The following is a 144,179-nucleotide window of genomic DNA, read 5'->3' on the forward strand; positions in this document are numbered from 1 at the left end:
ACCGGACATTGGAAGGAAGGAGTTGGGAACCTGGATCTCATGCACAGGTCATGGTTTGAGAACTGATGCTGCTGACCCATGCTATGAGGACCTCTGGAGAATTGGCAGACGATTTTTTACCAAAAAAAAGCGCCCTCCTGTTCAAAAAAGGGAGATTTTGAATAGTAGCCTTGCTTGGAAAGTATTGACTGAGAGGATTTTGACTTTCCTGGAGTTTTCCTTTGGCAGGGTGAGAATACTATTTAGGTCTGTGAAGACAAATAGCACATTATCATCACAGGCTATTGGTGCTATCTGGGGGGACTTTGGGGACATTTAACTTATATATTTAGACCAATATTTCTGGTAGGAAATGGCAGTGACAGAAATGGCTGAGAATTATTGAATCTAAGCTTCTAATCCCCAACACAAATCCATTTTGAACAAGAATTAAGCTCCAGTTCTCACTAGGAGGTTCAAATCTTTTAAAATATTAGTGCAGGTAATAGTTTCAATGAATATGATTCAGGACTCCAGAATTGGGCAGAGAGGAGTTACTAAGGCAAGCCTAGGATAGTGATCAACCTTTTGGAAGTAGAGCATTCAGAGAAAACTAGATGAGAAATTTGGGCATGGGTCTCCAGGAGAAAAGAGGAAGACATTAAATCAGAAGTAGAGACAGAAATAAAAGGGGAGTTATAGGGAGAATACTGGTAGTAAATGAGTTGAAAAATAGCTATATGTAGAAGTTTATAGAGCATGGGTTCTTAACCTTTTTGTATCACGGGTCCCTTTGGCAGACTTCCAAAATTAGAGAATCCTTATGAGAATACTGTTTTTAAATAATTTAAGGAAATGCTGTTTCATTTAGACATTAGTGAAAATAATGATGTATTTTTTTATCCTTTCCAAAGTTGTGGTTTCCCTGAAATTTTACCAAGCACTCCATGGAATCCAGATAAGAATCCTTACTTACAGGCACACAATTGTCCACAGCTGTTATAAATATTCCAATTATTTAAGAAATATCAATATTTTCCTTCAACTCTGGTCATCAAGCATCTTGGTTTGTTGTTAGCCTGATTCAAATCCTGAATATGTTGGTTATTGAACTTCGAGCAATTATAGAAAGAATCAGATGTATATAAACTCTGTATTTGCACTGGAAAATTGATTGGTTTCTAGTGAATAAAATGAAATCATGGAAACAAAGCAAGAGGGAGAAAGAACAGAATATGAATTAGTTTGAATGAATCCAGAGAAAGTAAAATATTGTAACTAATGTGAAATCAAATATTTTGGAAATGATCAGAGAAGGGAATGTGTTTCTAAATTTATGGGAGTGTGAAAAGAGTGAACATGGGACTCACGGGGTTTAGCACACTCAGCTGATTCTTTGAACCTTGAGCTTATTGTGGTGGGCTTTGCGTTCCATCCTTCTTATAGAGCAATGCCAGCACTGGGAGAGTAATAATAAGAAGAAAGATTTGACAGATACAAGTTTCTAACTGTCATAATCTGAACTTAAAAAAATATAGCTTTCATAAAGAAGCCAATGGATCCAATAATTGTATATGAAAGTAGTCATAACTGGGTTGACTAGGAGAGGGATATTCCATGTCATATGACTAGTAAAGGTTGACCTTTACTACCAAACCAAGTCATTTCTTCAAATGTGGTTCCTAAAATATAATCCTTCTCCCAGTTAACACAGTTATGCTTATTCTAACATATAATTACAAATACAATCCTACCTCTTTACTCCTAGCTATAATCTCTCTGGTTTTTGGTCAGGTTGAGATTTTTTTGGTTTGTTTATTTGCTTTTGTCTTGGTGTGTGTGGATAGGTAGACTGCCTTATAGTTCAACCCCTCAAAGGTATGTGATTGTTGCAATCCCGATATAATATTGTTTTTTATTTTTTACTATAACTTTTTATTGACAAAACATATGCATGGGTAATTTTTTACAACATTGTCCCTTGCAATCACTTCTGTTCTGACTTTTCCTTCCTCTCCCTCCACCCCGTCCCCTAGATGGCAGGCAATCTTATACATGTTAAATATGTTATAGTATATCCTAGATACAATATACAGTATATAACATATATGTACAATATATAGTACAGTTCTCTTGTTGCACAAGAAGAATTGGATTCAGAAGGTAAAAATAACCTGGAAGAAAAGCAAAAATGCTAGTGCACATTCATTTCCTTCTCTAGGTATAACTGATTCTATCCATTATTGATCAATTGGAACTGAATTAGATCTTCTCTTTGTCGAAGATATCCACTTCCATTAGAATACATCCTCATACAGTATTGTTGTTGAAGTGTATAATGATCTCCTGGTTCTACTCATTTCACTCAGCATCACTTCATGTAAGTCTCTCCAAGCCTCTCTGTATTCATCCTGCTGGTCATTTCTTACAGAACAATAATATTCCATAATATTCATATATAACAATTTACCCAACTATTTTCCAATTGATGGGCATCCATTCATTTTCCAGTTTCTAGCCACTACAAAAAAGGGCTGCCACAAACATTTTGGCACATACAGATCCCTTTCCCTTCTTTAGTATCTCTTTGGGATTATAAACCCAGCAGTAACACTGCTGGATCAAAGGGTATGCACAGTTTGATAACTTTTTTGGGCATAATTCCAGATTGCTCTCCAAAATGGTTGGAATCGTTCACGACTCCACCAACAGTGCATCAGTGTCCCAATTTTCCCACATCCCCTCCAACATTCATCATTATTTTTTCCTGTCATCTTAGCCAATCTGAGAGGCCTGTAGTGGTTGTCTTAATTTGCTTTTCTCTGATCAATAGGGATTTGCAACACCCTTCCATAGAAGTAGAAATAGTTTCAATTTCATCATCTGAAAAGTGTCTATTCATATCCTTTGACCATTTATCAATTGGAGAATGGCTTGATTTCTTATAAATTAAAGTCAATTATCTGTATATTTTGGAGATGAGGCCTATATCAGAACATTTAACTGTAAAAATGTTTTCCCAATTTGTTACTTTTCTTCTAATCTTGTTTACATTAGTTTTGTTTATGCAAAAACTTTTTTTAATTTGATATAATCAAAATTTTTTATTTTGTGATCAATAATTATCTCTAGTTCTTCTTTGGTCACAAATTTGTACCTCTTTCACAAGTATGAGAAGTAATCTATACTATGTTCCTCTAATTTATTTATAATCTCGTTCTTTATGCCTAAATCATGGACCCATTTTGATCTTATCTTTGTATTAAGTGTGGGTCCATGCCTAGTTTCTACCATAATGATTTCTAGTTTTCCCAGAAGTTTCTGTCAAATAGTGAATACTTATCCCAAAAGTTGGGATCTTTGGGTTTATCAAAGGCTAGATTGCTATAGTTATTGACTATTTTGTCCTGTAAACATAACCTATTCCATTGTTTAACTAATCTATTTCTTAGCCAATATCAAATAGTTTTGATGAGTGCTGCTTTATAATATTGTTTTAGATCAGATACACATATCTTCATTTGATTTTTCTTCATTAATTCCCTTGAAATTCTTGACTTTTTATTCTTCCATATGAATTTTGTTGTTATTTTTTTCTAGGTCATTAAAATAGTTTCTTGGGTATAGCATTAAATAAACAGATTAGTTTAGGTAGTATTGTCTTCTTTATTATATTTGCTCGGCCTATCCAAGAGCATTTAATATTTTTCCAGCTATTTAAATCTGACTTCATTTGTGTGGAAAGTGTTTTATAATTTTGCTAATATAATTCCGGATTTTCCTTTGGTAAATAGATTCCCAAATATTTTATGCTATTGACAATTATTAAGGGAGATGAGTCTATAACTTTCTTTCTCTGTTTTCAATCCACCTGGTTTATGTATCAGTACCATGTCTGTGTCATAAAAGGAATTTGGTAGAAATCTTTCAATCCCTATTTTTTCAAAAATTTTCAAAATTTTTGAAAAAAAATTTTTTTCAAATTTTATATAGCATTTGAGTTAACTGTTCTTTAAATGTTTGGTGGAATTCACATATAAATCCATCTGGTCGTGGGGATTTTTTTCTTAGGAGTTGATTAATAGGTTGTTCTATTTCTTTTTCTAAGATAGGACTGTTTAACCAATTTACTTCTTCCTCTTAATCTGGGCAAGCTATATTTTTGAAGGTATTCTTCCATTTCATTTAAGTTATAGAATTTGTTGGCATAAAGTTGGGCAAAGTAACTCATAATTATTGCTCTAATTTCCTCTTCATAAGTGGCAAGTTCTCCCTTTTCATTTTCAAGACTAACAATTTGATTTTCCTCTTTCCTTTTTTTAATCAGATTTACTAAGGGTTTATCTATTTTGTTGGGTTTTTCATAGAACCAACTCTTAGTTTTATTAATCAATTCAATTTTTTTTACTTTCAATTTTATTAATCTCTCCTTTTATTTTTAGAATTTCAAGTTTAATGTTTGACTGGGAATTTTTAAGTTGCTCCTTTTCCAGCATTTTTAGTTGCAAGTCCAATTCATTGACCTTCTCTTTTTCTGTTTTATGCTAGTAGGCCTCCTGAGATATAAAATATCCCCTTATTACTGCTTTGGCTACATCCTACACATGTTGGTATGATGTCTCATTTTTGTCATTTTCTTGGGTGAAGCTATTAATTATGTCTATAATTTGTTGTTTCACCCAATCATTCTTTAGTATGAGATTATGTAGTTTCCAATTATTTTTTGGTCTATTTTCCCCTGGCTTTTTATTGAATGTAATTTTCATTGCATCATGATCTGAAAAGAATGCATTTACTATTTCTGTCTTTCTGCATCTGAATTTGAGGTTATTATGTCTTAATATATGGTCAGTTTTTGTATAGGTTCCATGAACTGCTGAGAGGAAAGTGTACTCCTTTCTGTCTCCATTTAGTTTTCTCCAAAGATCTATCATATCTAACTTTTCTACTATTCCATTTACTTCTTTGACTTCTTTATTATTTATTTTGTGGTTTGATTTATCTAATTCTGAGAGTGCAAGGTTGAGATCTCCCCCTATTATAATTTTGCTGTCTATTTCTTCTTGCAGCTCTCTTAATTTCTCTTTTAAGAATTTAGATACTACACCATTTGGTGCATATATATTTAATATTGATATTGCTTCATTGTAATGAGCTGTCGTCTCTAGAAGCTGCTGGATCGCTCTCTGGGAAGAGATCTGCTGTGTCTTCTACTCAAATCTCTCAGACAGATTCTTCTTCCTGTAGTGAACCGTTGTCTTCAGGCAGTTGCTGTTAACTCTTGTCCTTAGAAGTGACTTCCCTTCCTGCAGAGAGCCCCGTCAGGCCTGATGCAATTCAGAGTCTTCCTCTTTCTCTGAGAGTCCTCTCTTTTATTCTCCCAGAGAATGGGCGTGGGATAATGCAAGGGCTTCTGGGAAGAACCACCCCAGCCAATGAGCTTGCCCCCTCTATCAAGTCAACCTGAGTTCTCACCTTGTAATTGTCCAGAAAACCTCAGTTCTCACTTAGTAATCCTAACATCTCCCCCTTTCTTTTGATTTAGAACATAGGACAGTCATGACCTTGAAACATAAATCCATCAATATGGGAAGTATTACAGATAATTACATAAATGACCTTGAAACATAAATCCATCAATATGGGAAGTATTACAGATAATTACATAAATTACATAAGCATATAGTAACATAGTAACATAACACATGCTAGAAGTATATAACATAATCATAAATTGAAAATTTATAAATGTCCATAAGTCCATTGTCCATTAGTCTCATCTTGTGTGAGGAAGTCCAATGATTCCTGCTGGTTTTAAAGTTCTTTAACAGTCTTCTTATTATCCATGCTCTTTCAGTGTCAGATGTTTCTTAGATCTTCTCCTTTATTTTGAGATCTTTCTCTTTTTCGGTCTCTCTCTGATGGACAAGGCGAATATGACTTGTTGGCACCCATCTGATTCCTTCTCCTGCTGAAGAAATACAAGCAAACCCTCTCCCCCAGGCAGTTAACCTATCTGGTCCCTTCCATTCACCACTTTCTGGATCTCTCCACATCACCTGGCGATTATCTAAGGACAGTGGAGATGCTCTCACTGGACACTGCCCTTCTGGTGGGTTATAAAACCTGTCTGCTGGAGCCAGCGCATCTTTGTCAAAAATTAGAAAATTAATGGTATAGAGAACTAAATTTAGAAGTTCCCTAGGGCTACCTGTGGCTCCCCCTTTCTTTTGTTTTTGGAGGAGTGTCTTAATATCTCTGTTTCTTCTCTCTACTATTGCCTGCCCTTGAGGATTAAAGGGTATGCCCGTGGTATGTAAAATCTTATACTGTGCACAAAAGTGTGTAAAATGTTTGGACGTATATGCAGGTCCATTGTCTGTTTTTATTGCTTGTGGCACACCCATAATTGCAAAAGCTTGTATAAGGAATTCAGTGACCACTCGGGCTGTCTCTTTTGCTGCTGGCATTGCAAATGTGAATCCTGAAAAGGTGTCTACCACGACATGAATAAAAGATAGACGACCAAAAGATTTATAATGGGTCACATCCATTTGCCAGATTTCATTGGGTCTCAAACCACGAGGATTCTTCCCTGGAGGGAGTGTAGGAGCATGGAAAGGAAGACAAGCTGTACAGCTTTTTACTATGCTCCTAGCTTCCTCTCTTGTGATTCCAAATTGTAAACGTAAAGCTCGAGCAGCCTGATGATATTTAGAATGAGATTCTTGTGCTTCCTGAAATAAAGGACTACTGGCTAACATGGTTAGAAGGCTATCTGCCTTTGAATTTCCATCAAAAATGGGACCTGGAAGTCCACTATGTGAGTGGACATGCAAGATATAAATCTTGCCTGGATGTTTTCTCACTTGCTCTTGAAGTTCCTTAAAGAGCTGATAAATATTGGAGGCTGCAAATTTTATTTGGGCTGTGGCAATTCTTTGTACTACACCTACTGAATAGGCTGAATCAGTAATTATATTTACGTCTCCTGGGTAATAAGTGAGAGCTAGCATGATAGCAAATAATTCATTCTGTTGAGTGGATTGAAAAGGAGTCCTGATTACTCTCTTTATGGTTAAATCATGAGAGTATATGGCACAAATATTTTCTTTGGAGGCATCTGTAAAGATTGTTGGTCCTTTAAGAGGAACCTTAGAAACCTTTTCTTCAAAAATCCATCGCCAATTATGTAGTAGCCGGGTAATCTTTAATGGAGATCCATGTGCAAAATTTGGAGCGGTGGCCAATAAAATTTGCCATTCTGGGATGTTCTCACAGCATACATTAATCTGTGCGTTAGTATAGAATGTGTATATTTTTTCAGGACTTATCCCAGATAATTGTGTTACTCTCTTAATAGCCTTTAATAAAATCCTAGCCACAAGCACTGGGTAAGGTGTAAGGCTTTGTTCTGGTTGTGCTGGGAGGTTCACCCACTCAATCACTCTGTCTCCTTGATGAAGGACTGCTGTGGGTGCCTCTTTTGTAGCAAAAACTGATATTTCCAAGGGTTTTTGAGTGACTCTTTCAACCACATTGGATAAAGCCAGTTCAACTTCTCTCAAAGCCTTTTGTGCTTCTTTTGTAAGCTGGCGTGGTGAATTTAAAGCACTGTCTCCCCTTAAAATGTCATAGAGAGGTTGTAGTTGATTGGTAGTTAAGCCTAACACTGGACGCATCCATTGGATATCTCCTATTAATTTTTGAAAGTCATTTAAGGTGTTCAACTTCTCTGTTCTTAAAGAAAGCTTTTGTACTGTGAGTGTCTTAGGATATACTTCATATCCTAAATATTGAAAAGGAGCATGTCTTTGAATTTTTTCTGTAGCTATATGCAGTTTGTAGTACTTTAATGTTTCCATGGTCCTTTGTAGACATGCCTCTAACATTTGTTCCTCAGGTGCACATCCCAAAATATCATCCATATAATGTAACAATATTACTTTTGGAAAGGCTTTTCTTACTGGAGCAAGAGCAGCTGCAACATACATTTGGCACATAGTAGGGCTGTTTTTCATTCCCTGTGGCAAAACTGTCCATTCATATCTTTTATAAGGCTCAGCCAAATTAACACTAGGCACTGAAAAAGCAAATCTTTTCATATCCTCCTTATCTAGAGGAATAGAATAGAAACAATCCTTAATGTCTATAACCCATAGAGGCCATTCTCTTGGCAACTGAGTAGGAGATGGAAGTCCAGGCTGAAGAGTTCCCATAGTTTCCATCTGTTCATTTACTCTTCTTAGATCAGTTATCATCCTCCATTTTCCAGATTTCTTTTTCACCACAAATACTGGGGAATTCCAAGGACTTAGAGAAGGCCGCAAGTGTCCTTGGTCAAGTTGTTCTTGCACTATGTCTAATAAGGCCTGAATTTTATCACTTCTTAAGGGCCACTGTTCTACCCACACTGGTGAATCAGTCTTCCACTGAATAGGAACTGGTGAAAGTGCAGGTAGGCCTTCAACAGCAGCCCTGCCTAAAAAGCCGAAGTGCTTATTTGTAATCCTATCTGCTGTAAAATGTCTCTTCCCCACAGATTGATGGGGATTTTTTCAACCACAAAAGGAGTAAAAGCTCCAGTTTCTCCTTCAAATACCCATCTCAAAGGCCTAGCACTAACTTCTGCTGCTATTGATCCTCCCACCCCAGACATATAGGTGTCTGCTTTAATCTTTGGCCAGTGAACGGGCCAATTGGCACCTCTAATAACTGTACGATCTGCACCTGTGTCTACCAATCCTTCAAATGGTATTCCGTTTATATAAATAGTAAGCATAGGTCGGTCAGCTGTCACAGCTGCTGTCCAATATATTCCTGGATTTTGTTCATTGGAGTCAAAATCTAGGCGACTATCACTAGGTTGCTTATTAGGGGTCCGTAACAATAAGCCTGATGCTACTACTTCTCCTGGTTGATAAATCACACGTTGTCTGCCTGTGTTAGTGACTGGGATATTAGATACACGTTCTCCAGTCTCCCACATCAGTGTATGGATGGACACTGTTTTGTAGGCACTCTTGGAAGGTGAAATGGTCAAGCCTACTGTGCCTGGAGGCAAAGGATCCATAGGCTCAACAGGAACAGATTTCACTTCTCTCGGTAGTCTCTACTGCACACAACTCTATTTTTCCTAATTTCAATCCCTTTCTTCCATCTGATTGCCTTTTGGCTGATTGATCGTGTCTTAAAATTCTCTGGATGTAACCTCGGCTGCCATCATTCCCCACCTGGGGGGCTGAAGCTGGGCCCCACCTGTCATTTCCCTGTGTCAATCTACATTCGGAGGCCCAGTGGAGGCCCTTGTGACATTTTGGACATGGAGTTTTAGGTCTTCTCTCACCCTGTCTTCTCACTGTATCTCCATATCTACACTGAGCTCTTAGATGCCCAATTTTTCCACATTGAAAACATCGCCGAGTTTCTCTAGAAGGCCCTTGCCATGAGGGACCCTGTCTTTCCACATTCATCATTGTCCGGGTGTAAAAAGCATTTGTTCCCACTGTAGCACAGCGTCTTATGATCTCCTCTAAAGGAGCATCTTTGTCTAATCCCCATATAATTCTTTTGCAAATCTCATTGGCATTTTCCTTAGCCAGATGTCTGGTCATTATTTCTGTAGCTGAATTTTCTCCAATAGTTCTTTTAACAGCAGTTTGCAAACGTCCCACAAAATCTGCAAAAGGTTCATTGGGACCTTGCTGTATTTTAGTGAAAGCCTCTCCACGATCTTTCTGTCCAGGAAGGACACCCCAAGCTTTTATTGCAGCCTTAGCAATTTGTTCATATATTGTCATGGTATAATTAATCTGTTCCGAATTCTCTCCATACTGACCTTCATCAGCTAAGTGCTCAAAAGTGAATTGTGTGTTAACTCCTATTTCCAAATTGCATCTGACTTGAATTTTACATAATTCATGAAATTCCGCAAGCCATAATAAATTTTCTCCAGGTTCCAGACATGTCCTTGCTATGGATTTCCAATCATTCGGGGTTAGGACTTCATAAGACAAACCATCTAGTAACATTTTGACATAAGCTGATGTAGCCCCATAAAGGGTACAACCTTTTTTCAAATCCTTAATTGTATTCAAATCTAAAGGTGCATATCTTCTCCTTTTTTTACCTACAGAATCAGTATTTTCAATCACAGGATATGCATGTATAAAATCACTTATATCCTGTCCTTCTCTCTTAGCTTTAACCAATGCTTTTTCTAATCTTGTCATAGGCTTAGGCTTCTTCACAGGCAATTCTGTTTGTGTTTCTGCCTCTTCCCCTCTTTCTTCCTCCATCTCTGAAGGTGGGGTTGATGTGGGCCTGTCAATAATCTGTTCTCTAGGCAGGGTTGAAGCTTCTTCAAGAGAATCATACCATAATTCCTCATTTAACTCCTCTTGCTCTAGGGAAAGATCTTGATCTTTCCTTTTTTCCTCACACTTCCTCCTCTGTTCATTTTTAGAACTTTTCCTTCTCCTACAACTTGCTTGATAGTTTAAGGCTAATTGAACTATGTTGTAGATACAAAATACTTCTGCAGAAATTGAACGAGGCCCATTTTTTGCTTGAAATTCTTTCATTTCATATCCCACCAGCTTCCATTTATCTACATCTATCTTTTCTTCCTCTAAGAACCAAGGGGATGTGCGTCTTAATGCAGCCAAGAGTTTAGCAATCTGTACCCAGGTTACAAGTAAACTCTGCTCCTCAATTATGTTGATTATACTCTCTATAGTACCACTCCTGAATGGAGCTGAGGTTGCTTCTGGGGCTGGGGTTGAGTCGGCTGAGGTCCAGGGATTGAATATAGCTAACATCTGCCCCATTTCAGCTATAAGAGATTCCTGGTTTATCCCTTAACAAGTTAAGTTCCTTATTTATCTATTAGCACGCTCACTTAATCTTTAACAAAGTTTCCTTGTTACTCACGGTTCTGGGTCAGAGAGACTGAGATCTGGATGGGAGGCTTTTCCACTGGAATCAGGACCGTGTCTGTCCCTGTTCGGGCGCCAAAATGCAAAGGCCTGGTCTAGCTCCTCTTGTCAGGATAAGCAAAAGTCCTTGCCCCACGTTGGGCGCCAATTGTAATGAGCTGTCGTCTCTAGAAGCTGCTGGATCGCTCTCTGGGAAGAGATCTGCTGTGTCTTCTACTCAAATCTCTCAGACAGATTCTTCTTCCTGTAGTGAACCGTTGTCTCCAGGCAGTTGCTGTTAACTCTTGTCCTTAGAAGTGACTTCCCTTCCTGCAGAGAGCCCCGTCAGGCCTGATGCAATTCAGAGTCTTCCTCTTTCTCTGAGAGTCCTCTCTTTTATTCTCCCAGAGAATGGGCGTGGGATAATGCAAGGGCTTCTGGGAAGAACCACCCCAGCCAATGAGCTTGCCCCCTCTATCAAGTCAACCTGAGTTCTCACCTTGTAATTGTCCAGAAAACCTCAGTTCTCACTTAGTAATCCTAACACTTCATTATCTATGCTACCTTTTAGCAAGATACAGTGCCCTTCCTTATCTCTTTTAATTAGGTCAGTTTTTGCTTTTGCTTGATCTGAGATCAGAATGACTACCCCTCCTTTTTTTACTTCACCTGAAGCATAGTAGATTCTGCTCCAACCTTTTACCTTTACTCTGTATGTATCACCCTGTTTCAAGTGTGTTTCCTGTAAACAACATATGTGGGATTCTGGCTTTTAATCCAGTCTGCTATCCACTTCCTCTTTTAGTTTACCCCATTCACATTTATGGTTAAAATTACTAATTCTGTATTACTTGTCATCTTGTTAACCCCTGCTTATGCTTTTCTCCTTTCCTTCCCCCTTACCCCACCCATTCCCAGAATTAAACATGTGAGAATCACTTGCCTCTCACAGCCCTCCCTTTTTAGGATCCCTCCCCCCACCGTAGAGTTCCTTCCTCTTTCTTACCCTTTTTCCTCACAATTTCTGTATTCCCTTCCACTTAGCTTACTCCTTCCCTTTTCACTTTTCCCTCTCACTTTTCAATGAGGTAGGAGAATATTTCTAATATTTTTATTTTTAAGCCAATTCTGATGACATACACACTATGTTCATCCCCCTCCATTCTTTTTCTCAGATATAATAGGTTTCCTTTGCCTCTTCATGAGATATAATACCCCTACTTTACCCTTTTCCTAGTACAATTTCCTTTCCACTTCTAGTTTCCAGGACAAATTATACATGTGTCTTTTATATATCTTTATAATGAAAATATAGTTCCCAAGATTTCTTTTTACCTTTTTAGGTTTCTCTTGAGCCCTATGTTTGGAGATCAAACTTTTTGTTTAGATGAGGTTTTTTCATTGGAAATAGATGAAATTCACCTATTTCATTGAATGTCCATGTTCTTCCCTGGGAAAAAATGCTCACTTTAGCTGGGTACATTATTTTTGGCTGCATACTAACTTCCTTAGCCTTTCATAATATCAGATTCCAGGCCCTTCGATCCTATAATGTGGATGCTGCTAGATCCTGGGTAATAACTTGTAGTATTTTTTCCTTGGTCTGATAGTTCTGGAATTTAGCCACAATATTTCTTGGAGTTTTGATTTTAGAGACCCTTTTAGTAGGTGATCGATGAATTCTTTCAATGTCTATTTTACCCTCTGTTTCTATAACATCTGGGCAGTTCCCTTTGATGATTTCCTGGAAAATATTGTCCAGGGTCTTTTTTTTTCATCATATTTTTCAGGAAGTCCAATAATTCTCAAATTGACTCTCCTAGATCTATTTTCCAGGTCTGTTGTTTTCCAAGAAGGTATTTGACATTTTTTTTTATTGTTTCATTTTTTTGGTTTTGCTTGACTGATTCTTGGTATCTCCTCAAGTCATTAAATTCCATTTGTTCAATTCTGATTTTTAATGAATTATTTTCTTCACTCATTTTGTTATATCTTTTTTCTAATTGTCCAATTGAGTTTTCAAGTGAGTTATTTTGTTCTATGGAATTTTTTTCATTTCACCAAATTTATTTTTTAAAGAGCTATTTTCTTTTTTCTAATTCACTAATTCTGTTTTTCAAGGATTTGATTTCTTTATCCACTCTATCTTTAAATGAGTGGGATGACTTATCCAGACTCTCTTACCAAGTTTCCCTTTCCTTTTCCCATTTTTCTTCTAGCTCTCTTATGAGAACCTTTTTAATTTCTTCTATGAGAGTCTTGTGTGTTGAGGTCCAGATCATATCCCATTTTGGGGATTCATCTGGAGACAGTCTGTTTTTAGTCTCCTCAGAGTTTAAAGTCTGCTCTCTATCCATATAGAATCTATCTATAATTAGAACCCGTTTTAATTTTTTGCTCATTTTGTCAAAGAAGAATCAAAGAAAACAAACTAACAAAAAAAGCAAATGTGGTCTGTTTTTTTTTTTTTTGTGGGGGGGAGGGAGGCTGGATGGTATTATCAAGCTTCCTCTACAGACTGCAGGGGGCAGCAATGCAGCACTAACAGCACAGCAATGGCTGCACTGTATCTACATTCTTGAGACTCTGAGATTCTGAGAGTGTATTAAGTCACTTTGGGTGGGTGTGGCCAGGTCCCAAGAGACCCTAGCTTTTCTGTATTATAGTCTTTACCCCCTGTGCTTTTAACTTCTCTGTTGATCTACTGGCTTGCTGCCAGAGCAAAGTAGCCACACTGAATAAAGTATTACCCCACAACCAAATCAAAGAGGAATCTCTTTGAACTCGGTAAGGTTGTTCCTCAAATGGCAAACACAGTGAATTTCTATCACTCTGACCCTAGTAAAAATTTCTCCCCAAAACTTTCATTCTGAGGGTGGTCTTTAGGAACTCAGGGTCACCTCCATGCCATGATGAGTCATCAGAAGATTTCCTTCCTCATCAACATTAACATTTTAAAATGTCTTTTATTTCTTCAATGTGTATTTCACTTCAAGAGAAAGCATCTAATTTTGTACTGTCCCTGTTGAATATTCTTATCCCCACCCCACAAGATGTTTAAGCTTCCATAAGGGCAGAAATTCTGTCCTTATATCCAATTCTTATTTGCTATCTGAGGCTAGTCCAGTGCTTTGCTGATAGTAGGTACTTTTTGAAAAATGTTAGATGAATTGATGATTAAGTGAAACATCTTCAGCCACCTTGGGAGAGTACACTAGTCTAAATTTCTGCTTTTCCAGGCTACAGGATTCATTTTTGAGAGCTTATGATTATTGACACCAGTTTTTTTTTAGTGCTCTAAGAAATGGATTAGCAACAAATTGGCCAAATTTTCTCTCAATTGATTTAGCCCAAGAAATCTTAAAACCTTGGAAATAGGCTTAAAAGCAGATAATATAAACTTTTCTGCAAGGTAGTTTATGAAAACCTTGTGAGTAAATGACTTAAAAGGTAACCTTTTATTCTGGAAGAGATGCATCAGGTGTTAAGTATAGCTCAGTTCTTAATGGAATACCACCTTTTCAATGAAAAGCCATTCATAAAAGGACTACTATGATTACAGTGCTGACTCTAAATATTAGTCATTGTACTTACTCTATGATCTGAGAACTGAAAACCCCCTCCCACTTCCCTTTGAATCTATACAGACAAAGCAAAATTGAAACCTTAAGTCATTACCTCCAACATTCACACAAAACCCCTGTGGATCCTAACTAATGGCCCCCATTCAGTTTTTCCTGAAAGAGCTAGAGAATGTTCATAGAATTTTGCTACTAGATAGGCAGAAGAAAGAGACAAATCTCATGCTATTACAAATGGCTTTGATTAGGAATCTACTCCAAATCTGTTCTTTGCTGTGGAGGCCTCTAGTGAATCTGTACTCAGTTCAACAAAAAGCACTGGCCCATAGTCAAAGCAGAAATAGCAACATAGCAACAGATAGCTGTCTTTTATTAGTTCTAGCTTTTGACATTCAAGACATCAATTTAGTTTACATTCCAGTACCTTAAGGCAAATCAGTTACTAGACTGCTAATATTCTATGTTTGATGATAGTAGGCACTAATTTTAATGGATTCATTGCCACTGTTCTGAAACTTTTCAATAATCTATTAACATGTATTCTCATCTCCAATTTCCCCACCTCTCCAAACTATTATCCCTTGAAAGTATTTTTTCAGACATAGACTCTCTCTACTATATGCCCAGATAGTGATAATCACAGAGTAATAAGGAATCAAGACTTTCACTTTTTCTTTTTAAAAATAAGTTTTCAATGATATTTTCTGGTTTTTTTACATCACCAAAAATAACAACTTCATGAATTTGCATGTCATCCTTGCTCAGGGGCCATTCTAATCTTCTTTGTATCATTCCAAATTTAATCTATGTGTAACTTTATCAAGCATAAATCAAATCTTTCAAAGATGAATCTTATAGAGCTTTTATGGTTTCATTTGATTTGGCCTGGACATAGGGTCAGAGAGTGCCATATGCTTACTACACAACAGAACTTTCCAGAGTCCACAAAGATTTGTCATGACCCCCTTTGTTATGGGGAGCACAGGAATTATTCAATACCACTCCTCTTAGTATTATCCTACCCCCTTCCCCCAATATCACTTACTACAATGGTAGAGGGATCCTACCTTATTGTACACTATAAGTTTTAAGATACTATATAGTCCCCAATGCCCATTGATTTCTTTTCCAAATTTGCTTCATTTCTATTGATGGCACTGTCCTCTCTTCAATTACCCAAATATACAAAATTGGAATCATTCATAATTATTCCCTTTCCTTCAACTTTCCTAGAATCGATCTTACTGATTCTATCTCCATTATGTCTTGCCTTTTAATGATAGCTCTCACAGCTTCCCTGTAAGCTACTGCTCCTCTTATCAGACTAATGTTCATAGATCTGAAACACCTAACTCACCTTTAGCCAGTGTTGTTCCTAGACAATAACAATGGAAAGCATTGTCTGATTTACCTTCCTGAAGCATGTGTTAGAGTGGAAGGATCACAACCGACCATAACTCCCACCTCCTATCTCCATTCCCTCCTCCTAGGACTATAGAATTTTGATATCTTTTCTGAGCCTAGATTCAAAGTATAAATGTTTATTATTAAGCCAGATTTCAAGTAGTTCAGTGGAATTGCAAAGAACAAATTTGAGTGAGTGGTTTACCTAATCATCATACCTGTTTTATATGCCCTCTAGAGTCATTTATTCATGTTGACAGAGAAGGGTCTCCAGAGAGAGGTGACTACCACTATCAATCAATCAGCATTGTGTGTGCCCAGCATTGTGCTAAGTGCTAAGAATACAAAAAAAAGAGGGAAAAGGCAGTCCTTGCCCTCAAGAAAATCACAATCTACAGAGGGAGACAACATACAAATACAATGCAACAGCTATACAGAAATGATAAGAAATAATTAACAGAGGGAAGGCACTAGAATTAAGAGGGGTTGGGAAAGGCTTCTTGTAGAAGATATAATTTTACCTGGGATTTAAAGGATGCCAGGGAATTCAGTAGTCAGAGCAGAGAAGGGAGTATTCCAGGCATGGGCTATAGCCCAAAAGAATTCCCTGGAGTCAAGAAGAGATGGAAAATCTTGTACTTGGTACAATCAGGAAGCCAGTATCATTAGATTGAAGAATTCATGTTGAGAAGAAAGATATGAATGCCAAATAGCATTTTCTGTTTGCTCCTAGAGAAAATAAGAAGTCACTGGAGTTTATTGAGTAGGGGTAATATGATAGGTCCTATAAGAGTAGCAGGCAAGTAAATCCAATAGCAAATTATTGCAATAATCAAGAAATCAGGGGATAATAGTCTGATAGTGTCAGAGGAAAGAAGGGGGTATATTCAAGATGTTGCAGAGATGAGATTAACAGGTCTTGACCACAGCTTGAAGAGGAAAAGTTGCTGGGGGAGGGGTGAGTGAGAGATAGTGAGGAATCCAAGATAACTCCTAGGTTGTGATCCTGAGGGACTAGGAGAATGGTGTTGGCTTTTACACTAACAGTGAAGGTAGGAGGGCAAGTTTAGGGAGAAAGATATTGAGTTCTGCTTTGGATTTATTGAGTTTGAGATGTCTACTTGATGAGGTTTAGATATGGGGTCCCTAAATGAAACTAAGGTTAATTGAGGTCTAGTGACAGGTTCGTGGTACAGGGAGACAAATAGAGCTCCCCTGCAACCCCTTTGGATTCAGTGCAAGGATACAGAGTTAAATGAGGTCTAGTGGCGGCACAAGAGTCCCCTGTAAAGGAATTTACAAACCCGAAAACCTAGATTGACAAAAAGCTTTATTATGGGGTTTGAAAGTAAAGTCTATTTAGTAAAGTTGAAGGTATAGATAAGAGAGCATCAGAAATAGTGTTCCAGTGGGAAGAGAGTCTTTGGTGCCAGGCATGGTGATGGCATGTTTAGACCCTCTGGCAAGAGAGGGCTCCAGTCTGGTTCTTTTATAATAGTGGGCTTTGGCTACAAACTGAACAGGGCTTGTAGGTGCAGTCCCAGGTTGATTCCCAGCTGGGTTTCAACCAGGACTAGAATTTGAATTGAATTCTATGGGTTTCGGGACTGAGCCATCCCCACCCAGTTAACAAAGATGAAACTGTTTGTGCTTGGGGTGGAGTCCCCTCCCTGAGGCAAAGTGGAAGGAGGTTTTTTTCCTTTAAGGATTTATCAGAGTTTTGGGGTTTCCTTGTCATTCTGGACATTCAATTTGAGATATTGAAAAGGCAGTTAGAGGGTGATCAGATCTTTCAGGATATATATATAAGATTGGATTGGATATAGATCAATTGCCTTCCTATAACAAATACCAGGCTCCCAGATTTCATAAATTTATTTCATAAAATTCACTCCTGGACTGAGTCTGGGTTAAATAAAAGTTGCTACAGATCAAAGTGATCCACCCTACTCTCGAGTAAAAGTTGTTCAGACTAGCTAAAGTATCTTTGGTAATAAAAATACCAGTGAAGAAGCTCAAAGGGGCCTATGCATAAGGTATACCCATGGGGCAAAGCTGTAAACTCACAACTCATATACTCACAATTTCTTTTCTCTATTTGTAGATTTCCTTTAGGTGTAATTCTTTGCTACATTCTGAGTAGAGCTTATACTTGCAACTTTTCTGCAAAATAATAGATCCCAATTCCTGAAGATATTGCTTTCCTCAAATGAATGCCTTTCTGCATATGTCTTTGGACATTTCCTCAGCTATTGGCCACTACCTTTCCTTTGACAATTGCTACTGCCTCCTGTCTACTTATTGTAGACCCAAGGAATTGAGGTGGGAAGAGGGAAAGGGAAGGGGAGTCATGGAGAGAATTGATCTCTTCTCAATGGGATGGTTAAAGCTTCCCCATCATTTGCTTTGTCTTTTGCTGAACTTTTTTCCCTCTAATAATATTTTTTTCAATTACATGTAAATATAGCTTTCAACATTCATTTTTATAAGATTTTGAGTTGCAAAACTTTCTCTCTCTTTCTTACTTCTTCCCTCTCCAAGATAGCAAGCTATCTAATGTATACGTATATATGTACAATCATTTTAAGCACATTTCCATATTAGTCATACTGTGAAAGAAAAATCAGAACAAAAAAGAAAAAAAAAACACTAGAAAGAGAAAACAAACAAAAAATAAAGCTAAAAATAATATGCTTCAATCCACATTCAGTTCCCATGGTTTTCTCTGTGGATGGAGATAGCAGTTTTTATTGGAATTGTCAGTGCATCATTGTATTTCTGAGAAGAGCTAAATCCACCTTAGTTGATCATCACCCATTCTTCTATTGCTGTGTATAATGTTCTCCTAGTTCTGCTCACTTCACTTAACATAAGTTGATATGTCTTTCCAGGATTTTCTGAAATCAGCCTGTTCATCATTTCTTATAAAACAATAACATTCCATTACATTTATATATCATAACTTTTTTATGTTCTTTTTTTTTTGCTAAGGCAATTGAGGTCAAATGACTTGCCCAGGGTCACACAGCTAGGAAGTGTTCAGATTTTAACTCAGGTCCTCCTGACTTCAGTCCTGACTTCACTATGCCACCTAGCTGTCCCTATATCAAAATTTATTTGGCCATTTCTTAATTGATGAGTATCCACTCAATTTCCAATTCCTTGTCACCATAAAAAGAGCTGCTAGAAACATTTTTGCATTTGTTGTCCCCTCCTTTATTATGTTTGATATACAGATCAGGTAGTTATATTGCAGGATTAAAGAATATGCACAATTTTACAACCCTTTAGGCATCTGCTGAACTTTTCAATATCAAAGTGATTTCCTTTTATATCCATTGGCCCATAAAGGCATCTGAATCATTCAGCCAATCACGAGGTAGTTCCTGTGGGATATATTTCATGTTTTTATATAAAAATATTTCTCAGTTTGATTAAGAACTTGGTTATTTTTAGTTTATGCTTTTGTCCAACTGATTGCTAAATCAGATGCCTCACCTTTTGTGATTATATGAACTGGAGTGGGGCCTTTTTTGTATAAGTTTAAACATTACACAGGTCTTTGACATGATCAGTGATATATCAATCCAAGCTATGAGTTAGTATGTATATCTGAAATTATCTTGTTACAAGTGGTTTGTAAGTGCATATTTATGTGAAATTAGAAAGTTGTTGATCCTCCAATTACTCTACTGAGTTAGGGATATCATGTATTTGAAAGTAATCAAGTATAGACCCCTATACCAGTGGCCAATAGAGAGCCCAATAGTATGGGAGTTTCCAGGGCTGGATTTGAGCCCATTTCTGGAAGAATCACTCTGAATATGAATCAGGACAATTCCAGAGAACAGCTCTTACATTACATCTGCCAGAATAATTCATAGGATCATAGATTTAGAGGGACCTTACAAGCCAAATTACATGTTCCTATGGAACAACATTGGGTACCAGGCTAATAAGCTCTGGAAAGACTTGATATCTGAGGTGATAAGCTTCTGAAATCTCCAGTAGAGATTTTTGTGAGATAAAGTCCAATAAAAAGGTAACAGATAAACACAAGGCCTAAATGTTTAAAACAAACAAACAAACATGCATGTGGATTCATTTAACCATAAAGATCAGATTATCTAATCCTTTTGTTGTAACCTTTCAGATGGTTCCTTATTGCTTATAAGTAAAATTCAAACTTGTTAGACTGGATTCTGGATTTTAAAGTCACTCAAACTCTGGTATCACTCTATATTTCCCAGCTTATTTTGTACAACTCTCTTCCTTATTTCTTACGACTATAACCAAACTGTGATCTATATATGCTCTGGGGTTTCCTATATACATGCCTTTGCACTTGCATTGATCATTTTATTCCTAGAAGATGCCTTGGAAGATACACCCTCTACTTGTTGAAATGCTATTTATTCCTTGAAGTCCAACTCAGATGCCACTTGCTTTATACCAATCCTGAAAAATAAGTGGTTTTTCCTTCACTCATCAAAAAAATTTTTTGAACAAAGTTATTTCAGTAAATGTTGTATGTTCCCACTGTACTATAAGTCCCATGAGAGAAGGGACCATGGCTTATATATACTTGTACTTCCTTCATTGTCAAGGGGTCTCTATAACCTTTTCCTGTCAGAGTCCTCCAACTTCTCAGAGTTCAAACCTAGAAGAATATTAAAAAAGTAAAAAAAAAAAAAAAAAAAAAAAAAAAAAAGGATTAAAGCTCAAAATTTCTCTCAGCAATAGTGGTCCCTCTAAACATCAAATCTCTGCAAATTATGACCTATGATCAGATCGCCATCTCCCCATTATTGATTATCACTGTTCCCCCATGAAAGATTCATTTCCTTTCCAGCACCAAACAGATTTTCCTCTTTCTTTCCCTATTTCATTCTCTCTTTTTGCCACCTCACCTATTCTTCTGTAGCCTTTCTTCTTCCTTAAGGACTGTAGGATATTTTCCAATCATTGTTTATTATTAACTTAATAAGGGTACATCACAAATTCCCTTCTCTATTTTCCCTTCCTCCATTTCCCCCTTTTTCCCCTTTGTATGCAACCTAGTATTTTGCAATTTAATCTCACAAAACATTGAACTACCTGTAAGTGAAGTGTCCTATAGTTAGAAAATCACTTCCACTATCACTTCTACATAAATTCCATTTTCACCCATATATCTTTACTCATTTTAAAAAAGAAATCTCTTTCTGGCTTCTTTGTGTTACTTTGTTGTTCTTGCTATTGTTGAATCCCACTTGTATTTTTCCATAATTTTCTTCCTTTTTTCAAGGGGGTAATGCATTTAATTATTTCTTGATTGATGAATTTGTTTACTTTTTTTTTGTTTTGTTTTGTTGTCTGGGATGTTTGCAAAGAAATAATCTACTTAACATGGTTTGATTTGATTTGAGTACTTCTCTCTTATTGAAAACCCTTTTATTAGGTTTGGGTTTGCAGGGCATAGATCATATTAGATCGTACTTTGGGTTTCTATATTATTGGTAAGCCACTATTTCCTTCTGTATTTTTCTGAGTACAGAACAATCATGTGTTATTGAAATTTCTCCTTAATATATGAAGATCTTTTTCCTGATCACTTGTTGAGTGTATTATTTGCTAATGGAATGGTTAAATTTAGATACCTTGTGTCTTAAAGTTTGCAACACATATTTTGTTTATTTATTTCTTCAATCTGTTTTGACTGTAATTGACTGTTTTCTATGATCAGAAGTACTGATCAGTTTTCTTGTATTATTTCAAAGATTATTGTGTTCAAGGTGTTTTTTTTTTGCTTGTCATGTTCTTCTAAGAGATCTACAAACCTTTATTATTCTCTATTCATTTCTGTCTTGTGAATAAATGACATTTATTTGTATAGAAATTGTGTTTTCTTTTAATGTTATTGCTTTTTGCTTGTTCTTCATCTTGTGCATTGCATTCCCAATCAATTGAATTTTCTTTTTTTTTTTTGGGGGGGGGGGAATTTTTCAATGTAAAATAAAATGATTTCTATTCTCCCAATTATTTCTGTTTTCACAATTCTTATTTCCTTTTTAAGCTATTTGGAAATATTTTGCTATAGTTTCATGCTTTTGGGGAATCTAAAACATTCTCTGCCTTAAGTTTCCTTTGCCTTGAAATAACTATTTAGAGATGTTTGGAATCATTTAGATGTCCTAGAAGTCATGTTTCTGTTTTTAATATATGGGTTATCTATTTGTGTTCAAAGTTTTTAACTGAGTTTTCTTCCTCCTGAGATCTATGGTCATTTCATTGCCCTATCACTGAATTTTTGACTCCTTCTTGGATGATAGATCTCTTGAAGGATGGACTTTAAAGCTGTTTCAGTCTTTTCTCATACTGGGGATTCCCCAGCCATATATGCTTTATTTCCCTGACTGACTGCTGCCATCCCAGGCAAACATTCACATTCCTATACCTCAACATCTTTTGAGTAGAGGAGTGGGAGAGGGGTGGGAACTTGAAAGGGAATAGAGTTGAGTTATTCTGGCAAAAAGTATAACAGCAGCAATGCTGAGTGGATTCCAGAGCACAAGTCTCTGGGTCTCATTGTGCAGCCCTGTCAGACCATGGAGGAGGATAGAAAAAAGGTTGCTGAATGAAGATGTTAGAGATTAGCATCTTCTGCTGTTATTTGACAGTTTGTTTCCTCCTTAGGGTTCTTGGTATATTGACCTCTGAAGATAGCTGCAGAGTTTACCTTAATACAAATAATTATTATTTTTGCAGAGATCTGAGAGGTCATGCAGATTAAAGAATATTTCTAGTCCCTCACTCTGTTGATCACATGATTTAGAAGTCCCTCCCAGGATATTTTGGGATTTATTGGTCAGATTTTTTTTTCTTAAGGACCAGGTTTCAAAAACGTATCTGACATCCAGCCATTCTGGAGAGCAATTTGGACCTATGCTCAAAAGTTATCAAGCTGTGCATACCCTTTGACCCAGCAGTGTTACTACTGGGCTTATATCCCAAAGAGATCTTAAAGAGGGGAAAGAGACCTGTATGTGCAAGAATGTTTGTGGCAGCCCTCTTTGTAGTGGCCAGAAACTGGAAACTGAGTGGATGTCCATCAAATGGAGAATGGCTAAATAAATTTTGGTATATGAATATTATGGAATATTATTGTTCTGTAAGAAACGACCAGCAGGATGATTTCAGAAAGGCTTGGAGAGACTTACATGAACTGATGCTGAGTAAAATGAGCAGGACCAGGAGATCATTATATACTTCAACAACAATACTGTATGATGATCAATTCTGATGGGCGTGGCCATTTTCAACAATGCGTTGAACCAAATCACTTCCAATAGAGCAGTAATGAACTGAACCTTTTGCACCCAGTGAAAGAACTCCGGGAGATGATTATGAACCACTACATAGAATTCCCAATCTTTCTATTTTTGTCCACCTGCATTTTGGATTTCCTTCACAGGCTAATTGTGCACTATTTCAAAGTCCGATTCTTTTTGTACAGCAAAACAACTGTTTGGACATATGTGTATACATATTTTATATTTAATTTATACTTTAACATATTTAACATGTATTAGTCAACCTGCCATCTAGGGGGGTGGGGGGAAAAGGAGGGGAAAAATTAGAACAAAAGGTTTGGCAATTGTCAATGTTGTAAAAGTACCCATGCATATATCTGGTAAATAAAAACTATTAATAAAAAAAATTACAAAAAAAAACCTATCTGATTCTCATTGGCCACCTATAGGTCCTAGGCCAAGCCCCATTTGGCTATTGTTTGGCTCCTGATTGGCTCAGATCGAATGTAAGTAGCAGTCAATTCTGCTTTGGACAGAAAACTTGAGGGTCTTCCCCTCCTAAAATCATTTATTCATTTAGATTTTTTTGGACTGGATGAAAGAGGAAATTCCAAGCAAACAAAATCATTATTAAACACTTTTGGTGATGATACTGCCAGATTAGGAAGCATTGGACAATAATCTAACATCCTTAAATGCAAAAATAGTACTTTTATTACCTTGCTAAATAAAGGTAAGGGCTTCAGAGGAGAAAGAAAAATTTAGTAAGTGAAAAAGTAGTCAAGAAGGGGTGTTCTGAGATTGGAATTTAAATTTCTTTAGATGTTCTAAGGTTGGAACCTGCTCAGCAATGACCAGACAGAATTCATTTGCTCAAAGTTTTATAAATATAATTGAAAGGACCATAAGTGGAAAAGAATGGTGAAAGAGGAAAATGCTTATGGATATCCACTTAGATAGCTACTATTGAGAGAATTAGAACATTAGAATCTGTCAACAAGTATACAGAGATTAAAAGTAAGAGAAGATAATGAGGAATAAATGAAGAAAAATAGCATAGTCCTATAAAATAGTATTTATAGTACTAAAAAGACAGATATGTTAAGACCAATCCAACAGAAGATTTTTAACTCTAATACTGGAGAAGAGAGGAAGATTAAAGATTACTGAATGGAGTGAATGGGTCAATGATAAATGTCAGAAGAACTTTTCTTTTTTTTTTTTTTTCCCTTTGTCAGGAGATAACAAAATAGCTTTGTAGAAGACTCATGATTCTTTAAAAGATACATGTGTAGACTTTATGGCTGAAGTTTATGATGAATTAGAAACCAAATTAACCATTGACACCCCTATATTTGTAGTAGAGACCCAATTAAATATATTTTCACCTAAAACAGATTAAGAGTGATACCTTTTTAGTATCTTTCTATCATATGCATCCATTCCCCCCACCCCCACCCCCACTGAGGATGGGGTTAAGTGACTTTCCCAAGGTCACACAGCTAGGAAGTGTTAAGTGTCTGAGATCAGATTTGAACTCGGGTCCTCCTGAATCCAGGGCTGGTGCTCTATCCATTGAGCCACCTAGCTGCCCCCCATATGCATCAATTATGAAAATGAAGTGGAGTTGTCATCTATGTCAGTAGATTGGATATCCAGATCCATAAAATCAGTGATTCTTTAAGTACTGAAATGGCTAAAATGTGGTGGTCTGATTTCCTGCCTTCAATGTCATGTAATACTCAAAGAGAGACACTAAAGAATAATGAATAGAAGACTAGTTCTGAAATCTAGAATACCTAAGTTCAAATTCTACCTCTGATGCTTACTAGTTATATCAACAAATCGCTTAACCTCTCTGACACTCAAGCAATACTCTGTTTATTCACTAACTTATAGACAGGCTGAGATCTGTATTGGGGAGTGTTATCACAGTGATAAAATTAAATGACTTTGTAGTGAATTCAATTTAAACTTTATCTGATAACAGAAAATTCTCAACATCAGCAAGTCAGCCTTTTATCATGAGGTTAGGAATGCTTACCCTGCCTACCTCCCAGGATTGCTATTTGAAAAAACATCCTGTAAACATTAAAATGATGTATAAATGTGAGTCATCATTATTACTATTATCTCTACGGGTGATCATGACGTAAAAGAATAGACTAAAGTGCTTCAACCCAGGTCTTCCAAATCTAAGTTCCAGTCTAGGTCTTTTCCTCTTACATCACAATATCTGTGAAATATTCATATTGACTCGCTGATTCATCTCTGATATTCTACAATCTCTATTTCCAAATCGTCTTCCTCTACAGACAGCCAGCCTTCCAGCTGGGTATACTTAGCTAGAGAGCTTAGAGAGCTTAGAAAACCTAAGGAAGAGTGCAGATACATACAAAGGAGCTTAAGAGTGAAGCCCAATGGCAATCATGGGGATGAGGGAGGCTTGCTGAGTCTACTATAGGTGTGAAAGCATTAGACAACTCCCTTTAGTTCAACTGAAAATATTAAGAAATAAATATTTCTCCATTCAAAAAGTCTTTTCAGATAAGCTGAATTGAAGGAAACTTATCTGTTGTAATCATATCTCTTAAAAAACCAATGTTCTTTACAAAAATCCTTGCTCCCCTGTCTTTTAGAAAATGTATAAAGGATAAGGATGAAAGTGTGAAGATCTCAGAGAATAGCTTAATGGGGCAACTAAGCTTAGACCAATACTTTATGTCTAATTAAGATCCTTACATTTTCTTAGTAAAGTAAGTAGTAAAATCCTTGCTTTCCCCTTAGTAAAAATGAAAATGTAAAAACTTTTTTTTTCCATGCAAGTAAATGGAGACCAAGTTACAAATTTCAGGATTAGAATAATGACCAACCTTAGAGAAGTACTCTTTTCATTTATTGAATTGATTAAGCATAGGTGGCAAACAATACAAATGGATTTCCTTCCTCCTGATTTAGAAAAACAAAAATTAATATTATCTGTGTTATATTATTTTAATATTTTATTTTGCTGAGCTATTTATAGTTACAAAATGTTTAGGAAATCCAAGAAAAAGATTTTTGTTTTGTTTTGTTTCTTTGCTTTAGCAACCTAAAGCCTTAGTAGAAGTCTAGTGAAAGTTATAGACCCTTCTTAAAATGATGGATGAACAAAATTTAAGTGAACAAAATAAAATGCATAGCATTTCAAAGGAAATCAATTATGTTGATACATAATTATCAAATACATGTGAGCATATACATACATACATTGATGTACATATATGCGTGCATTTACATATATGTTCATGTATATGTGTGTGTGGAGAGAGAAGAAAGAAGATGAACAAGAAGAACAAGCAGATCAGCCTCATCATTGTCTAAAGGAGTTGTAAAGTTCCAAATCACTCCAATAACAATGTAGGATGAAAAAGTACCATTCACAACTTAAGGTTGTCTTTCTGATGTTCTTTAGAATATTCCTAAAGAGAATTGCCTAAATACTTGGCAAGTCAGGGAATATCTTAATCAGGTAATAAATGTAATAATTATTACTTGATTGAAACTATTCCCTTCTCTCAAATTGAAGTGAGGTTTGTCAACATCAATATATAGGTGTAACACTGGTCTTAATCACAAAATAAGCAGGTGGCCCTAGATAGATGTAACCAGTCCTTACTGATAAGCCTAGTTGACCATTATCTATTTCCTAAGTATGTGTGGGCACTGCAGCAGCTTTTAGCTATCATGAAAAAATGTCATTCAGAAAAATGTCATTGGCTGGATTTAAGTAACAAAGTCAAATAACAAGTCAGCCATTGGTACTTGTCCATTTAGGAGATGTCAAGTTCTTTGTTGGAAGCCCTCCAATTCTTCTTGCAAAAAGATTTTCCTTTCTAAGATAATATTCTATTTATTCTAGATAGATCTCATATGTACCTTCATGTTTTCCCTCCACAGAATGTGAGCTCCTTGAGAATAGGATCTGTTTTTATCTCTCCTTTGAACTTAGCAGAGTGTCTAGCCCATAGTAGGAGCTTAATAAACACTTGCTGATTAATTAAATTATTTTTATCTTTTTGGCTTTTCAAATTAAAAAAAAAAAGTCATTTACTTTATTGCAGCTATAAATAGACTTTATTTGATTTAATGTAATAAAACATTTTCAAATGGAACACAACATTCATCTTACTATACTTAATCCTTTAAATTATGAATATAATTATGTACAGTCACTCTATGAAACCTGCAGTTAAGATATTGACATAGCTTAGTCTAGAAGATAAGTACCCATCTTCTCTTCATCTGAGATACAGGTGCTTCTCTGGTCCTGGGAAGAGGCAAAGCCAAAGAAAAATCATGCATTCCAGTCTGAGGCCCCTGTTAGAAAGCCACAAAGTCTGAGAGGTGTATTGTCTCCTTTACTGTGGGGAAAATTGTCCCTCTGTTCATAGAGCTCCCCATCCATCACCTGGAGCTGAAGGCTTCCTCCTGTTGGCTCTGCCATCTCAGAATTACCACTGTTCCTGTATCCTGTGCTTATTGAACCTCACAGTTTGACAAGTCAGATAAATGACAGGATCATTTCTGTCAGCAGTCTGCCTCAATTGTTGACCTTGCATAAGACAGAATTGCATCACTCAATGCACACCTTTGCTATAAGATACAGACATCACAGTGAATGAGACTAATGGCCTTCTCAGAGGCTTTTAGCCAAGGCTCTAGGGCACTCTCCTTTTTCCTTCAAATTCATTCACAAAGTTGAGCATGATGTTGCTCAAAGGAAGCAGTTCTTCCCACTGAACATTCAGCAGCAGGCAGGCGACAAGCACTCCTGCCTTGAAGTGCAGTCTGGTCACACTGGTCACAAAATGGCATCCGCCAGTTACTGGATCTGTGACATCAGAATATGAAGTATTTCAAGGTTTGGAAACCTATTCTGTTCTTTCTTCTCTTAATATCCCCAGCACTTACAAACATAATAAGTGCTTAATGAATGCTTGTTGCATGACAGATTGCTCCCAGTGCAGTCTTTTTTTCCCCTTGGGTTGCCAAGAACCTTGGGAAATGAATTATCCCAATCCCTTAGCACCCTGAGGAAAAACTGTTTGCAAAGCAAAATCTATAACTAGGCTTTCTGGCCCTTTCTAGCCTTAAATCCATTCATGAGTCCTATAGGAGCAATAAGTAGATCAACACATAAAATACTTTTATGGGAAAGACACAGGGGCCTCTGTAAAAAAAAAAAAAAAAGCCAAACTACTTGACAGGGGCTTTAAATAAACAATGCCCTGGAACTAGCTTTGTATTAGTGGACTACAGTAGTTTTGTTTTCTAACACAGGCATGCAACATTTTCAACACGACTTACCAGTGTTTGCTTAAAAAATATCTATTTGTCATACAACAAAATACAGCTTTTTTCATCAACGATCCCTGAATATTCATAATAACATCTTGCCTCAGGAGCATGGGGACTGTGAACTAGGACTTCCTTTCACTTACACAGACTTAGACAGATGTGAAGCACTAGAAACTGGATTTCCATCTTCTACGGAATGCAGTTTTGTTAATGTGCTTATTGCTAAGACATGATCTTGCTGTCATACACAGACATTGATTTTTAGTTGTACACAATAGCATTGATTTACAAATGGAAAGCAAGCAAGAGAGAGTGATCATCCTTCTCCAAATCAGCACATGTCATACAATGGATCATCCATGTTGACGTCACATTTGAATGGTTCTTCCCACAGGAGAAGCTGTATTTTGAAAGCCAGAAACTTCTTCATTAGGAGTGAGTCACCTCTTTCACTCCTTGCTGATTTCAGGCTCCATCATGAATCATGACTTTTTTTCCGACTGTAGTCAGAGTTTTGTCTATTAAAAAAAAAAGGGAGACAAGAAAATAATTTAGCAGAACCATAAATCTGATTTTTCATTTCTTGATGGATGGATTTAATTCTTATACAATCAAAACAGAGGAATCAATTGAGGCTTCTAAAGGGATTAGAGGTGCTTTTGAGAGGGAAAACGTATGCCCTATTTTGTCTTTTTCCTGATTTTTTAAGCAGCCAAGCACTCAGCATATTTATGAAGCAGTCCTGAATAACAATCTAGAAATTCACTTTTATGATGTGTAGCAAAAAAAGAAAAAGAAAAGCATTTAAAATTGACTACAAAATGGAATGGTATTTACCTTGTTTGAAAAGAAAAATGATGAATAATAACAAGCTTGGCACAAAAAGGAAGCATTATGTAGCAGGAGAAAGGATACAGAATTTGGACTTTTAGGACCCAGCTTTTCAATCTAGTAAAACCTCTCTACAACTCATAGGATTATTGATTTATAGTAGAAACAGATTTCAGTCCAACCATTTTGTTTTATATATGAGAAAACTGAAGCTCAGAGAAATTATGTCCATTTTCCTTCTCAATAAATAAGCATTTATTAAGACCTGCTGTATTCCAGTCACTATGCTAAGTGCTGAGGGGAAAAAAAAAAAAAAAGCTAAGACAATCTCTGTTCTCAAGCAGGTCATAATTCATGACGAAGCCAGTTTAGCCAGCTGTTATTTATCTTTGCATTTCCAAAACTAAGAGGCAGTGTGACCTAATGGGTAGAAGGCCAGCTTCAACACCACATCAGGAGAAGTCCAGCTTTTGAATCATACTAGCTTCATGACTCTGGGCAATTCCCTTGGTCTTTAGTGTTCTAAGCAACTCCCTAAAATCAAAAGGTGTAAAAAATACAATATTTGGATTGCTAAAGGGAGTTCCTCTACCTGGGAGTTCACTAAACCAGGTGAACTCCCTTTCCCTAGCTCTAAAACTAGCTAGCCCTAGAGCCAACACAGAATAGGGTATAATAAATATTTGCTGAGTTAATGCTAAGTGGAAAGAAATGTTTCCAAAAATGCCTCCATTCTTCTACTTAATCTTTTTGTTACTGTTGTTGCTGTCATTATTGTTTAAAAACAATTAAAAAAAAGGAAAAAAGTAAACAATAAAAAAGGAAAAATGTATCATGAAAGCCTAATTTTCTGGAACGAAGTCACACATTCTACCAACTATTCCAATAACCACCACTAAAAATAAACACCAAAAAGAGTGACCTTTGGTATACTCAGGAAATTTAAAACTTAAAATAAATATTTATAAATTCTGGATTAGAAGGCACGGGACCTAGGAAGAGGGCCTAGATATGTAATTTCAGAGTAGCTACTCTGCTTAAATACTTCCTGGATCTTGGAGTGCCTGAGTAACAGCTTGGAAATAAGTTCTGGAAAAAGACAACTGCAATAGTTCTTAGTAGGATGAACAGACCTCTTTCACCTACCTCCAGAACACATTTTTATGAACCAAAATTAAGTATGTAGAGAACAGCTTTTCCTCCCTGATTTATTATCAGAAATATGACTGCTATGAAACCTTGGACATTTGTTGGAATAGAAAAGATGCCCCATATAAACACAGGAAGTATTCAGAGCTCTCTGTGCCCAAGATGATGCCCTGCTAAGCTTCTTTAAAATAGAAGAGCTCCATTATTCTTATTCATTCAAATCCACTATGGGAGCCAAAAGTTGTGCGAGTTGATTTTTTTCCTCAGATTTGTTCCTTCTTTGTTTTCATTCTCACTTCCCTCAATATAAATTTCATCTTGCATAACCTCAAAATTCACAAGCTCACAGACACATTTACAACCTCAGAAACACAAGTTTTCAAGATGTTAGGAAACTGAGAAATCACAAAGTACATTTTATTGACAAGGAAATTGAGACCCAAAGGGGCAAAGTAATTTACTCATGATGATGCATGTAGCAAAACCATATATTTATTTGAATGCAGTTCCTCTGATTCCAAATATAGTGAATACTCTATCCTCTCTCTATATCATGATGTGAACTTGGGTCTAGATAATTATGATCACCTAAGTACTAGCTATCTCTCCTCCTTCCAAAAGGTCTTGTATACAACAACCAGATTAATCTTCCTAAAATACTCCTTATTATATTACTCCTCTGTTCATAATTCTCCAATAATTTCCTACTGCCTACAGAAAAAAGTCCAAACTCCTTACCTTGATACTCAAGAATTTTCATCATCTTTGTTCCAAACAATGTTTATATTCACACTGATCACTGTTGTCCACTCTCCATTCTTCCATTCAGGCTATTCTCACAAATTAAGCCTTGGCCATTTCCATCCCTTTACATGAAAAAGCCATGCTCTCCTTCTAGATAGAGTGTCTTCCCCTTTCCTATCTATCCAAATGCCATACATTTCTCAAAGCCCAGCTCAAGCCATACCTCCTTTTAGCCTTTTCTCTTCTGAATTCTTATTGCATTCATTATCTATTCATCATTTAGCATTTTTTTGCCTTTTACTTTGATTTTAAGTGTGATTTAAGTGTTTTTCTAGTGCCTCATAGAGACAGTTTGATATAAAAAGTCATTTCTAGGGTGATTCTCTATATAGAGATATCTATCCTAGTCATACCAACCCATGAATCACTTAGGAGTCTTTCTTCCTGAAATCATAAATAACTGAAGTCAAACCACGTTTGAAGTACTTACTAGATGGGTTAACTCTGGGCAAGTCACTTAATTCCTATTACCTCAGTTTCCTTATCTGCAAAATGGGGATTTATAATAGCACCTATCTTGCAGCATTGCTATAAGGATCAAACAAAATGATTTTTGCAAAGTACAGTGCCTGGCAGATAGTAAGTGCTACATAAATGCATTTTCCCTTTTCTCCTTTGCCCTCCAGAATAATGTCAGGGTCCAGAGTCAGTCCCTGAGTTTGTGACAGATATAACAACCCCAATCCTAATTAATCCTTCTTTTATTTGAATTCGCATATAGCACTTTGGACCTCTATTTTAGAGAGATAATGTAATTTGCAATATAGTTGTTTGTATATGACTTGTCTTCCCTGCTAGATTATCAAGAACTACATCTGGAGCTCTCCAAGGTCCCTCCACAAACATTGTGCTTGTACACAGCAGGAGCTCAACATAAGTTTGTAGTACTGAATTTGTTGAACAAGCATTGGAAAGAAATAAGTCCTGCTTTATGGAGATTGGCTCCCTCAATCCCAAAAAGATTCTAGATAAGGGAAACATAAAGCCATTTCACTGAGTTCAAGCCAGACCAATTAGAAGTGTGAATATATAGCAAAATGATACAATATTGGTATTAACCTAGATTCCCTTTGTCATGTCAGTATCCACATGCTGAAAATGCTCTTTAAATGAGTGCCTAGATCCTTGGTATGGGTTCCTTGATCCCATAACCACCACCAATTGCTAACTTCATTAGCACTTAAGCCAAAGTAAGAGATATGAATTGAATATGTATTCCTTCCTACAATGAGAAGAATATACTATTATTAGAACTTGAGGACAGAGTCTAAAATATGAATTGATAAATTAGTAATTCCAAATATTAACTCATAAATAGAATTACATAGTATTCCTAACTATTAATACAAAATATTTATGAACATAAACATTTATATATATATTATCCATTTACATCTCATAGCCTCCTATTCAGTGCAAGAATCTCAACTACTACATTCCTGACAGGTATTACCTGATAAGACATTTACATCTTACAGCTCCTACCTAGCAAATCAAACTATTCCTCTTTTTTTAGCAGTTATAATAGTTATAAAATCTTTCTTTACATATGGAATTGAAAATAATATTACATTTATAGTTTCATTGCCATCTTTCTTTTTTTTATTTTTAAATTTGATTTTTCAATTTTAAATAGCACTGTTATTTCCCAATTACTCACCAACTCCCCTCCATCTCCATTGAATCTGCCTTGTAATCAATTAGTAAAGTCAAACAGGACAAATCAGTCCATTGGTCATGTTTGAAAGTGGATGCCTTATTCCATACCTCTAGTTCCCTAGTCTCAAACTTTCTGCCATTTTTTTCTTGAATAAGAAAGTGAGGTGATGGGAAGAGGAAGAGAAAAAATAGGCCAAAAACTTACTTTCCCATCTTACCCAAGCTAAACCCTGTCTACCATTTCTCACTGGGAGGGATAATACTAGAGCATTGTCCACTTCCCTTTTCAACTCTGCAGTTAATTATGGCAATAAAGGTCAGAGAAGCCTCTTGTTCTGCTGCTCCAAAGCCATAGCACCCTAAGCCCTAGGCAATCAAGGCAGGGGTCCTAAGATATAGCTTTTCCCCTCCCTCCCTTCCCCCTCCACAGGCTCAGAAACTTCTTAGGCTCCTTCAGGTACATCTATTGGACTGCTACTGGGGCAAGTAAGGAGTAAAGGAAGAGGCAATAACAAAAAACTGAGGCAGTGAGTTCTAGATTTATGCTCCAAGACTGCTTATTTTTACCCTTGGAAAATTGTTCCTGTCTCTTTTGAAGCTGATAGAAAGAGGGCAAGGGATAATCCTGAAATACTCCTTAGTAGAAAAGGGGCAGGAAAAAAGGTGAGCAGAAGAGAACTAAGGAAGAAAAGGAAGGATGTCAGCTGCAAGGACTTGCCTGTTTAACCTGATAATTTTCAGAAGCAGAGATGGAAGTTCCCATAATGCATTCTGCCCTGAATGTCTGATTCTGGGCAGGTTCTCTGACCAGTTTGAGAAAATCTCATTAAATTGCTTTCCACTAATTGGGAATTAGTAGTGCTCCAGATGTAGGGCTAGGCTGAAGATTACTTTTGTGCTGTGAAAGATTTACTAAACAGAATAATCATGTAAGCAAAATTGCAAGGGAAATGCTAACCTTCTTAAGGAAATTCTTTTGGGGATGTTTTAAGCACAGATCTACATATATTTACTTCATCTCAATTTTGCTTTTCCTCTCAGCTACTCATTACTTGTGATATCACTAAAAGACCTCTGGACTTGAAGACCTGGATTTGAATCCCAAATCTGACACTGGTAATAGGACCCTAGACAGGTCAATTCACTTCTTTGAGATTCAATTTTCCTATCTGTAAATTGGGGAAAATAAGATTACCACAACTAACTTCTCAAGGATGTGAATTTATAAGAAAGCCCACTGTAAATCTTAGAGCATTCTGTCACTGTGAGTTACTGCCTACTCTGTTTCCCACCAGTTATTCCAACCCTCTTCACTGTATTCAAACTCTAATCCTGCCCTCCCCTCCTCACAAGGCTCAGTGGGTGGCCTTATCTGTTCCTGTCATGCACAAAGCAGTAACATTGAATATCTCATCCATACCTCTAGTGATTTTCTCCTATTTCTATTAATATATGGAGAAAACAGAATGATGTCATGAAAACAATCAAGGCACTAGACTTAAATATTCCAGTAACTAACTGTATAAAGTTTACCTCTCTTGATATCAGGACTGGATAATTTCTAAGATCTTTCCCAGTTCTAATAGCTTGTAATTATTTATCCTCTTCCTTCTTGCCACTGTCATAGGAAGAAGTCACCCTCACAATTAAAGGTATTTTTTCTATCTGTCCTCTTGGCCCAAGTCCTTATGACATTATGTCAGACATTCAGTCTTTCTGACATCAGTGACCTCTACTTCTTCCTTTAAACATACTCAGGCCTTTCCAATCTTGGGGGAAAGAGTAAATGACCCTCAGCAAGTCATGTCACCCCATTTTGCCTCAGTTCCTTATCTGAAAAAACAGCGACCTGCTGGAGAAGGAAATGACAAATCATTTCAGTATCTTTGTCAAAAAATATCAGCTGGGGTCACAAAGAGTAAGACATGATTGAATAGCATTTCTAAATGTCTAATGGACATTTGCACACAGATGACTTCATTATCAATATGTCTAAAAGTGAAGTCATTACCTTCTTCCTTAAACCAGCTTTCCTTTCCATTTTCTTCACACCAATTGGTGGTATTGCCATTCTAGAGTTAAAGTCTGGGAGTTACCTTTTGTTCCTCTTTTTCTCTATTTTTCCCCATCACCAACTTCTCTTTCACAGTCTCTCTTATTCATCATTTCCCAATTCATTTCTCAAGTTACCACCCTAGTCTAGGTCTCTCCTTCACATCTAAGATTATGACAGGTTTCCCTGTCTTCAGACTTTCCCCTTTTCAAATAATCTTCTACTTCTAGGTTAATCATCAGGGGAAAAAATGTTCATTGTAATCTCTGATTAGAATCCTATAATGGCCAAATCCTTAAATCTACTCTTTAAAAGTCCATAATCTAGCTTTATCCAAATAAGCCAATTTAATATTTTGCTTTCCCTCAGGGCAAACCTTTGTGGTACACCCTGGTTACTTAATACTTTATTATTATACTACTTAATAGTTACCACCAATCCAAATGCCCTATTGAATCACTATTTTCATGCTTTTGCTAATGCTGTTCATGGCTCCTAAAATACTGTTTTAGCAAACTTCTACTTGTCCTTTCAGATCCAACAAAAGTACCATTTCTTCCATGAAGCCTTCTAGTCTTCTCCAACTATGAACTGTACCTCTAAACCCCAAACCATTTCATCTCTAGCACACAACTAAATTTATTATATGCTGTCTCCTTCCCTAATTGTCTATCTGATGTTCTCCCAACTAGAGAATAAGTTCCTTGTCACCAGGGATTATTTTACTTTTGGTATATCTTTACATAGTATATATATTCCATACTTGCTGACTGATCACAAGAGTTAATAAACATTTACAAATTATTTTCATCTATTTTTAAATTCTGGTGTTAAAAAATGTCTGCTCTTCTTGTCAGTTTGGTTAGAATTATTAAATATCATTGAAAGAGTAAAAATTGTATTTCTTTTAAAATATTTCATGAGTCATACTTTTCACTGCCTCACTTCACCTGAATTAGTAGAGCTTTATTCTCAATAGTTAGCCTCTTTCTTCATTTTTGATATAGCATTCTAAGTATACATTAACCTACATTTCTATACATAGTCAATGAAGCAATTTGTTTTTGCTTGACCATACATATAAGTTATATGCATTTGTTTTTCTTTTTTAAATAAGAATAGAGGGAAAATAAATTTTTGCTAAATGAAAAATTATATATTAAATATTAATCAATCTAAATATATAACTTTGAAGGCAATTGGGGTTAAATGACTTGACCATGGTCACATAGGCAGTAAATACCTAAGGCCAGATTTGAATTTAGATCTTCCTGATTTGAGGAGTAAAGCTCTATCCACTGGGCTACTTACCTGCACTCTTTCCTCTGCTTCATAAATTTATCTAATCTCCTTAAAATAATTTGGTCTTTGAAGATGCATTGAACAAAATGGGAAGGGAAGGGATGGATGAGATCTGAAGCACTTAGAAGATAATAAGCATGTGGCTTTGGAAACATAAAAGGACAAAAACAATGTAAAAAATGATAAATGACCTTACAGCACAAATTCAGGTCTCTCAGCCAGCTTCAGAGCTTCATGCATTCCCGCAGCTGAAAGTTTCCGGTTGATATTCCTGTATCGACACTGGAGCAGGTTGCGATAGGTGGTCCTCAGGTCTCGATTGAAGAAGGCATATATAAAAGGGTTAATGAGGGAGTTTGCATAGCCTAGCCACAGGAATGTTCTCTCCATCCACAATGGGATACAGCTGCAGGAAGTCCCACAGATAAACGGCCTTGCTGTCGAGAGGATGAAGAATGGGAGCCAACATACAGTAAAGGCCCCGACAATAATCCCAAGAGTGGTGGCTGCTTTCTGCTCCCTCTTAAAGATGGAGATATTTTTCCTCTCCTGTTTAAGGAGTCTGGAAAAATTGGCACATTCTTCAGGATCTTTGTGGAGCTTCACCATGCCATTGACTGAAATGACACCTTCATTATTTTCTTCAACCCGAGGGAAGCCAGTAAATTTATGTTTAGCAGCACTTCTCTTAGCAGCCTTGTAAATCTGGTAATACATGAAAAGCATCACAGACATGGGGATGTAAAACGCAACTGCAGTGGAGTAAATTGTGTAGCCGAAATCCTGGCTGATTAAGCAAACTTTATCATCATTGACATTCTGGGCCCAGCCAAAGAGAGGAGGTAAAGTGATTGAAGCAGAGAGGAGCCACACGGAAAGGATCATTTTGGCCATGCATTTGCCATTTTGTCTCACGGGGTACGTCAGAGGTCTTGTTATCCCAAGGTACCTGAAAAAAATGCAAAGTTACTATGTAAATGAATACAAAATAGAGGAATAAGCATTTCCCATTTCACATCATCTATAGGATTCATAATTAATCTAATCAAATCAGCTGGAATCAAGAGTTTTCCCTTCATAAGTCAGTTTCTCTCTATAGTATTTTTGTCATTCAGTTGTTTTCTGTTTGTACAATTTTGCATGACCCCATTTGGAGTTTCTTGGCAATGATACCGATATGGTTTGCCATTTCTTTCTCCAGCTCATTTTACAGATGAGGAAATTGGATTAGGTGACATGCCCAGGATCATATAGCTATTAGTTGTCTAAGGTCAGAATTGAACTTAAGTCTTTCTGATGCTAGGTCCAGTATTCTATGCACTATGGTGCCACCTAGCCATCCTTGTCTAGTGCAGAAGAGTCCAATAATGATTCCCTTTAAAACATTGGTTCATATTGAATATAGTTGCTCTATGGTTCACAGAAAGATGTCTATAAAGTTGATCTATGTACACCAAGGTTTTCAAAATGATCGTATTAAACTTTCACTTATTTCTTCAGTAGCTATTTTTTCAACTGCAAGTGAATTCATTTTAATGTCTTCATCTTGGGGGTGAAATGAAAGCAATTTCTATATTGAATCACATCAAACTTTCAAAACAGAAGGAAATCATTTGGAACTTCAGAAGATTCAGATCACAATGTTTAAATCACACATGACAGATTATGACAAATGGAACCTCGGGTTGTCCTAAATTCTGAGGCTATCAATACAAAGAACACAGCTCCAAAATGTCATTTTTAAAAAAATCATCAACTCTGATGAATACTATGTAAAAGTTTTAAAAACCACCTCTATCCCTAGAAGCTTTACAGATAGCAAAAATAAAATACATAAATCCTTAGAAAATAAAAAAGAATAAATATATACAATAAAATGTCTTTGACCAATTCAGTTCTTTTGTGTATGTCTTCATGTTTTTTTTTTTATTTTCCCCTGGATTTATTAGCATTAGATGTGGTCATTTCTAGTAAGGCCGTAACTGCTTGGAGAGTGGGTTTATTATTAAGCACAGATCACCTTTTAAAAACAGTTTAAATTCCCTAAAAGTTCACTTGTAAGACTTTTCTTTGGAATTTGGAACATAACATACTATAGAAACTATAGTATAAAAAGTATTTAGATTCCCAAGCTAATAGGGTTCTTAACTTATTTTTGTGTCATGGACTCCTTCCTTTCTCAGAATGTTTATCAATATATAAAACAAAATACCAAAGGAAACCAATTCTATTGGAAGTTAGTTATAATAATTTTTAAAAATTAACCTTGATCCCAGGTTAAGAAACCCTAATATAACTGAAATAACCAACATTTCACATACCCACATGCATACACACACACACACACACACACACACACACACACACACAGAAAATACTGTTGCAATACTAGTAAACAAGATAGAAAACCAATAAAACTGAATAAATGTTTTCCTTTATCTTGAAATCTATTACTCCAGGAAAATAAGATTTAATTAAATTTAATTAGAGAAGGATGAGGAGATAGATAGAAGCTTACTTAAGTGGCAATTCTATAAGAAGTCTTCCAGAAACTTTCAAGGTTGATAGCCCTGGCTCTCTTATATTTAATTTCAATTGAAACCTTAAAACTTTCCTTTTCTTTGATAGAGATGCATTACCAGATCTCTTTTCATACTAGTCAGCTATACTTTGTGTCATTCTTAGCTTCTGAATGGAACAAGGGAAAGAAATGAAAAGAAAGAAAGATTTTCCTGAGGTAATAATGATGACCAAGAAATAGAGGGGAAAGTAGAAGTTGGTTCCAGAGGATGGGTATGTATGTGTGAAAAGAGATTTTTGAAGGAGGAATTAACTTGAGTTATGAGAGTTAAAAAATAGGGGAAAAAGAGAGTGTGGCTAATGTAAAAATGTTCTGAGGGAAGTAAAAATGGTACTGGAAATATGGCACAATAATCACTTTGTTCCACCAATGTAATCAACTCACATCACTGATCAGTGGAACAAGAAAGTTCAACAAATCCAGGGACAAGAACTATTTGAGGAGAGTGGGGAGAGTCAATATAATGGATCACAACTTGATTGGTAGAAATTAAATTTAGATCAACATCTCACACTGATACCATAATAAATTCCAGATGGGATGTGCAGCTTAAATATAAAATGTCATATCAATAAAGAAAATAAAGAGAAATATTCTTCATTACATTTCTGTATCAAATAATGATGGTAATAAAGGATAATCTTTCTTTATTCCTGCTCTTACTAGAAAGGTCTCTAGTATAGTAATAGTGTTATAATTATAATGTAAGGTAGCTAACCATACTTATTCACAAAACAGATTTAGATCCCACTTTAAGAAACAATATTGGGGAAAGTATGATACTAGAATAAAATTTCTTGTATTCTCTTGATGGAATTTGTTAAGGTATAATAAATAAAACTTTAAAAATTTGAGAACAAAAAAATTAAGATGTTTTATATCTTGATTTTTGATAGATATTTTTACCATGCATAAAATAGGATTCGAGATTTCTATTTTAAAATACATAAATACATTATTTTGTCGAGTTTTTTCACCTACATCTATATAATTTTTGTGATTTAAAAATTTTACTAACAATTTATTTATCATTTTTAATAATTGGACCAAACCTATGTTCCTAGTATAAAATCAGTCTAATAAACATTGTATGGTATACAATCCAATATAGCTGATTTAAATATGTAGTTGTTACATCTTTGCTAATTTTTAATTCAATTGTTGCATAAATATTGAGTAAAAATATTGGTCAATAGTTTCTATTTTTTCTTTATCTTTCCCTGGTTTAAATATCAAGACCATATTTTTGTTATGCCAATTTAGTATGGGGCCTTCTTCCTCTATTTTTATAAGCAATGATGCAATTTTAGAGAATAGTTTTTCAGATTTTGGCAAATTTCACTTGTAAACACATCTGGTCCTTTTCTTATTGAGTTTACTTGAGTTCAATTTATTTTTTCCAAGACTGTTATTTAAATTAACCATTTTTGTCTTACATTTTTAGTGTTTAATATTTTTGTGAATTATCATTCATAACATGTTATCAATTTGTTGACAAGTTTGACATTATTTCTTCTTCACATGTCATAAATTTTCATTTGTCATTATTTTGTATGGTATTTTGATTTTTTCTTTTTTTTAGATTATCTAGTGGTCTGTCTATTTTATTAATTTTTAAGTTCTTGATTTATGCATAAATTCAATTTTTGTTTCATTTTTGTTTCCCTCTAATTTAATTTTCAGAATTTCTATTTTTGTGTGTATTTAAGAAATGTTTTACTTATTGGGTTTTTTATTCTTTTCTGACCATTTCAATGTTCTGTTTTTTATCTCTAGAAAACATTTAGAAACAGACATTTTTCCCCCTCTAATAACTACTTTGACTATATATCAAAAGTTTTAGTGTGTTGTTTCTTCATTATTATTTTCTTTGATAAAATCATATGTTATTTTTATAATTTGTCCTTTGATGTACAGTATCTTTTAAGGTTATACTACTTAGCCTCCCATTAAATTTAAGTCCTTTGTTTAAATTACCTTTATTGATTAAAATTCCAATTTCATTGCACTTTAATCAATAAAGAATATTTAACAATTCTAGTCTACTACATTTGGATGAGGCCTTCATGCCCTAACACATATTCAGTTTTTAACAGTAATGTGTACACATAAGAAATATGAATGATTCTTTGATTCTAATTCAGTATTCACTAGAGATCTTGCACACCTAGCTTTTCTAAAGTTCTGTTCAATTTCTTAACTTCTCTCTTAATTTATCTTTTTAGTTAAATTTATATAGGTCTGAAAGGTGCAAAAAGCAGTTTCCAACTATTTGAGTTTTCCTGTCAATTTCTCACTATAATTTAATTCGTTTTTCCTTTCAGGACTTAGAAGCTAACTATGCCATTTTGTGCTATACATTAAGGATAATTTTATTTTATTATTGACGGTGCCTTTAAACATAATCTACTGCCTGCTCTTTCTTTTAACCATGTATTTTTTTAAATTACAGTTTTATCTGAGGTTATAATTATCATTCCTGATTTTTTTTTAAATTCTCCTGAGACATGATAAATTCTGCTCCAACCTCTCATTTCAACTCTGTGTCAATCATTATTTTTCAAGTTCATTTTTTCAGTAATACAGTTATCCCTTCCACATCACAGAAATTAAGGATATGGCAATCTGGAAAATCATTTGGCCTGTCTTTTTATTTTTTATTTTATTCCATAAAATAGTTACTATGTTAGCAAAAGAAAACATGTTGATATTATACAATACTATGCATGTATTTTAGGTATTTCTAAGTTTCTAAATTTTTTCTGTGTTATCTGCAGACCTTTTCATGTTGTCTAAGACTTCTTCAAAACTCCCCTAAAATTCCCCATTTTATTTTCTTATGCTGACTCATGAAATATCAAAATTGTGATGTGGAAGACATAATTGTATATTGCTAGATTCTGCTTTCAAATCCAATCAGCTCCTTTCCACCATTTTATAAGTAAATTCATTCCATTCACTTTTGGTTGATTTTGTTTTCTCCTCCATCATATGCTTTTATAATTTTTGCTCTTTTTACCTCCCATATTTCCCAGATGGAAAGAAAAAGAATGTTAACAGGGTTAATTATCTGTAGATGAAATGATCTGCTCATATTTCTTTGCCTGACCCCCTTCTTCCTTCTCAGAAATAATCACCAATTTTTACTTTTTTTCTTTTTTTCCTTATAAATCTCCCTTTGTGATCTACCATTTAAAATTAAAGTTTGCTTTTTTATGATTATTTCTGTTCATTTCTACTTTTCTTCTTAAACCCAACTTTCTCCTCTTCCTATCTTGATTTTTCTTTCTTAGATATTTCTGCATCAAACTATGTTCAACTCTCATTTACCTGTTTTAGATAATATGAGATTTATGAGATATTCATCCCTTCATCCATTTTTATTTTTTATATATTCTTCTGTTACACCCCAATAAAGAGAAGTAATAAGTCCTTTCCTCTTTTTTTCTCATTTCTTACCTAATATATTTTCCTCTCCCTTATATTTTGTCTCTTGCAAACAACAAAACAGTATAAACTCTTCTCCACTCCCAGGACTGGTGTCTGTCTTCATTCTTTCTACAACCTTTGAAGATGGCAGAATTCTGATGGACACTTATTTTATCTCTTCCTATTAGAATATAAACATTCTATCATCATTTAATTGTAGACATCTAAAATGTATTTACCTTTCTAGGTTCCTCTGTCTCCTGAACTTATGTTTCAAAGAAATTACTCATTTCTTATTATTTTATCAGAAATGCTTGAAGGCCCTCTATTATAATAAAGATCTGTTTTTCCAATGTATGATTATATTAAATTTTGCAGGGAATTTATTCTTGGATATAACCTTTTTCTTTTGCATTGTAGAATATCATATTGTGGAAGAGTAATGACACCCACTCCATTAGAATAGATTTTACAAAAATAATATTAGGACAGTACTTTGTCTGAAGTCCTTGGTTCCACTTAAATAGAAAAACTTGTCAATTTTCAATCAACACCCTATCCTGAAATACTTTTTGCATTCTTTTCAAAGCCTAGTCCATTCTAATAATAAATCAGAGTTCAAGGGAAAAAATATTTTCTCATTCAAAATAGAAATAGGTCAGTGACTAGACAAAGACAAAGGGGTCTTGATTTATGTCCTTGAAAGCAGTCCATTCCTTCACTGGATTAAATTGATGATCAGATTAAGAGAAGGAAGAAATCTTTCCTTAATTTGAATTAATGAATATACATCTCTTAAATTCACTTTTGACTAGGTCCCACTCCCAATAAAAGGAGAATCCTTAGCAAGAGAGGATTTAAGGGTTTTAGGAAAACATCCTCCAAGGCTTTATCTCAAAGTTAATTAACTATTGTTCTAATGAATCAGATTATTTTATTGTGGAATTTTTTCCTTTTGTTTGTAAGTCTATAAATTGTGAATAAAAGTGGCATATGTCAGAAACAGATTTTTAAAGGTTTGGAAAATTTCTGTCCTTTTTGAATTTTTTTTCTCTTAACAAAGATGCTTGGGATTTGAATAATTTTATTAATAAAACTATCACTGCCAACTTTCTCCCCTCCCACATGCCTGGATGGGGTAAGCAGGCTCATTGTGGTCCTTTCCCCTCCATAGTTTGGGTGTCACTGCTTCTGCACTTAGATAAGTTTAGATAAGTGTACTTGTGCTCCTGCACAATCCCACTGTTGCTTTGACAATCCAAGTTTGAGATACTGTTAACTTTAGGACCTGTCTATCAGAATTCCTGTTGACTTCTGCTTCCCCTGATGGCTCCTGTCTCTACAATTTTCTGCCCATTTTCTTCCAGTCATTTAGTTCTAGTCTAATTAAAAGAACTTACTATTATTTCTCTTTAGTTTTATTGATCATTATTTCATCTAGTCCCCATTTAAGTGTTTGCTGGGGCATGTGTCTGGAGAGCTAAAAACACCTTTAGGATTTTTTATATTTCTACCTTAAGGCATTGATTCTTATGATTAAGGATAATTGATACAGCAAATGGAAGCTTACATTTGACTATTTAGAGATGCCATCAGTTCCTCATTTGTAATTTGAGCTGGAGAAGCAAATGGAAAAACACTCCAGTCTCTTTACCCCAAAAAAACCCAAATAGGGTTATGAAAAGTTGGACATGACTGAAATGACTGAACAACAAAAGACCATGATGGTAACATTTGAGATCAGATCCAGTCTAGCTATGTCTTATGATCTATATTATCAAACTTGCTTCTTATTTATCTTCTAAGAAAATGTTTGGGAGAATTTAATAACCTGAACACAAATTTTTTTTCAATTTTTGTTTTCATTCCTTGATATTTTGCTTTACCCTGTCCTAAAATAATCAGAAAATATTCCAAGCTTCCCCCTTCTACCACTCTTCACAATCCCAGGCAGCCAAAATCACATATCAACAGAGAATGTATTTCTCCTTCTTATAAACCCTTCTTCATTTACTTTGATAAATTGTGCAATCTTTAAATAATGATTTCACAAGCACAGTTATTTAACCACTTTAAATATATGTACTTGGTCTAATTCTGAATTCAGGTAAAGTATTTTTATTCATGAGATTCTGTGCTCCCAAGTTGCTTATTATAGCACTGGGAAGCAAAAGATAGGGAGAGGGAGGTATCATTTAGTTAGATCAGAATGGGTTAATGTATTTCCTCAAACACAGGATAATCTGACCCTTAAAGCCTTCTAAAGAAGTGTTTATCATTAAATATCATATAGGAATCAAATGAGGGAGAAAAGCATGTTTAATCTGGAGAAACCTATAATACCCATCTCTAAACATTGGACATGCTGTCAGGTAGAGGAAGAATTATGTTTATTTTTGCAGTTACAGAGAAGAAAAAACTAGAACCTGTGGATCATAAACATAACAAATGACTTGATAAGCTCAGCAGAAGAAATTTTATAATAATTAGTTGTTGAACATTGGAATATAGCTGTATTAACTCTCATTCCCAGGAGTATTCAAACATAGGCTGTATTTGATAAAGATATATAAGAAAGATTCCTGCATTAGGTAAGGGTTTGGGCTAGGATAATGGCTGATGTCCTTTCACATCTGAGATTCTGGGATTCTAAAGCTAAAATTGTTTTATTTGCTGAACTTCAGATATTTTCTTTATAATATTCAGAAATCCATATAAATAAAGCTTGATGACATTTAAGACTACAGCTTGTATTTAAAGTAACATAGGGTCTTTAATGAAAGCCTATTGTCCCTCAATAATGTAGATTTCTTTTTTTCTACTCTGCATGGCATAATTCTTAATATTATAATTCAAAGAAAAATCTACAATGATTCTTTAGGTTTTATAATTCTAGCATTTAATGCTTATCATATAAATACTTCCTATTAATTAGATATGGTAGATATTTTTGGCAGCTTTCTGAAGTACTTTGTTAGTATTTTTCTCTAAAAATAAAAATATAAACTTTTAAATACAGTGTCTGGGCAACATGAGAGCCCAAATGCTATATGCTAAAGAACTGTATGCTTCTAGCACTTAGGGGTGCCATTAAACCAAGGGAGTGAGAGCAAAATAGGATTAGGAAGTTATAATCTGTGCCTACATAGAAAATTAGACCTGCTGCCAATGCTCCCAGTCTCATTTGATATAAATTGTTGGGAATGGTTCTTTAGATAAATGAATTTGACTGGGCTTTTATTAGTTTGGATTAATAATTCAGGAAAAAGTAAAGAGGATCTTGTCAGAAGTTGAGGATATAAGAAGGCTGAAAGGAAAAGGGAGATACAAGATCCACTTGAATGAAATGAGCAGGTTACCTCCCCCATCTCCTGCCATTTGGACAGGGGATATAAAGGAGGACAAAATTATAGAAGCAATTTAACATATACTTCAACATATTTAACATGTATTGGACTACCTGCCATCTAAGGGAGGGAGTGGGGGGAAAGAGGGGAAAAGTTGGAACAGAAGGTTTTGCAAGGGTCAATGTTGAAAAATTACCCATGCTATAATATGGCTATGATAAAAGATTATAGAAGCAGAGATTTAAAGATTTTTTTTAGGACTTTACAATCCATCTTGTCTAACTTCTTAAATTTACATGGATAGGCTATCTTCTATAATGTAGCAACTGAGGAACTCAAGGACACTTAATTAATGGATTTCCCCTGTTCTGTTGGATGCAATCTCATAAAAGAGGAGATAGGCATGGAGAATCAAGTGGTCAAAGACCAATGAAATTTCTTCTCTTGATAAACATGAAGAAACTGAGATCCCAGGAAGGGATTCATTCTATTACCTTCACAAAGGTATTGGACATAAAAGGAAATGTAAGAGAGAAGTAATTTCAGGTACAAATGAAATGAAATTGTTATTTAGAAGCAAGCAGCCTCTGGTTAGAAAATCTTCAGAAAAATCTGAAAAATGTAGCCCAGTAGTATGGGAAGATTTCAGTGAGAATTAAGCAAGAAATAATGGAATAAATTGCATGTTCTGAGAGTGAGTTTGTATAGAATTAGAAAGTGAAAGAATCTGTAAAGATTATGAGATCCCAGATACAAAGAGTATAGAGCAAGAACATAGAGTTCATGTTGGGGTGGCTGGATGGCCAGTGGATAGAGTGCTGGGTAGGAGTCAGGAAGATCTGAATTACAATCCAACCTCATACACTTAGTAATTGTGTGACACCAGGCAAGTCATTTAAGCTCTGTTTAACTTAATCTACTAGAGAAAAAAAAGTCAAACACTTCAGTATGTTGCTAAGAAAATCCTAATGGACAGTATGGTCCATGGGGTCCTAAAGAGTCAGATGTGACTGAACAATAACAACATAGAGCCCATGTATAGGGGTAGTACTACTGTCAAACTGCTAATCCTTCCCTTTACCTCTGTTCCTTAGCATATGCCAAAATGGAATGAATTATGATTAAAAATTGTTACATTAACTTTTTTCCAGTATTGACTGTCTGACTTATGGACTTTTAAGTTCCTCTAGTTTCAGAATAATTGTATTCAGGAGAGTGAAAATGTTTACTTTGGGTGATCTAAGACACTAGACATCAAGACAACCAAAATAATTTTTAAGCCTGACCTAATTCATTTAATTTTTTTTATTCTGAACTTAACACCAAATGAAACATGTATTTCCATAAAAACAGTAGGACAGGAAAAGAGGAATAGATGTGAAACTGTGAATATCTGTTACATGCAACTTTCTTTTAAAAAAAATACACAAAATTCAATGTGTAACTATTAAAGACGTTTATTTATCTATGATTCTTTCCAGGCCTGATCTTTTTTCATATTAATTGGCTCAGAAAAGATTCATACATAAGGAAACTTCTTGCTAGCAATCAGTTATTCTGCTTACATATACACATATATTAAATAAATGTATATTATAAGAATTTGATTTTATCCATGTAAATGCTCCCTTTATTAAGAGACCATTATTCATTTCAGAAGGTGAGGAAGGGGGAGATCTACTAGACTTGTGATTTCATTGGTGTAGATAACTCTCTAGGAGGAAACTCCCTCTTCCAAAGTAGATGTACAATCCTACAAATTACTGATAAAATCATTGGGGTGGAGATGACAGTACAGAGGAATGCTGAGAGAATAAACAGTTTTCTAAAGATCATACAGCCGATATATGTAAGAGATAGGATTTGTATCACCCAAGTCTTATAGACCCTGAAGATATCTCTATCCAGTGCTTCATATATGATGATCATGATTGCTCACAATTGACTTTGAATGCAATGGGAAAAAAATCACCTGGCAGCTAAACTCTATACAGATAAGTTTCTCTGAACTTAGCAGGAAGGGATGGTCTTCAATAATGGAAACAGTTGTCACTGGTCCTAGACACAAAGGCTTTTCACTTTGGTAGGATTTAGAATGTAACCTCCCTGAGGGCAGGACTATGTCATTTTGCTCCTTGTAGATCTTCTATTCTTGGCATGGAGTGGGTACTTAATGAATTCTTGCTAATTGATGGACCTGATAGAGTTTTGGTTTTTTTGTTTGTTTGTTTGTTTTTACACATAGACTTTGAGAGAGTTGACACCACAACAAAATGAAGCAACCCAGGGAGTTTTAGTGGAGTATATAAAAGACACATTTTCTACAGCTTTTTTACTGAAATAATTTCAGGGGAGAAATGTCAAGAAATCCCTAGGATATTGCTGTGTGTTTCCCACTGACAATCAAAATATAGCTGTATGGTCAGGTTGGCCTCTCTATGAAGTGACTACAGTTGAGATATTAAGACACAGTGGAAAGGTCAACTGCCTCATAAAACTTCTCTCTTGCTGAAAGCTGGGGACTGAAATATCATTGTTGAAGCATCTTTCTTTCCTTTAGCCTTTAGCTTGAAGGTCTGAAATATAAATACACCTGAGGGCAGTAACCCTAAAAATTGTTACCATTCTTTATTCTTACTGATCTTTTTCTGGAAAGAAGAAACAGACAAATGATAGGAAGACAAATTCCACCACCTTTCTAATCTTTGCCCAAGACTGGTTTTGCCTGTAGGGATTCTATAAAGACAGAACAATGAATAGAGGGTCAAATCAAGAAGACTCATCCTCCTGAAATCAAATTTGGCCTCAGACACTTACTAGGTGGGTGTTTCTGAGAAAGTTACTTAATCCTGTTTGCCTCAGTTTCCTCATCTGTAAAATGAGCTGAAGAAGAAAATGGCAAACACTCTAGTATCTTTGCCAAGAAAACACCAAATAGGGTCCCAGAGAGTTGGACATGACTAAAATGACTGAACAATAACAACTCTATAAAGGAAACCTCAACTTAATTTTAATTGATATGCTGCTAATTCTTGATTATTAACATATTAAGCCTTTAAAAAAAACTTTCCATATATTATCTCATTTGATTTTTACAACCCTAAGAGTTAGATGATCTTATTTCCCCCTCTTTTATAAATGTGGAAACTGAATTTGAGAGGTATTGATTTGTCCAGAATTTTTAAAAAATACTAAATTGTCTGTGGTGGGACTTGAATTTATGTCTTTTTATAGTGTGATGTGGAAGGCACATATTAGGTACTGGGGATAGAAAAAAAAAAATAACATATGCTCCATACACTTTCTGAGCAACAGAGGCTCCCTATAGTGCAGATACCGTATTTCATTAATACAATCTATGACTGATTTTGTCCATTTACTCCAATGCCTCATTAGGGACAGAGGTGGGCCTACATTCTTGAATATTATTTCCATTTATTCCAAGTCCTAGAAGTTTCTAAAATGATGGAAATAGTGACAGCTCATCTGAAGACCAGTTTAACTAAGGAGCTACACATCTTATGAGGTCTGATCACTAGATAATATAAATTAGAAAGGGAGGCAAGAAGGATACAACTCATTAAGCCATCTACTAATCCTAAAAGAGATTGTAATTTGGAATTCTATCAACAACTGTATTAGGTTTCTGGACCATGGATAGCTCTAGAATAACTGTTCTCTGTGCTTCTCAGCCTGGAATACTTTTTTTTTTTTGGGGGGGGAGGGATATATCTAGCATCTCATACAATGCTGAGACATAGTAGGTGCTTAACATATGTTAGCTGAACTGAAATTGAAATTGAATTTTATTCTATGATTTTTTCTTTTAATGTTATTTTTTAAAGATAGAATTCTATATATTCAGTAAGTGATTTCCCTGTAGAGTTCTTAAGTAACTGGTGGAAGGAATACCATTTCCTAGATCAATAATATCTCTTGAAGAACATGAAATATAAGATTTGAGTTATATCTTTCAGCAGCTGCCCCTCACTGTTAACTCATATTGGGAGGCTGAAGGAGACTCAGGAAAACTTATTGTCATAGAAACCAAAGAGAGAGTTTCAACAAGGAGGAGGTGATGCACAATGTCAGATACTGCAGAAAAAAACATGAATAATGAGGAATGAGGGGGGGAAAGGCTCTTAGGCTTGGCAAGAAGGACATCACCAGTGACCTTGAAAGTGCCATTTATCTAAAGTAGTGGGGGGAGAAAGGCAGAATGCAGGATGCTGAGGAAGAAGGGAGTGGGTGAATTTGAAATGGAGGGAGCTGTTATAAACTACATGTTCAAAAGTTTGGCAGAGAAAGGAACAAGAGAGGCAAGATAGTATCTAAAAATCAGACTGGATTGAGTTAAGGTTATGTTATTTTTAATATGAGGAGAACAGATTATATTTAAGGATCACAAATTTACAAACCTACAATTAAATTTAAACAAAAAATATAACTGATGTGCAGGATGAGGATATTAAGGGGAAATTTTATCACATTAGAATGACAAAATGTCAGAGCCAAAAGGCACCTTAGAGATCATCTTGTCTGATCAACCCCTTCATTAACTATACTTTAAAAAAAAAATGGAATGAGCATCTAATCAAGGAATTTTAAGAAAGAACAGAAAACCAGTAAATGACCTAACTTTTGAAAGAAAAGTATTTTAACCAAAGTAAAAATCAGTAGCCAAAAGAATTGAAAGTAAGAGTTAATATTTCAAGAAAAGCAGCAAAGATGAATACATACAAAAAATTGTTGAAAGAAAATGGGAGAAAGGATGTTTTTAAGGGAAAAAAAGGGTTTTTTAAAAATAAAAAAAGAAAAAGAAAAGAAAATCAGGAGACGAGTATTTTAAAAATTTCTTTATTTTAATACATTAAGATATCATTGTAGTTTTCCTTCTCTCAAAGTAGTAGACCAAACTCCCAAAAGAAGGAACAAAAGGAAAAACAGGAAAAGAATAAAAAAGGAATATGAGGCTGAAATGTGAAGAAGTCTTAAAAGAATAGGATCTGGAACCCTGGCCTAGCTTAAGGGATCAGTAAATATGTGACATATTCCCCAAGAGCCTTGAACAAGTAAAAATTTGCTACTCCAAAAATCAGGATTGAGAGGAAAAAGAAAGAGAATATTCCTACTACTATAACAAGGCTGGTTGGTGATGATAAAAATGGAGGAAACTAACTGGTAAAGATTTGCAAATGTCTAGATATTAACTTACTAAAGATGTTCCTAGAAAGCTGTTAAGTCGAAAAGCTCTTCAGCCAGCATGTAAGGAGACTTGGAGTTAGCATCACCCCAGACACTGTTCTGATCATGCCAGGGAGTGGTTTTCCTCAAACAGGTGGCAGATGGCTTGCTGTTGATAACTAGCCCTCTTGACTATCATCAGAAAAAATGTCTTGCCATCTTTCCCAAGGTCAACTTTTTAGATGTAAAAATTCCAAATGAGCTTCAAAAATAAGCTACATAAACCTAGACACCAAGAAGGAGAGATTTTTGACAGAAAAGAGTGCAGAGCAAGGTAGGACTTATCAGAAAATAGTGGACTTTCAGATTATATCCCAAACTGAGAAAATTCCTGAGCTCCACGGCTACCTGCATTCTATATTTTCTCTCTCCATTGGAGTTTATGCTCACAAGCTGGTGTTTTAAATGGCTTGCAAAAAAAATCTTATTAAAATAGTAGGAAAAAAAGCCAACATTATAGACCTCAGGGAAAATACTAAAACACCAAAAGAAGCATAGCATGACCCATAGAGTATTCAACCTGGAATACTGGCTTTGATTTTGCCTCTGATGCTTCCTAGCTTATACTAACTTCTCTGAGCCTCAGTTGCCTCAACTGTAAAATGAGCTAAAGTAGATGACCTTTACAATTCCTTGCAACCTTACGCTTATGTCCTAATGTGTCAAAATTCAAGGAAGTAGTCCTTTTAATCAATCTTTTACTAGGTGCTTAGTATGTTATAGGTAACATCTGTACTGAGTGCTGGCAATAAAGACCAAAAATGGAACAGTCCTTGCCCCTGAAGAAGCCATAAAAGAAACTATTATTTCTTTAGGTCCTGAAGAAACTAAAATAACTAAAATACTTTATAGAAACCTAAAAACAAAACCTCAGGTGCAAGTGGTGGTAAAAAATCACACAGGAGTGTAAATGCAGGATTAGGAGGAACCTTGAGTGTTCATCTCATCTAAGGTTCTTAAATCTCTTTTGTATAATGGACCCTTTGGGCATAATTCTTTCTCAGCACAATGTTTTTAAGTGAAGGAAAAAAATACAGAGAATTACAAAAGAAATCAATTATCTGAAGTATATGTGTGTATCTATATATCTATATCTATCTATATCTCTATATATCTATTTAAATAGATATATATATATAGATGTATATAGATATATATATATAGATCTAGTCTCCAAGTCTCTCATTCCCTACTCTGACACTTCTTAGTTCTGTCAACAGGATATTTTCCAAATGCAAGTATATAGGGTATTTAATTCAGGATTTTCTATTGGCCCATATCCTTTAAACTCATGCTCAAAACAGCTTTTATTTTAAAGACAAATATAGTTCTACCTTTACTAGTGTTGAAAACAATATTTATATTTGTGATTGGGCCCAATCTGGTATTCATTCTTTCAGCAGAATAAAAATTCTAAAATTAGAAAATAAATAGAGTTTTGAATATTCTCCTTTGTTTCTGAGAAGTAATTAATGCACTTTCCAGAGCTCACTCTGTTTTTAAAAATTTCTTTCTTCAAAAAAAATTAAAAGTTTTCTCTTTAAAAAAGTTGTATAATTTTAAATTTTTCTTCCCCCCCCCTTTTAAGACCTTTTTCTAATGTGAACAAAACTTTATTTTGGTGCAAAATTCTTCAGAAAAGTTGCATTATGATTGATAAATTTATATACTTAAAACTGTGAGGAAATTCTTTTTAAGAATTTTTTAAAAAAACAAGATAATTGCTATAGCAAATAGGTTTGGCCAGAAATAGGAGCTTCTTCAATGAAATATTTTTCTAAGTTTTTTTTTTCAGAGTAGCTATTACTAAATATGGAAATATCTTCATTAATTCAGGCTAGATGGGATAAAATCAAATACTTTTTAGAGTTTCATGGGAAACTGTGACTAGATGACCCAACTTCCTATCTACAAATACTTCGCATACTACCTAATACATAGTAGGAGAGAGGACAAGATTCTAGTCCACTACAAGAAATGTCTTCTAAAGTTTCCTTAATGGATGATCATCTAACTTCTGCCAAAACCCTCCCAGTAAGAGGGAATTTGCCATCTTATGAGACAACCTCTCTTACTGTTGGACAGCTCCAGTTTTTTAAAGTCATATTTTAATTTCAAATTTGAATCTTTCTAATCAAATTCAACTTGTTTTTCTCTATATGAACTTCTAGTTTGATCCTTGATGTTAGTATTTAATAAATTTAATTAAATAATTTTAATAATTAATCCTGAATTGCAATGCATCAACTGCTTATATTCCCATGATTTATGTCCACATCCACCACCCTCAGGTACCTTGGATCATTTCATCATAGATAATATACAATTCCTACAGTTTTGAAATCTGCTCACCTTTGTAATCCCAATGCTATGCCTTTACATTTTATCTATTGCCTTATTCTTTCTGAATGTGTCTGATAACTTCCTTTGAAGATTTCATCCAGTTCTATGGGTCCCATTAATCATCTCTAAGCAATTGATCTCTAGATCTTTATTTCCAGTTCTTACTTTTCTCCTGAGTTTTTGTGTTGCTACTCCAATTGCTTGCTGGTTATATCTCAACATTACATGTCTAGAATTGAACTTTTACTCTAAATCCACCACTCCTTTATTCTCAGCCTTTCTCTGGTATAACTGTTAAGACATGGTGTCTTCCCAGGGACCAAGGCTCAAAATCTTTGATCAAAGCAAATTCCGTGTCTTAACAGTTATACCACAACATTTCTCATATCCATTTTCATCTCTCCATTTAGACTTCTAACACTCTATTTAAGACTCCCAGCTCATCTCTTCTGCAGTAGTATCATAGCTTCCTAATTAATCTTTCTGTTTCCAATCTCTCCATCTACTATAGTTATCAAAGTAATTTTCCATAGGCATAGATCTTACTCTATCATTCCCCAGTTCCAAAATCTTCAGTCATTGTCAATTGTCCAAGATATACTATCAATATTTGGGATAAAACAAAAACTCTTTATACTGGTATTTAAAACCCTCCACAATCTGCTTCCATTTTAATTTTCCAGATTTATTTTCCAGATTTTTTTCACATTACTTGCCTTTCATTTACTCTACATTTCAATCAAAATAGACTACTAGCTGTTCCCACCTCATTTGTACCTTTCAAATATCTTTTCTTCCTTCGAGCCTCATATCAGCTACCACCACATCCATAAAATTCCCCATAATCTCCCCAGGTGAAAGCATTTTTCCCTTTCAAATATTCCTATAGTATTTAGTTTAAATCTTGACCCATCACACTCTACCTATAATATTATATAGTATTACCATTAAAATACTTACCTGTGTTCATTTCATATCTCCCCATGCAGAATATACAGTTTTTTTAAAAGATAAAGTCCCTTTTTTTCACCTTTGCACATACCCCTCCCCCCAATGCTTAGGACATTACATTACACACAGCAGGCATTTATTAAATGCTCATTAAAGTACTATTCATACCATTGTGAATACAAATATGAATATAATAGAGACTCACTCTCAAGAAGACTCTGATATAATAAGTGAAAAGACAGAACATCAATAACTATAATTTCTTTTTTTAAAAAAGAGTGAGAGAAATACAAAGGAGAGATCCAGGTAGAATGTTATTGAAATATTTGAGAAAGGAAAGACCATTATCACTTGAGAAAGCAAGAAGCAATTTCATAGAAGAAATGGCAGTTGAGTTGGATCATGAAGGAATAAAAACATTTCAGAAGACAAATTTGTGGATAACGCCTTCTAGGTACGAAGGAAGGTGAGAACAAAACTATATAAATGGATGAGGACAAAATAAGAAAAAAAGCACACCAGTCCATCTAGAACAGAGAATACATGAAGGGGAATAACATGAGATAAACCTGGATAGTTAGGTAGGGGATGGGCATTGATGGACTCTTGCATCCAGAATCAAGAATGTTTAAAATTTTTTGTAGGTGATTGGAAGCCAATGAAGGTTTCTGAATACAAGAGAAATAAAATCACAGCACCTTGATAAGATTTCTTAGAATGGTCTTTCTATTATAAAAGCAACAAAAGCTATCTAAAACTAAGAATAATCATTACTTGTAATACAGAAACATTAAGGACCTTATAAATAAGAAAATAGGAAAGCAAGAATATCCATTTTATAACCATTATATAATAGTTATAGGAATGCTAATTATAGCAATCATGAAAAAGAGTGAGGGAATAAAAAAGAGGCAAAATTTTCTGTTTCTGCAAACAATATGGCTATTTACCTGGAGAATCCCAGCTAATTAACCCAAGAAATTAAATTAAAAAAAAGTAGCAGTTTATGAAACAAACATACAAAAATCAATAGTCTTTCTGTATATTTGAGGAAGAGATGATTGAAAAAGAAATTCCATTTAAAATAACTCCAAAATGCATAAAATGCCTGCATTAACCCCCAGACATACATAAGATTACATAAATACAATTACAAAAGACCTCTTATAAAAAATAAAATTGAAAAATTATTTGGACTGTACCGCTGTACTAAAAAAAACCCACCTAAATTAACTTGCATATTTAGTTAAATCATCAAACTAAGACTTATTACATATACAATAGACATAATAAGAAGAAGATTCATCTGAAGGAACAAAAGGTCAAGAATTCCAAGAAATCATTTTTTAAAGTAGAAATTAAAGACATGTAACTATGCCAGACTTCAAAATACATTATAAAGCATGAAAACTAGGGAACAGCAACATGGCAGGCTACTCAAGAACTGACCTCAGAACTAGAAAGACCTGAGTTCAAGTCCTACCTCTCACAAATACTAGTTCGGTAACTCTAGGCAAATCACTTAATTTTTCAGAGTTCTAGGCAAGTCTCTAAAACAATAAGTTATATAAAAGGAAATATCCTGCATTGATAGAAGCAGCTTATTCATTTGAAGTTCCCTTTATTAATGAAATCAGAGGTACAATCATTATGTCTATACAATAAAAAAATCATTAGATATAATTAAGGAACAGAAAAGTTCAACAATGAAATAAAATGAATAAGCAAAATCCAAATTCAAACAAACATAATTGGCTAATATATCATAAGTTAAATATCACAAATTTCCAAACTAACAACTCATTTCCAAAGGCCTTCTGAGGAAACTGGAGATAAATTTGGCAAAAATTACTTTAGACAAGCATCTTATATCATATTTCAAAAAATTTATAATTGAAAACATGAGCTAAATATAAAAGGTCACATTCTTTTTTATAAAAAGAAGAATGGAAGGAGATTTCTTGTATAACGATGACAAGACAGTTTTTAAGAAGTAGAAACAAAAATGAAAGATTAAAAAGATAATATATTGCATAAAATTTAAAAGATTCTGCACAAACAAAATTAATATGGCTAGAATAAGAATAGAAGTTGTTGAATGGGGAAACCATTCTCATGGCAAATAGTTCTGATAATATTTTCATATATAAGACATATGGGTAATTTATATAAGTATGTAAGAACAAAAATTATTCCCCAACAAGTAAATAGTCAAGAAATATTAATATTCCAAATTACTAATATTAAGAAAAATATAAACTAAAACAATTCTGAGGTTTCACTTGACACTTATAGATTGAAAAAAATGATAATTCCCCGAATAGTATACTTTAAAGGGACTTAAGAATATAAACATTCAGATTCATTATGGAAAAAACTGTGAATTGGGTCTTCCAATTCTGAAAATATTTAGAATTGCATCAAAAAAGTCATTCAGCTACAAATAGCTCTTTACTCAATAATAGCACTAGTTGACATATTCTATTTTATAAGTCAAAAATAGAGGGAAAAAGTCTTTTCATATAAAAATAAATTCATAGCAAAAATTTAACAGTAACAAAAAACTAGAAACAAAATGTAGTCCACTGATTATGTAATGACTGAATGAATTATAATATTTGCATAAGATGGGATTAAAAAAAACTAAATAATTCAAGCAAACAAAAATATTTATATGAACTGACACAGAATGAAGTAAGCATAAAATCATGACAACAATTTACAAAATGACCCAATAATACAAAGGAAAACAGCATTCCAATGACTCAGACCAATGCAATGATTAATCCTGACTTCAGAGGGCTCATGATCAAGCATAATCAAGCATACCAGCCCTTTCTCAGTAGAAATTTTGTATATTATAGCTATGGACTGAGACATTTATTGTCAGATTTGGCCAATTCATTTTATTTAACTTTATTTTTATGTTACAAAAGAAGGTTCTATGGGAATGGGGTAAGAGAAGAATTGTTGTGAAGTAATAGTGATGTATAAGAAAAATTAGTAAAACATGTTTTTCACAGTATTGGTGATATGAAGGATAGATTTTGAGAGGGGCTGTATTGACAGAAGGAAGACCAGTTAAGAGGATGTTATCACCATCTAGGCAAGAAGTGATGGAGGCTTGAATAAGGCTATACTGACAGTGGAAAAGAGTAAAAGAGGAACTAAAAGGAAAGCTATTTTGGAGCTTGAAAATACATAGGTAATTCACAGAATCATAGAATCAAATTTAGACTAAGAAGGGACTTTAGAGAACATTAAATCTAACCCCAGCATTTTACAGGTAAAGAAACTGAGGTTCAGATCAGTTAAGTGACTTAGTAATTTGACTGGGATCACATAACTAAGAAGTTTCTAAGACAGAATTTGACCTCAGATCTTTTTTACTTCAATCCAGTGCCCTATCCACTACACCATGGCCCTTATTACTAGATGTCTACTGTATTATGTTCCTTATTATGAATACACAGAATATTAAAGGGGGAAAAGCCAAAGATAGCTCCAAAGTCATGAACTTGGAAAGGTAAGAAGATAGAGGTGTCACTAGTAGAAATACAAACATAAAGGCAAGTGAATGGTTTAGGGGCAAGTTGCCAATATATAGAATATCCACACTTGAGGAATCCATGATACAACTGGAAATATGGACTAGGAGCAGCTAGGTGGAGCAGTGGATAGAGCACCAGCTCTGAAGTCAGGAGGACATGAATTCAAATCTGACCTAAGACACTTAATACTTCCTAGCTGTGTGACCCTGGGCAAGTCACCTATCCCCAATTGCCTCAGCAAAAATAAATAAATAAAAGGAAATATGGACTAGAAGTCTGAGATGAGGTTAAAGGTGAGAATTGATCACCTATTATTAGGTCATTTTATCAAAAAAACAAGCATATTCTGTCATGTAACCATCTTTCAAATATTGTAAAACCACTACTATATTTCCCATTAGTTCTCTTTTCTTCAGGTTAAAAACCATTGTATTTTCAACTGCTCCTCTCTTTTAATAGTTTCCAGATCCCTTCTCTGGATGTTCTCTAGTGTATCAACTTCAACTTAAAAATATGGTCTCCAAAATTGAACACAGTTGTCCATCCAAATATGATGTAACCCACACAAAGTACAGTGAGACAAGACATTTTTTCTTCTTTTGCATGTGGTTAATGTCTTTATATAAACTAGTCATTATCTGGATGCATTTTGAAAGAATTTTTTTCTTGTTCTAGAAGGCCTTTTAATTGCTAGTCTGCTTGTTTGGGAGAATTATTCTGATGATATTTCTTATCTCTTCTTTATTACCATTTTTATTTTCAAGCCAATTGTATTCCACAAACATTTAGTAAAGCTTATTATCTATAAGGTTATTTAACTGAGTACCAAAGATATAAAAACAAAAGTTCTACTCTCCAAAAAGCTTATCATCTTGGTTGGGGCATGAGAGAGAGAAAAAGGAGAGAAAAATACTCACTAGTAATGTTATTAAAGTTAGAATGTGATTAAATAGTAATAATAAACAAGAAAGTAACACACAAAGGGGCATGAAAAAATCGAGGGTATAATCACTTCTAGGCAATGAGGTGGTAGAAACAGGAAAGATTTTATTGAGAAGGCGATAACTGAATGTTACCAGATGGAAAGATAAGAGGATAAAGGAACATATAGGAGGGGTTGAGATATAGAGGAGAGATACAGTAACTCACATCTAATGGCCTCAATCTTCTCGGTAAAGTAGGCAATAAAATCATTTATTAAACAAGACAGGGATGAGGATGGAATTGAAGATGTAAAAAGAGGAAAGTTTGAGGACAGCCACAATGAGAAATGTGACAAGAAGTCAATAGAGATGAATAAAATAAGTTCCAGGAAGCAATGAGGGTCTAGCCAAGGTTAAACAGTAAAGTTGTTTGAGACTCAGCACAGTTTTGTGATATCTTCTATCAACACTACATAATTCAGGAGGAAGAGCTGAAAAGGTAGATGGTAGGGAGTATTAAGGATTGGGAATTATCAGGAGGAAAAGGAAAAAGCTAAAGGGATGAGAGATTCAAGAGGAGACAAATTTTGTATAATTGAATACTATGAACTTCAACATCAGGAGAGAAAGAAGAAAGGAAGGAAGGAAGGAAGGAAGGAAGGAAGGAAGGAAGGAAGGAAGGAAGGAAGGAAGGAAGGAAGGAAGGAAGGAAGGAAGGAAGGAAGGAAGGAAGGAAGGAAGGAAGGAAGGAAAGAAGGAAGGAAGGAAAGAAGGAAGGAAGGAAAGAAGGAAGGAAGGAAGGAAGGAAGGAAGGAAGGAAGGAAGGAAGGAAGGAAGGAAGGAAGGAAGGAAGGAAGGAAGGAAGGAAGGAAAGAAGGAAGGAAGGAAGGAAGGAAGGAAGGAAGGAAGGAAGGAAGGAAGGAAGGAAGGAAGGAAGGAAGGAAGGAAGGAAGGAAGGAAGGAAGGAAAGAAGGAAGGAAGGAAAGAAGGAAGGAAGGAAGGAAGGAAGGAAGGAAGGAAGAAAGGAAAGAAGGAAGGAAGGAAGGAAAGAAGGAAGGAAAGAAGGAAGGAAAAATGGAAGAAAGAAATTGAATGATGCTAACTAAGTTAAGGCTAAAAAGTGACAGTGCAGAGCAAGAAAAATGCCATTTCCTCCTCTAGGCCAATCAGTATAGGAATGAATGGGATGTCGAATCAAAGGATGAAGAGAGATAAAATATCCTCAGAAAAAAGACTGCTTTAATGCAATGGATAAGCAAAATTGGGGAAGAGGAGGAAAACGAGTATCTGTTGAAATCAGAAAGGAGTTCTGAAGGAGGAAGCAGAGGGAAGTAGTCACTAGGAATTAGACAGAAGAGAATTAAGATGATTCCAGATGAGAGTTTAAGGAACTGTTACAAAAAAAAGCCTCCATTTTGGAGGGTGTGGGAAAGGGGAGTAAGATAGTAGAAAAGCTAAAGGGATTTACTAGCCATAGAGCAAGAAGACTGCTGAATTGGCAGAAACCCTGAAATCAGTCCCTAAGGCTCTTATTAGAATGTTGATGTAATGGAGCTTTCCTGACTTGGTCCCCTAGTTGCCATCTGGACCTTGGCCATAGGCTCCTAAGTCTGCTGGCATTTCCATTAATCAGAAGCTATTTTCATGGATTTCTATGTTTTTAAGCCCTATTATTGCCTCATTTATAGAAGTCATGCTTTTTGCTTACTGCCTGCATTTTTCCTCTGTTTCCTAGTCTGTATCCAGTTTCTTCTATTAGGTTATTTAAAATTCCTGTCTGGTATTTATTTAATGCACTTCTTATGGAATGTGAGCACTTAACTTGTTAAGCCATTTAACTTTAAAAAGGGATTGGCCTATATCCTTACATCAACCATATTTTCTCTCTCTCTCTCTCTCTCTCTCTCTCTCTCTCTCTCTCTCTCTCTCTCTCTCTCTCTCTCTCTCTTCTCTCTCTCTCTCTCTCTCTCTCTCTCTCTCTCTCTCTCTCTCTCTTTCTCTCTCTCTCTCTCTCTCTCTCTCTCTCTCTCTCTCTCTCTCTGTGTGTGTGTGTGTGTGTGTGTTTCTCTCTCTTTCTCCCTCTCTGTCTCTTCCTTTTTCCTTTTCTACTCCTTCTGTCCTCTATCTTTCTGTCTCTCTTCTTTCTCCTTACAAAGAGATGCCTGTCTTCATCTCTGGTCTCTCTCTCTCTGTCTCTTTCTCTCATTCTCTCTTTCTCACTCTCATTCTCTCTCGCTCTTGTTTTTCTTTCTCTCATCTCTGTCCTCTATCTCTCTATGTGTATTTCTCTCTGGCTCTCTGGTTCTGTCTCTCCTTCCCTGTCTCCGTCTGTCTCTGTGTCTTTCTATTGCTTCTATTTCTTTCTGTGTATCTGTCTCTTCTCTTTCTGCCTCTTTGTCTCTCTCTGTCTCTACCTCCCTCTCTCTCCTTCTCTCCTTCCCTCTTGCTGGCTCTTGCTCTTATTTTCTCTCCCCTCCTTCTCTCTGTCTCTGTTTGCCTCCCTCCCACCCTCTCTCTTTCTCTCTCCTCTTTGCATCAGTGCCTTCCCCTCCTTCCATTGCCTTCTTCCCTCTCACTCTCCCATTGTCTGTTTAGAATTTCAGACAATCTATAAAGTAATGTGTTATTTTAGGCATATATATATATGTATATATATATATGTATACATACATATATATATATATAGGTTTGCAGACTGATTCTTTTGAAAAACACAACCCCTGGGCTCATTATTTCAACCTTTCCTGGAAAATCTTACTAAAATGGATGAGTCTGTTATCTTACTTTAGCAAATATTTTTTAAAATGTAACAGAATGTCTCCTCAATGATTCCAGATCTTGTAGATCCTGGGATTCATCATTGTTAGTTGTCATCATACAATAAAGTAAGCATAAAAGATAAGCATTCCAGTTATTTGAGTATGATGATTACTAAATTCTCTGGGGCAGAGAGACTTGGAGCAATTAAACTGGCTTTCTCCTGGGGGATACAGGGAGGTAGGGAGCAAGAGATTCTTAAAGGGCTTTGTAAAGTAATTTGAAAAGGATAGAAACCCAGAAATATTTATGGACAACATAAAAACATAATGAGAGAAGATTTTTTTTATTTTTTATCCACCAATATCATTGAGTGACTGAGATATCAATCAGCATCAGGCCAATAAGCAACAATACTAATTGGCCACTACCCTCTGCTAAATTATCTCATGTTTATTGACTTAACCACTCAGTGAAAGAGGATTTGGGAATGGTACAATTCTGAACTCATCCTTCTCCTAGCTTTGCTCTTCCTTACAGCCCTATAGGACTTAGACCTATGTTAAATGAATAAAACTTTTCAGGAAAGTGACCAAGAAAAGAAAACAACTCAAAATTATGGCATGTAAGGATCGGCTATGAGTGGAAATAAAGTAATGAAAAAAAAAGACATGGGGGAAAAGTTTTTACTGACCTCAGATATTAAATATCTGGAAGCAGAGAGGCACAATGGTAAATAATTAGAGAGCTGAATTTGGAGCCAAGAAAATCCAAGAAGCAGCAGAATCGCTGTGTGATCTAGAGCAGGTCACTTGTTCTAAGACTTCCAGAGCAAGTGTCATGTTATCAAAAATATTTCTTACATGTCTGCTTCACCATTGTTGTTATTATTTGTCCTTTGTCCTTGAAGAGGCCCATGACATTAGGGAAGAGATGCCATTACCTGAAAGTGAATTTGATTTAAGTGAGGGAGGGCTGGGCAAGGTCACCTGCCTCACTTCCTTCTCCAGAGCCATCTGGGTCCTGGCAAGATAGTGATCAGGATGACTGGAGACAGCCCTCCTACAGATTAACACTATAAACACAAATACAAAAAAGAAATGGGCCTTATCCTCAAGGAGCTTACAGTCTATTGATATACCATGCCTACACGTAAGTACATGCAAAATAAATTCGGAAAGCAGAGAAAATTTAGTGAGCTAAGCCTTGAATTAAAATCCATAATTTCCTAATTTGGGGCATTTTCTCCCTTTTTCCAGATCACAAATCCATTTGAGAGATTACATTTATGACTAAAGGACAGTACCAACCCAGATGAAATCACAGATCTTTCAAAATATTAAATTAAATCATTTTTAATCAATTTAATAAACACTTTTGGATCATTTGACCAATAAGATTAAGGACTAAATATTTTTTCCAATCTTGGTCTTGGTCTTTCAGACCACTCCAACATTGTTAATATAAATAGGAGAAAAAGCAGTTTCATATGTTTTCACAATGTTAAGATACCAAGAATCCACAGGAGATTAAAAAAAATGTACTTTAGGACCCTTTTTTCCATACTTTTCTATAGCAGGGCTGCAAAGGATAGAACAACTCAATCCAATTTCATATCTCTTGATACCAAGGAAAATCAAAAAAGCAAAGGCTTACTCATCTGAGACAACAGCTATCTGTTCTGCAACAGAGCTCAGATTGAGAATTGAGGAACAGAGGGAAAGTGTAGCAAAAATGTGAGTAGGATACTCTACTAAGTCTGAGGAGAAGGACTTAGCACACTGACAAGGTCAGTTCTGTCCCCCCAGAAGTCATCTGAGACAGAAATCAAGCCCAGTGAAGCATGAATTGCCCAATATGGAAGGAAAAGGAAATTATTTTAAGGACTAGTCCCTAGTGAAAGTTAAATCAAAGGTGAAAGAGTCAGAAAGTAAGCAACAGGTGATTATGAAATAGCAGATTGGGGGGGGGGGAACAAATTGCCAAAAATCTCAGGAGGAAGAAAATTCAATTTAATACACATTTATTAATCATTTACTATTTGTTAGGTGCTGGAGATACAAAAGCAAATTGAAACTATTTGGGTAAAGGAGTGGTAAGCATAATCATTATTTATTATAATTTCTTATAGTTTATTTTATATTCCTATTTTTAAGAAAATTTCTTTTTTTGTTATATGATGTCATGTATATACTTTTAGCTGTTTAACTTGAAAATGGGAGATCATAATCATGACTTGAAGAGATGTCAGATACCAGTGTTTAATGATACTAAAACAACAGAAGCCAAAAAATGGCTTGGTTTTGGGAAAGCTCAAAGAACTGTGCTTCTCCCTGAAACAAAATTCCTCCTTTAAATTCCATTTATGCTACATGTTTGTGAAGCATGCAACAACAAACTCTCTGAAGAACCAAATTAAAGATCAATCAAAGAGTGATGGAGAGACATGGTGGGCATAAAAAACAACCAAATATAGCCAACAATGAATTTCACACAAAAATTAACATATAAGATAATATCCCAAACAAGAATGACCAGAAAAGAAGGTGGACCATGAAAGTACCAAAAGTGAAGGATAGTATTCAGTTGTTCCCACGTAATAATTAAAATTAAAATAAAACCAGCCATTTGGTAAAACAATGCTAACAAAGTGATTTAAAATATCTATACCTTTTGATTCAGAGATCCCACTGTTATGCATCTACATCAAAAGGGAGGAAGGTAATAAGTAGATAGATAGCACTTACTGTGTTCAGGCTAAGTGGTTTTAGTTTTTAGTTTTTTGTAACAAATATTATGTTATCTGATCCCTACAACAACTGTTAGTGTTAACAGAAACATATACAAACATACAAAGTGAAGTAAGCAAAACCAAAAAATAATACAAACAATGACCATAACATTGTAAGTGGAAAGAACAACAAAACAAACAAAATTTGGGATTATTGACGGCTCTTTGCAATTTCACAAATACAAGTCAGCCGTTCCTCCTGCTTTTGTAATACCATTAAATGCTATTTGCAGTATATGGCATCTCTTGGTGTTATTAAAATTGTATTAAGATATTTTTTTAAAAAGAATATATATGAGAATGCATCTCCCTACCTTCTTTTAAGGGATAGGGGGTATGAATGTTGAATATAATGTCAGACAAAAAACATGTTGGGTAATTTTGATGATTTTTTTCCTCTTCTATATGTTATATTATGATACTTTGGGAAGAAGAAAGTGATAATTTGGGAAATAAAGGTAATATTTAAAAAAAGATATCAGTAATTTTTTTTCATTTAAATTTTTTAAAATACAAAGACCTACCTTCTGATAAACTGGGTAGACCCAAAGACATTTTTGGAAGGAAAGAAAAGAAGCACAGGTCAAGAATGAGTGGGAGGATTATATGTACTAGTGAAGCGAGAGAAATCACAAATTAATCAAATAAATACTATTGAAAATGCATACTACTTCTTTGTATCTGAGGACATGTATATATTTATCTCAGTGCCATCTCAAACATTGCCCATTCTAGGATTTATTAGAACACAAGCTTACCAGAGGATAGGGACTTGTATTTCTTCTCATTTGAGGTTCCTCCAATCCAAGAAGTCTCTCATAGTAAACCCTAACTAAATTAATATACATAAAGTACTATGCAAATCTTAAAGTGCTATATAAACACTAGTTACCATAATACTAATAATTATTAACATTGTTATGTTTGTTTAGAAAATGACTGGGACAATTCATCACAGGATTCCAATCCTTTTTCATTTTAATTCTAAGGCCTTCCCTCTGTTAATAATTATTTATTTATTTATACATAATGGTTTGTACAAAGTTGTTTATATGACATATTCTCCACGAAATTATGAGCTTTTTGAGAACAGGACTGTCCTTTGCTGTTTTTTGTATACCCATCACTTAGTACAATTCTGTGTCTTCCCCAGAGCCTGGTTGTAGATTAAATTGGAGCTGAAAGGGACATTAGCTTTTCAGATGAGATAATAGCCTGAGAGAAGCAAATGATTGAAGTATACAGCTCTTTTTTAAGAAGTCACTTAAATACTTACTGGCCAACTCATTTTCAAAAAGAAATATCAGTTTCAGAACCATTCCTGAAGATATTTGCCACCGTTTTCTTAGAAGACAAAACAATTAAGGAATGCAGGCAGAGGCCACTCAAATTATCATTCAGCATCATAAATTCCACAAGTATCAATATGCATTACTATCACCCAAACACTGAATGTAATTGCTAAATGACTAGAGGGATTGTTCATCCACCTCATGAAGGGGCTCTATCCATCACCTAAGTAGAAGTGTTTACTTGTATTCCTGGTCTACCTGCTGCTAAATATCTTCATGTTTCATTATGCAGGTCAGTGATTTTCCTATCCAACAAATGCACTTGGGATCTTTGAAGTTAATGAGGAAGCTAGAAGTGGGGTTTAAGTTAACATTTTTACGTGTTTTATCATTGGTATTATGTTATCTCGGAAAGGTCTAAGAAATGCTTAGACAGAAGAAAAGCAGACTATGGAATCAGAAAGTGATAAACAAACATTTAGAAAGCCCAATAGAATTTAACTTTTCTCATTCTCAGTTATTGCCTGATTTCTCTGAAACCCTGAGATTCATGAATAATACAGGAAAAGCATGAAATGCCACTTCTCTGAAATAAGCAGGGCATTAAGATGCAAATTGCAGCCGCACAGCTCGTTGCTTTTAATGTGACAAAATCAGCTCTTCTTAATTCCTCATCTTGACATTTGCCTTCAAGAGCCCTGGCCAACATAAAGGGACAAGAAAAAAGGAGATGCAGGGTTGGAGCCACACACATTCTCCCTTCAGCACAGCCACACACACACACACACACACACACACACACACACACACACACGCTACCACGGAGAGTTTCCCAGACCCAGTCCTGGAGCTTCCTCGGCTTCAGAAATCAAGGTCATGCTCCTTTGTCTAGCAATTAAATCCTTCTACAAGCTGGTCCCCCCCCCCAAAAAACCTTTTCTCATATTACCTCACTCTATATGCTTTGTTTCAGCCAAACAGGATTCCCCTGTGTCCTTCAACATGCCCTAGGCTGCCTCTGTGTCTTTGCTCATCCTACTCCTACATCTGGAATGTCAACTCTCCCTCTCTTTAGCTACTGAATTCCTACACATCCTTTAATTGCCACCTCAATTTCCACCTCTTTAATGAAACCATGGCAGAGTGGATACAATGCTGGATTTGGAGTTCAAATCCCACTTCAGAGACTTAATTGTGAGTTGATGTGTTTAAGAAATCTATTGTACCTCCAAATTTACATTTAGTTTCTCATCTTGGGATGACAAATAGAGTCCATCCGTAGGCCTGAAGCAAAAGCTTTAATGATTTATCACTCCCTTACAGAATTTATATTCCATTGGCAAAGCCTTTGAACATTGAGGGTCACAGCAATAAGGCACTGATATCCAATAGTGATGTGACTCTGGACAGTGTTTAATGTCCATGGGCATTAGCTTTCTCATCTGTAAAAGAAGAATCTATGATCCTCCCTTGAATCTCACAAAGCCTTCCATTATATACTTCTCTAATATTATTGCATGTACCATTTTGTATTAAAGCTATGTTTCCTCCATTCATTTTCTACTACAATACCTCATTGCTGTGGCTCTTAATATTCAAAGACTCTGCCAATGGAACATCAATTCTGGCAGGGAGAGCCAAATTATCAAGCTTCAACTACAAAGCTGCTGATGGATTCCATTTGTCACCCCAAGACAAGAAGCCAAATGTAATTTTGAAGGTGCAATGAATTTCTTAATTACATCAAGTGGAAAATAAGAAAAGTTATATCTGGAGTGAATACCCACACTAAATAACGGATCTTTAAAGGGTTAAAAACCATTCACTAGATACACTTTGCAAACCTCAATAATATGTGTTAATGTGTGCTTTATACATCCACTAGAATGAAGCCCATGAAGGCTAAGACTATTGTTATCTAAATTCTGTATCTTCCCCAAAACCTGCAATAGTGGTTGTGGATAAAACTGGAGCCTTAAGGGACATCAGCCTGTCAGATGAGATAATAGACTGAGAGAAGAAAATGACTGAAGTATACAGTTGGTAGTCTATAATACTACTCAGCCTATCAATAAAGCTCCCAAGGGGAAGTCTAGTTAAAAATTATCAATAATGTCTCTTAGGTTTTAAGCTTCATTATATTAAATAATGAAAAAGATACCTGCTTAAGAATGATGTCCTGACTAAAAGAAACTGGGCTAACTAGGTACTCTTTGAAGTATCAACTTAATTTATGATTCTGTTATGAAATTATCCAGGCGTGAAGCAGCAACAGTCAAGTATTAGTACCATCTAGTGGTCAGAAATGGGGATGGTTTCCGTGTTGACTTGCTATTCATCTGTAAGGTATCCAGGTATCTCCAGACATCTGTTTATAACAGCTTATCAGGATAATTCAGGCAAAAAGACTTCCTTGAGATCCACTGTGCTAGAGAACTTTTTAAAATGTGTTTTTGTCAGAACTATTCAGAAACGTGTCCATTACTCTATTTTTATTTTGAAAAGATCACCTTTGGAGCAGAGACTTAAAGCTAGAAAAAAACTATAGAAATCACCGATGTCAAGTGATTTGGAAACTGAAGACCATGAAAAACAGTGGAAATTGAGGGCAATGAATATAAATGAAGTGACCCTCCCAAGGTCGCACAGGTAATAGGTAGCAGAGTAACCAAGATTCTAGGCTAATTCAGAATTCCTTCCACCACCTTTTAGGGTAGAGTTCAAATTATTATAGGGAAGGTATTCTTGAAGGAAAAGTCTAACACATTTATAGGTGTTAGTCTTGGCATTAGTCTTGACAAAGCAAATTAATCTGACTGCAACCAAGACTGGATAGTAGAGAACTACAATACCCAACAGACACTGGTTACTCTTGACTCTAGTTTTATATTCCCTCTGCCCTTCTAGAAGTCAACAAAAATATAGAATTTCTACTACACTAGCCTTGAAAAAAGTTAAAGACATAGATAATCTCTACCTTCTAAAAGAACACCAATCTGCTTAAAGTGGAAGAATTTACACACTGGGTGTTCCTGATAGCTATTAAATTTGGAGTTCCCCATAACATCATGACTGCTTAAAACTGTTAGGGACTGGAAACAAGAGCTTTATTTATGTACAAAGAGTAACAGAATATTGAGGAAATGTTTCAATAAAATGAAATCATGTTGCAAAGTGCTTTGTTAACCTTAAATGCAATATAAATACGAGCTCTTATAGGTCCAGCTCCAGGGGAAGTATTCAATTTGTAGTATAAAGGTTGGATTGGAGCATTTTCAATAGAGCTGGTCATGAACCCTAACTCCACAGAGAAGCCTCCAATCTAACACCTATAAACAACACTAAGACTTGGGGGTAACATTTATTTAGTATTCACTCATTCCCAAAATGCTGTTACTCTCCTAGCAAAATAAAAGATCCTTGAAAGCAAGGACTAATTCATTATTTTCTTTGTACCACCAGAATCCAAGCAATGACTGCAGATAAGAGTCAGGGATACAAGCTCTACTTAGGAATAGGGAGCTTTTAGATGGGAAATTCTCTCTTTTTTAAAACAGGTCAGCACTTCAGCTGAGAGTCTTAAGACAGTTGCCTAGAGCACTCACCAGGTCACACAATCACTATGAACGAGGGGCAATTCTTCCTGACTCCAAGGCTCATTCTGCATTCACTCTATACATTATTCTCACCTATGTGCTTTGCACAGAAGTAGATAATTAATAAATGCTTGTTAATCTGAATTGAATTAAATTATAGCCTCAAAATGTTATAACTAAGAAGGCCTTTAGAGGTTGCCATGTCCAATATCTTTATTTTTAATTGGATGAAATGGAAGGCTAGAACAAGGCAATTACTTACCCAAGTCTTCAAGTCTCAATATGGGCCATATGTCTATTGTTTTGGATGAGCTCATGAGAAGGGTGACCAGAGTTTGATGAATATTTTCAGCCATAGCAACTCATGGTGATCTGCTAAGGCATGAAAAGGTTGTGAGTAACATCTGATAAGGAAGAATACTGACTGAAAAATACCTAGCTCCTGAATGCTATACTAATGCCCTGAAGTGGACATTGACCACAAAAACATTGAAGATTTTTAGCATGTCTGCTGCCTATCAGGCTACTAAAACAAAAATAAATGAAAATCATCAGTTTTAATTAAAAATATCATTTCTTTCTTTTTGAACTTTGCTCCACAGCACAGGGTTCAAAGAATATTTCAGAACAGCATAAATAACCAACAGGTTTGACAGCAAATCTCCTGGTATTCATTTCTTTCTCTTTCTTTCTTTCTAAGCATTTCTTCTTTTCTTTTCTACATATTCTTCCAGACTAGTAACCTTCAGCAACAGACTGTAGGGATCAATGATCACTTGAAAGACATAGAGAAAAATAGAACCAAGAGCTTTGCTTGCATGCTATTTTAGTTCATTCTGCCCATTATAAAACTAGACCAGAAGGATAATCCGGCATAAATTCTTCCAGTTAATGGAAGATGCTTGGCAACATTATGCTCTGGCAGCATCAAAACTACTTTCTAAAGCCAAAGGCCAGACAGAAAAGCCATTTCTTTAAATGACAGTTAACTAGTTAAACAGCTAATAAGAACTGATAACATTCAGTAAAAATAAAAAATAGAAAGGAAAAGTTATTTTTCCCAGCTGTAGAAAATAACCTGTAATATGGTTCTCGTAAGAAAGGATCTGTTAAATGTTTCTGGTTTCCAGCTTCTCTATTCATCCCAGAAAAATCTTTGAATGGAATCTCCTGGCTAAGTGCACTTGGAGGAAGGATGTACTTCTGAGTGTCAGAACTGCCTCCTGTCTTGCTCTGACCCTTGGATGAGCCCAGACATAAGAAATATTTATGTTTCTGGGCAGGGATGCTAAGTGCATTTGGGTTCCCTCCCAGTTCTTCTTTGAGTTGAGCCCTCATTCCCTGAGAACTTACAGGAAATGTGATTATGCAGAGCCCTCCTCTCCTGGGTCTTTCCTATCAAATTTAATAAGAAGCATTTCTGGAATAGGGAGAAGTTTCATTGTCTCAGATAGGAAAGCTATAGAATCAGCTTTGCTGATTCCTTCTGTCTTTACCCAGGAAAATTCTCCATGGACTGTTCTCCAGGGTAGTTCAAAAGAATGTTGCATTAGCACAGTGAAAGAACAAAGAGCTAAGAATTAGAGAAGCTCAGTTCAAATTCCATCAAATTCCATACTATCAGAGTAATTTTAGGCAAGACAATCAACCTTTCTGGATCTGTTTTCTCACCTATAAAAATGGATTAAGGTGCCTTCCTGCTCTAAATCTATGAGCCCATGAATTGAGCTACTTGATATAGGATGCTATATTAGCACTATGGAAAATATAAAGAATGAGATGTGGACATAGACCTTATGCTTAGAATCCTTATGATATAGTCAAGAGAATAAAATATATGTGTATGTGTATATATAATATATGTAATTAATATGACAAAGTTAACAACAGGCAAAAAACTGTACTTTCATCCTAGTGTACCTCAACCTTACTCCTGCCATGTCCCAAAAGAGATCTGCAAGTTCTTTCCATCGTGCCTTCCAGAATTCTCATTACTATTTAAGAAATTTCCCCTCACTTTAGGAGTTTTCTTTCCATAATATTTTCATCTGTGTCATTCCATTGACCCACAATAGATAGATAGACAGATGTCTAGGTAGAGACAGATCCACATACATATATCATATACATGTTGTATACACATACATATGTGTATAATATATAGTGATTCCTTAACAGATTGTCCTACTACATACTCTCTATAATTTTTAATTATTCCTTGTTTACTTATCTACTAGTACTTCCCTTCTGCTACAAGCACACATAAGCCTCTCCTCCTCCTAAAAAATTCCATGTCAATCATCATCCTTTAATTCTCTTCCTCTTCTCAACTAAATTACTTGAAAAAACTCCTCTTCCTCTCTTTTAAACTAGCTACAGCTTGGTGTCTAACTTCATCAGTTGACTGAAACTTAACTCTCCAATGTTGCCAATGATCACTTTATTGTTAAATCTAATGTCTTCTTCTCAATACACATCTTTCTTTATTCTTCAAAGCTCTCAGCACTGCTGACCACCTACCTCTAGAAGAGGGATTCTTTAGTGGATGGATTTCAGGCTACTCTTTAATTTGGACAGGGTATTCTTGAATTTGGATGAGGAAAAAATACATCTTTATTTTTAATTAATCTCTAACTGAAATTTAACATATTGTGCAACTGATTCTTTCACTTCTGCTTACAAACTATTATTCTGAAAATAGGCTTATAAGCTTCATCAGATAGTTCAAGGGGTCTATGACACAAAAAGGTTAAAGACTCCTGCTCTAGAAGCCCCTAGATACTCCCTCTTCTCAGAGTTTTCATGACATTGCTATATGTTTATGTGTATGCACTCTCCTTTCTCTTTCTCTCTCTCATTTTCTCTCTCTCTCTCCCTATCTCTGTAAATTCCCCTCTCCTTATCTCTCCTTTCCTCTCCATTTACCAATCTGATCACTGCTTCTCAGTCTTGTTTGATGAATCGCGCTCCAGTCCCATATCACTAACTGCCTAGTGGACATTTCCAATTGGATTTGCAATTGGATATACACAAACTAAACATGTCCAAAAGTAAATGTCATTATTCTTCCTCTCCTGAGTAAAACTCACCCTTTTCCCAAATCTCCCTATTTTTGTCAAGGAAGGAGTGAATTCTAAGCTTGAGGGATGACCAATACAAAGATACAAATGGGAAATGGAGTTATAGACAAAGGAAGAAAGAAAGGGCCACATTGGGTAGATCATATATAGTGGGAGAATGAGTTAAGTACAATGAAACTGCAAAGGTAAGTTGGGGCCAGGTTATAGAGGGATTTAAAAGCTAAACATCGCCTAACTATATTTATTCTAGAGGCAATTACTAATCACTAGAATTGATTCATTAGGAGAGTCAATGGCTCACTTTGGCAGCAGTGTGCAGAATAGTCTATACAAGTGAGAGACTTGAGGCAGAGAGATCAATGAGGAGATTTTGTAATAATCTAAGCTGGAAATAATGAGTTGGTATCTATGTGAATGGAGAGGAATGGCCAAATTCAAGAAAGCCTATGAAGGTAGAAATGGCAAGATTAGGCAACTGATTGGAAAGGTGAGGAAGAAATCAAGAATAATGTTGAAATCATAAACCTCTGACACTGGAAAGATGATATCTTCAATAGAAATAGGAACATTTAGAAGAGAGAAGGGAGAATAATTGAGGAAGATAAGTTCGGTTTAGACATATTGAATTTAAAACTTCTCTCAGATATGCAATTTAAAATATGCACTATATGGCAAAGAACTGGAAACTGAGTGGATGTCCATCAATTCAGGAATGACTGAATAAGTTATGGTATATAAATGTAATGGAATATTATTGTTCTATAAGAATTGATCAGTAGGATGATTTCAGAAAATCTTGGAGAGACTTCCACGAACTGATGCTAAGTGAATTGAACAGAACCAGGAGATTATTGAACACAGCAACAGCAAGATTATATGATGATCAATTCTGATGACCATGTCTCTTTTCAACAATGAGAGGATTCAGGCAAATTCTAATGGACTTGTGATGTAGAGAGCCATCTACATCCAGAGGGAGGACTCTCAGGATTGAATGTGGATCACAACATAGTATTTTCGCTTTTTTGTTGTTATTTGCTTGCTTTTTGTTTTCTTTCTCATTTTTTTTCCTTTTTGATCTGATTTTTCTTGTGAAGCTTGATAAATGTGGAAATATGTATAGAAAAATTATACATGTTTAATAAAAATTAAATAAAATATGCATTACAGAGAGATTGTTAATTTCAGAATTTTAATATCAAATAACAAATTTTGTAAGCAGCCAAGAAAAAACCTTTCTTTTTTGAGAAATCAGCTTAAAACTATATGTAAAAAGTCAAGAAACTGTATGTTATTACTCAAAAGAAATAAAAAAGTCCATATGTATAAAAATGTCCATAGAATTTTTTTAAATAAAAAAGAACTGTAAATTAGAGGAGTGTCTATCAATTGTGGAATGCCTGAGCAAATTATGGCTTGTGAATTTAATAAAATACAATTGTGATATAAGAAATTATAAAAGAAATTGTTTTAGATAAATCTGAGAAGCATTTTATCAACTGATTCAGAATGCAGTAACATATAATAAGGATAACATATAACAGCCATGAAATTGTATGGACAAACAATTTTGAAAGAATTAAGAATCTTGCTAAATACAATGACTGACCATCCATCACCCATAAGACTAATCAAGAAACATGGTATTTGCTACCATACAGAGAGGTGATAGATTCAAGAGACATTTTTGGATACATCTAAAGTGAGAATTGTTCTTGCTTCACTATGCATATTTTTACAGGGATTTTGTTTTATCTTTTTTTTTATTCCAATGGAGAGGAAAGAAAGCGGGAGATAAAAATTTTGTTAATAGAAAAATGTAATTTAATTTTTAAAAATATCTCGAGTTATGAAGAAACATCAATTTAAGTAATCCCAGATAGTTCTAAAGTCATCAAAATCAGAGAAATTAATTGGATAGGATTATCATAAAATCAAAGAATTTATTAATAGAAGAGCTTCTAAAAAAATAAGTCCTGGATTTGAAGTCAAAAGAGTCCCTGTTTTGTCATTTTTAAGAGGTAATTTTCCTTCACTGCACCTCAGTTCTTCTTCTATAAAATAAGAGGGTCCGACCACATGATTTCAGAACTCCTTCCATGGAATTACAAATTTAATAGTGTCAACAACGGGGGAAAAAAAACTAGTGGCAAAAAGGGAGACTAAACTGTATTATAACATTTCTTTGTTGTTTTCCACTCTAAATATCCATCCTATAAAGTAGCTAAAGAGTGATTCAGAAAATAGACAAAGGGGATAAACAATTTTTGGGGGGAACTTCTGTATGCATTATTCTGGGATGTCTTAGGAAGAGATTGCTCACTCTGGGCTGCTCCAATCATCCTCTGAATAAAAAGTCTGGATTTCCAGGAAGCATCTGTGGCTGTTGGCTTCTTTTCTGGTGAATCCCTTGACTTTGAACTCTGATCAGTACCATTTCTTCCTCTTTTTTTAGCTTTTGAATATCAGGTCCCCAGTCTCTCTGGTTAAAGACTAGTTTGTACTTCAGATAATCCCTGCTCCCTACCCATCCTGAACCTTGACTCTATTTGGTCTGCCTCAAGTGTAGCCTGACATGTTTAATTCATTATATCAAATTTTATACAGTAAACATTTGTGTAACAGGTGCTTTCCCTGGCCCTATACACAAACTATCCAAACTGTATAACAAAAGAGCTTGACTGTGTCCTACATCCATTTTTAATAGGAAGACAAACTCTGAATTATAGACTTGGAGCTTAGGATTTTCTAGATACTCTAGCCCAAACCCCCTAAGATGTACAGAAGAAAGAGAAGTTTTTAAAGCTTAAGAGGGTAAGTGGTAAATCTGAGACTCTAAATTCTTTATGATTTTATTATCCTATTATCAAGTATCAGATTGGTTTTGGACTAAGACTTGGTTCTTAAGAAACAAATCTAGCCAGTAAACCCAAGGTGTTTTGGGAGGATTCAAAGGTACAAAAGAAATAAAAATAATGTTTTTAAGAGCATCTGTTGGTAAGGATATGATACCTGATGTAGATATAAGGAAAGAAGAAGGGAAGAAAGAAGGAAGGAAGGAAGGAAGGAGGGAAGGAAGGAAGGAAGGAAGGAAGGAAGGAAGGAAGGAAGGAAGGAAGGAAGGAAGGAAGGAAGGAAGGAAGGAAGGAAGGAAGGAAGGAAGGAAGGAAGGAAGGAAGGAAGGAAGGAAGGAAGGAAGGAAGGAAGGAAGGAAGGAAAGAACTGATGTAGGGAAGGAAGGAAATGTTTATATATTTTCACCTAAAGCAGTATCTTTGTATCATATATATCAACTCTTAATTAGATATTTTTTTCACTTATCAATTTTTTCTCTTCTGAAGCCCTTACCTTTATTTAGCAAAGGTAATGAAAGTACTATTTCTGCATTTAAGGATTTTAGATTATGGTCCAATATTTCCTAATCTGGCAATATAGATCACCAAAAGTTTTTAACTATGATTTTGTTTGCAAGGTTTTGGAAGTCCTTTGTCATGTCCCTGGAAGACAGTAAACTTGTTGTTATTATTGGTTCAATAAAGAGCAATCTCATCTGAAAGACTCTATTATTGTTACATGTCCAAATCCAGTAAGACTTTGACTTGAAGACTAAGACTTGAAGAATAAGATCATTTCTCCAAAGATCAATTACTCCTTACAGCTGTTTGGAGTTTTCTCTAAGGATTCTGCTGATGAAAACTAGTCCACTTAAACTTTTTTTCTATTTTATTCTGAGGGTATAACAGAATGGATAAGTCCTCACAAGAGAGTCCCTAATAAAGCCACTGCACCTGAGCTCAGAGCTTCTTATGATTACAAGGGGCACTCACCATCAAAATAGCTTCACAAGAATGTAGGGCAGACTAAGAATCAGGATGCCACGAGCATGGAAATTTTAACCATAAGCAGAATATTTTCTAAAATTAAAAATTTTGGAACAATTTATACAATTGATCAAAGGCTTGTGAGAAACAAGGCAGTTGTCCGTTGTTTGTTGTTTGTCCTCCATTCTGGAAGAGGACCATGACCTCAGAAAGGTGACACCATGACATGCAAGTATATTGGATTTAAGTGAGGGAGGGCTGTGCAAGGTCACCAGCCTCAGTTTCCCCTCCAGAGCCATTTGGGTCCAGTAGTCAGATATAGATCAGGACAATTGGAGAGGGCCCTGAATGCAATGGAAGAACTTGGCCTTTTAAAGATAAGGTCTTCAAAAAGACTCCATTTGACCAAGGCTGCACCCATTCAGTGATTAAGACTGGGTAGCAACTGAGACAAAGAGTCTCCTCTTTCACCTAGAGCAAAAAAATCTAAATAAATAAATGAACAAATGAATGAATCTGGGAGGGGAAGACTCAGAGTTTTTGATCAAAACAGAAATGATTGCTATTTACATTCAATCTGAGTCAATCAGGACCCAAACAATGACAAAATGCGACTTCACTTTGGACCTATTGGTGGCCAATGAGAATCAGAGTGCTTTTTGTTTAAGGCCTGGTCTTTAAGAAAGAAATCAAATCAGTAAACCCTAAGATATCTTGAGAGGAAACAGAAGTGAAAAAAAAAAAAAAAAAAGGAAAAAAAAAGGAAAAAAAATGCTTTTAAAAGCATCTGTAGGTACCTTTCATGTTCTCACCAATTTTACTTCAAATATAATTGTAATTATAATAATCAAATAACCCCCTAAATAAAACACACTCTAATTTTTTAAACCAATCTCTATGACAGAATTATGAAGATAGGCAAGTAAAAGGGTTTAAAGTTGTGTCCATGATGATATTCTGCTCCATCTGCACATAGGTTTTTCAAAGTATTTCTTTTCACTTCATTCATTACAGAGATGTTAAACATCACCTCTTTCTATTCTAAAATGATATTTCTAGCAAAATATTAACTATAACAAAATTCCACTATTATGAGCCAAAATTGAAATTTCATGGAGCTCCTTCTCAAGGTATTTAACCTTTATGATATAAATTATGAAGGATGGTGAACAACAGTACTCAGAAGACATTCAAAATACAATATCTCAAGCCTAATATAACTACCTAATATAACTAATATAATAATAAATACCTAATATAATAATTAATAATGATAACTGGCATTTATTTACATAATGTTTTATAGCTGCAAAATATAGCTTAATCCTCACAATAAAATTAGAAAATTATTTTTCTCATTTTACAGATAGAAACTAAAGCTGAGAGCCTCAAAGAATAATAGATTTAAAATTGAAAGGAAGCTTAGAGGTCAACCCCCTCATTTTACAGGTGAGAAAACTGAGGCCTAAAGAGATTAAGTGACTTTTCTATCACACAGCTGCCACTCTGCTAGGAAATAGAATAATTCACATTAAAAACTTTGACACTAAATTCAGATCTTTTTCCAAGGCAACTTTCCTATCCAAACTAGTAAGTGAAAATAATACATGTTTATGAAGTGCTTTGCAATTTAAAAAACCATGCCCAAAGAGCAACCCTATGATAGTTCTAACAATCAGAGCCAGGCGAAGAAGAATGGGCTGCCTCAGGAATTAGTGGGTTCCCCTAGTAGCTGCCTTAAGAGATTAAATGACCAATTCTTCCAAATGTTATGGCTTCTTGGCCAGATATGATTTGGATTAGATGGCCTCTGAAATCCCTTACAATTCTTAGTTTCTATAATGAAGTGAAGGAGGTAATTTATTACCTTCTACATTCTACAGAAAAGGAAACTGAGTCTTACAAAGGTGGAATATCATATCCAAAACTAGTGAGTATCCAAGCTGAGCCTCAAGAACTATCTTTTGACTCTCAAGATTTCATTGTTCTTTCCCCTGTATGCCATTACCTCTAGGGACAGGATCTGAACTTTGAACCCCTGCTTCATAGATTGATGCCCTCCTGAACTTAAATTTAGAGAAACACAAATTAAAAGTCTATTTCTGATATTTATCAAGTCAGCCATGATAAAGTCATTTTACTTCTCTGACTCAGTTTCCTCATCTGTAAAATAGCCAGAGTACCTACCAGTAGGTGTTATGAGACTCAAATGTGATAATGTATATGAAGTGCTTTGCAAACTTTAACGCTCTGAATAAATTGTCAGTTATTGATTACTTTTATTATTCTAACCTAATTAAAGGATAAAACTCCATTTTATTGACAAGAGGGAGAGTTTTAAATTAGGAATCTCATTTTTCTTTTTATTTTCAAAACATATGCATGGATAATTCTCAACATTCACCCTTGGAAAACCTGTTGTTCCAAATTTTTTCCCTCCTTTCCCCCTACTCTGTACCCCTACTTCCCCTAGATGGCAAATAATCCAATACATGTTAAACATGTGTAATTCTTCTATACATATTTCAACAATTATCATGCTACATAAGAAAAATCAGATCAAAAAGGGAAAAAAACGAGAAAGAAAACAAAAAACAAGAAAATAACAACAAAAAGATTGAAAATGCTATGTTGTGATCCCCGCAGTCTCCACAGTCCTATCTCTGGGTACAGAGAGATTTCTTCATCACAAGACCATTGGAACTGGTCTGAATTACCTTACTGTTGAAAAGAGCTATGTTCATCAGAACTGATCATTGTATAATCTTGTTGCTGCTGTGTATAATGTTCTCTTGCTTCTACTCACTTCACTCAGCATCAGTTCATGCAAGTCTCTCCAGGTCTTTCTGAAATCATGCTGCTGATCATTTCTTATAAAACAATAATAGGAATCTCATTTTCAACATTTAGACTTTAAAATGTTCAGGGAACTAAGAAAGGACAACTTATTTATAAAATCACTCAGGAATACCCTTCTTTACTACCTGGTGTTCTATAAGAAAGGGTCAGAATATCTCACAGTCTTTGTGTGATAAGGTAACATACACAACTGGATTTTCATCCAATGACTAACGTTCATTTCCTGGCCATCACATCAAAGAGAAGTGGGGCACAAAGGCAGAAAGTGCCAATGATAATAAGAAGGCTAGCCTAAACCCATTAGCACTTAAATACATAAAAAGCCCATTTCAGTATCATGGGCAGATTGATCTGAGAATGTCATGAGATGAAAGGATTAGTATCAAAACCAATAATTTAGTGAATGGATGCTTACTGGAAAAACAGCTGTAACAGCAGGGTTTGTTTATAACACACAGGTCAACATGGGCATCTATTACTAAAGGACCATAATCACTAGGATATAACAGATTAGAAACTTCAGTGTAAGACATAACTTGAGTATACTATGTATTCATACCCAATTCTGATACCATAGAAGGATTGTCATAAAGTCTTAATATTGGACTCACTCTTTCCCCAAGACAGACAATAAACAGAAAGTGAGCTGGTCAACAAACAATTTAAGCATTACTCAAGCTAAGAAAACCACAACATGGTGAAGCACTAGTATAGACTAGGAGTCAGCAGCCAGTTCTAGTACTGGCTCTAACACTTGATTGGATGACTTTGGGAACTTGACATTAATAAAATTAAATTTACTACTTTAGGCCTCAGTTTCATTATCTATAAAGTAAATGAGCTGGAGTAGATGAGCTCTAGGGTGAAGGTTTTAGACTCTTCCAGTTCTTTTTTTTTTTTATTAAATTATTCTACTTTTTCAGTAAGCCCAAATGGCAGCAAGTATGGAGGGGAATCTGTCAATCAACAAGGAAGAGATGAATAGTCAGTCCCATGACCAAGATCTGTGGGAGGGACCTTATAAGATATCTAATCTAATTGCCTAATTTTTAGATGAAACAGATTACCTGAGAAGTTTAATTATTTCCCCCAGAGTCACACAGGTAATAAGTGTCAGAAAAAGGATTTGAACTCAAGTCTGCTTGTTCCAAATCAATATTCTATCTATAGAAACATGTCACCCCACTAGATCCCTCCTGGAGGTCTTCTTGGTCTGGAAGGCGAGAGCACAAATTCCTTAAGGACATTATAGATGAAAGGGATGCAATAATTACTGCTACTAAAGTTGTGACTTACCTAAAAAGTCTGTCCTGAGGGAACTAGGGATGTAATAGCAGAGATAGGATTCCCTGAAGAATATCTGCCATATCTAATCACATGAGGAAAAATAATTGGGTATATTATGCTTTGTGCACCTATCTACCACCCCCAAGTCCAACAAAAAGAATCCATTGGTTCAGTGAAGTAAATAGTGGTATTTGGACCATCTTGAAAAAAATAGTAGGTATATGATCAAATTGCCTAGAAATTTAGAATGCTCAATTTAATGGATCCGAACAGATTATAACAAAATAAATAACAGAATTTCAGAAAATTCTGAAAAATAAAATAAAATAAATTTAAAATTCTGAAAAATTCAGGAAAAATATCTCACAGATCATATAGATCAACATCTAGTCTAAACATTATTCCCCTCTACACCACACCCCTTTTCAGTTAATTAATGAAGCCCATTCTATTTTGGAATAGCTCTATTTGTCTTATAAAAAGCTTAAATGTACCTCATTGTATCTCCTATTGATTACTCCTAATTCTTCCTTCTGGAATCAAACAAAACAAGACTATTTTCTCTTTCATGTACTTACAGATAGAATGTGGCCCCAATTCAATAATTTTTCACTTCTCCAGACTAAAAACTCCCAATTCCTTCAACTGATTCCCATATGAAATGAACAGAAAGCCTTTTTCCATTGTGGTTACCCAACTCCAGGTTCTTTCCAGATTATAAAACTCCTTTCTAAAACTTGCCTGAACTGAATTGAGCACAAATTTTATAATCATGTCACTTAAGCCTTTATCCAAATCAATACCTGCTAAAATAAAAAGATACGCTCACTGGTTCAACAAGAACAGACATTTCCTAGAAGAAAAAGTTGCTTTCATGCCCTCAGGAAAGACATATCTTTTAATATAGCATGAAAAACATAACAATAGGATACTTTACCTAACCCTGCAAACAGCATTTTCCTTTAGTGCCTTACAAATCTTTTTGAGGCATAATAGATTCATTAAAAATCACAGTACCTCAGTTTTATAAATAGAACAAACAAATTACTCTTCAAATATTTGCAATAAGAAACCAAAATGGCTACTTCTTTTTATAACGTAGTAACGATTATGACAACAATGATGATGATTACAACTCACTTGATAAAGGTTATATAACATTGAAGTTTATTGAAAAACAAGATGGGTACATTTACTGATGTCTCAATAAAATAACCTCAATCCCACCTGCTAGTTCCTTGAGAACTAAGGCTATGTCTTACTCATCTTTGTATTTTCCAGAGTGCTTTTTGCTGTTTAATACATAGTAGTTATTCAATAAATATTTTAAATGAATGAATCTTGAACACACTGACTATAAATCAAATCTCTCCTATTATAATAATGGGTTGAGAAAGAAATGGAAGGAAATGAGAATTATCTTCATATTGAGAAAGATGGGAAAAGTGGCTAACAAGACATGGAAATGCAAGAGAGGAGAGAAGATAATGCCATGCTGGTACATAGCTGCAATCCCTGCTGCTAGAGAGGTTGAGCTTATCAGATGTCATAGGAGAGACTGAAGTTGGTGGATAGCCTGAGCTATCAGGAATTGTAGAAGGCTAAACCAGTTAAGTCAGTTGCATGTCTACACTATGGAGCAAATGGAAGAGGGGGAGGAAGAAAAGAAGCAGGAAAAGGAAAAAGGAGGACAAGGAGAAGAGGAAGAAAGAGAAAAAAGAAAGAGGAGGAAGAGGGAGAAGGAAATTGGGAAAGGAGGGAGAAAGAGAACAACAACAAAGAAGGACAAGAATAAGAAGAAGGACCATATTAAGAAGGACCAGAGAGATACTTCAATATTGGAGATGGGAAAATCTTGCCTTGATTATCATCATAAAGGAAGAAAGTATAGTTTACATATTGTTAACTAATAAGCTTGATTTTGATTCCTGGTAATAAGAGAGAATAGATCATTTAAAAGAAGCTCTTGGAAATCACTAAGACCCACCATGATTTCATCAAGAAAGGATCATGCTAGACTAGACTCATTTCCTTCCTTAATGAGGCTATTTTATTGTTACATCAAGGAAGTACTATAAACATAGTACCTAGATTTCAGCAAAGCATTTGACAAAGTTTCTTGTGATAATCTTATTTATTCATGAGGTAGAAAAACGTTGGCTACAGTTTAGGCCAGTAAAGTGCATTCTAGGTGAACTTAATAACCAAACTCCTAAGTAGTCATCATTGGGTTAATACCTACCTGAAAAGATATGTTTAATGGAATGCCACAGAAATCTATCCTCATCCCAATCATATCAATGATATGGATGGAACTACATATGGTATATCACTTTTCCACAAAACTGAAAGTAATGGCTAACATATTGAATGACAGCACACAAAAAGAGCTCAGCAGACTGGAAGTATAGACCAGATTAAATAAGTCCATTAATCAACCAAAAATCAGTTATCAAGCGCTTACCATTTGCCTGGTACCTTGTAGGACAACTGGAATTCAAAAAAGGGGGAAAAAAACAGTCCCTGTATTCAAAGAGTCTACCTGCTAATGGAGAGACGATGTATAAATAACTAATTACATATGTAGTAATTGGAAGGCAATCTGAGAAGGGAAAGTATTAACCTAGGTTAAGGGTATGGGGGGTGGGCTGGGGCAGAGGCCTCCTAGAAAAGGTTAAATTTGAACTGACTGAGCTAAAAGATGGGAATGAGGAGAAAGAGCATTCCAAGCATGGGAGACAGCCATTGAAAAGGCTGAGATGGATAACGAAGTGCTGTGTTTGAGGACAAGGATGCTGACTCACAATGTGCATAGGTAGAGGGCAAGGCTGAGAAGCTATAAAGTGTAAGACAATGATAGAGATAAGAAGAAGCTTTGTTAGCTAGACCTGGGGGAGTGGAGCCGTGATGGCAGGGAAGAGAAAGTGAGCTCTCCAAATATTCCACTCCAAACAACTTCAAAACAAATGCCTCAAATCAAATGTTTTGGTGGCAAAGCCAACAAAAGGTCAAGGTGAGACATTTTTCCAGCACAGGATAACATAGGAAGTTGGAGAGAGATTTGTGACTCAGAAGCAAAATCTGACCTAAAGCCCAAATGGATGAAACAACAATGGTGAGTCCATATTGTGGAGAAAAAAGCCACAGCAGCAACTTTTGGAGTTTGTAAGCCAGAAATGGCAAAAGGACTGACAGCTGGTCAGAAAGAGATTGCAGGTACCCCTGTTCTAGCACAGGACACAAGATCAGATGCTATTTGACAACTCCTATTGCCTATAGCCACTTTGGGGTCATAGTTCAAAGATGAAGAAGACTACTTTTGTTCAAGAAAGATGGAAAGCTATCCCCAAGGGATCAGGGACCTTAAGTTAAAGAATCATTTCTCAGCCCAAGGGAGGAGGAAACCTGAGGGGCAATATAGATCATAATACTGAAGGATCAGGGATAAGGACTGCAGACCAAGACAGCAGTGACCACACCTCTCCCTAGACACCACCTTAGAAGCACTGAAAACTTCCAAACCTTCAGAACTAACTGAAAAGCAGTGGGAAAAACCTGAATCTTGAGACCAAAATTCCCCCTCCCCCATGCCAGTCATACAGCATAACATTAAAATAAGATTCCAAATCAAGGAATAGAGAAGAAAAATGAGCAAACAATAACAAAAGAACCTGACCAAAAAAATTTGCTATAATAACAAAGAAGATCAAGATACAAACTTGGAGTGAAGCAAGGCTGTCCATTATCACCACTACTGTTCAGTGTTGTGCCAGAAATGATAGCTATAGAAATGAGAAGGAAAAGCAATTTAAAAAATAAAAATAAGTAATGAGAAAACAAAACTATCGCTCTACAAATGAAATTATGGTGGTATACTTAGAGACCTCTAGAAAATCAATTTTAAAAACTATCCAAAACAATTAACAACTTCAGCAAAGTTAAAGGATATAAAATAAGCCTACATAAGTTATTAGCATTTCTTTATACTACTAAGAAAACCCAGCAGAAATAGATAAAATGAAAAATTCCATTCAAAGTAACTGCAGACAATATAAAATATGTGGGAGTCTATTTGTCGAGGGAGATTTAGGTCTTATATGAACACAAGGACAAACACTTTTCACAGAAATAAAGACGGATCTAAATAATTGAAAAAACATTAATTGTTCATACACAGGCTAAGCCAATATAATAAAATAACAATTCTACATAAATTAATTTACTTATTCAGTACCATATGAATAATACCAATAAAGAATTATTTTACAGAAAGAAAAAGCAATAACAAAATTCATCTGGAAGGATAAAAGATCAAGAATATCAAGGGAATCAATGAAAAAAATGCAGGAAAATGGTCTCTGAGTTCAAATTTCAAACTGTTTTGCAAAGCAGACATCATGAAGAACAATTTGATGACTAAGAAACAGAGTGAACAGTGAAAAGATTAAGCTCACAATACAGAGTTGTACATGGCTACATAATCTAGTGTTTGGTAAATTCAAAGCTCCCATCTTTGAGAGTAAAAACTCAAGATTTCTTAAAAATTGCTGGGAAAATTTGAAAAAAGCCTGGCATAAATTAGATATAGAACAATATCTCAACAATATACAGTGCATACCTAGTATATATATTTAGATAAAGTTAAAATGGATAAGTGATGTAGACATAATGAATTATATTATATGTAAATTAGGGAGTGTAAGAAAATGTACTTGTCAGATCTATGGATAAGGGTAGAGTTTGTGACCAAACAAAAGGTAGAGAGTATAATGGGAATAAAATAGAAAATTTTGATTCTATAAAATTTAAAAATTTTCATACTAACAAAACTAATGCAACCAAGATTAGAAGGAAAACAGGAAGCTGGGAGGAGGGAGGAATTTGCCACAAATTTCTCTGAAAAAGGCCTAATTTCGCAAACATTTAGGGAACTGAGCCCTATTTATAAAAATAAGAATCATTTTCCAATTGACAAACAGTCAAAGGATATGAAGAGGCAGTTTTTAGAAGAAATCAAAGCTAACTATAGTCACATAAAAAAATGCTCTGATTAGAAAAATGCAAATTAAAACAATTCTGAGATATCACCTCATATCAGATAAAGAAAAAATGATAAATGCTAGAGGTGAGTGAAAAAACTGGGACAATAATGCACTTTGGGTAGAGTGAACTAGTTCAACCATTCTGAAGAAAAATTTGGAATGAAACCCAAAGAGCTATAAAACTGTGCACATCCAGGAATATCACTACTAGGTCTATATCTCAAAGAGATCAAAGGAAAAGTATCTAGTTGTGCAAAAATATTTATAGCAGCTCTTTTTGTGAAGGCAAAGGATTGGAACTAAAGAGATGCCCATTAATTGGTAAACAGCTGAAAAAGTTATAGTATGTGATTGTGATATAATACTATAGTGCTATGAGAAAAAATTAGCAAGGCGGTTTCAGAAAAACCTGGGCAAGACATATGAATTCATACACAGTGGAGTGAGCAGAATCAAAAAAGTATTTCACACAAGGTAACAAGCTGTGAGACATTTAGTTATTTTGATATGAACAATGATGATCCAAGACAATTAATTCCCAAGGAACCATGATAAAAAATGAGTCTCTCTCCAGAGAAATAACTGATCAACTCTGAATACAGATTGAAACATATTACTTTTTACTATCTAAATATTTATTGTTTTTTTCTGTTTCGTTTTGTAACATGGCTAATATGCAAATATGTTTTACATGGTCTTACATGTATAATTAAAATCAAATTGCTTGACTTTTCATGGAAGGAGGGAAGGCAGGAAGAAAAGGGAGAATTTGGATCTCAAAAAATTTTTTAAATCATTGTTTTAAAAAAATCTACATGTAATTGAGAAAAATCTAATGAAATAAGTAAAAATAATTAAACAAAAAAGAAACTTAGATTACAAAGGGTTTTAAATGCCAAACAGAGGAATTTATATTTGATTCTGTAAGAAAGAGTCACTGGATCTCACTAAGCATGAATTAACACAATCAGAACTAAATTTTAGAAAAATTACCTTGGCCACTAAGTAAAAGGAAGACAGGGACAGGCAGAGACTTGAGGAAGAGAGATTAATTAGAAAACTGCTACAGTAGTTCAAAGAGAGGTGAGAAGTGCTAAAAGTAAAATGAAGTTTAATACCAAAAAATGTAAAATGCTTTGCTTGGGTTTCAAAATTGATCTCACTTATACACAATCAGATAGACAGATTTGGATGGAAAATAGTTCATATGAAAGGATTTGTGATTTTTGCAAACCAGAAGCTCAATATAATTCAACAATATGACTTGGTAAGAAAAAAAGAAAGAGACAATTTTGGTCAATCAATAAGCATTTGTTAAATGCTTCCTGTGTGCTAGGTACTGGATTATACAAAAAGATATAGTTCTTGCCCTCAAAGAGTCTACGTTCTAATGGATCATTTTAGTGACCTTCAGCTTCTTAAGAGAGAAATAGTGTTGTTCAAAATAAAATATTTTGTATTCATACTCTTTTGCCTTCATCAGATTATATCTGGTGTTTTGTATTAAATTCTAGTTATCACCTTTTAGTAAGAATATTAAGATGGTGAAATACATTAAGGAGACAAAACAAGGATGCTAAAGAGGACTACAAGCATCTGTTAAAGAAACTGGGAATGTTTATCCTAGAGATGAAATGACATAGATAGAGCATGACATCTGTGCTCAAGGGTTTGCAAGGCTGTCATGTGAAAGAAGCATTGGTCTTGGTCTGCTTGGTCCCAAAGGAGAGAACGAGATGAAATGAATAGATATAGCAAAAAAGGCATATTTTGTTTTGGTAAAAGGGAAAAATGGCTTAACCAATAAAATTGTCCAAAAGGGGAATGATATGAGTCCAAAATTAACAATCATCAATCACCATTATCATTACTAGCTCACATTTTTAGTCCCCTTTGAGGCTTCCAAGGCACCTTTGTTGAGGCAGTCTTAAGCTTTATCTCCAAGAACAAAATGGAGCTCAAGCTGATTGATGAAGTTGTCCAGGATCACACAAAAATAAGACAGAGACTGAATGAATGCATAAGGGAAATTATAGAGATCTTTATATTAAGGATCCCTCTACAACATAGATTGGACCAAATGACTTCTGAGATCTTTTCCAACTCTGAGATTTTCTTATAATGCACAAACTATGCAGATGCTGATCTTGTCAATCCATCAAGGTGTTGGTTGTCACTGAAATAAAAAAATGGTCTCTGAGTTAGTGTTGGAATGGGAATAGAGCGAGAGCTGATCTTTCTTACCTTTACTTCCCACCACAAATAGAAAAAAGACTCATAAATATGCATAAATATGAGTATAAATGGTCCACGCATCCATGTGCTTCAGCAGCCATCAAAAGCCAAAGAAGGAACGCACATAGCAAAAGCAACAAGCTTTATTGCATCATAAAGCCACAAGTACGCAATCATTGGGAATTTTCTTTTAATATATCCACAATTGTGTTTATTTGTGGATAATCTGCCATAACGATATTATTCCACAGTAGAGACAGCACAATGGATAGGACATACTACAAGGATTGGAGTCTGAAAGATCTGCATTCAAAGCTTGCCTCAAATATTTATTAGCTACCTGATTACAGCAAAATCATTTAGCCTCTCTGAAATTCATGCTAAATTGTTAAAAATGAGTTGAGATCTGGTTTGGGAGAGTGGTCTAATATGGGCAAAATCATAGTACATATAGTTTATAAATCACATTCACATACATAAAATCAGAGACTCTCAAAATTGGAAGAGAACCCTGCAATCATCCAGTTTAACCTATATCTAAGCCCTCTTCCACATTTTCTTCACAAATTTGCATGACATTCTTGTGCAGGGGTCATGCTAATCTTCTCTGTATTTATTAAATATGCAGTTTAAGCAAGCACCCTCTTCAACACCATTAACAAGAAATCATGCTTCCTCTGGACTTGGCCATCGAGCATCAGTAACTTAACATCCTCCAAAATCACTCCATCCCTGGAACTCATATCTCTTCCCTGCCTTCTACCTTTGAGGTTCCTTCTTCCCTCTGTCTAGAAAAGGGAGGGAAGAAGAGCTCCTCCCAGAACCTCTATTTGAAAAAAACTCCCAAGTTACTCATCTCTCTTTCTATCCCCACCTCTGAATTTCTTTTTCATGTCCCCCCTTACTCTTCTTAGTTTCCTTTTCTGTGTTTTTCCCCATTACATTGTAAAGCCCTTATAAGCAAAGATTATCTTCCTTCCCATTTTTTTTATTCCTAGTATTTTTCACAGTGCCTGACATAATAGGGGCTTAATAGATGTTTGCTGATTGACTGAATGATCATCCAGTCTCCTCTTGAAGACATTCAGTGATAAAGAATCTTACTACTTCCTAAGACAACCAAGAAAAATAAATTTTCCATTCATTTATAAATAAGACATATGCATTTCTATTCAGATAAATTTAGTACGTTAAAGATTTTTTAAAACCATCATAAACATTAGAGGAAAGAGTATGGTGCAGCAGAAAGAACCCTTTTTTTGGCATCAGGAAACCAAGGTTTCAATTTCATTCTTGACATTTGCTAGCTATGTGATTTGAGTCAAATGATTTCCTCTCTCTAATCCTCAACATCCTCTCTTGCAAAATGGAAATAATATCTATATTACTTGCCCTATTGTTAGTAAAGTAGTTTGTAAATTATGAAACACTATAAAAGTGAGGGTTACTATTATTATAAGTGAACATTAGCAGGGAACCAAGAGTAATTATTGATGAGACAATGATTCATGTTTAGATTTAAGAGAGAAAATTCTACCTGATGTTCAAGAGATAATATTCTTTGGCAGACTTTATCATCAATGAAATTTAGAGTTCTGTGAACTAAACACCCATTGTATCTCCAGAAAAGAAAAGATAATGGCTAAAATTTTGAGCATTATTCTTTTACCCCACCTAGTCTACTGTAATATTCTCTGATATTACACCTGCTCTTTGTACCTACAAACAGAACTCTCATCTCTCTCTAATCCATCTTACAAACCACTGCCAAATTTATCTTTTATAAACATAGATCTGGCTATATCATTCCTCTGCTCAAAACCTTAGAATGATTCCCTATTATATAAAATGTAAACTTCCAACCCCTTGACAAAACTCAAAAGGATCTCCACAATCTTACTTTTCCAACTTCAGCTCATATGATTCCTTTCCATGTTCCCTATACTCTAGCCAGACAGAACTGTTTCCCATTCTCCACACTGGTCCTATACTCTCCTCCCTCCATGCTTTTGTTCATAATTTTCTTATAACAAGAATGCCATCCCTTTGAATAGGAGTACAAGCTACTGAACTCCTACTTTCCCTGCATGCCAATAGATAATGATTTTTCCCCACCCACCCTTGTTATCACTTAGCATTTCATAGACACTTTCCCATTCTTATTATCATTTTGTATTATCTACATATCTCTTATAAATCTCTTTATTCAATTGTGAGCTCCATGTGGACAAGGACCAGGTATTTTCTCCCCCCAACACCGTAGACAATACTCTGGCACATAGTAGGCACATAATAAAAATTTATTGTTGAAGTTGTTTAATTTTATCCCATAAAATATCTCCTGTACAGAGCATCAGAGCCATTAACCAAAAGTTTTTGTTTTATTGGCATCCACCAATTTTTCCATACCCACAATATGAACAGTGTGCATTTGTCCCTTCATTTCCTAAATCAAACGTCTCTGTTGCCAAATATTTTTATTCATTGAAAATTACAATAAATTAGTGGTTTAGGGATTTTTATTTGCTTTCCCTTCCATTTTCATCCTGCACCACAGCACTGATGATGACAGAAAGTCAATTCCTAGTGCTAAACTACTAATAATTTAGCCACACAAAACACATTGCTAACACCATTACTATGCATAACTTTAAAGCAAAGGAGGGTGACTCATTAGGTGGCCACAGATTGATGGAATTATTCCATAAATACCACCCATTTCCCTTGGCTCTGAGTCTACATCTCTCCAGTCTCCAATCCTGAATCTCATTTTGTTTCCGAAGTAAACTTTTCTCCTTTTACACAAGGATATAAGTAGGAACAAGGTCAGAGTAGTCTACGAGGTCAGGATTGAAGGATAGTTGAGTATATATCTGGAGTCAGAAAACGCAGAATGAAGCCAAGAGTCAAGAGCAAGTCAAGAGTTGGAGATTTAGGAATTCAAGAAAGTCTCATTAGTGCAAAATATCTACCATCAGGCCAAGAATATGAGAATTAGAAAGTTAAAGCAAGAGAATGGCCATAAATTAAACACAGTTTTTTTTATTGCAGAATTTTAAAGCTGTAAATAAACTTATAAATCACCTAATTTAACTCCCTCATTTTTCTTGATAAATAAAGGCCAAGAGATACTAAAAGACTCTTCCAACATCATAGAGCTAGAACCAAAACATAGGTCTCCCAGTCTAGTACTCTTTCCAACAAAGGCTCCCAATCTGTTTGAGTATAAAAGACCCATATTTATCATATAGATTCTTATGCGACACTAGTTGCAGCTTTAGTATTCATTGATTAAAGAAAAACCAATGTCAAAAAATCTACTTATGAATTCAGTATCACTTTAAAATGAATCTGTATTGTATTAATCTTATAAGCATCAACACTTTTGTTCTAGATTTATGATATCATAAATGGTAAGAGAAGAATTCCCACTCTAGAAACTCCTGGACCAATATAGGTCAGCACATATGATATTTATAGCTTTGATAGAGTTGCTTAGGCACTAAAGAGTTAAATGAATTGCCCATGGACATGTAGCTAATATATTCAAGAGGCAGAACCTCTTTGTTTGTCAAAAAAAGACTGATAGAATCTTAGAAAAGTTAGATATGATATGATAGATTGCTGGAAAATACTGAATATGAATAGAGAAGAATATGTTTTTCTCAGCCATACATGGCACCTTTACAAAAATTGACCATGTAGTAGGACATAAGAAGGTCACAAACAAATGCAGAAAACTATACATAGTAAATTCATTCATTGGGACCATAATACAATAAAAATTATACTTAATGAGGGACTCAATAAATAAATTATTTTTCCCCCCTGAGGCTGAGGTTAAGTGACTTGCCCAGGGTCACACAGCTAGGAAGTGTTAAGTGTCTGAGACCACATTTGAACTCAGGTCCTCCTGAATTCAGGGCTGGTGCTCTCTCCACTGCACCACCTAGCTGCCCCCAATAAATTAAAATTAATTAGAAACTGAATAATCCTAAAGAATGGAGAGATCAAAGAACAAATATTAGAAATAATCAATAATTTTATCAAAGCCTGAGACAATTTACATTTAGTACATTTATGGGATGCAACCAAAGCAGCATTTAAGGGAAATTTTACTCCTCTAGAAACTTACATCAGTAAAAAAGGAGAAAGTAAGTCACTAAATTGGGCATGCAATTAAAAAATTAGGTAAAGAACAAGTTTCAAATTCCCAATTAAATATCAAAACAGAAATTCTGAAATCAAATGAGAGATTAAATATAATTGAAAGGTTTTTTAATTGAATTAATCAACAAATTTGGGAGCTGGTTTTGTTGGGGGAACAATAAACAAATAAACTAATGATTAATGTGATTTCTTTTAAAAAGAAAGAAAAGAAAAAAACAAATTACCACTGTTAAAAACAAAAAGGGTGAATACAGAACCAAAGCAAATGAAAATAATGTAATTATTAGGAGTTATTCGGCCCAACTATATGCCAATAAAATTGACAATCTAAATGAAATGAATATTTATAAGAATACAAATTGACCAGATTAATAGACGAGCAAATAAAATACTTAAATAACTTAATATCATAAAAAAATTGAATAAATTATCAATGAGCTACCAGGAGCAAAGGGAAAAAAGGATGGGGAGAACTCAAGACCAGATGGATTCACAAAAGAATTCTACCAAATATTTAAAAGTTAATTAATTCCAATATTATGTAAATTATTTCAAAAAATAGTTTTTTTTTTTAAAGTACCAAACTCCTTGTATGATAAAACATGATTTTGATACCCAAAACCAGGAAGAGCAAAAGTGGAGAAAAAAAGCTATAGACCAATTTTCCTAGTGAATATTGACATACACAACAATAAATAAATAAGATAATATGAAGATTTTATCACCATATCAATAATTGATTACAAATTGATACAAAGTTGTGCAATATAAAATAAGCAATATTTCCCAAAATATAGCAGAGAAAGAGAGAAAGCTAAATTCCATTTAAAAGTACTATAGATCAGAATTTCTAAATATTACCCAAAAAAATACAGCAGGAAAAGATAGAAAGTAAATTCCATTTAAAAGTACTGTAGATACTTGGGAATCTCCTTACCAAGATACACAGGAACTATATGAATACAATACACTTTATACAAATAAAGATAAAGTAAATAACTGGAGACATATTCATTGGCCATAGATAGTCTAAGCACTCTAAATTTATTTATTTATTCAGTGTCATACTAATCAAACTACCAAAAAATTGCTTTACAGAGCTAGAAAAAAATATCAAAATTCATCTGGAAGAACAAAAGTTTAAGATTGTCAAGAAATTCTATAGAAAAAAATTAAGAAAGGGGCCTATCAGTCCCTGATCTTAAACTATGTTACAAAGCTATAAACATCAAAAACAATTTGGTACTGGGGAAGAAATGATGCAGTTGATGCATGGAATAGATTTGGTATTTGATAAACTGAAAGAGCACAACCTTGGAGGCAAGAACTTACTATTCAACAAAAACATCTGGGAAAAAATTAAAATAGTGTGGCAGAAACTAGGCATAGACCAATATCTCATGCAGGATATAATCAAAATGGGTACATGATTTAGACATAAAGAGCACTATTATTAACAAATTGGTATAGAAGAAAATACCTGTCAGAAATATGAAGAGGGGAAAAGTTCATGACCAAACAAGACATAGAAAGATTCAAAGGAGATAAAATGCATCATTTTGATTGTATAAAATTACACAGAAAACTAATGCTACCAAAATTAGAAGAAAAGCCAAAAAAACCTGACATAATAAGGAATGGCTCCCATTTTTATACATTTTGAGAAATTATATAGAGAACTAAACCAAAATGTATAAAAATAGGAGCCATTCCCCTATTGAGAAATAAACAAAGGATATGAACAGGCAGTTTTCAGAGGAAGAAATCAAAGCCCATTAATAGTCATTTGAAAAAATGCTCTAAATCACTAATAACTGAAGAAGTGAACATTTTTTCCAGTTTTTAGATTTGTAAGAAATGAAAATTTAAACATATTTGAGGTATTATTATCTCATACTCATCAAATTGCCTAAAATGACAGAAAGGAAAAATGAAAAACATTGAGGGGAATGTGGGAAATTAAGTACATTAATCCATTGTTGATGGAAGTATGAACTGGTCCAGCTATTGTGAAGTACAATTTAGAACTATGCCCAAAGGGCTATTAAACTATATGTAATATTTGACTCTGCAATATGGCTAATAAGTTTATACTCCAATTTGATAAAAGAAAAAGGAAAAGGTCTCCTACATACAAAAATATTTATAGCAACTTTTTTCCTAAAGAATTGGAAACTGGGGACATGTTCATTAATTGTATAATGGCCAAATGAATTATGCTATATATAAAATATTGCTGTGCTATTACAAATAATGAAGGGTATGGTTTCAGAAAAACCTGGAAAGACTTATATGAACTGATGCAAAGTGAAGTGAGCAGGACTAGAAGAACAATTTACATAGTAACAACAATATTATAAAGATAATCAACTGTGAAAGAATGGGTAATTCGGATCAATATAGTGATCTACCACCACCATAAAATATTTGTGATAAATTCTCCAGATAGAGAACTGATGGGCTTAGAGTGCAGAATGAAACATTTTTCTTTATTTATTTTTCTTTCTTTTTTTCTCTCATAACATGACTGATGCAGAAATATTTAGTATGACATTAAGTATGATGGTATCATATTTCTTGCTATCTCAATGGATAGGAGAGAAGGGAGAGAATTTGAAAATAAAAATAGGAATTTTAACTAAAAAAAAAACTTTGGGGTTCTCTTTTTCCTTGTGCCCAAGGGATCACCAAGTTCTGCCAAGCCCTAATATCTCTAGCATCTCTTACATTTATTCCTTGTGTTCCACTTTTATAGTCACCACTCTAAAACAGAACTTTGTTAATTCATAAGTTATTGCTAAGCTAATGTTCTTACCTCAATTCTCCTATTTCTAATCCATCCTACACACAGCTTAGGGACTTTTCCCAACAAAGACTATTTTCATCATGTCATTCCTCTGTTCAGAAACCTATGATTTCTTTCTATTCATCAGGGGAAAAAAAATCTAAACTCTTCAGTCTAGTAGGTACATCATCAACATATTTCCCACTCTAGTTAGTTTAACTTCTTTTTATACCCATTAGAATTCTCACTTCTAGTCAACAGTTGCTCCTACCTCCCAAACCCATCTTCCTCCTCTACTTTTATAAATTAGCCAACTATATAAAATTCTTCTTATTAAATGATTACAATGTTGGGCTGAGTGCTGTGGGGAAAGGGGAGAGAAGGGACTTAAGGTACAGGAAGATACTGTTCTTGTCCTCAAAGAGAGCATAATTTGAGATGTCAGAAACCCATAAACAGTTAAACTTTGAAATTGACAAAAGCTGTGGAATATATGGTAAAAGAGCTGTGGATAGGAAGCATATGCTTATTGTCAAATTGATGATATAAATAGTAACAGCTTTGTTATTGTTAAATTTCCATGATCTTATTTGGTTTTTCCTGGCAAGGATGCTGGGATAGCTCAACATTTACTTCTCTAGCTCATTCTATAGATGTAGAAACTGAGGCAAGCAGAATTAAGTGATTTTTCCCAGAGTCACAGAATTAGTATCAGAGACTACATTTGAACTCAGAAAGATGAGGCTTATAGAGACAGAGAGAGACAGAGACAGAGAGAGACAGAGACAGAGAGAGACAGAGACAGAGACAGAGAAAGAGAGAGAGAGAGAGACAGAGAGAGAGAGAGAGAGAGAGAGAGAGAGAGAGAGAGAGAGAGAGAGAGAGAGAGAGAGAGAGAGGAGAGAAAGGGAGGAGGGAGAAGGGAGAGAAAGAGAGAGGGGAGGAGGGAGAGAAGGGGGAGGAGGGAAGGAAAGAAGGAGAAGGGAGGTAGGGGGAAAGGAAGAGGAAGGGAGAGTAGGGAAGGAAAAAAAGGGGAAGGGATGGGAGGGAGAGAGAAGGGAGGGAGAGAAATAAAAAGGGGAAAAAGAGAGGAGGAGAGAGAAAGAGGAGGGGGGGGGAGAGAGAGGAAGAGAATCTCTTTCCAAAATGATGGGTCAGCTAGGATATGAGATGAGTTTTGAACGATGGTTAAAATTCAAATGGAAAAGGCATTCCAGGGTTGGGAGGGAAAAATCTTGGACAAAATGATCTCTAATCTCCTTTCCAGTTCTAAATCAATGATTCTAGGAAAGATGAGAGTAAATGCACTAAAGTAAGAAAGTACAAGGGTATTTGTTCAGAAAGAGGGAGGAACCAATTTGGCTAAAGCAGAGGGCTCTGAAAAAGTAGTGTGAATAAGGCACAAATAGTAGATTTGAGCCAGATTGTCCTTAAATGCCACCCTAATGATTCTGTTCTTTATCTTATAGGCAATGGGGAGCCTCTCAAGATTTTTAAAGTGATGTTTTAAGAGAAATCTGGAATTATTCTGTAAGATAAATGGGAGGAGGAAACAGAGGCTATAGTCGGAAAACCAAATATTAGGTTATAGGAATTGTCTAGATTATGTCAATTTACATCTAGAAGGGCAGTTAGGTGATGCCTCCAGGCTTGAAGATAAGAAGACTTAGTTCAAATCTGGTCTCATATATTTATTATTTTAACCTTGACCTCATTTGTAAAATGAGCTGGATAAGGAAATGGCAAGCCATTCTAATATCTTTGCCAAGAAAACTCCAATGGACCAAGAAAAAAGACAACAATTTTCCAGGAATGAAAAAAAAATAAAAATAAAAACTTTTATCACCTCATGCTTTTCTTTGTGCTATTCTTCCCTTCCTCTGGCCTAACTCAGAATTTGTCTAAACTTCTTTTCCATGCTTGTTAGGTTTTATTTTAGATTAAGGGTTTTTTTTTTTTTTTTTTTTTGTCTGTGTCAGTAATTAGTCAATAATAAAAAGGAATCTATAAATCTATCCCTTTTTAGAGGTAGTGTAGCAGAAACTAAACATGAATCTACCATGTATGTACCTTGAGATACTGTACCATTGTCTACATAATTTTGGAGAAAAGGATGTTTTATGTGAATTATTTTTTTTTTTGATATCTCAATTGTCCTCTTACCATTAAATTCAGTGAGACAGGAAGCAAAGTATGCTGCACTAAGAGATTTTGAATCTAATCCTGAATCTCAAATGAAATAGGCAAATGATAATAAGGAAGTAATTGATCTTCCTGTGGGTCTCAATCACCAGTAATGTCAAACTCAAACAGAAAAGACTCCCTGCTGGACACCTATTGATTTAAAAAACCACAAATCAACATTAACTATGATATGTTGTATTTTTATTTATTTTGTTTAAACTTTCCCAATTACATTTATTTAAAAACCTAGTTCAAGCTACATGCTATCTACTGGCTTGAGTTTGATGCCTCTGTTCTATAGTAATTTGAATTAGCTATAATCTCAATTCATGATCTGCGTGTACCATTAAGTAATTCATTCTACTTTACAATGTCTCAATTTCCTTTTCTGAAAAAGGAGAGGGTTGGACTAAATAAATGACTTCCAAATTCCCATCCAGATTTAAATCTATTAAATTTTTGATAATGTGCATGACCAAATAATAATAGATGCATTTAGATGGCATTTCACAGCTCACAAGGGCTATATAAATATTGTTTCTAGTTTCAAAGAGCCTTGGGATGGTAGTAGCAGTATCATATCTGGTACAGTGCTTTAGAATTCCCAAATCCTTTTCATCACAAAAGGTTCCCATTTTTTAGATGGGGTGCCCCAGAAAGGTATTTCAATGACTTCATGAAAATGATAGACCTCAGAAAGATGATATTGTGAATTGTGCAAAATCATACTGGAAGTAGAAGAGTTAAGACTCAAACCCAGGCTTTCAAACTCTAAATTCAATAACTCTTCCTCAATATCATAGTTGCCTCTTGATTCTATAACTATTTTTCTTTTGCTCCCTCTTCTCAATAATCTATCCTATACTGCTGCTTTAACAAGTCTCTCCATTTAAAAAAAAATGTATGTGCAAGATTATTTGATGATCAATTATGACAGACACCTCAACAATGAGGTGGTTCAGGCCAGTTCTAATGGACTTGTGATAGAGAAAGCCATCTGCACCCAGAAAAAAGTCTATGGGAACTGAATATAGATCACAACATAGTATTTTCACTTTTGTTGGTGTTTGCTTGCTTTTTTGTTTTGTTGTTGTTGTTGTTGTTTTTCCTTTTTAATCTGATTTTTTTGTGCAGCACGATATTTGTAGAAATATGTATAGAAGAATTGCATTGTTTAACATATATTGAATTATTTGCTGTCTAAGGGAGGGGATGAAGAGAAGAGAAAGAGAAAAAAATTGGGACATAAAGTTTTGCAATGGTGAATATTGAAAACTAAATGTGCATATGTTTTAAAGATAAAATAAGATGTGTGCCTTTCAAAATGTATGTGCAAGCTGAAAATTCATTTTGAAAGTATATGTGGATGTAAAATGTATGGTATTGCCTGTCATCGGGGGGAGGGAATAGAGGGAGGGGGGGTAATTTGGAAAAATGAATACAAGGGATAATATTATAAAATATATAAAATATAAAATATATATATAATAAAAAAAAAAGAAAAAAAAAAGAAAGTATATGTGGAATAGTTAAATTGGAAAAGAAAGGCTGTCTTAGGAAGCTAGAGAAAAAGACTGCTCACTGCACAGCAACTCACAATGGGATAATGGCCAGAAACACCAAAACTCAAAACAATAATCCAAGTGAATGACTCACAGTACCTGGCTTCCAAGGAAGCCCAGAGAGTTAGGCATCAGCTCAAGTCTATTACCACATAAAATTGTACATTGCAAAGGTCAAAACAGCTTTTCCAAATTAGAGAGAATAGAAGCAAACTTGTAACAATGAAAACACAAGTAAGGCTGAGAGTTGGAGTGAGGGGTATAAGGGTAATATTTCATCTCTGCGGAAACCACCTAGGCAGAATAGCAATTCTGGAGAAGTTAAACTACTTACTGATGGTCATATAACTAGTATATGTCAGAAAGAGAGCTGAACCTAGCTCTTCAGGACTCAACTGTAGTCTTTAAGACATACAAGGACTGCTTGTAAAACTAAAAATGATTTGTTCCGAATAAAACTAATCAGGTTCTTCTGCTCATCCTATATCTAGAATCAAAATGCATCTAGAAAAAATATAAGGTAATATTTCAATCTGCCCAGTTTGGGAAAAGAAACTCCATTCAGAAGAGATGGCATTCTGCCTCTAGCACAGGGATTCTGTGTGTATGTGTGTCTGTCTGTCTGTCTATGAGTGCATTATGGACCACTTTGGCAGTCTAATGGGTTTCTATGAATCCCTTCTCAAAATAATGTTTTTAAGTGCATAAAATAAAATATGTAGGCTTGCAAAAAAAATCAATTATGTTGAAAAGCAATAATCAAAATACAGAAGAAAGAAGCAAGGTTTCAGATTCCAGGTTAAGAAACGTCTTCTCTAAGGTCTCCAAATAATCAGTGGCTTGTCAAGCCATCAGAAGTCTAGAATCAGTCTTTCCAATTTTTAAGGGAGGACTAAAGATATAGAGAACCAAGTAGAAAACAGAATTAGCGGGGTATGTTTCCTTTTAATAGTTGAAGAACATTCCCAGAAAGATTGTGTTTTTTCAAAAGTATCTTTGTATTTCTTAGAATGTCTGCTTGTAGCATAGAGAATAATTTAAGATCTGACATTTATAGAATGTTTTCAAGCTTGCAAAGTAAGCTTTCTACACATTATTTTATTTGATCCTCACAAAAACACTGAAGAAAGTACTACAAGCATTATTATCTCCATTTCACAGTTGAGAAAACTGAAATTAGGAGAGATTGTGACTTGTCCATGATTATACAAGGAGGAAGAATCAACAGTAAGATTCAAACTCAGAGCACTGATCCCAAGCACTGCCAATAAATATATTCTATACATAACTACATTTTGTTAAAAATCTACACACATAATAGGAATTATGTTCTGTCCATTCTCACTCAGTCCTGTTGTTTAGGCCAGAAGCCTTTAGAGACCATTATTTAGGTATAAAAGACACAAAAAGGGGAGGAGAAAGGGATTACAAGACAATTCATCTATGAATTTGAAAGGAAAGTGGAAATTTCATTATCTCTGCATTACAGCATATTGTTTAAATGATGCATTTCCCTCAGATTTCTCTTTTATAGACCATTTCCTATCAAGTGCCATTTTCCTAAAAGGTAGGTGATAGCAACCTTTGAAAAATATTCCCTTTAGAAATATTTCATCTCAATGGAGAAAGAGAAGGGAGCATTTCACATTTTTCACCCAGTGCAGTCCAAGAATTAAGTGGTTTGAATCTTCTGATTTCATCAATCCCTCAGGCTCAACTAAAGTCAAAAACCTCAGATTCAAAAAAGATAGCCAACCATTCTTAGTCAAAATTCCCCACTGAAAAGACTACCTTTCATCTGTGGGGTGACAGCTCATCTGTCTTTGGAGCATCTGTTTGTGGCAGTAGCATAGCTTATGTCATGAACATAAGACCAAGACTTCAGATGCCCAATGACACAAGAAACCATCAGAGTATTTGCTGAGAAGAGGCACCCTCCTCCCTTGCTGCCTACATTCTTGTTAATGCTAAAAGTTAAACTGAATATTAAGTGAAGAATCCCTTTGGTTTGTATTGTACTCAGAGGGTGCTCCAAACCTAAACTGATGGTGCCAGAAGAAGAAATATTGTTAGATACTGCTGCATATACAAAATAGGATGAGTACACAGCTTTTGACCAATTAAGTAATGAAAAAAGATTACAAGCACAGCATTTGCAGGATGAATTTTTCATATCCAATTGTACTTCAATTGCCTTTAAGGGGACTCAATCTTACAGGGAATCTTTCAGCCAACACAGTTATAGAGCTACTGTCCTTAGAATTCATGTATATCTTTTGGTGCATCAGGCAAGAAGACTCTTACCACAGTTGATAAATATACTCACATTCTTAACTATAGTAATTTAAAACTTAACTATAGTAATTTGAAACTTTACATTCCAAGCTGGAAGCTAAATTTTAGGTGTATGCAGTGCTCATAAAATAATAGCTTTCCCCCCCCTATAAGAAGCTTCTACTGTAATTATAAAATAACAGAAAGGGTTTGTTTTTTGGTTTTGTTTTTTTTTAAAGAAATTTAGTCTCCTAAATGCAGAACTTATTTTTTTCTATCTTTTTCCATATTTGGCAATTAGAAACCTTGAACAAGCTTAAAAATAACCAGAATGTGTCCAACATCAACAATACATAAGTAGCTTTGATTTCCTAAACAGAGAAATGAGAGAAATGTTCATATAGCACAAGATCTGAGGAGCTGTAAAAGAATCATTTTTTTCAAATACTCATAGTTTTGAAATTTTTATGGATTCACCAGACAAGTAAAAAGCAATTCTAATTTTTAAAATTTAATAGCATTAATATCCTTCCTAAGGGGACAAAAATATTTTACAAGCCCAAAATTAATTGACAACAGTTTTTTTTTAATTAACAAGTATTTATTAAACACCTACTATGTACCGAGCACTATACTAAAAAAAAAAAAGCAAAAGCAGTTCTAAGTTCTAAATAATTACATAGCAAAGCTAAATTTTGGGGAATCAAAAAATCATCTTTCCTTCCTTATAACTGTCATAGCACTTCTATTTTCATACTTGTCATGGACTAATATGCAGTGTATATCTCTCATACATATATTATCTCCTCTGTGAGAGCTTCATGTGGAGTGCACATGACTGCAGAGACAATATTGTTGTATTTATCCCTCTACTTCCCCCAGTGCCCAACAATGGGCCTTGCATATAGCAGGTCCTAAATAAATGCTTGAATTGATGAATGATTCCAGTATTCCATGTTCCTAATTTTAAAGATAATTCTAAGTCCAAAGAATTCTAGAATCATAGAATCTTAATTTTGTAACACTCCTTAAAGATAACTTGGGATAACTGCTTAACCCATACTGGAATGCAGAATCCCTAACAGATTATCATCCAATCTTTGCTTGAACACCTCCAGTGATGGGAAGCTCACTGCAAATGATCACAAGGGAAATGGCACTACAAGGCTGGAGCCAAGAAATTCGGCTTAACCAATGATGTAGTCATGAGTATATAGTCTTTTGTTTCTAGTGGGAAAACTTGTAACATATGAGCACAGTACCACCAGTCACTACAAAAGCGTGATGAGAAGAATGTTGTGCTAAATTGATAGATATCAATGCCAAACCTTCAGAAAGTTTTGCTTTCACCATTTCCCAGATGATACCTCAGTGAGGACAGACTGGTTCCTGGAGATGGATTGATTATACAAATATTTAGAATTGCTGTCTTTTCTTGACCTTTTTTTTTTTTTTTTTAAATAAACCGTTATTTACTGACTGCTGTTGGTGAAAGCACTTAAAAAAGAGACCCCTGATGGAAAAGCGAAAGGTTTTTGGGTAGGGGTGAGGAGAAGGAGGAAAGGGAGAGATAGACAGAGACAGAGAAAGAGACAGAGATAGAGAGACAGAGGGAGGGAGAGAACGTGTGTAAGTAACTAGGATAAAACAAACAATTAGACACGTAGTTCCGCATTTTGAAGTTTCACATCTCAATCCTACCCGCAGCCTCGCCAAATCCAGTTACTCCAGTGTAGTCTGTCACTGACAGCAACCCCAAAGGCCACCGAGCGCTTACTTTCACATTCTAAAACTCCTGACCGACGGGGCGGACAGGCTCCTGCCGGCCTTCTGCTTACCTATCAATGCTGATCACACAGAGGGTCATGATGGAAGCAGTGCAGCACATAACGTCCATGGCGATGAAGACGTTGCAGAAAAAGTGTCCGAAGATCCACTTGCCCCCGATGAGGTCCGTGACACTGACGAAGGGCATCACAGCCACGGCCACCGAGAGGTCGGCCAGGGCCAGCGACACTATCAGGTAGTTGGAGGGCTGGCGGAGCTTCTTGACGAAGCAGACGGAGATCACTACCAGGCAGTTGCCCGCTATGGTGAGCAGAGTGATGAGGGACAGGATGGCTCCGATCACAACTTTCTCAGTGTTGCCATAGTTGATCTGCTCCCCGCAGCCGGTGTTGTTTCCCGCGGAGAATCCTGGCTCTGGGCTGGCTGTGACCTCCTGGATCACCGGCAGCAGACGCGGCTCCCAGGAGCCGGAGATCATCCCGTCGCCGCCGCCACCGCCGCCGCCGCCGTCGGGGCTCAGGTCCCGGAGACCCTGCCCCACCTCCTGGAGTAGGAAGGAGCGAAGGCTACTGTAGTAGCTTGGGTCCGAGACCCCGCCGCCGCTGCTGTTGATGTCCATCACCATGACGGTCTGCGCAACCCATGGAGTCCTCCCCTGCGCTCCCTTAACCCTGCGCTCCGGCTACTGCTGGGCGGGGGTCCTCACTTTGCCTCCTGCCAGCAGCCAGCAGCAGAGCCCAGAAGCTCAGCCATTTGGAGAGAAGGATGAGGGGCACTAGGCTAGGGGGCGTTTCATCCCGGCCTCGCCTGGGTGAATCCCCCAGAACCTCGGGGGTCTTTGCGTGCAGCGCCGCGCTAGTGGCTGTACTCCACCCCTGAAAACCCGGGTTCTGCTGGGATCTACCGACTGTCGGCAGCTCCCACAACTGCTGCTGCTGCCGCTGCAGCTGCTGCTGCTTCTGGTGCCCAAGTGGCCGCCGAGCGAAGTTGCCGCGTCCCGTCCCGCCCCGCCCCTCTCTCCTCCAGCCCCCAGCTCGCTGTAGCCTCGTTCCGCTCCGGCCGCGCTGCTTCCCGCCCCCAGCTGTCCGTGGCCCCCGCCGGCGCCCTGGAAGGAGCGTCTAATCAAAATAGGCTTTCTATCCTAACCCCTCCATAGCTGCCCGATTTTCTGTACAAGGGAGAATGGGATCTGTGTGCAATCCTGATCTTCCCTGAGATCTCAGGGCTGGAGCCTGGGGACAGGCAGCCTTTGGGTCAAGACTGGAGATGCTGTTTTTCTATTGAGGACAACTAACGCACTTGGGAAGGCGGGCCCCAATCCTATCTCACTCAGTTTCCTGAGGTGGGGGCCTGAGGTGGGAGAGGGTGAGGAAGCAAACCTTTCAAATGTTCAACTCCCCTCATTGAAAAATTGAGAAGAAAGCACAAAACTTGATTGCATAAAGACAACGAAATTATGTATGTTGAATTTTGGTGTTCCTTTTCAGAGAGGCTGAAAAGAGGGGGGAAAGAGCCATATGCAGACAGGAGAGAGAGGAATAAGAAAAGGAGAAAAACAGCAAGAAAAAAGGGCCTGTTTTTTTTTTTTAATCTGTTTATTTCGTCTTATTTTACTATGATGCTTTGTGCCCATTAATCCCTTACTTAATTCTGTAAAAGGTAAGCCCTTTGAGGGGCAAGTCTGTGTCCCTTTTTTTTTTTTTTTTCAAATTTTTTGACCATGTAGTCCTTACTATTATCACCTTGACCAAATGATCTCTCCTCACTGAACTTCACTTTCCTCATTTGCAAAGTGTGAGAATGGAACTTGGTTATCTACATTGCCTTCTACTTGAAATCTTAAGATTCTATACATCAAATTGAATCGAATTGAAAAGGGCAGAACATTTCAGTAGGTTCAGACATTGTTTCAATCAGTCACCCAGTCAATCAGCGTTCCTGAAGTACTCTGTGCCAGGGACTGCTCCTGAAGATACAAAGAAAGGTCTAAAATAGAAAACAAAAACCACTAAACATCTCCTGTCTACAAGAGCTTACATTCCATACAAAGTAGATGAAGGTCTTCTCAAAGATGAAGGTACTTGTAGCTGGCAGGATGAAAGGAAAGAGGGAAGAGACAGAGACTGAGGCACAGGGAGAGAGAGATTCAAAGAGAAAGTGGGGGGAGGGGGGGGGGACTGGTGAAGGAATTTCAAGCAAGCCCGTGCAAATGTATGGAGTTGTAAGATGAAGTATCCTTGATTGAGGAACTAAAGGTGGGCTGTGGTTGCCAGATCCTGGAAGAGGAGGGGAATGTGGAGGGAGTAAAAAGATAGGAAGGGAGCCTGTTATAATATAAAAAAGCATACCAAACAAAAGGATTTCTATTTCATCCTGGAGATAACAAAGAGACAAGAGCTCTTTGAGAACCGTGAAATAGTTAAGATCTAAGCTTTAGAAAAATTACCTTGGTAAATGAGTAATGGAAGTGGAGAAAGACTTTGAGGTAGGAAAACCAGTTAGAAAGTTATTGTAATCGTCCAGAGAGAGGTGAACAGGACCTGAACTAAAGTTTTAACTTCATGAGTGAAGAGATGGAGATATATAGGAGAGATGTTGTGAAGGTAGAAACAAATTTTGTTAATGATTTGGATATATGGGAGTGATGAAGAATTTAACAAGGTGCCTGACACTTAATAGGTGCTGAATAAATGTTTATTGATTGAGTGAAACTGAGCAGCAGGAGGATAATACCAAGTCTATCAGTCTAGGTGAATGGGAGGATGGGTATCCTCTACATTGATAGAGAAGTTTGGAAATAGGAAAAGTTGTGGGGCATGGAGGATGGATAGAAATAATCAGGTTGTTTTTCTGGCAATATTGAGTCTAAGATATCTCCATAACGTCATCCACTTTGAGATGTCCAAATGACTGTAGCACAATACAGAGACAAGGGCTGGAAATACAGATCTTGCAATCACCTGCACAGAGATAATTGAATCCATGGGAATTTATGAGATCCTCAAGTTAGTTCTTATTGAGTGAAAAAGATATAGAGCCCAGGACAGAGCTTTAAGAGACACTTGAGATTAAAGGTATTTGTCTAGCTCACATGATGTTTATCTTTTCTTTTTAATTAGGCTTAGCTCTAAGCTATTTATAAGCAATCTTTTCTGAACTAACAACTATTTTTATTTTCAAATTTCAAATTTTGTATTAAAAAGGGTGAGAGAATTCTGAGAAAATGACAGAGTACATCAGAAAACTTTCAACTCTCTAAATTTCCTGAACAAACAAACAAAAAAAAAAAAAAAACCAACAGAACCTCTCCTCTGAGGGAATGTAGAGCAACAGAAATAAACAGTAGTTAAGGTAACACAATTGTTTTCCTATGACAACTTGAGAAGACCATTTGTCTGGGGTAAAGGTTCAACCTTAGTGAAGTACAAATACCTCCAGGTTGACTGCAGAATCAACAATGAACCCTGGGAGCTGGTATTGGGAGGCATAGTTAGCCTTAGAAACTTTCATCTCATGGACAATGTAGGGACCCTACTGATTATGGGCATTTCCAGGAAAACAGAGTTCCTGAATTCAGTTCCATGGCAAAGGGGGCAACTCTAGTTTGGTGTTTTTGTTCGTTTGTTTGTTTGGTTGGGTTTTTTTTTTTGGGGGGGGGGGGGTTAAGTTTTTTTTTTTAATTAAAGCTTTTTATTTACAAAATATATGCATAGGTAATTTTTCATCATTGACCCTTGAAAAACCTTCTGTTACAAATTTTCCCCTTTCCCCCCACCCTTTCCCCTAGATGGCAGGTAGATCAATACATGTTAAATATGTTAAAATATATATTAATTCAAATATATGTATACATAGTTATAGTTATCTTGCTACACAAGACAAATCAGATCAAGAAGGGAAAAAAAACTGAAAAAGAAAACAAAATGCAAGCAAACAACAACAGAAGGTGTGAAAATGCCATGTTGTGGTCCACACTCAGTTCCCACAGTCATCTCTCTGAGTATAGATGGCTGTCTTCATCACTAAACAATTGGAACTAGTTTGAATCATTTCATTATTGAAGAGAGCCATGTCCATTAGAATTGGTCATTGTATAGTCTTGTTGTTGTCATGTATAATGATCTCCTGGTTCTGTTCATTTCACTCAGCATCAGTTCATGTAAGTCTCTCCAGGCCTCTCTGAAATCATCTTGCTGCTTGTTCCCTACAGAACAATAATATTCCATAATATTCATATACCATAATTTATTCAGCCAAGTGATGGGCATACATTCAGTTTCTATTTTCTTGCCATTACAAAAAGGGCTGCCACAAACATTTTTGCACATGTGGATCTCTTTTCATCCTTTAAGATCTCTTTGGGATATAAGCCCAGTAGAAACACTGCTGGGTCAAAGGGTATGCACAATTTGATAATTTTTTGAGTATAACAACTTTGCAGCCACCTGAGGGACCACAGGGAACAAAATAATTTGCAGGACAGTAAGGCTAAGGCTTTGGCTTAGGAGTGAAGAGGACAGCCCAAGATTGCATCCTGAGATAGTCCTCAGAAAATAATAGTAAAAAAGACCTGAGGCTTGAAACATCATTTCCCATATATCAGAACTATAAGTAAATTACACTAATAGTTGCAGAAAAAACAAAATAAAAGGATAAATAAATAATAAAAATGAGTGAGCTAAGGAGAAAAAGTCCAATCATTGATAACTACTTGGGGCTAGAAAAAAATCTGGATTTTTATTCAGAGGAAAATAATGGAGTTTAAAGAAGCGACTCCTTTTTCAACAAAAAAAATCAAATGTTTCCAAGCACAAAAGCTGTTCTTGGAAGAACTTTAAAAGGACTTTAAAAACCAAATAAGAGAGATCAAAGGAATCCAATGAAATTTAAAAAATTATGTGAAAAGCAGCCAACTTGAAATAGAAAATCAAAACTTTAAGAAGAAAAAAAAAACTTAAAAACTAGAATCGGGTGAGGGAAAGCTAATGATGTTCTAAGATATCAATAAACAATAAAACAAAATCAAAAGAATGAAAAAAATATGAAAATTTGAAACATCTCATCAGGAAAACAACTGATCCTGGAGGAGAGATCAAGAAGAAATAATATAAGAATAGTCAAAGACTTGAAAATTTCCATAAAAAAGACCCTTGATACAATATTACAATAAATTATCAAGGAAAATTGCTCTGAAGTTCTAGAACAAAAAGGCAAAGTAGAAATGGAAAAAAAAATCTATTGATCACCACCTGAAAAAGATCCCAGGAGGAAGTTTTACAGTAAAGTTCTAGAACAAAAAGGCAAAACAGAAATAGGAAAAAAAAATTTATTGATCACCACCTGAAAGGTAAAATCATAACAAAATTTCAAAGTTCCCAGCTTAAAGAAAAAATATTAGAAGTAAAAAAAAAAAAAAATGGAGCTACAATAAGAATTACACAAGACCTAGCATCTACTACATTGAAGAAGTGTAGGTCTTGGAATACTATATTTTATAGAACAAAAGTAATGGAGTTACACCAAGGGTAACTCCAAGGCAAAGTTCTTAGAATTCTGAATGAAAAAAAAAAAAAAAAAGACAATGAACTCAGGGATTTGTGGCTAAAATAGCAGAACTTAAGGGAAATTTTGACATATAACCTCCAGGGGAAATATGAGAAACATTAAAGATCAATTATAAGAACTCAATGAGTTCAAATTGTTTATTTCTTATATGTAAAAATATTACTAGTACTCTTATGACTGTCATTATTGGTGTAATTTGGGGGGGGGAAAGGTTTGGGCTAAGCTATGTATGATAGGATGATTCTAAAAACAAAGCAAAATTGTAGGAAAAGATTAAAAAGGAGTGCTTATCTCATGCAAATGAGACATAAAAGGAAAAATTGATATAGAAGAAGATGAGATAGAGAGGTACTCCTGGAGCCTTACTGTCATTGGAAACAACATATATATCTAAAAGGATATAAAAGTCTTTTCAGTTCAATAAGAAATAAGAGGATAAGGGATTAGAGTAGGTGAGATGGATCAGATAAAGAAAGGACTCTTAAAGGAAATATAGGTTAAGGAATAGGAGGATAAGGTAGTAGGTAGAAGTAAAAAGCAGAGAAGTGAGGAGAAATGGAATAGGGTGAGAAGGATAGCAAGAAAAAATAGGAAGGAGGAAAACAAAAAGTAATTTTAACTTAGAATGTAAATGGGATGAAGTTACACACAAAATAAAAACTTAATAGCAGATTAATGTAAAATATATTGCTTTCAGGAAATGCTATAAAAGTGAGAGATGTGTATAAAGATAAAATAAAAGTCAGAAGTAGAATTTATTATTTTAAAAAAGCAGGAGTAATAAGATTTCAGACAAAGTTTAAATTAAATAGATCTAATAAAAATAAATAGGGAAACTATACTATGTGTCAGTAGAATTATTTAATATTGTTATAAACCATTTAAAATAATTAGACAATACAAAATCTTGAGTACACCTGCCAAAACATACACAGGAACTATATAAACATAAAACACTTTTTATACAAATAAATTGAGATCTAAAAAAGTGAAGTAATATTTATTTTTCATGTCTAGGTAAAGCCAATAAAACTTAATAATAATTTTACTTAACAAATGTATTTATTCAATGTCATTCAAATTAAATTAATTAAAAATTCATTTTGAAGAGAAAAAGGTCAGGAACTTCAAAGAAATTAGGGGGGAAAGATGTAAAAGAAGTAGATTCATATAGTATCAGATTTTAAACTATATAGGCAAAAGCATTGTTGAATGTATAAAATGGATGATTTTGATTATTTTACATTAAAAATTTCTTCTATAAATAAAACCTATGTAGCTAAGAATAGAAGGGATGCAGAAAATTGGGGGGAAACTTTCATAGACAATACATAGATAGGACATGATTGGCTCAGAATATTGCTATGGTGTAGAAAATGATAAGCTGGTTGATTTAGAAAAATATGGGAAATCCTAGACTTATAAAAGAAGATGTTATCCAAAAGGAAGAAATACTCACAATGTAGTCTTACTTATAGGTGTATGAGTGTACAAGCATACATATTTGTATATTTATAGATATCTTTGTTTATACGTATACACTTAATTATACCCTTCCTTATGGTGTAGTTGGTAGACAGATAGGGGAAGAAGCCTGGGAAATAAAGCAAAAACTGTATGAATGAACTACCTTGTGAAATGAGAATAAATTGACAGAATATTTATTTTAATTTATCTTTAATAGAATTGGGCTGAGATTACTATCTTTTCCCTCTTTCCATTCACAACCATCCTAACTTCTTCCCTGCCTAATTATGTTCTAGAACTATTTCTGCTGTTTTCTAATGTGAGGACTTTACAATAATATTTTTAAAACTCCTTCCTCTTTCATTTTTAATATAGCATCATTTCTAAACTCAGTGCTCACAAAGCAGCTAGCCATCTCTGTTGCAATATCCACAGAGCTGCTTGGTATACTTTTTATAAAGCCTGCATGGAATTCATTTCGCAAGTTGTCAAAGTGAATGTAAATATAAATGTTGAATCTCTTGATTTATCTTTGCCTTTGTTTGAGTGTCATATACTATTCCTATGTACTAATAAACCAATCAACCTGGAGGAAGAAAATATGAAAAGAGTAGCTGGTATAGGACAAAAAAAAATAGAAATCAGAATATTTAAATTTGAATCTCAGATTTATTGCTGGCTAATTATATGACCTTGGGCTGGTAATTTATAAAAGAAAAGAGTTGGCAGAGTAATAGCTAAGGTGTAGTTTTGTTTTATGGTACTGACATTTAGAAAGCACTGATGGCATTTACAATCCTTTAATAGTATAGAAACAACTGAGTTTAGCACTTAGGTAGCAAGGATTAGTTAAAATTATAGCCTCTCCCTCTTTCCTTTTCTAATGAAATCCTTCCCTTCCTAATCCATCCTTTGACATCATTTTCCCTCACACTGATTCAAGGTTGTTCCTGCTCCCTCTACCACTCCAGTCTTTATCTCTTCAAATTTCATTATATTTACCCTGGGGACAAAAAATTGTTCATTATAGCTGAGATTAAATGATATTTAAGATAACTTACAATTCTAAAATTCTATGAATTAATTAATTTCCCATATAGTTCTGAGTAACAAAATTTATATTTTTAATAAGTACTAAAAACCATACACATACATGATTTTATTAAACTCATGCTCCTTCACAAGACACCCAGCTGAGAAAGCTAGTTACCCTTGCTGGGTCTCAGTTTCCTCACTGATTGCATTGCCCTCTTAGGAAAATATGTAACAAATGCTCTAATATGACTACCTGGTCACATTATTGCAAGATGGTGATGGGGAACTCACCTTTCCTGCAATTTATAGTCTTGAGTGTTTTCTGTGGCTACTGAAACCATAAATAATTTGCCCAGAACCACACAGCCTTTATATTTCAGAAGTAAAATTTGAATCCAGTTCTTCCTAACGTCAAGGTCAGTTCTCTATGCACTCTGCCACCCCACCTCTCATAATGATAGACCCATAATGATAAGACTCCTCCCCCTCAAAAAAAAAAAAAAAAGGAAATATGATACAAACTAGAAAATGAAAAATGGAACACAAATTGTTATGAGATTAAACTATTGGGAAATCATTTCCAGACAGAATATCATAGAAGACTTCATGGAAGAAGTAGCATTTGAGCTGTATGTCAAAAGATGTTTAAGTAAATATATGGTGATGAAAATTAATATATTCATGTATTTAAATGAAAGCTTTATTTATCCTCTCTTTCTTGATAATTATAATAGAACCTAGGAATTTGGGGGATTTTTTTGAGGATGAAGAATGTATCTAACAGTGGTGTGCCCTTGTCTTTATTCTCATTGTTTTGTGAGATTTTAAAATAATTCAAAAGGCATTGTACCCTAATTTAGAATCTGACTAAATAAGATAGCATTCTCAGGAAAGCCAATTTAGCTGAGGAATAAGGAACCATGAGAGAAAGATTAGGAGGTAGCATGTGCCAGGCAAATCAAACAATCACCACCACCTTGGCTACCCTCTTCCTTTAGACCCTGTTGGGGAAATCATGAGCTCTGAGAATAATGACATTAAATAATGATGATATTAAAGAAGTATTACCATCTGCTTTGTTGCTACACCATAAGGACTATGGAACTATTCCATCTGACTTGTGGCCACAACATTCATTATGTGTAGTCTCCCCTGTGAGAATGAGAGCTCTGGAAGGGCTGGGACTGTCTTACTTTTCCAATTCTGACCTCAGCATTTAGCACAGTGTTTTGCATATAGTAAACATTTAATTAATGCTTTGTTCACTCATTCTCTTAAGACTGTACTCTATTTACATACTTTTTTATCACATTTACATACTTAAAAAAAACTTTCTATCTACTCAAAAGACAAACATTCTGATTGTCTAGCCATGGTTCTGCTAATGCTTTATAGGGCCCTTTGAGAATATGGAAAGAGCAGTGTTGGACCATGTAAGTAATGTGATATATTCCCTATATGACTTTCCCATTAGAACTGTTAATAATATTCATTCACATTTAAATGTTATAAAATGTTTTTACAGCAGTAGGTGATAGAGTTGGGGGATACACAAGTAGTCTAGTTCAACCTTATTTTACAAATCAGGAAACTGAGGGTCACAATGACTAAGTGATTTATTCAGTCACTTTGGTAATAAATGGCAGAGCTGGGATTTGAATCTGGATCCTCCAATCTCAAATCCACCATTCTTTCTACTATACCATGTTGTTTTTCATGATTTATTCTCCCCAATACCCCTCTGAGATAGGTGGTCAAGGTATTATTTCCTAGGATGAACAAACTAGGGCTCACTGAGGCTACACGATTTATCCAAATGAAACAGTGAGTCAATGGTACACTAAGACTTGACCCAAGGTCTTCTGACATCAAAAGTGGGGCTCTCTCTATACCCTAGGTTATGGCTCTTTGGGAAGGGAATGGGATGTAGAAGCAGGGAAGTACTCCATGTAAGGATTGTCTCAACAATATGGCATTGTTTCCACAGATGAAGATCACATCTATCCATAGGGCAAGCTTTTTATGCATTCTTCTATCTGTGTTGCTTGTTCAAAAATTATTAAAATCCTAGACTTAAAGCTATAAAAGACCTCAGAAGTACCTGTCTCCCTCCTTCATCTTACAACTGGGAAGTTAAGGCAGAGAAATTACTTGACTTGCTCAAAGTCACATAGGCAGTCACATCATTTTAACCCAGTCCTATGATTCCAGAAGTTTTCACTCTGCCCAGCTCTACTCTGGCCATTTCCTATATTACAAGAAGTAAATAAAGATTCCAGTATTTGGTTCACAAAATCAGGATCATTCCTGATTCTCCACTTGCCCTTCTCTCCTTATGTTCAAATTGTATTTTGTTCTGATCCCTTTGACCACCAGCCCCACTTAAAGTAATTACATTTGTAAGTAGTCAGTTTAAAGTAACAATAACTGGAAATGAGATTGCAAAGAAGAACCCAGAAGTCTCAGGAAGACTGTCGCCCATATAAAAATTTGCAAAACTGTATCATATATTAACCAAAACTCACATTCTGAAAATCTGGGCTAAATCAGGGAAAACTATCTAGACTTTATTGTTAAGGGTTTTTGGTCTTATAATACATAAGCCTCAGATAATTTCAGACATCTACAGTAAGAACAGCAAAACATCGATTTTAAAAAAATTATTTATTTTTTCCAATTGAATGTAAAAATAAATTTTAATATTCATGTTTTAATATTTTGAGTTTCAGAATCTCCTCTCCTTCCCCTCCTTTCTCCTTGAGAAGGCAAGCAATTTGATATAGAATATACAAGTGCAATCATGGAAAACATATTCACCATGTTGTGAAAGAAAATGCAAAGAGAAAGAGAGAAAGAGGGAGCAAGGTAGGAAGAAAGAAAAGGAGGGAGGAAAGAAGGGAAGGAGGAAGGAAAAGAAGGAAGAAAGAAAGGAGAGAGGGAGGAAGGGAAGGGAAGAAATGGGGAGGGAGGGAAGGAAGGAAAGAAGGTGGGGAAGAGGGAGGGAGGAAAGAAGGAAGGGAAGGAATAGGGAGGGAGGAAAGAAGGAAGGGAAGGAATAGGGAGGGAGGGAAGGAATGAATGAAAGAATGAAGGAATGAACAAAGGAAAAGAAGGAAGGAAGGAAGGAAGGAAGGGAAGGAATAGAGAGTGAAAGAAGGAAGGAAGGAAGGAAGGAAGGAAGGAAGGAAGGAAGGAAGGAAGGAAGGAAGGAAGGAAGGAAGGAAGGAAGGAAGGAAGGAAGGAAGGAAAGAAGGAAGGAAGGAAGGAAGGAAGGAAGGAAGGAAGGAAGGAAAGAAGGAAGGAAGGAAGGAAGGAAGGAAGGAAGGAAGGAAGGAAGGAAGGAAGGAAGGAAGGAAGGAAGGAAGGAGGGAGGGAAAAAAGGAGGGAGGGAGGAAGGAAGGAAGGAAGGAAGGGAGGGAGGAAGGAAGGAGGGAAGGAAGGAAGGAGGGAGGGAAAAAAGGAGGGAGGGAGGAAGGAAGGAAGGGAGGGAGGAAGGAAGGAAGGAAGGAAGGGAGGGAGGAAGGAAGGAAGGAAGGAAAAAAGGGAGGAAGGAAGGAAGGAAGGAAAAAAGGAAGGAAGGGAGGAAGGAAGGAAAAAAGGAAGGAAGGAAGGAAGGAAGGAAGGAAGGAAGGAAGCAAGGAAGCAAGGAAGCAAGGAAGGAAGGAAGGAAGGAAGGAAGAAAGGAAGGAAGGAAGGAGGGAAGAAGGAGGGAAGGAAGGAGGGAGGGAAGGAAGGAGGGAAGGAAGGAAGGAGGGAGGGAAAAAAGGAGGGAGGGAGGAAGGAAGGAAGGAAGGGAGGGAGGAAGGAAGGAAGGAAGGGAGGAGGGAAGGAAGGAGGGAAGGAAGGAAGAAAGGAAGGAAGCAAGGAAGGAAGGAAGGAAGAAAGAAAGGAAGGAGGGAGGGAGGAAGGGAGGGAAGAAAGGAGGGAGGGAAGCAAGGGAAGGAATAGAGAGTGAAAGAAGGAAGGAAGGGAGGGAAGAAAGGAGAGAGGGAGGAAGGGAAGGGAAGGAATAGGGAGAGAGGGAAGGAAGGAAAGAGGGCAGGAAAGAGGGAGGGAGGAAAGAAGGAAGTGAAGGAATAGGGAGGGAGAGAGAGAAGGAAGGAAAGGAAGGAGGGAAAGAGGGAGGGAGGGAGGGAGGAAGGGAAGAAGGAAGGAAGGGGAGAGGGAGGGAGGAAAGGGAAGAAAGAGGGAGAGAGGGAAGTAAGAATTTTTAAAGTACAGTTATTCCTTCTATATTGCATTTTTTCTCTTCATAATTTCAATATATTACAAGTCAGCATAAAAACTTAAATGGGACTTTGGAGGGGAGTTTTGCAGAAGCCTTGCATGACAGAAAAAGTTTAGAAATTTTAAAATTCATATTTTATATGTTTATAATACTGGAAAGTCCTGAGTGGTCTTCTGACCCTATGACATATTTTGTTTTTAATACCATAAATAACTTAAATAATACTCCCTTCTTGGGTACAAGGGAGGGTCAAAAATATATGTGGATTTTTCCACATCCCAAATCCTTGAAATGTGGAAGGGATACCTGTGTCTTCAATCTGCATTCAGAGCCCATCATAGAACACCAAATGTTACTGATAATTTTGAAATGGCATGGATATATTAACTTTAAAATTTTACTGACAACTTTGAGAAGATGTGGAAGAAAAGATTAACTCCAAGGTGGTACAAAAAAGAATCTGTCCTCCCTCCCCCCCAAAAAAAAAACACAATAAAAATGAGAACTCAAACTCTTCCTTTCCCCCCCCTTCTCCCCTCTACCTTTCAAAAGTCCTCCATCTCCATCTGAGTCCATGCTTTCTTCTTTGTCTCTTTTCCTTCTCATCCCCTTCTCCTCACTGCCTGCCCACCTCCCATCCCATCCTTGTCCCATACCCTCTTCCTCTGTATAATTACACACACCCCCTTTTTGGCTATCACCCTATTCTGTGCCTTACTAAAGTGTGATTGCAGCCTCCCTTCTCATTGCCATCTTGATCTTTCCCATGAGTATTCAAAGAACCTGGCATGCTTCCTTCCTTTTTCATAAGCCCATTAATTAATTAGCAATTTACCCTCCCCACTATATGTAAATTATATTAATTCCAATTATATGAGGTACTATTAGCTAGGTGGCACAGAACCTGGAGTCAGAAAGATCAGAGTTCAAATGTAACCTTATATATATATATATATATATATATATATATATATATATATATATATATATATATATATATATATATATATATATATATATATATATATATATATATATATATATATATATATATATATATATGTTGCTAGGACAAGTCACTTAATCTTTACCTCAGTTACTTCAATTCTAAAATGGGGCTCAAAATAGCATCTACCTTTTATTGTTATTGTGAGAATCAAATGTGATGTCAGCATCATGGTCCACTTGGAGAACGAAGGATGACAAAAAAGAAATATCTTGATGTGGAAAGTCTTGAGTGATCTTCTGACCCTATGACAGAGGCAAATGAATAATATATCAGGCAAAAGAAGAATTCATTTCCAGCTCATTTTTGTCCTTTAACTTTCCAAGAAGCATCATGTAGCATCAAGGCTATCTCATGAGGGATGACCTCAGCAACATGGCAACCTTGTCCAAATGACAGCTATTGAAAAGGCATTCTTGTGCCTAGATTCCTAGCTACATTTTCTGCTCTTATGTTTACTGTTTCCTGGACTTAGGTAAATAAAATTGTGATATAAATACTGTCCCTTTAAGGTTTGTTCTTGTTAAATCTGATTAGAATTTTAAGAGAAACAATTACTGAAGCTCTTATTCTCTGAGTCAATTGTATCCCTTTTCAACATGATAACTGTTACTAAAGAGAAATGAACAACAGAGTTCTCATAGTTTCATGATAGATGTAATTTATCCAATTATAGATAGAAACTGAAAAGTTCTTTACACTGTTCTTTACAGATGCAGAGATAGAGAAAAACAGGATGGGAGGGGATTACAGAGTTAAAGGAAAAGATTTCACAGCTATATTATCTTCTAAGTATGAAGATGAAAGTGATGCAATTCACAGTTGTTAAAGATTAAGGATTAAGTCTGGTTATCCTGATTGAACAGAGAAACAGATTAAAAGCAGAGAGGATCAGAGAAATCACTAGGCAAATCTACTAGTGTAGCTGAGATGTGCCCAGTGAAGAATAAATCAGATCAACTTAGTTTTGCTATGGAAATATCTATTCAACACAGAAATTACATTCACCAAGGAACTTTTATAGACAATTTCTAGGACAGAAAGAGGACTGAAGTTTACACTCCAAGAACTGTGAATTATCCTAAGCACATGGCTTTTCCTCACTCATATGCTTTCTGGGCAGATTTCTGTATGTGTTCAGTCTGTCTCACAGATACTAATTACATTGGTAAAATATAGTATGACTCAGATGGAATAGTGTGACTCAAGAACAAATTGTGATATATTTATTATTCTTTTATTCATTTTATTATAGCAATACTTATGATATGGTTACCACTTTTTTTTTTGCTTTATTATCCAGAAAATGATTATTGTGTTTAAGTTCTAAAATTGTCATTACTGTGAATGGCTGGGTTTGTGTAAAAACAAGAGAATCAGTAGAATTGGGATAGAGTAATGAGGAGGAAAAGCATGTTTTCCCTCAAAAAAAGTTAATATTAATGCCCTGAGACAATTGGAGTATAATCACATGGTGGTAGTACTTTTGGGGAACTTAGACCTGCTATTCATCCTGATTTATATCTTGCCATTGGATCCAAATCCAAAGGGGAAAATGAGGCTGGTGACTATGTGTAGATAGCCCTCCCTCACATAAATCCATTCACTTACTTCTCATGGCATCATCTCCCTGATATCATTGATCCTTTTTGAGAACAAAAGATAAACAACAACAAATTTGTCAATATGGGAACAGTTTAATTTGCAACACAGAAGTAGGTTTATTGTTATTCAATCATTTCAGTCATATTTGACTCTTTGTAATCTCATTTGGAGTTTTCTTGGCCAAAATACTGGAATGCTTAGGTATCCACGAGCCCAAGTGAGAGCTTTGAGGTACTAGAATATTTTAACCCTTGTGCTCATTACACTGAGATAAAGCATTGAGATATTAATGGTCTAAAAGTGTTAGGTCCCATAAAATCAGAACTAAATGACAGAAGAGGAAAAGTTTTCAGCAACTACTCTAGCTCTCATGGAGAGGATGGCCATTAAGAAGATCAAGCCTGATCATTTATAAGAACTGAGGAGTACATGAAAAGAATCCAACTCTTTTCAGTAAAAGCCAAGATCCCCCAGGACTGTATAGATTTCCACCTGACACTTGGGTCCAATGAATAAAAGTTCTTCAGTGGAAGACCAGATAGAGGCACAATGCCCCAGTCCCTATAGTCCTAGAAGCAGTTTTCAATGTGGGATTATAAATCTTTTCTCATCATCACCTTAAAGAATCTTCACTTACCTTCAAAGACTAAACTACTATGAAAACATTTGCCAATCATCCTAATCAATAACTGTTCCTCCTTTAATTAAGTTGAATTTACTTTTCTGTGATCTATCTTATCTTCCCAGTAGTATACAAAGGTGCTCAAGGTCAAGTGCTATTGGGTTGGGTTTTTTTCTTTGTGTACCCAGCACCTATGTGTCTTGATTTGTATCTAGCTAGCATTTAATGAATTCTTGCTGAGTTGTATTGAATCAAATCCTAAACTGATTCCATTGCTAAATCATTTATCCCCATATGAAATTAGGGCCCTACTGAATTTCTGTAGGGATATTTTGCCACTTCTAATATCTTTAGCCATGCTCCGGAAACATTCCTTCCTCTTTCTGATATCCCCCTGTTTCTCTCAATTAGGCTGTATTGCCTAATTTTGTCTCTGTATTATGTAGAAAAAAATTTTAAAGACCTTAATACTTATTTGTACTTAACCGGCTATGACCCGAATGTAGTACTAAATATCTAATTACTGTATTGTAAAGTAAGAGTAATAGATCTCAGAAGAGATCTCAGAACCTATCTAGTCCAATTTCATCATTTTACATATAAAGAAGCTGAGGCCCAGGGAAATTGTGACATATTTAAGGTCACAAACTAATTAATATCCTAGTCCAGATTTGAACCCAACGCCTCTGGCTCCAAACTCATAATTTTTCCTTCTCTACCAAACTGACTTAAAGAAGATCTTGTGCTAAAGGACTTGGCTTAGTTCTACAGATATTTAGATCTCCCAGTTCTTTTGAGTCTCAGGATATCATATCAGTAACACTTTACACAATCTTCCTTCCATTTCAGCTGTCTGACCATAGCTGGAACATTGCCATTCTATCTCTGCTCGCCATCTAAAGATCATGACTTTTCTTACTTCTTCCCTGTACTTTTGTTTTCTTCCCAAGTTTGTGCCTCTTAATGCAATCATTGAGAACATAGGCAGATCCTGGAGTTTTCTCCATTTACTTTTCCTCGCCACAGTGAAAAGGTACTTGAAAGCTCTCAAGAGAGCTCCCATTAACAGCAGTCCTTTTTTATTACTCTAGGCTCCTACCAACAATTTCTTCAGCAAAGTTTAACTAAACAGCTAGTGGATAGATTATCTAAGCTAATGGATAGATTATCTAGTGGATAGAACACCAGGCCTGGAGTCAGGAAGACTTGAATTCACATATAGTTTTAGGATATGTTACAGCTATGTGACCTGTCATTTAACTTGTGCTTGCCTCTATTGCCTAAACTATAGAATGGGGATAATAAATGTACCTATCTCCTGGGCTTATTGCAAAAATCAAATGAAATGATATTTTTTTTTCTTTTTCTGAGGCTGGGGTTAAGTGACTTGCCCAGGGTCACACAGCTAGGAAGTGTTAAGAAATTATATTCACAAAGGATTTAGTACAGTGCCTGGCACAGAGTAAGTACTTAATAAATGCTTGTTTCCTTCCTTTCTTCCTTCCTTCCTTTTTTCCTTCCTTCTTTCCTTCCTTCCCTCCTTCCTTTCTTCCTTCCTTCCTTCCTTTTTTCCTTCCTTCCTTTCTTCCTTCCTTCCTTTCTTCCTTTCCTCCTTCCTTCCTTCCTGCTTTCTTGCCTGCCTTCCTTTCAACCCATCTTTGTTCTGTAAAAGCTATTAACAATTATGGGTTTTCAGTTTTTTTCTTTGTAACATTATATATTTTTTAAAGTTAATTCACTTAAAAACCACTTGAAATCTTATCAAAATCTAAAAATTAATTTAGGGAAAAGTCACTTGAATCCTAAATTTCTTAGATTTCCCTAAATAGATATTTCCTCAAACCTAAAGTAGTACATGGGCACAACCTGCTGGTGAATCTGTTAAATTTCACAAAATGTCTGTGGAATCTTCTGACAAGTTTCTGCTCACACTTTGAAAGAAATAACAGGAAACATCATCAAGTTTCAAACTATAAAGGCTATTCTAATGAAAAAATGTGTGGAGGCAAGAATCTCTAAGTGAAAAAATATGGTTCATTTAAATTAAGTTTTTCAGTATGTCAAATTAATGACATTAGAGAAGTAGTAGAGAAGATAGACCATTTGATTCAATTCAACAGATATTTAGTTTTATTAAGCATCTACTGTTTGATAAGCACTGTGATAAGAAAGGAGGAGATAAAATAATGTTTAGATAAAATAAGTTTATCTTCTTGTGAGGTTTTCAGTATAGTAGAACAATACTACATAAGATCATTCAAAAAAGTACTATGTGAATTCCAAGGATGGAAAAAAACATTACTAAATGCAGGAAAGGAACACAGGTACACCTTTATAGAAGAGTTGATATTTTAGTTAGATTTTTAAAGTATGGAAAATAATTCACCATTCAATCTATTTGAAAATCTTATAAGATTACATATTTTCATTGTATTTTTCTATTTTTCTATATCATTCTGGAGTAATTCTATCACAAAATAAGGATCAATAAATAAGCATTTAGTAAATGTTATGTATAAGTGTACTGCAAAAAAATTGTGCTGGGTAGATGGATACTAAGACAAAACCAAAAGTATATTAGGAAAAATGAGATGTACTTAAATAAATATCTGTAAAATTGATATCAGATTATTTTTGCAAGGAGGGAACTAGCAGCTGGGGAATCACTGGCACTTAAGCTGACTTTTGAAAGAAATGAGGAATTCTAAGAGGCAGAGATGAAGAGGGAGTATAGGGAGAGGCAACAGTCAACCCAAAGGTTGGGATCTCTGTGAAGGAGGTGGTGTGTAAGAAAGAACAAGGATGCTAGTGTGATGGGACAGTAGATTGTAGAAAGGGAAACAGTTTGTGGTAACAACAGTCACTGATTGTAAAAAGTCTTAAATGTCCAAAAAAGGAATTTATGTTTGATTATAGTAGAAAATAGAAAAGATTAATTTGGTTAAGAGTAATATATGAATCTTGGAATGTAGGTTGGAGGCAGGAGGAAAGGAGAAATTTGGAACTCAGAATTTAAAAAAATTTTTAAAGGAAAAGTTGGTGCCTGGCTGTGAAAGACTTTAAAGCCTAAAAATAAGAGTTTCTACTTTGTCCTAAAGGCAAAACAGAGACAATTTTATCATTTCTACATAAAGCACAGAGAATAACTGGCCTAGGGTTACAAGGTTACTAAGTAGCTGTTAGTCAGTGAACATTTATTAAGTGCCTACTATGTACTACATAGTTCTAATGCAATATTGATCTTTAGGACATCAGATTTTCCTTTCATCATTAGATACTTCCCTTCAGTTTTGTCCCAGCTGCTTCATTAATATTAAAGCTATTTGTAGTTTTCCTTCAATTTGTATTAGATGGATATGGATGAATGTAATTCAGGTGATAATTACATGGGCAAGAAGAAAGAAGAAATAGAGTAACCCTACAATCAAGAAAAGGGTGAGAAAAACAATACTGGGATATAATTTCAAAAATGAGAGGATGACATCTATTTAAATCAAAGGCAAACTATCCAACATCAGAGTAATACAAGTCTCTGTTCTAAGCACTGATGCCAAAAAGGTCAAAGTTCTATAAAGATCTGCAACATTTTCTAGAAATAATACACGCATGCACACAAGCATATACACACATACAGCATCATGTTCATTTTAGGGGATTAAAAGTAGGGAATCAAAAGATAATTGGAATAACAGACAAGATTGGCTTTGGAGCACAAAATGAAAGAGGGCAAAGACTATTAGTTTTTTGAAACTAACTCAGTGCTCATAGCAAACACTCTTTTTCAACAACCCAAAAGCCAACTGTACACATGAATATCACCAGATGGTCAATATAGAAATCAAATTTATTGTATTTTTTCATACAAAGGTGAAAAAGACTATACAATCAGCTAAAAACAAGATCTGGGGCTGGCTGTGGCTCAGATCATGAACTTGCAAAATTCAGACTTAAATTGAAGAAAGTAGGGAAAACTATCAGACCATATATAACCATAAATAACATCCCTTATGAATATGAAGTGGAGGTGATCAATAAATTTAAAGGTTTTCTTTGTTAGAATGCCTGAAGAACTAGAACAAAAGTTTATAATATTAAGCAGCCACAAAAAGCATCCTAAAGAAAAAGAATAAGGAAGAAAAATATCTACATGGTGAAGAAAAAAATAAATTGCTGAGGAAAAAAGGAAGTACACAAAAGCTTTTGACTTTGTGCATCATAATGTGTGGGGAAAGGTGAAGAACTTACAGATTCTAAAGTAAATCAAGCCTATAGGCCTCATTTTGGCTTCTCCGGAGTCACGTGATTTTAGATAAGGCCTAGACTACATCCCATTGTCCAACGTGGCTGAAGAAGCTGTACATCACCTTATTTACTACATTCCACTGACCAATTAGGGGAACAGTAGACTTATGTGACCAATCACAACATATAGAGGGCAGGATTCTGGAGGTTCTTTGTCTGGTATAAAATCTGTAAGCATTTTCAAGGTTCTGGCCCTATCCTGCTGTGAAATTTGGCTCACAGACCAGGATGGGGTCTGCTTCTCCAGATTCTAATAAAGAATTCTGCTTTCTATGAGTGATCTCTGAGTAGTCAATTTGGGGAGGTCTTTTTGTTCCAAACAATAAAAAAAAGGTAGCAAGTCCTCAGAGATGGGAATACCACATCATCTTACTTGTCTCCTAAGGAACTTGTATGTAGACCAAGGATTAACACAACTAAACACAAAACTGATTGACTTAAAATTGGAAAAGGAGTAAGACCTGGCGTATATTGTCATTCTATTTATTTTATTTATCTGCAAAGCACATCAGGTGAAATATGCTAGGCTGGATGAATCAAAAGCTGGAATTAGAGTTCCTGGGGAGAAATTTCAACAATCTCAAGTATGCAAATAATATTACACTGATGGCAGAAGATGAAGAGAAATTAAGTAGCCTCTTGTTAATGTAGTGTCATTGAAGAGTTATTAGAGGAGAGTTAAAAAAAAAAAAAACAAAACTAAGATCTTGACAATTGATACTATCACTTCCTGGCATATTAGGGGAGAGAAAAATGGAAACAATGTTAGATTTTATATTTTTGAGCTCAAAGATCATTGTAGACAGCAATTGTGACCATGAAATTAAAAGATCCTTGCGCCTTGGAAGGAAACTATCACAAATCTGCACAGCATACTAAAAACAGAGACTTCACTTTGCCAACTAAAGTCCATATAGTCAAAGCTATGGTTTTTCCAGGAGAGATGTGCAGCTTGGACTAGGACTCTATGGAAAGCTCAGAGCTGCAGAATTAATGCTTTCTACTTGTGGAGCTGTGAAGAAGACATTTGAGAATTCCTCGAACTACAAGGCAATCAAATAAGTTGAAACTGAAAGAGTTCACTGCAAGGTCAGTACTGAAGTTGAAACTTACATACTTTGGCTATGTAGGAGAAGATGGACTTATTGGTAAAGATCCTGATGTTGGGAAAGATTGAAGGCAAAAGGAAAAGGGGGCAGGGCAGAGGATGAAATGGATGGATGCTGTCATCCACTTAGAATCGTGGAGGATAGAAGGGTTTGTCTTGGTATGGTCGGACACGATTGGATAATATTATATGCTAAAAACTGGGTATAAGAAGGAAGGCAAAAGAGAGCTAGTGATCTTGAGGAGCTAAGGGTCTGATTGGAGGGGACAACATGACAACAACTGTGTACAAAAATGCTTTATACAGGATAAACTGAACCCCAGGATTTCTCTAATTCCTGCACCTTGTTTCTAATAAATTCTGATGCAAAAGGACTCTATAAATCCATGTAACCTATTATTGCCCAACGAATTAATAAGATTTGTTTTCCAACCTCACAGGTTAAGAAATTCTGGGTCAGTTTTTCAGTTCATCCTTTAACCACCTCCCCACCCCCACCCTCGCATCTCTCCACGTGCTGGCACTGAAAGTCGCTTCCGATCTGGGTTGGTCCAGACTGAGCTGCAAGGCTAGTCAGAATTTGATTTGACCTCCGAGTTACCATGGAAACTAGATGGGGAAACTAGAGTGGGGCTTGTGCAGAGGGAGACTAATGATTTCCGTTCCAGGAAGGAAAAAGGCTACGGGAAGTTTCGGAAACTTTATTTTTAAAGGCACTGCTTATTTTAACAACTGCTTGCACTTGTTTGAATGAGAAAAGTTCCCGAGCTTTGAACAATATAATATTCTGTAGGAGGGGGAATGAGGAAGAACAGATTAGCTAGAGTTTGCATTGATGCCGAAAAAGAACTACAATTCCCAGAATGCACTAGGAGAAAGAAAAGGGGTAGGATGGGTTAAGGAGAACGGTTCCGGCGGCTGCGCAAATACGTGAAGAACGAGTGTCGCTTGTCACGTGATGCCGGCATGGCGGTGTTTGCAGATTTGAACCTGAAGAAGGGCTCTGACACAAAAGCGCTTAAGGGGCTTCTAGAGGAAGCCGCTCACCGTGAGTGCCCCACCTTGGAGTCGGGTGATGTGGGGGAGCACCCGAGCCGGAGAGAACCTTTTGTGATATTCGCTGAACAGGCTCCTCGCATGGGGGGAGGGAGTGTGGCTTGCCAACTCCTGACTGGGAGGAAGGGGAGCCACGTGGGCCGAGGGGGCGGGCCCCCGGTATTGGTTGGAGCGCAGGGGGTCGCGGAGGTCCTAGTTTAAGTTCTCCCACTGAGTGAGACGGCGTCACGCGGGGTCTGGGTGCAAGAAACAGCTCTGCCATTTTCTGGCCGAGTGACCTCGGGTAAATCCCTCTCTTCCTCAGTTTCATCCAGTGCACACGAAGGACCCGGTGATAACCAAAAACTTTCCGAAGCCCCCGAAATGTCAGCATCGGCGTCAGCTCCCTTAGGAGTTGTGTGGATACTGACCAGAGGCGGGTGTTACAATGTAACTGTATCAAGCCAAATCCGGGCTAATTAGTAAACGGGGGAACCTGCCGGGAATACAGACCCCCTGCAAGGCAGGCTCACCAGGCGCTCGGTATCGGACCGTTTGGATCCCAAGGCTTTCCTGTGGCTTGTTCTCTCACCATGTTCACTGATTGGACATCCAGTTTTATGTGTTTATCACTTATCACCCTAGGGAATTAATACAAGGATACTCCCCAAACTACATCTGTCTATGGAAATGGGAGATGCTTGGTTTATTCTTACTCAACTTAAATCATTTGTTTAAAAAATTTGTTAAAAAAAAAAATGTTGTGATAAACGCGGAAATACGTATAGAGGAATTGTGTGAGTTTAACAGATATTGGATTCCTTGCTGTCTAGGAAAGGAGATGGGGAAAGTGAGGAAGAAAACTGGAACATCAGGTTTTGCAAGGGTGAATGTTGAAAATTATTATGTATTTTGAAAATAAAAGGCTGAGACTAAAAATAAATAAAGTGATGTTCGCTGAATTAGTAAAAAGTTCTGATTAGTGTAATAGTCAAATTTATTGCTTATACAGAAAATAAAGCCCTGTCCTCAGCATTTCCTGTGCATGAAAAAAAAACTTGTAATTAAAGAAATGAAGAACACAGTTATAGGTTAGTTAGTGTCGGATCAGTGACGTAATCTTGAGCTCTAGATATGTAAAGCTTTATGTCTTTGGCCTCAAGAAGAGGCAAATTGGGTTTAACTTTGTGTTTTAATTTTTCAGTTGGGTTTTCCATTGTTGCCATTAATCATGTGGTGGACTTTAAGGAAAAGAAACAGGTAAGTTTCTCAGTTGTTTGATGAACAAAGCTCTGTGTTAATTAGCCTCTTAGTATTTTTCTATGGCAGAAGCTACTTAAAAACATGCATTTTTATTAAGCATAAAAAACTTGGACTTTTCCCCATCTTTTCAAGTCCCTACTATGTTTATTTAATTTGTCTTAGAAGAGCTTTTTTTTAAATGTATTTATTTATTTAAAATTTAAATACAAAATAGGGGGGGAAAGCATTGTCATGTGCACAGCAGAACATGAGAGGATTCAAAAAATGAAACAATAAATTTCCATTTCAAGAAATCATATATAACAAATACTTTACATTGTATTTCCAGACTATCCATCTTTTCTTTGCTTCTTTGTAGATTTTCTTTGTTCTCTGCTGTTCACTTTTTATTTTATTTTATTTTTGTTTTTTCCTCCCTCTCATCTCCCCTATACAGGCTAGATTTATGTATGTGTATGCATGCACATGTATATATACACATGTGTTGTGTGTGTGTGTGTGTGTGTGTATATATTAGATATCTATAATCAGGGCAGCTAGGTGGCACAGTAGATAGAGCACCAGCCTTGAATTCAGGAGGACCCGAGTTCAAATCTGGTCTCAGACACTTAATACTTCTTAGCTGTGTGGCAAGTCACTTAACCCCAGCCTCAGGGGAAAAAAAAAAAAGATATCTATAATCATACACATCTACATTCACATTCACACACACACACACACACACATATAATGTAAAGCACTACACTTTCTCTTTCTCTGAAGGTGGATAACATCCTTCTTAGGTCAAAGTCTTTCCTCATTTGTCTAAATGAATCAACTCATTTCCTAAACCATAGCAATATTCTAACCTTGTTATCTCCTTGTTTTAAATAGTCTGAAGTAATATTGATTAATATAGCTTACATATAGTGTAGCTTCCCTGTTTTTTTCTCTTTTGATTAAATATATTTTAACTTTGAGATCAGTGATTACTCCCGCTTTTTTTTCTTCTAATTTTACTCCTGATCATTATTATCAGAAAAGATTTTCAGTGTATTTAAAATAATGATTAATTCAATACTTACAAATATCTATGACATAATGAGATTATTTTCTCCACAGTGTCCTATTGCATATAAGCACTTTTTATGTATCCTGCACTGTTCTCTTTGTTAGGAATATAATGAAAATAGTTCAGAAAACTCATAAGATGTGAAGTGACTCAGCCTTCAAATAATATGCCAATGGAATACACTCTCTGGTAGGCCCTCAGGGGCAGGCTGTCTTCCACAAACCAGCCTGGCCAAATTCAAAGAGGCTGCTTCCTTCTTTCCTCCCTTTCTCCCTTCCTTTTTTTCTTCCCTCCCTCCGTCCCTTCTTCCTTCCCTCTCTCCCTTTTTCCTTCCTTCCATAATTAAATAGGTTTCATTGGGTACTAATAGAAGCAATGCCTAAAGAGTAAATGCAGATCTTTGGAAGCCCTGAAAGCTAGATTTGTGAGGCTTCTAGCTGTCATATGTAGGAAGGTCATTGTGGAGTATTCTTATAACCTAAGAATCTGGTGCCATCCAGTTTTTCCCATCACCTTTCTCTCAGGTCCAAAGATAGATCCTTGTTTCACCAATCTTTTCTGAAAGACCATTTACCAGTACCTAGCCAGTGCATCATATTGTATTTATGTTTTTACATTCTGTATCTTAATACTACTTTTGATTAAGTTGGATTTAATTCAATTTAGATTTAATTATTTTTATCTTTCAGGAAATTGACAGACCAATAGTTCCCTCAGAGCTTTTTTCATCTTTACCTATTGTACAGGTAAGTATCATTTTTATGTTCAAAGAATTAAGTATATGATAGATGTTTTTGATCTGTATCATTCTCTTATAATGATTTCCCATTTTTTAGTTCAAAACTGATACCATCAAGTCTCAATTTATCCATTTAGCCTCTCTTATGTACTGTAGCCTTCCTTATATTTCCTCTTTTTTGATCTCTTATAGCCCTTTTGGACTACTGTACAGAAGATTCCTTATTATAAAGTGTTCTGTATCAGTAATGCATATTATACTTTATCACACTATGTTGTATGATCCTTGAGAATAAGAATAACATTTTATTCGTTTTTTCCTCAGAGGGCATGATAATGTTATGCTCACTAATAGAGCTAATAAATAATTGTTGATTTGCTTTCCTGTGTTATTTCTTTTAGTTAATATGTTTCTCTAGTGAAGAAAATAATGAAGCAATTGTATTTTGTACTTTTTAAAAGAGATATTTTTTTACCTACAGGGGAAATCAAAACCAATTAAAATTTTAAGTAGACTGACACTTATAGTATCAGATCCATCTCATTGCAATGTTCTGGTAAGTCAGTTTTTTATTTTGTTTTGTTTTTCCTTTTTAACATACATATCATACTATGCTTGTGGGTTTTTCCCCTTATAGTAATATTTATGAATATTAAAAGGAATAGCTTTTTATCTTTTTACACATTTAAAGGAAATATCCCATTTGTTTTACAAAGATTTTTCTGATCATCCAAATTCAATATAATGTCTTTCTTCTCTGAGTTCTTGCACCATGCATTGCCTGTACCACTTATAGAAGTACCTTCTATGAACAGTAGATTCTCTGAAAAAAGAACTTCTTTGTGATAAAATGACAATTTTTTTTTTTTTTTAAATTTTTAATGAGTCAGTTTGAAGAAGTGTTAGCTTTGGCTCACTGTCATGTTCCTCTTGAGCCAAGCTTAGCATTGCAGCTGAATCCAGATTCAGTTTGCAGTGCCCATCTGCTGAAGGAAAACAGGGAAGACCTGGCATAGAAATGTGATGCAAAAGAAGTTTGTCTTCAACACTTTCAGCCTCTTCAGAGCATTGTAAATCTGGAAGGAGTTTTAGAGATGATTTGGAACAGTTTCTTCAGCTATGAAATGGAGTCAGAGGGAAAGATAAAGCCCAGAGAGATGAGATGACTTCCAAGATCACATACCTAGATTTAGGCCAATTCCAATAGACTTGTGATGGAGAATGCCATCTGCATACAAAAAGAGGACTATGGGAACTGATTGTGGATCACAATGAAATATTTTTGCCTTTTTGTTGTTAATTGTTTTCTTGCTTTTTTTTTTTTTTCCTCTCATTTTTTCCCTTTTTTGATCTGATTTTTCTTGTGCAGCATGGTAAATATAGAAATATGTTTAGAAGAATTGCATATGTTTAATCTAGATTGGATTACTTGCTTTCTAGGGGAGGGGTGGGGAAGAACATATAAAAATATGGACTACAAGGTTTTGCAAGGGTGAATGTTGAAAACTATGTTTGCATGTATTTTGAAAAAAGAAAGTTGTAGAACTAGAATCCCTTCCAGTCAAGCATTGAGCATTTATTAAGCACTGCATATGGAAGGGCCAGACTCTGTGTGAGCCACTGGGAGTACAAATTCAAGAAAGGAAATCATCCCTACTTTGAAGAAACTTATATGCTAAAGAGGAAATCAGTAAATATATACAGAATAGATGTAAAGTGTGTATATATATATATATATGCATAATAAATATAAAAGGAATACAATAATATAAGGTAACTAGGAAGGAAAGGCACAAATTCCTCTTAGGTTGTTTTTGTTTTGTTTTTTCTAACAACAGAGAGCAACATCTTCTCGCGTCAAGCTTTATGACATTGTTGCAGTCTTTCCTAAGACAGAAAAACTTTTCCATGTAAGTAAAAAATATTGTCAGTTCATTTTTTTTTTCATTATGGTTAGATGAGTTTTGATCTCAGTGTTAAGATGTATTATTTGTACAGTCTATACCTGAAGACCACCATGTCTTGAGCAGGATCCTCCCCCTTTAGGAGCTGGACATTTACCTTTTACTCACCTGTAGTTATGAGAGGCAGGTTTACACAATATCAAGCCTACCATGCTCTCTTTGCAACCTTCATACATTGTTCACAGAGAAAGGCAAAAACAATCTTCTGTTCTCTTGGAGTTTATGTTCTCTTCAAAGAGAACAAGTCTTGTCCTTTCTTTATGTGGCAGCCATCATTGTTTCCTCAAGGACTTCTTTTCTCCAGGCTAAACATGCCCAGGGATCTTTGTCCTGTATTTGGGACATTGGTGCTCTCTTTGCTTTTACTTTTTCCCTTTCCTGTTCCCCCTTCTTTTTTGCCTTTGTCATCATCTTTCTTATACTTCCAGGTCTTCCTCCACCCTGCCTTCCATCCTTTCCTTCTCCCTCTCATTCCTTTTATTTTTTCCCCTTAACTAATACAGATTTTAGTAATATTTATGCAACAAAATTTTCTATTTCCTACTTATTTTGCTGAGGCAATTGGGGTTAAGTGATTTGCGTAGTATCACACAGCTAGGAAGTGTTATATGTCTGAGGCCATATTTGAACTCAGGTCCTCCTGATTTCAGGTCTGGTGCTCTACCTTTTTTCTGAATTCTTTTGGTACCCATGCTCTCTTTGTTATGAGATTCTGTTAAAATGAAATGATGCAATAAAGTTCTGGGTATAAAGGCTACACATTTAGGGTCAGCCATCTTTCAGAAGTGATATGTCAAACTGATCTTTTTTCTGATTTGGCTAATATACTAGCAAAAGGATCATGGACAAGATAGTCTTTGGCCAAAAAAAAAAAATCTCTTCTCTACTAGTTAGAAATTGTTTTAGGTTAATTGGGTCATCTTTTTTCAATTTTTTCAAAATGGGTAAGCTGTTTTTTTCATATCTTTAGTATAAAATACTTTAATCAGATTTCCCTTCCCCCACTATGTAGTTAAGAAAATGCTAAAGTGGAAAAGATAATTTTAGATGATGGGGCACTTTAGGAAATTTGGGAAGGAAGGGAATAAACATTTATTAAGTATTTACTATATGCCAAGCACCTTACAGATATCTACCTAATTTGATCCTTACAACAACTCTTTGACATAAGTTCTGTTATGATCCCCATTTTACCTCTCAGAAAACTGAGTCAGATAGAGGTGACACAGTTTTTTTCCCAGGTTCCCACAGCTCATATCTGAGACTGGATTTGAACTCTACCCAGGCTCAGCATTCTGTGCCCTTTAGGGCCTCTGTAAAATGTCATACTGGAGGTTTGGAGAAATGGATAAGAGCACAAAAAAGAGGGTTCAGGAGAGGTTAAGATAACAAAAACAATCTTTTCTAAAGGCTTTAAACTCTAAGCAACTGATTGTGCATAACCAGGATTAGATTACCCAAATTGCATTTTATTTTATAGAGATGCTGAATTTCTTTAAATTACACTTACATTATATTAGAACAATCATTGTCATTTTAAAATTTTGATTTGTGTTCCCCAAAAGCATTTATCATCTTAAAATGAGATAAGCCACATTTAGATTGCTTAAAAACTCAGACTTAATTATAAAATTACGAGTCATTCTGATCCATATTTTTTAAATGCCTATCATCTGACATTTGGCATTTTACAAACATCTCCAGAAAATCTTAGTGATACCTACATATATTTGTAAACCAGTTCTAGATTTTTTTAGGAAAGAAAATAAACTTGATTTTTTTCTAAGCAACATCTCTGAAATGTTTAGTTAGCTTCCTGTTTTATCCAGTAGATGGCGCTGTTGACTGGGAGAAAGTTGTATGTTATATATTCAATTCTGCAACCCCTCCCTCCCTGCCTTGGTAGTGGCTCTGTTTATCCTAGAGTATGATATAGAAGTTTTTGGTAACTAGTTTATGAGGCAAAGCCTCAAGAAAAACACAGTTGCTCCCACCATTTATTCTTTTAGTCTCCTTTGAATGAGAGAGTCAAGATTTCTGGAATAAGCCAGAACAAAAATCAGTCAGCATATCTGATGCCTCTTAACTTGCATTATAACTGGATAAGAATAAATATATTATTTTATCATGTCAATCCTAAAGACCGTTTTCTAACTGTTAAAACTTTTGTTAACACTTAATTATCACATTTATAGAGGATTTATTTCTTATGGTTAGACCACTACAGCTTAGAACTTGTGAGCTCAAGAAATCCAGATCTTCGGCCTCCCCCATCAGGAATTACATGCCCATTGTGCTTATAAAACAAATCTTTATCCTAAAGCAGTTCAATTTGGAACCATTTTCTTAAATTTTCTTTATATTTCTATAATTGAGGCATGTAGGACATCTTACATTATTTCAATTGAATCTTCATTTTGAAACTGAATTAATAAAAGTGCAAGTTGGATTTTTAGTGCACCAGTTACTTGGATAAAGAACTACCATCCTTAATGTGATTTGATGGTGTGTGTGTGTGTGTAGAGAGAGAGACACACATACACACACAGATAGTGTTCTGTATTACAGCCAGATGAGAGTAAACATAATTTGGAAATGGTTGAAAAAAAATATATTTCATAGATAGTGTTAGTTTGTGGCTTCCTAAGTCAATATAGGGTCTGCAAGTATCCTTGCAACAGCTTGGTTGCCTCCATACCCCACTCCAGTGCAGACAAGAGGACTTGCCTGATGCCAGTGAAAGAACAGGTTCAAAGAGCCTCTCAATTTGAATTGTACTATTTACCCCATTATCTTCGGTATTAAAAAAATTGTGTGTGTGTGTGTGTGTGTGTGTGTGTGTGTGTGTGTGTGTGTGTGTGTGTGTGTATGTTTAAAAACCCTTTATTTTGCTTATACAGGTTGCTTGCACAAGTTTAGATGTGGATTTGGTGTGCATATCAGTAACAGAGAAATTGCCATTTTATTTCAGAAGACCTCCCATTAATGTGGTAAGTCTGGCATCCTTCAATCAGATGTTTTTCATTAAAGTGAAAGTTAAGAGAAAGGGAAAGATCATTAGAACAGAAGAGGGTTACTTTTAGAGTAATATCTTTTTTATGGCTGAAGAAGGAGGAAGTTTAGTCTTTTAAGATTGAATAAGATAAATTATAAGAGGTACATTTCTTCAGAAATAATTGGATGTTATAAATATATGGAGTAAGGATACTGAACCTTCTTTAAACAGCTTGAGAACTTTTTCATCACCCCAGGGATTGTGCACTAGAGGGAGAAGCCCTGAGGAATCCAGATAAGAGGATTTCAGAAACAGAAATTCAGACCTGGAAGAAGGTTTGGGAAGTTGGGCTGAAACTGAAGCCCCGAAAGATGCCAGTACGATGGTAGTCAGTAGGAGAGCCAAGTTCAAGCTTCTGTCTTTTCCTTCCAAAGCACGGCACACATCTCTGGGACCCAGCATCTTCATTTATCAAATGAAGAGTTGGATTCAGTGATGAGTCTTTTAGCTGTAAATCCATGATCCTTTGAATCCAAATCCAGTTTTTCCTGCATAAAGCAACTCATGGAAGAACTGAAAGCTAATAAAGTCATCTCATGAGTTTCTCCTATTTGTCTTCTGTTCCATCCTATTTTCTCCTCTCTCCTTCCAGGGTCACATTTGTACCAAATATGTGACCTAACTTCCAAACTGTTTAATAGAGTTAGCCCATTATATCATATTTGGTGAATTTTGTTCGTTAATACTTGTTCTTAGTACTGCTAGTTACCAGAGTTTTAAAGAGCAAGGGTTTTCAATTTGGGACCTGTGAACTTTTATGGATAGATACACCAGGTATACACCCCCCACACACACATACATAAAGTATTTCATTATAATTGATTTTCTTTGTTATCTTGTGTGTTTTATTTTATGAATTCAAAAACATTATTCTAAAAAGGGTCCTCAGACAGTTGCCACACCGGCCCTCTCCAACGCTCACATTTTGTGATTCTAGTATAATGGGAAAATGTCTAAAATCATTGTGTCATTGAAGATTTTGGCCTGGTGAATAGAAATAGCAATGTAATCTAAAATATTTTGCCATTATCGTCGTCTTATTTAAGTTTTTTGAGATTTTTAGGATGGTTGTAGTTTATTAATTTTATATTCAAGTTATTTAACGATCACTGCTTTTGCTTAATTTGAGAATTAAAAAAAAACCTGCTACATATTCTAGTATAATAGAAAGAGCACTGTGTTTGAATTAGGAGTTAAGTTTAAATCACAGCTGTGATACTTGGTATCATCTTTCTGATTCTTAGTTTTCTCTTCTGTAAAATAGAGGAGAGATTTCTTCAACAACTTGATGAGTTAAGAAAGCATTTTGTAATTCTTTTTTTTTCTTAGAGGATTTGGGTGTAGGAGCTTTGACTTTATTATCTTTTTGAGTGTATTTTGATCTTCTTTGTCACGATAGTAACTCTCTTTGATCAGAAACTTTTTTTGTTGTCTGCTCATTTTCCTAGCCTATTATTCAGCTTTTAACTCTTTGTTAAAGTAGGACTCTGTTTCCAGGGTGGAGGGTGCAGTGTCCCAAGCTAAAATAATTTTGTGCAACTATTTTCAAAGATCTTTCTGGGGACTTGATCACAAATTCTCTTCTGCAGTGGAGCTGTTAGGAATGCCCCTGTCCCACTGTAGCCTTAAGGTCTAGTGTGCTAAAGTAGCAGAGTTCAGCTTTGCTGGGGCTGAGTGCCCCACTGAGTGCTGACTTGCACCATATTGCCACAGATCCTCTCTGCTGACCTTCCAAGTCCTTCCTTGTGTCCCCGAGCCAAGAGATCTAGAGGCCTCCAGCCCTGTCTTGCTGACACTGATGGGGGAGGTAAAGAAGGGAGAAGCGGGGAGTGGGACTACAGGCTGGACTCCCATTCTGGTGTTACAGACACTCTCTGCTGACCTTCTAAGTTGCCTGCGGCTGGAAAATGTTCTACTTTGTTTTTTTGGATATTCTGGGGCTCTAAAATTTGGAGTCCTTATTTAAAGGAATTTGAAGTGGTTTGGGGAGAGGTTGAGCAAGTTCCTGCCTTTATTCCATCTTGGCTCCGCCTTGCATTTTGTGATTCTTAAAGTTTTGTGTAAAAGGGAATTCATCATTGTCTCCTCATCTCCTATTGGGAAGAATCATACCAAGAAGTCCTTAGTTTCATTCATTCACCAACTATTTGTCCGACTGAAACTTATTCTGAGGGAACCCTCCAGCACTTAGTATATATTTATCCTCATTTCTTTTTTTTTTTTTTTTTTTTTTGCTTAGGCAATTGAGGCTAAGTGACTTCCCCAGGGTCACACAGCTAGAAAGTTCAGATTTGAACTGAGGTCCTCCTTACTTCAGGGCTGGTGCTCTGTCCACTGCGCCACCTAGCTGCTCCCCTCATTTCATTCTTTAAGAAAGATTTGACTATTAAAATTAGGACTAAATGAAAAACAAATAGATGTGAACAGTGGAATAGGATGATTAGATAATTTCCCTATATCTTTTTTAATTGTTGTTATTTGTTCAGGCAATTGAGCGAGGCATAGGCTTTGAAATTTCTTATTCTTCTGCCATCAAAGACTCCACAATGAGAAGATACACCATTTCCAATGCTCTCAGTCTGATGCAGATCTGCAAAGGGAAGGTATGTCTGTACTCTGAGAAAGTATTTCAAATACTAACAGGTTAATTCTTCCTGATGTAGTTGGATCAAATTTCCTGCCTTTATAACCAGTAATTTAATACAAAAAGTATTCAGGGTACAAAAACAGATTATATCACATTATAGGTTATTTTCAGTTTTTAATGAGAAGAGAAATCTTGAAGAGCCTGATTTACAAACAAAACCTTGTAGACACTAGGTCTGCATTGAGAATTTAGTGTTTTGGAAGAAAGTGAGAAACAGTGTTAGTCTTTAGTAGACTGAATTAAAGTTACCTGACCTTTCTCAACCTTTTTGATCTCGTTCAGCTTTTCTGAGTTTTTCTATTTAGGGAAAAAAAAAAAAAAACCTATTCTTATTTCCCTTTTTGAACCTCTTTAGTTTTGTTTTTTTTCTTCCCTCCCTTTGATTTTTACCTTGTTGAGTTTGAATAATTTTGCATCATTTAAATCATCTGAAATTAATTTTAATGACTTTTATTTTGTAGAATGTAATTGTATCTAGTGGTGCAAAAAGGGTAAGTCTCATTGCACATTTTGTTTTCTTGTCATGGCTTAAATTTTTAAAATGATGTAGTCTAAAGAAAAATTTAAATAGCAAATTTATCAGTGCTGGGGTGCCTTGTCCTAAAGAAAAGATTCCTCATTTTACTTGGAATCAGAAGCCTTGGGTTCAAGACCCTCATCTCTAGGCGAGTCATTTGGCCCTATTATTCTTAGTTTTCCCACCTATAACATGGAAATGATTTTTAGGGTCCTTTTCTTATAGGTTTCTAGCAGAGAGAAATACTTTAACTGTAAAATATATAAGTGTTAGATAGCACTTACTATGTACCAGATGTTAGATGCAAAAAGTTTTGCTAATCATCATTTACTGTAGAAATGCATTATAATATAAATGTGAATTATTTAAAGTTCTTTGTTTTCTCATAACATTTCCCTGTTATTGTATACTGTTCATTCCATGTGAATTTCAAGGAATTTGGGGATCCCTGGTAAGACTCTGGAGACTGAAAGGAACCTTAGAGACCATCAAATCCAGTCTCTTTATTTTACTTTATTTTACTATCAAAATTATGAAAATCACAGCCTGCTTAACTATAGTATAGTCCTATTGCCTTTTTGAGTACTCAGTTAATTATTTACAAAGCAAATTATTGAAATATTATAAATAACCTAATCACAATTTTTTTTTTAAATTTTTCAGCCTTTAGAAATAAGAGGACCATATGACGTAGCAAACTTGTATCCTTTCCTAAAATCATTGTGTCATTGAAGATTTTGGTCTGGTGAATAGAAATAACAATGCAATCTAAAATATTTTGCCATTATCGACATCTTATTTAAGTTTTTGAGATTTTTAGGATTGTTACATTTTATTACTTTTATATTCAAGTAATTTAACGATCACCGCTTTTGTTTAATTTGAGAATTAAAAAAAAAAAACTGCTACACATTCAGTTAGAAAATGTTAAATAGCTAGTCATTCTAGTCAACCCTCTCATGGAACTCTGCTGATGACTAGAGAACTATTAGACCAAAGAGAAGTGCTTCCTTTTTTCACCCCTAGATTTACTCATTATCTTTATTCCAGAGTTCAAGATTTTATTTGGGTGATATAGAGATGGGATGTGGATGTACAGAGACTGCCAGTTTAAAAAACAATTTAGAAAACAATGCATTTCCTCTATGACTATATAAACATGTTGAGTGTTATTTTTGTGAGTTCTAACCCATTTTAAGGCATCTTTTGTTGGCATGATATTATAACCCTTAATGAACCTTGCAGAGGTTTGTTGTTTGGTCTCTCTGAAAGTGATGCTAAGGCAGCAGTGTCCACAAATTGCAGAGCAACACTTCTTCATGGAGGTAAGTGGGATTTTGTTTCACAGACTTGAAATAGATTTTCACTTAAATTTCTGTGCCTCTGATTTTGTTTTTGTTTTGTTTAAATAATGCCAAAGATTAGAAATCTATATTTGCTAATAGCAGCCAGTCAGTCAGGAAATGTTTATTAAGCACCTGCTGTGTTTAAGGAACTTTGCTAAATGTTGGGCATACAGAAAGAGATAAAAGACAAAAAAAAGGGGAGGCACAGCTTGGTAGGTAGCACAGTGGATAAAGTGCTAGCCTTGGAATTAGGAGGACCTGAGTTCAAATCTGGTATCAGCCACTCAGTACTTACTAGCTATGTGACTGTAGCATAAGTCATTTCACTCCAGTACCCTCACTGATAATAATAAAGACAGCCTCCACCCTGAAGGAGCTCATACACTGGTCTGCTGGCTTTTCCTCACAGAAGATGCTTCCTTCTGTATCTCTTACTGCACAAGAAAAATCAGATCAAAATGAAAAACAAACACAATAAAAAAAAAAAGAAAATGAGACCACCAACAACAAAAAGGATGAAAATGCTTTGATCCACAGTCTCCATAATTCTCTCTGGATGCGGATGGCACTTTCCATCATAAGTCTAGTGGAATTGCCTTGAATCATCTCATTGTTGAAAAGAGCCTCAGCTTAGTATTTTAATTCTTAAAAACTATGTTTAAAAAATATACTGTTAACAGTCTCAGTATAATTGAGTTGTGCAAATTAACCTGTACATTGAATATGTTAAAAAAGCATTCTGATCTTTTTTTTCTACATATGACCAAATGAATCTTGATTGCTATTCAAAATTTAGTTCATAATACCAAAATAGAGCTACATTTAAAATTTGCCACTTTTAAAATCACATTCTCTATTTTTTTCTTGCAAAAATATTATCCAAACCTAGAAGCACTACCTGAATAAAAAAGAATTTTTTTGCTTCATAATAAGTTAATTTCATTATTATTTCATGAGGAACTTTTTTTCTCCAATAATTTCTTCACTATTCTTTAGAGAAAACTTAAGTGTGGTGAAAAGGTGCATTTTGTTTTACTTGCTCACCTGCAATAACACAACACAATAAACCATGAGGGTGAAGGAACTGTAATGATGTAGAAATGGGAATGAGCCAAAAATAATGCTATGAAGAGAAGTCCTACAAAGCTGTAGGAAGAAAATTATTGTTTCTTGGTGAGTTATAGACTGTACCTAAAATAGAATTTTTTTAAAGGAGGTAATTAATGAAATTTCTTAAAAATAACCCATATACAGAAGTTGAGTAGTTCTGTTTGCATTAAATCAGTTTAGTTTAAGTGTTCACATGTTTTAAAAATAAATAAATAAATGTAAGAGCCACTTTATAGATAAAGGTTTAAGGTAATCTGTTTTTTGTTTTTTACTTTTGCAAATTTGCTTTGTACTCTATTCTTGTTTATGCTGTGTTCTTTATGGTCTTGGTATTATGAATACACATTCCCAAATTCATCATTATTTTCCACTTTGGAAAATGGAAATCATTAGCATTTTCCACTTATTTAAAAACTCTCAAGTCTTAATTGTATGTAGCATTTAAACAACCTTGAATTAAATTGTATCTTTAATATAAATAAGAGTACTTTTAAATGGATCAAGGTATATTCAACCCAAGCAAGTTAGCCATTCTAAGTTGTAAGGAAGCACTCGTATTTCTTTTTTTTTTTTTTTCTTTTTTTTTCCTTTCTTCTCTTCTCTTCATTTAAAGAGTAATTAAACAGATCTATTGTCATCAATAACTAATATTTACTGAAGGCTTATATGTATATAGGGCAATTCATTGGATTGATTGCTTTGGAAACACAGATAGAAAACAGATATAAAGTAGGCAGATGTAGAAAACAAACAGTAGTGCAAGGTAGTGTCTGTGCTAAAAGCTTAAGATAGACTGAAAATGCCATTGGATTACTAATTACTAAGGGTTGTTGTGATTGGGGTGGTTTTCATGATTGAAATGGAATTGAAGGTGGGTTTTAAAAGGAAAGGATATGCTTGGTAAGTGGTTAGGAGCACCTTCCCAGCAGAGGAAATAGTATTGCCAAGAAAGTAGTGGGCTTCCCATTGCCAAGAGGAAAAAGCCCTTTAAAACTTGGTCCCTATATTGTGTTACAATATTCCCTCCCTATATCCTTCCTAGATTGGTAGAAGGTAAAAAGCTTCATACTTGGAGTCACAAGAACTGGGTGTAAGCCCACCTTCAGACCTTTGCTGGCTGTGTACCTGAGGCAGGTCTTTAAATTCTGACCTTATTTGTGCCCCATGCTTAGCCTAGTGCTAGACACAGAGACGGCACTTAATACTTTGTCAACTATAAAAGTGAATGATGGGACAGTGAGTCACTTCCTAAGTAGTTGTGAAGAAAGCCCTTTGAAAGCTTTAAACACTGTGCAGCTATGATCTGTTGTTCCCTCAAGTAAACCCCTCTAGACTGGGACCCTTTGTAGAGACAGTCAGTCATCATACTGTTCATGTGGATTGTCTCGGCCCTGAAGGTGGTCAGTATGGTTAGGAGTACTTGGGAATGGCCCTGACAGTGATTGAGACAGTGACTAGATGGACATGGGTCAGCATGAGGGTGTAGAGTAGGGAAGGAGGAGGAGGAGAAAGGAAGAAAAGGAGCTAGAAAGTTGCCAGAGAGGTTGCCTGCACCCTTCTCTGTGTCACTACAAATGTGGCTGAGATCATAGATGCCTCGTATGCATTGTTACTATGTCAGGTTACCTTAATTTGGAACACTGATCACACTACACTCATGAATCAGTGTCCCTGTGTAAATAGGGATATGATAATACTTTAAAATAAGACTGATAGTATTTAAGCCTAAGGGAAGATCTGATTCTTTAGTTTATACCTTGCAGGTGATTTAAATTTATCAGGGCACTTTAGTAGTGGTTGGTGATGAGCGTCTATTAAAGTATCTTTAATATTTGGTGAAACCAGATATAGTAAGTGTCATTAGGCCTGTAGCAGTTTTCTTTCCAACTCCAGTAACTTAATGTTGATATTTTATTAGCTGTTTTGTCCGTAAGTTAAGTTCACACAGATGTGTTCTATGTGATTTTGTTTTATTCTAGAGACTAGAAAAACTGCTTTTGGTATTATTTATACAACAAAGAAACCAAGAACAACTGAGGAGGATGACAGTGTTCCAGCCTGCAAAAAAGCCAAGTGTGAGAACTGACTAAAAGAGGCATCTGAACTTTAACCAGCACATCCCTCTCCTCTCATTGGCTGTCACCACCAGTCATGAAGAAAAGATTTTGCCAGGCTCTCTGCTTGAATTTTATTTTGAAATTAATCAATTTTTGAAACTTTTTTTGTGCCCCAGTTAATAAAAAAAAGGAAAGAATAAAAGGGGAAAAAAAAGGAAGTAGACTAATGAACGACCACTAATAACCATAGTATCAGTTAATTTAGATGTCTCATAGTGGAATCCTGGGGTCAAAATGTATGAACATTTTAGTAACTTCTGTTCCACGATTTCAAATTGTTTCAGACAAAGCAGCAAATTTATAGCTCCATGAGCAATGAATTAACTTGCTGAGATAAGTTGAGGATCTATTGATTGCAAAATCAACCAAATTAAACAATGCAGAGATAATTATCTATGGAGTTTTATTACACATAGCACAGGTTTTTCTGTATTAAAAAAAGGAGAGAGAACCTAGAGTATGACCTTCAACAAACTCATATAAGAATGTCAGCAACATAGACAGCTAGGTTGGCACAGTGGATAGAGTGCCAGGCCTGGATTCAAGAACTTTCTCAATTCAAAACTGGCTTAAGACAGTAGCTGGGTGACCCTGAGCCAATCAGCCTGTTTGTCTCAGTTCCTTCTTCTGTAAAATGAGCTCAAGATGGACAATACAAACCATTCAAGTATCTTTTCCAAGAAAATCCTAAATGAGATCATGAAGAGTGAACACAGCTGAAAAATGACTGAACAGCAAAAAGTAGTAAAATTTTACAGAACACAAGAGGGGAAGAATATGTTACACGTGTTTGGAAACAGGAAGACAATAAGATCACCTACAAGCTGGTCAACATAGGAGCTATGGCTTCTTTCCTAGCCTGATTATGTAGGTGTTATGATCTAAGTTTCCAGGAACAAAGTCTGAAAGTTGGAAATAGAGACTGGGCCAATGTCCTCCATCTTAGTGGTGGCAAGAAAGCTGAGCCAGTTTCTCATCACAGTCTCTCATTTGTCATAGTGACAGTAATAAGTGTCAGCTGGAAATTCTCTTCCTATCTACCCAAAACCATTCTGCCATTGGTTTTTCTTATCTAGGACTTGTAGCTTGCTGAGTAAAATATCAGAATGTTTTTGCCATTTTTTGTTTATTAGTGATTTTTAACATTTTTCAGATTATGATTGTTTCATTTGAAAATTTGTGATAATTTGACAGTTTGTACTATCTAAAGATTTTTATTGTAAGACTTTAATATAAAGGGTTATTTTTATCCCCACCCTTATCTCCTTCTGATTCTGGTAACATTGCTTTTACCTAACATATTGTCATTCTTCTCTTGGTTCTGAATTTTTTCTTACTCTATAATTTGAAAGAACAAGTCTTCCATTAGTCTCTAATTTTTCTGTGGCTTGATGTTTTATATTTATATATATATTACTCTTGTCCTACATTCTGCTCCACCCAAACTATTACTCTCAGGTTTAAAGGCACAAATGGAAATGATCCCTTCTGTCTCTCTGCCTTTATTTACAATCAGTGCACATTTAGTGAATCAAGTCAACAAACATTTGTACAGTGCTTACTAGGAAAAGGGTTATGGCTGGATAAATCTGAGAGTCACAGTATAGAGATGATAATTGATATTGAAACCACAAGAGCTGATGAAATCACCAAGCAAAATAGCAAAGAAGAGGGTCCTAACTGCCCCAGTGAGTAGAGGGCTGGCCTGAGATCAGGAAGACTCAATCTACCTGAGTTCAAATGTGACCTCAGACACTACCTATGTGACCCAGGGCAGGTCACTTAGCCCAGTTTCCTCTAAAAGGGCTGGAGAAGGAAATGGGAAGCCACATTAGTACAAAAAAAATGGAGTCGCAGAGTAGGAAATGACAATACAAGCAAAACCTCCAACTCTAAATTCAACAATCCTATTTTAAGCCTAATTGGTTTCTAATTTCTAATCTTTGAACCCCTGCAATCCATCATACCACTACAGTTTCTCTTCTAACTCATTTATGGTTCAGTCATTTTCTTAATGGGAACTTTGAATGACTCTCCATTGCCTTTAATCTGGCCAAACCTGCATCACGCAGTCTACAAAACATACCAGGTCTTCTGCCTGAATTGTCTACATGCCAAAATTCTACCTTCTGGTTCCACCTGCCACATTAAATCCAGCATGATCCTTCAACTGGGAAGTGTCTTCTTCCCTCTAAAATTTATTTGCAATTGGTTTATACCTTTCTTATGGTACTACTATGCCTTATATATTGGTCTAATCTATCCAGAGGCTAATAAGTCCCATGAGCAGAAAAACTGTCTTCTTCATATTTGTACCTTTCTCAGTGCCTCAAATTAGGATCAAATAAATATTTGTTGAGGTAGATGGACAGCTATTCACAAGTTAGCCATAATCTCTAAATAATTGAGTTGTCAGAACAAGAAGCTTACAAGTGTAGTCTTCTCATTCCATTTATTTCTCCCCATGATGTTGCTATATAAACAACTTCTTTCACTTTGGAGATTTTACTATTACTATAATTCAGAAGTTTTCCCTTGCATGTTGAAGGCATGAAATGTTTCATAAATGAAGAACTACGTAATAGCTATCATGAAAATTGGTATTGCTTATGGGACCAAATTTTGTGCTCAAATGAATTAAAAAATGTCTCTGAATCTTTAAAAACAAAAAAGAAAACAATATTTCCATTATATTTAAAAATAAACTTCCATTGTTCAAGTGCTCATGATCCTCCAAATTTATTCAATATACTTTTTTTTTTAATTTTTGAGAATAACACTATTCAGCATCTTTAAGTCACAGACACAAATCCTGCCTGCTCTTAGTTTTGCATTGATGGATCTCAAAGTGTTACACTTTAGAAATACCAGTAAGAATGTGCATTTTGACAAAATCAATATGCTGGATATGTGAAAATTGGCTACGGAGAGTCATAGCTGAAGGGATCTTAGAGGTCGTTTTACAGATGAGGAAAATGAGGCACAAATTGGGTAAGAGATTTATTAAGTTACAACTAGTATATGTAGGAGATGATCCAAACCCAAGTCCTCAATTCGGGTATGGTGCCCTATCCACTATGCAACCTCATTTCACAAAGGAAGAGATTCAAAGCCTAGGGATGTCGTAACTTAGTGGTGTCATATACATTATTCTAAAGGTGATAATGTTGATACGGTTTTAAAAATATGATTCTAAGGAGACCCTTAGTCTAAACCTAGTTCAGTTGCATAATTTTAAGCAAGCCACTTTATGTATCTAAACCCCAGTTTCTTAAACTGTGGGTTGTAATCCTATGTGGGGGTCTCATAATTGAATGTAGGGGTCATGAAATTATGATATATTATCACTAAATGATTTACATATCAATTTTATTTCCCTGTCATGTATCTAGTCATAAGTAGAATGGAATCACAAGTAGAAAAAGTTTTAAGAAGCCCTGATCTGGACTTCACAAAATGTCATGATCAAGGTTAGAAGGTCTGTAAGAAGACAGATAAGTAACACATTTGCCATAGATGGAATTATGAGTTGGCCCCACCATTCTAGAAAACAATTGGAATTTTGTGAGGAAAAATATAAAACAATTCATAAGTGCTTCCATTCAACGGTTCCATTATTGGATTTATGTTTCACAGAGGCTATTGACTAAAAATGTAAAGAACTTAAAAAAGTCTTATTTACCAAAATATTACAGTATCATTCCATAATAAGAAAAATCTAGAAACATTGGAGAAATATAGCTGGAGAAACTGTCATATAAATATAATGGGATGTTATTTTAATATAAGAAATGACCAAAAAAATTCAAATAAATACAGGAAAACTTGTGTGTCTAATTTTTCTCATCTATAAAATAAATGAGAGGGTTGGACCAGACAACTGCTAAAGTCCCTTTCAAAACTGTCTTTATGTGGGTAAATTATGGTATATGAAGGTTATGGAATATTATGGTTCTATAAGAAATGACCAGCAGGAGGAATATAGAGAGGCCTGGACAAGACTTAAATCAACTGATGCTGAGTGAAACGAGCAGAACCAGGAGATCGCTGTACGCTGTATACTGTACGAGGATGTATTCTGATGGAAGTGGATATCTTCAACATAGAGAAGAGCTAATCCAGTTGCAATTGATCAATGATGGACAGAATCAGCTACACCCAGAGAAGGAACACTGGGAAATGAGTGTAAACTGTG

General features: G+C 35.4%; 2 protein-coding genes, 1 non-coding gene and 2 pseudogenes across 5 annotated transcripts; 2 read left to right on the forward strand and 3 right to left on the reverse strand.

Moving 5' to 3' along the window:
- Positions 1–15,199: 15,199 nt before the first annotated feature.
- On the reverse strand, positions 15,200–15,301 carry LOC141559160 (U6 spliceosomal RNA). Its single transcript, XR_012487244.1, has one exon. It is a non-coding gene; the product is annotated as a U6 spliceosomal RNA (small nuclear RNA).
- An 11,964-nt stretch (positions 15,302–27,265) lies between these two features.
- HTR7 (5-hydroxytryptamine receptor 7) lies at positions 27,266–103,172 on the reverse strand. 2 transcript variants are annotated; one of them, XM_074295825.1, is made up of 3 exons: positions 102,253–103,172; positions 36,507–37,259; positions 27,266–29,030 (listed from the first exon to the last, which is right to left on the reverse strand). In XM_074295825.1, the coding sequence occupies exons 1-3, from the start codon at positions 102,825–102,827 to the stop codon at positions 28,988–28,990; spliced, it is 1,371 nt and encodes a 456-aa protein (XP_074151926.1). In that variant the 5' UTR covers positions 102,828–103,172; the 3' UTR covers positions 27,266–28,987. The 2 variants fall into 2 exon arrangements, with proteins under 2 accessions (XP_074151926.1, XP_074151927.1); XM_074295826.1 differs by having other exon boundaries at positions 36,502–37,259; positions 102,253–103,165.
- On the forward strand, positions 49,887–51,316 carry LOC141557112 (large ribosomal subunit protein eL6-like; annotated as a pseudogene).
- On the reverse strand, positions 87,991–88,086 carry LOC141559201 (U6 spliceosomal RNA; annotated as a pseudogene).
- Positions 103,173–124,057: 20,885 nt separating the features above from the next.
- RPP30 (ribonuclease P/MRP subunit p30) lies at positions 124,058–140,374 on the forward strand. Of its 2 annotated transcripts, XM_074295829.1 has the most exons (11): positions 124,058–124,188; positions 125,380–125,435; positions 127,179–127,235; positions 127,710–127,784; positions 129,067–129,138; positions 132,093–132,182; positions 134,734–134,850; positions 135,356–135,385; positions 136,075–136,112; positions 136,657–136,736; positions 139,847–140,374. In XM_074295829.1, the coding sequence occupies exons 1-11, from the start codon at positions 124,107–124,109 to the stop codon at positions 139,951–139,953; spliced, it is 804 nt and encodes a 267-aa protein (XP_074151930.1). In that variant the 5' UTR covers positions 124,058–124,106; the 3' UTR covers positions 139,954–140,374. The 2 variants fall into 2 exon arrangements, with proteins under 2 accessions (XP_074151930.1, XP_074151931.1); XM_074295830.1 differs by lacking the exon at positions 135,356–135,385 and having other exon boundaries at positions 134,734–134,871.
- The last annotated feature ends 3,805 nt before the right edge of the window (positions 140,375–144,179 follow it).

The sequence above is a fragment of the Sminthopsis crassicaudata genome, chromosome 2 (genome assembly GCF_048593235.1).
Source record: "Sminthopsis crassicaudata isolate SCR6 chromosome 2, ASM4859323v1, whole genome shotgun sequence".
Classification (NCBI taxonomy): domain Eukaryota; kingdom Metazoa; phylum Chordata; class Mammalia; order Dasyuromorphia; family Dasyuridae; genus Sminthopsis; species Sminthopsis crassicaudata.

Bases quoted from the DNA above. Each gene is read 5' to 3' on its own strand.
- RPP30 (XM_074295829.1), top strand. From the start codon at position 124,107: ATGGCGGTGTTTGCAGATTTGAACCTGAAGAAGGGCTCTGACACAAAA. The intron at 129,139-132,092 runs GTAAGTAAAAAA...TTGCTTATACAG, and splicing joins AGACAGAAAAACTTTTCCAT to GTTGCTTGCACAAGTTTAGA. The intron at 132,183-134,733 runs GTAAGTCTGGCA...TTATTTGTTCAG, and splicing joins GAAGACCTCCCATTAATGTG to GCAATTGAGCGAGGCATAGG.
- HTR7 (XM_074295825.1), bottom strand. From the start codon at position 102,827: ATGGTGATGGACATCAACAGCAGCGGCGGCGGGGTCTCGGACCCAAGC. The intron at 37,260-102,252 runs GTAAGCAGAAGG...CATTTTTTTCAG, and splicing joins TGTGTGATCAGCATTGATAG to GTACCTTGGGATAACAAGAC. The intron at 29,031-36,506 runs GTAAGGTCATTT...TTTTTTTAATAG, and splicing joins GAGAGACCTGAATTTGTGCT to ACAAAACTCTGACTACAGTC.